This window comes from Macaca nemestrina, chromosome 10 (genome assembly GCF_043159975.1).
Source record: "Macaca nemestrina isolate mMacNem1 chromosome 10, mMacNem.hap1, whole genome shotgun sequence".
In the NCBI taxonomy this organism is placed as follows: domain Eukaryota; kingdom Metazoa; phylum Chordata; class Mammalia; order Primates; family Cercopithecidae; genus Macaca; species Macaca nemestrina.
In genome coordinates this window covers 78750-183986 of record NC_092134.1, presented here as the reverse complement: position 1 = coordinate 183986, position 105237 = coordinate 78750, and the positions used below count along the sequence as shown (strand labels likewise).

Below are 105237 nucleotides of genomic sequence, written 5' to 3'. Positions count from 1 at the left end.
TATATTTCAAATATGTACAGTTCACATATATATGACTTTTGAAAGTACACCTAGCGGCCGGGCTTGGTGGCTCACGCCTATAATCTCAGCACTTTGGGAGGCCGAGGCGGGCGGATCACGAGGTCATCCTGGCTAACACAGTGCAACCTTGTCTCTACTAAAACTTCAAAAAATTAACCGCGCCGGGCGCGGTGGCGGGCGCCTGTAGTCCCAGCTACTCTGGAGGCTGAGGCAGGAGAATGGCGTGAACCCAGGAGGCGGAGCTTGCGGTGAGCGGAGATCGTGCCACTGCACTCCAGCCTCGGCGACAGAGCGAGACTCCTTCTCAAAAAAAAGAAAAAAAGTGAAGTACAATGATCAAGGTAAGGATTTCTGGAGCCCCCCCCCCACCCTTCAACCAAAAGGGAACTGCATCCCCATCTTTCTGTGCTTGGCAGAGGAGATTATGGCCTCTGGCCTGGCCTGGTATTATGTGGGAGCAAGAAAAAAAGGGGACAATTCAAACACATGTGTGGGGACAGAGGGAATGAGTGCAAGTGTGTATGGTCTGTGATAAAGCTGCTATAGAATTCGGAACGTGGCTCACATCAGCTTCCACAGCACATTACTCTGAAGGTCTGAAGAATCTTTACCTGATTTTTTTTTTAAAAAACAGTCTCACTCTGTTGCCCAGGCTAGAGTGCAGTGGCGTGATCTCGACTCACTACAGCCTCCGCCTCCCGGGTTCAAGCGATTCTAGTGCCTCCGCCTCCTGAGTAGCTGGGAAAACAGGCACCCACTGTGGGTGAGGGATTTACCCAGGTGCCGAGGCAAGAGACTGAAGGCACAAACTTTCAGTATAATAAAGAAAATAGTTAGAATAAGAATAGTTATATTACAAATTAGATATAGAGATGATCATGGACATTATCAATCATTAGCATAAACATTATTAATCATTAGCCTTTAATATCACTCTGTCGTATTACTAATATAACCTAGGAATAACCGGCGGGTATAGGAATAATCAGGTGCTGAAGGGACATTGTGAGAAGTGACCTAGAAGGCAAGAGGTGAGTCTTCTGTCACGCCCACATAAGGGCCGCTTGAGGGCTCCTTAGTCAAGCGGTAATGCCAGTGCCTGGGAAGGCACCCGTTACTTAGCAGACCGCGAAAGGGAGTTTCCCTTTCCTTGGAGGAGTCAGGGAACACTCTGCTCCACCAGCTTCTTGTGGGAGGCTGGATATTATCCAGGCCTGCCCACAGTCATCCGGAAGCCTAAACCCCTCCCTGTGGTGCTATGCTTCAGTGGTCACGCTTGTCCACTTTCATGTTCCTCCAATACTCCTGGTTCCTCTTTGAAGTTCTGAGAAGATAGCGGTAGAATAGTGAAAGTCTTAAAGTCTTTGATCTTTCTGGTAAGTGCACAGAAGAAAACGCTGACGTAGGCTGTCTTCCCTCTGCTTCAGCTACCCATGAGGGAAGGGCACCCTGTCCTATGATCACATGACTTGCTTGACCTTCACAATCACTTGGATGACTCACCCTCCTTACCCTGCCCCCTTGTCTTGTATGCAATAAATATCAGCGCTCTTAGCCATTTGGGGCCACTATCGGTCTCTGCCTCTTGGTGGTAGTGGCCCCCCCGGGCCCAGCTGTTTTCTCTTTATCTCTTTGTCTTGTGTCTTTATTTCTTAAGATCTCTCGTCTCCACGCACGGGGAGAACACCCGCTAAGCCCCATAGGGCTGGACCCTACACCCACCACCACCCCCCAGCTAATTTTTGTAATTTTAGTAGAGATGGGGTTTCACCATGTTGGTTAGGCTGGTCTCGAACTCCTGGCCTCAAGTGATCCACCTGCCTCGGCCTCCCAAAGTGTTGGGATTACAGGCGTGAGCCACCGTGCCTGGTCATTACCTGATTTTCTTGGTGGCAAGTGTGGGTGGCCTGGAAAATTGGGCATTGTTCCATCATTCTACCTCACCGCCCCTTGCCCCTCATCCCCACTCGGCCCATGTTGCATCTCCCCCGGTGCCATCCCCACAGATCTGAGCCACCCAAGCCCCAGAGTCCCCTGTCACTTGGCCACCCCCTAGGGCCCCACACCGTGTTTACCTGCCAAATGCTGCCCCCACCAGCCGGGAATATGCGCATGAGATACAGGCCTTCCTGTAACCTGGCTAGGACTCGCAGGGCGGTCATCGCGGACCCCCAGGTGGGCACAGGGGTCGCCCCCAACCCCGCAGCCTTTCCCGTCCGGCCCGCCCTCACACCCTTACCCTTGTGACCCGCGCGCCAAGACCGACTGGCGGATTGCAGAAGTGTCCGCGGAGAACCACATTTCTGAGTCCCGCTCGCTTGGGACTACACTTCCCAGAAGGCCGCGCGCGCCGTGGCCGAGTCCAGCGTGCCGAGTTCTCGGGGAGCCGCCAGTTGTCTGGGAGCGGCCTGTAGCTGTGATTTTTCAGGCGGGCTGCTTCTCCGAGGACCAATCTTAACTGTCTACCTAATTGATTTTTCCTTTTCTTCTCCCTCAATAATTTAAAGGGGGCTTGCATTCCTCAGATAAACAGACTCCTTTTTAACTAGCAAAACAATGGCCAGGTGCGGTGGCTCACGCCTGTAATCTCAGCACTTTGGGAGGCCAAGGTGCGTGGATCACGAGGTCAGGAGTTCAAGACCAAACTGACCAACACGGTGAAACCCCGTCTCTACTAAAAATACAAAAAAATTAGCTGGGCACGGTGGCATGCGCTTGTGATCCCAGTTATTCAGGAGGCTGAGGCAGGAGAATTGCTTGAACCTGGGAGGCGGAGGTTGCAGTGAGCCGAGGCTGCGCCACTGCACTCCAGCCTGGGCAATAAATCGAGACTCCATCTCAAAATAAAATAAAAATAAATAAATAAATAAATAAATAAATAGGAAGACAAGGTTCTGTGTAGAGGAATCAACCTCAGGTTTGGAATGTGAAGTGGGCCCAGGCCCCAGTTTTCTTGGAAACTACAAAGTTAAAAGGAACACTGAAAACTGTGTCCAGAAAGCCGTTCTCTGAGCCTTTGTCCGCGGGTGGGACATAAGGGCTGCTTCTCTGGGTCAAAGAGACTAAGGCAAGAATGGGATGTTTTATTTTTACTGATATAATTTCAACAGCAAAGTTTTTGATAGTTTATTATTTTGGAGATAAAGTTTTATCAGTAAGAGTGAGGAGGGGACCCTGCCCCCCCCCCCATAATGCGTATTTTTCCACATCAGTTGGATAAGCAGACCTTGCACTGTGGGACCCTAGGGCACTAAGAGGGGCTTCCCCCGTATGTATCACTCAAGGGAGCTACCCTGTTTCCTACATGGGCACCTGACCAGGGGAATGACAGCCTTTGCTGGTGTGTCATTATCAACTAAGACCTCTGCCGGAGAGGGGCCTGTCTCCCTTTCCTGATTATGGGACGCATGTGTTAACATGACCCCCCACTACCCTGTGACCCCAACACTCCACCCGCACATGTGTGGCGCTACCAGCCATGAACTGCACGTGGTCTTCTTAAAGCACCGCCTGCAGTGCAGGCCCCGAGGGACAGCGGGGGCTTCCCCATTGTGCCCAGACATATGCCACAGGAAATGTCTGGTTTGGGAAGCCTACTGGCCCGTCAGTCTCCTTGACATGCGCTTTGGGTACATGAGATTACAGTCACTCAAACAGGGACTCCTTAATGAATATTTACAGCTTGTTTTTGGGAGAAATACTGTTTCTTGTTAATTTTGCATCTGGCTTAATTAATCTGTGTCTGTCCTTCCTGCCTGATGAATGGCAGATTTTAAATTCTCCATCTTAAGTTATTTTTATTTTTCCAACTTTCCCAAACATTGCTTCAAGGAACATTCTTGCACATATATCCTTGATTTGGGTGGAAGAGTTTCTTTCAGGGTGTTGATACAGTTTATCAGGGTGTTGATACAGTTGCTACAATCCAAATCTCATATTGAATTCCCAGGTGTTGTGGGAGGGACCTGGTGGGAGGTAACTGAATCATGGGGGCAGGTCTTTCTCGTGATGTTTTAATGATAGTGAATAAGTCTCAGATTGGATGATTCTATAAGGGGGGAGTTTCCCTGCACAAGCTCTCTGTCTCTTGCCTGCACCATCCATGTAAGATGTGACATTCTCCTCATTGGTTTCCACCATGATTGCAAGGCCTCCCCAGCCATGTGGAACTGTAAGTTCCTCTTTTTCACCATGTTGGCCAGGCTAGTCTCAACCTCCTGACCTCGTGATTCAGTTATCTCCCACTGGGTCCCTCCCACAACATGTGAGAATTATGGGAGCTGCAATTCAAGATGAGATTTGGGTGGGGACACAGCCAAACCAAGTTATCTCCCACTGGGTCCCTCTCACAACATGTGGTAATTACAGGAGCTGCAATTCAAGATAAGATTTGGGTGGGGACACAGTCAAACCAAGTTATCTCCTACTGAGTCCCTGCCACAACATGTGGGAATTACGGGAGCTGCCATTCAAGATGAGATTTGGGTGGGGACACAGCCAAACCAAGTTATCTCCCACCTTGTCCCTCCCACAACAAGTGGGAATTATGGGAGCTGCAATTCAAGATGAGATTTGGGTTGGGACACAGTTAAACCAAGTTATCTCCCATGGGGTCCCTCCCAAAACATGGAATTATCGGAGCTGCAATTCAAGATGAGATCTGCGTGGGGAAACAGCCAAACCAAGTTATCTCCCACACGGTCCCACCCACATTTGGGAATTACGGGAGCTGCAATTCAAGATGAGATTTGGGTGGGGACACAGTCAAACCACATTACCTCCCACACCATCCCACCCACATTTGGGAATTACAGGAGCTGCAATTCAAGATGAGATTTGGGTGGGGACAAAGTCAAACCAAGTTATCTCCCACTGGGTCCCTCCTACAACATGCAAGAATTACGGGAGCTGCAATGCAAGATGAAATTTGGGTGGGGACACAGCCAAACCAGATCACTTACCAGTTATGTGCTGTCCTGCTCTATCAATTCCTAAGAAAGGTGTGCAAAAATTTCCAAATGATAATGTGGATTTGTAATTTATTCTTGGGTAACTGTCCTATTTTGTATAATATATTCTTTTGTCTATGTTAATTTGACATTTTGAACATAGAATAATTATATCTTCACAGCAAACTGTACTTTCATCCTTACATAATGATCCTTTTTATACCTACTGATGGTTTCCCTAAAGCTTATGTTACCCAATTAATGTTTGCCAGGTATATATTTTTCCACTCATATTCAGTCTTTTTATAACATTTTAATTCATTTTTTAATAAACATATACATGGAATATTTTAAAGCATAATGCGACATTCTGCTTTTAAACTGATGAGTTTATATGATTTGTGATTATTGATACAGTTGGCTGGGCACGGTGGTTCACACCTCTAATCCCAGCACTTTGGGAGGCTGAGGCGGGCAGATCACAAGGTCAGGAGATTGAGCCTGGCTAACATGGTGAAAGCCTGTCTCTACTAAAAGTACAAAAAATTAGCTGGGCGTGGTGGTGGGCACCTGTAATCCCAGCTACTCTGGAGGCTGGGGCAGGAGAATGGTGTGAACCCAGGAGGTGGAGCTTGCAGTAAGCGGAGATCACACCACTGCACTTCAGCCTTGGCAATGGAGCAAGACTCCGTCTCAAAAAAAAAAAAAGATTATTGATATAGTTATGTTTATTGCTATCATTTTACTTTTTGCTTTCCATTGGCCTAGTGTTTTTTATCCCTTATTATTTTCTATCTTCTTTTGGATTTAATCAAGCTTTCTAACTTCCATTTTGAATATCTGTTCTTTAAGTATTAATGTTAAGATGTTTGCTATGTATACAAGACTTAACAAAGTGTAAAGGTACTTAATCTGCTCTCTCCATAAACAACAGAGAGGCATCCCAACTTTTTGTTTTGTTTTGTCTTGAGACAGAGTTTTCACTCTTCTTGCCCAGCTGGAGTGCAGTGGCACAATCTTGGTTAACTACAACCTCCCTCTTCCAGGTTCAAGTGATTCTCCCCCTCAGCCTCCCAAGTAGCTAGGATTACAGGCACCCACCAGCATGCCCAGCTAATTTTTTGTATTTAGTAGAGTCAGGGTTTCACCATGTTGGTCAGGCTGCTCTCGAACTCCTGACCTCAGGTGATCCGTCTGCCTTGGCCTCCCAAAGTGCTGGGATTACAGGCGTGAGCCAGTGCACCCAGTGTCCCAACATTTTTATCTCTGATCATCCTGAACACATACCATGCTACTCACTGTTTTAGTTCTTCATTATTTTTGTTGCAGAACCACTAACATTACATTATTATTGTTAGTTTACAGAGCCAATACTAGTTTAGGTTCACATGTATTACCTGCTGGCTTCACCCACTCCTTTTCTCTGATGGCAATCTTCGGAAGTTCCTTCAGTGAGGGTTTATTAGTGGTAAACTCTTTATCTTTGTTGTTGTGCAATGTCTAGAATTTTTGTTAAGTGAAGGTTTTACATTTAAATATTTATCTATTAAGTTTGAATATGGGATGTTTGAGTTTGAATATGGGATGAATCATGGATTGAGGTTCATTTGTTTTGTATATTGATTTTCAATTATTGCAGCACCATTTTTTTTTTTTTTTTTTTTGAGACGGAGTCTGGCTCTGTCGCCCAGGCTGGAGTGCAGTGGCCGGATCTCAGCTCACTGCAAGCTCCGCCTCCCGGGTTCCCGCCATTCTCCTGTCTCAGCCTCCCGAGTAGCTGGGACTACAGGCACCCGCCACCTCGCCCGGCTAGTTTTTTTTTTTTTTGTATTTTTTAGTAGAGACGGGGTTTCACCGGGTTAGCCAGGATGGTCTCGATCTCCTGACCTCGTGATCCGCCCGTCTCGGCCTCCCAAAGTGCTGGGATTATAGGCGTGAGCCACCGCGCCCGGCCTGCAGCACCATTTTTTAAAACCACTATTTTCATTGATTTGCCCTTGCAACTTTGTCAAAAATCAATTGACCATATACACAAGGGTCTATTTATGTATTCTCAATTATGGTCCATGATCTATGTGTTTATCCTTTCTTTGATAATGATTAGATTGCTATATCTAAACATTATCAAATATAGCAATGTTTAGATTGCTATATCTTTACAGTAATTTTCAAAATCAGGGACTGCAAGTCTTCCAGCTTTGTTCTTGACAAAAGATGTTTTGGCTATTCTAGTTTATTCTGCTTTTCCACATAAATTTGATTAACTTGTTAATGTCTACAAAAACTCCCACTGGAATCTCCATTGGGATCACAATAAATTTATAGGTAAATCTAGAGAGAACTGACATTCTAATATTTATTGTTCCAAACCATAAACATGATACATATTTCCATTTATTTAGGATTTGGATTTCCCTTATTTCTCTCATAAGAAATGTTTTGACGTTTTCAACATACAGATCTTTTGTAACAACACTTATCTCCTTCCCACCATTCTATTCCCATTTCTAAACCTTGGCAACACAAGAATCTGTCCTCCATTAAAAATGTCGTGATTTCAGAAATGTTATATAAATGGAACAATACAATATGCAACCTTATGGGACTGATTTGTTGCATTTGGTGTACTTCTCTAGAGATTAATCCAAGTTGTTGTGTATATCAATAGTCCATTTGATTTCCTGAGTAGCATTCTATTTGTATGTGCCACAATTTGTTTAACCATTCACCTTATTCTCAGTTTTTGTCTGTTCAAATAAACTGATATTAATATCTGTGTACAGGTGTTGGTGAGAAAATATATTTATCTGGGATAAATCCCCAAAAGTGCAATTACTAGGTTATATGGTAATTTGACGTTTAATTCATAAGAAACTGCCAAACTGTTTTCTAGAATTGCTGTACCATTTTAGACTCCCACTGGTAATGTATTAGTGACACAGCTATGTACCCTCAACATCTAATGCTGTCACTTTTTTTTTTTTTTTTTTTTTTGAGACGGAATCTCTCTCTATTGTCCAGGCTGGAGTACATGGTGTGATCTTGACTCACTGCAACCTCTGCCTCCAGGTTCAAGCAATTCTCTGCCTCAGCGTCCTGAGTAGCTGGGATTACAGGTGCGCACTACCATGTCTGGTGAATTTTTGCATTTTTAGTAGAGATGTGGTTTCACCATTTGGCCAGGTTGGTCTCGAACTCCTGACCTCGTGGTCCAACTGTCTCAGCCACCCAAAGTGCTAGGCTTACAAGTGTGAGCCACCATGCCCGGCCACTGTCACTTTTTTGTTTGTTTGTTTTGAGACGGAGTCTTGCTCTGTCGCCCAGGCTGAAGTGCAGTGGCACAATCTGGGCTCACTGTAAGCCCTGCCTCCCAGGTTCAGGCCATTCTCCTGCCTCAGAGTATTTTTTACTTAAGCCATCTTGATATCTTGATAGGTGTGTAGTAGCACTTCATTGTGATTTGAATTTGCATTTCCCAAATCACTAATGATATTGAATGTCTTTTCTTTTTTTTTTTTTTTTTTTTTTTTTGAGACGGAGTCTCGCTGTGTCTCCCAGGCTGGAGTGCAGTGGCGTGATCTCGGCTCACTGCAAGCTCCGCCTCCCGGGTTCACGCCATTCTCCCGCCTCAGCCTCCCAAGTAGCTGAGACTACAGGCGCTTGCCACCACGCCCGGCTAGTTTTTTGTATTTTTAGTAGAGACGGGGTTTCACCATGTTAGCCAGGATAGTCTCGATCTCCTGACCTCGTGATCCACCCGCCTCGGCCTCCCAAAGTGCTGGGATTACAGGCTTGAGCCACCGCGCCCGGCCTTGAATGTCTTTTCATGTGCTTGTCATTTGTGTATTTTTCTCAGTGATATATCTGTTAATGCCTACTGCTCATTTTCTAATTTTTTTTTTTTTTTTTTTTTTGAGACGGAGTCTCGCTCTGTCGCCTGGGCTGGAGTGCAGTGGCCAGATCTCAGCTCACTGCAAGCTCCGCCTCCCGGGTTTACGCCATTCTCCTGCCTCAGCCTCCCGAGTAGCTGGGACTACAGGTGCCCGCCACCTCGCCCGGCTAGTTTGTTGTATTTTTTAGTAGAGACGGGGTTTCACCGTGTTAGCCAGGATGGTCTCGATCTGCTGACCTCGTGATCCACCCGTCTCAGCCTCCCAAAGTGCTGGGATTACAGGCTTGAGCCACCGCGCCCCACCTTTTTTTTTTTGGGGGGGGGGTACGGAGTCTTACTCTGCCGCCCAGGCTGGAGTGCAATGGAACAATGTTGGTTCACTGCAACCTCCAACTCCTGGATTCAAGCGCTTCTCCTGCCTCAGCCTCCTGACTAGTTGCAACTACAGGCGCACACCACCACACCCAGCTAATTGTTATATTTTTAGTAGAAACGGGGTTTCACCATGTTGGCCAGGATGGTCTCAATCTCTTGACCTCGTGATCTGCCCACCTCAGCCTCCCAAAGTGCTGGGATTATAGGCATGAGCCACCGCACCCAGCCTGCTGTACAGTTTTAGAGATGAATTACATTCATGTATTTTGAAATATTCAACTTACCCTTGCATACGTGGAATAAATCCCACTTTGTCATGGTGCATACTTTATCTTATATATTTTGAATTTTGTTTTCAAATATTTTGTTGAGGATTTTCACATGTAAGTGTGATATTGGCCTGTAGTTGTGTGTGTGTGCATGCATGTGTGCATGCACTCATGCTGTCTTCGGTTTGGTATCAGGGTAGTGTAATACTGGCCTCATAAAATGAGTTGAGAGATATATTTCCCCTCTTCTATTTTTCTGGAATATCATGTAAAGCTGGTATGAATTCTCCTTTAAATGACTGATACAATTCTCCATCTGGGCCCAGAGATTTCTCTTTGGGTAGATCATTAGTAGTTCAATTTCTTTACTAGATATAGGGCTATTCAGATAATCAACTTCATCATGGGTGAATTTTGGTAGTTTGTGGTTTTTAAGAAATTAGTCCATTTCTTCCAAGCTGTTGAATTTATGAGTGTGAAGCTGTTAGTAGAGATCCTTTTTTTATTTTTGATGTCAGCGAGGTCTGTAATAAAATATTTATTTCCTTTTTAATACTGGTGATTTGTATCTTTATATTTCTGTCAATGTTGCTATAGGTTAATCATTTTTGTAAATTTTTTTAAGAATGAGCTTTTAGTTGTCCTGTTTTCTTTTCTTTTCTTTTTTGAGACGGAGTCTGGCTCTGTCGCCCAGGCTGGAGTGCAGTGGCCGGATCTCAGCTCACTGCAAGCTCCGCCTCCCGGGTTTACGCCATTCTCCTGCCTCAGCCTCCCAAGCAGCTGGGACTACAGGCACCTGCCACCTTGCCAGGTTAGTTTTTTTGTATTTTTTTTAGTAGAGATAGGGTTTCACTGTGTTAGCCAGGATGGTCTCGATCTCCTGACCTTGTGATCCGCCCGTCTCAGCCTCCCAAAGTGCTAGGATTACAGGCTTGAGCCACCGCGCCCAGCCTAGTTGTCCTGTTTTCAATCACTGACTTCAGTTCTTTATCATTTTCTTCCTTGCATTTGTTTTGGATTTATTTTGCACTTATTTTTCTAGTTTCCTGAGGTAGAAACTTAAATTACTGATTTCACATCTTTCCATATTTCTAATGTACACATAAAAGAGTAAAATTTACTTTTTTATATCAAGCTGTGTGTGTCTGCTTTTGCTTTGTTTTAGAGATGGGGTCTCACTCACTCTGTTGCTCAGGCTAGAGTGCAATGGTGTGATAACTCACTGTAGCCTCAGACTGGGCTCCAGGAATCCTCCTACCTCAGCTTCCCGCATCAGGCTAATTTTTTTTTCCCCCCCAAGACAGAGTCTTGCTCTGTCACCTAGGCTGGAGTGCAGTGATGCGATCTCGGCTCACTGCAACCTCTGCCTCCTGGGTTCAAGCGATTCTCCTGCCTCAGCCTCAGGAGGAGCTGGGGTTACAGGTGCCCACAACTGTGCCCAGTTAATTTTTGTATTTTTAGTAGAGATGCAGTTTCACCATATTGGCCAGGCTGGTCTCAAACTCCTGACCTCGTGATCTGCTGGCCTCGGCCTCCCAAAGTGCTGGGATTACAGGCTTAAGCCACTGGACCCAGCCTAAAAAAAAATTTTTTTTTAGAGATGGGGTCTTGACTGGATGTGGTGACTCACACCTGTAATCCCAGCACTTTGGGAGGCCAAGGCAGGGGATCACCTGAGGTCAGGAGTTCGAGACTAGGCTGGCCAACATGGCGAAACCCTGTCTCTACTAAAAATACAAAAAATTAGTTGGGCGTGGTGGTGCACACTTGTAATCCCAGCTACTTGGGAGGCTGAGGCAGGATAATTCCTTGAACCTGGGAGGCGGAGGCTGTAGTGAGCTGAGATCGTGCCACTGCACTCCAGCCTGGGTGACAGAGTGAGATTCCATCTTAAAAAAAAAAAAAGGGCCGGGCGCGGTGGCTCAAGCCTGTAATCCCAGCAATTTGGGAGGCCGAGATGGGTGGATCACGAGGTCAGGAGATCAAGACCATCCTGGCTAACACGGTGAAACCCCATCTCTACTAAAAAATACAAAAAACTAGCCGGGCGGCTGGGCGCGGTGGCTCAAGCCTGTAATCCCAGCACTTTGGGAGGCCGAGACGGGTGGATCACGAGGTCAGGAGATCGAGACTATCCTGGCTAACACGGTGAAACCCCGTCTCTACTAAAAAATACAAAAAACTAGCCGGGCGAGGTGGCGGGCGCCTGTAGTCCCAGCTACTCGGGAGGCTGAGGCAGGAGAATGGCATAAACCCGGGAGGTGGAGCTTGCAGTGAGCTGAGATCCGGCCACTGCACCCCAGCCTGGGCGACAGAGCAAGACTCCGTCTCAAAAAAAAAAAAAAAAAAAAAAAAAAAAGAGATAGGGTCTTGCTATGTTGCCCACACTGGTCTGGAATTTCTGAGCTCAGTGTTCCTTCCACCTCTGGTGCCCTAGTAGTTGGGTTTACAGGAATGAGCCACTGCACCGGGCAAGTTGTGTATATTTTGACAAATGCATAATTGTGCCACAAAAACACTAGTTTTTTTTTTTTTTTTTTTTTTTTTTTTTTTTTTTTTTTTTTTTTTTTTTTTTTTGAGACGGAGTCTTGCTCTGTCGCCCAGCCCAGGCTGGAGTGTAGTGGCGCGATCTCGGCTCACTGCAAGCTCTGCCTCCCGGGTTCACGCCATTCTCCTGCCTCAGCCTCCCAAGTAGCTGGGACTACAGGCGCCCACAACCGCGCCCGGCTAATTTTTTGTATTTTTAGTAGAGACGGGGTTTCACCGTGGTCTCGATCTCCTAACCTTGTGATCCGCCCGCCTCGGCCTCCCAAAGTGCTGGGATTACAGGCGTGAGCCACCGCGCCCGGCCAAACACTAGTTTTTAATATTATTTGAACCATCTAATTACAGTTACCAGTGCTTTAGAAAACAAACCCACATAATTGCCTATGGGATGGACCAAATGACAGCTAACTGTTCATTGTCCTAAAGAGGAAAGTTAAAGGGGTGGAAAAAAATAACAGAAGTGGGTGGTCCTGCAAGGAAGGGGGTAAGTAGACAGGATTAGGCTGGAGATGTTTCAGCTCACACTCTCACTGAGGATAAAAGGAACAGACAAAAAACTGAAAGGGAACAGCTGCTTCTTTGGGTGTGGGGGTGTATCTGGATGCATATGGATTATAACAAATTGAAAACTGATGATAATTCAGATTTAATTTGGGATACCTGGTTGGAATGGAAACCAGAGTTTATTTGCAAATTGCTCCCAATGATCACACTCACACATATGAATTCATAAAACAGTTTACTCAGTAAACATTTGGGTACAGAGATTTTCTTTTCAAACAGAGCACAGAAGGGTCAGTAACAGGTTTGACCTAGCACAGCTTCCCAAGCACTGATGAGTGGATCAAACACTACAGCTTACACAGGATGCTCCTCACAGAATGAAAAACAGCTGCTCATTTTCGGTTAGCTATTAGCCTTCTAGCCCCACCCTTGTGGTTTTTTTTTTATTTTTTTTTTTTGAGACAGAGTCTCACTCTGTCACCCAGGCTGGAGTGCAGTGGCACAATCTCGGCTCACTGCAAGCTCTGCCTCCTGGGTTCACACCATTCTCCTGCCTCAGCCTCTCAAGTAGCTGGGACTACAGGTGCCCACCATTACGCCCAGCTAATTTTTTTTGTATTTTTAGTAGAGACGGGGTTTCACCGTGTTGACCAAGATGGTCTCGATCTCCTGACCTCGTGATCTGCCCGTCTCGGCCTCCCAAAGTGCTGGGATTACAGGCGTGAGCCACTGCGCCTGGCCTGTTTTTTCTTTTTTGAGACAGAAGCTCACTCTGTTGCTCAGGTTGGAGTGCAGTGGCGGTGCCATCTTGGCTCACTGCAACCTCCACCTCCTGGGTTCATGCGATTTGCCCACCTCAGCCTCCTGAGCAGCTGGGTTTACAGGTGCTCCACCACACCCGGATTTTATATATATATATAGGTTTTTAGTAGAGATAGGGTTCTGCCGTGTTGGCCAGGCTGCTCTTGAACTCCTGAACGCAAGTGATCCACCCATGTTGGCCTCCCAAAGTGCTGGGATGACAGGCGTGAGCTATCGCACCTGGCCAGCCTTACCCTTGTAATGAAGCAGTGAAGTACAGCTGGCCCAGATCTCAGCCAACATCATCTTCTGACAGACTCTGCTTCATGCAGATACATTACACACAACAGGACACAATGCACATGCCTTGTTCATACCCTCAGAGTTGCCTGGCAATTACCATGGTTTGGGGACAAATCTACACTAGACCTGCATGGCTGCAGTGGTAACACTCCATTGCTTAACTGCTCCTTTCACATGAGCACTCTCTAATGAAAATAAAAAGTTAATTCACTTCCCCTACCCCCTATTTTAAGTTTAAGCTTGAATTTTTTTTTTTTTTAGATGGAGTCTCACTCTGTCGCCAGGCTGGAGTGCAGTGGCACAGTCTTTGCTCACTGCAACCTCTGCCTCCTGGGTTCAAGCAATTCTCCTGCCTCAGCCTCCCAAGTAGCTGGGATTACAGGCACGCGCCACCATGCCCGACTAATTTTTGTATTTTTTTTTTTTTTTTAGTAGAGATGGGGTTTCACCATGTTGGCCAGGCTGGTCTTGAACTCCTGACCTCGTGATCCTCCCGCCTCGGCCTCCCAAAGTACTGGGATTACAGGTGTGAGCCACCATGCCCAGCTCACTTGATATGTTTTTTATAAGTATTTTTAGTGATAGGAATGCTTACTTGCTTTATTTATTATTTTTGTGGAGAACAAAGTCCCACTATGTTGCCCAGGCTGGTCTCAAACTCTTTGGCTCAAGCTCTCCTCCCACCTGGGCTTCCCAAAGTCCTGGGACTGCAGGCATGAGCCACCACATCTGGCCAGTAGGTCAGTAATGCCTTGTTTTCTCTTTTTTTGAGATGGGGTCTTGCTCTGTTGCCCAGGCCAGATTGCTGTGGCATGATCTCAGCTCACTGCAAGCTCTGCCTCCCTGGTTCATGCCATTCTCCTGCCTCAGCCTCTTGAGTAGCTGGGACTACAGGCACCCACCACCACGCCCGGCTAATTTTTTGTATTTTTAGTAGAGATGGGGTTTCACCTTGTTAGCCAGGATGGTCTCGATCTCCTGGCCTCGTGATCCGCCCACCTTGGCCTCCAAAAGAGCTGGGATTACAGGCGTGAGCCACCGCGCCTGGCCCTGGTCAGTAATTCTTTAATGCGAACTTCAAGTTATAAACGTCCCTTCACTTACATTTCTTTTCATCTTAGCAGTGAATGCCTCGAGAGCTACATTCTTTTTTTTTTTTTTTTTTTTTTGAGACGGAGTCTCGCTCTGCCGCCCAGGCTGGAGTGCAGCCCGGCCGGATCTCAGCTCACTGCAAGCTCCGCCTCCCGGGTTCACGCCATTCTCCTGCCTCAGCCTCCCGAGTAGTTGGGACTACAGGCGCCCGCCACCGCGCCCGGCTAGTTTTTTTGTATTTTTTAGTAGAGACGGGGTTTCACCGTGTTAGCCAGGATGGTCTCGATCTCCTGACCTCGTGATCCGCCCGTCTCGGCCTCCCAAAGTGCTGGGATTACAGGCTTGAGCCACCGCGCCCGGCCGAGCTACATTCTTTTTGCTGTGCACATTTCAAAATTTAGGTATCACTAACTAAAAAACCAGGCGTTCCTTTTTTGTGTGTGTGACAGAGTCTCACTCTGTCACCCAGGCTGGAGTGCAATGGTGTGATCTCAGCTCACTGCAACCTCGGCCTCCTGGGTTGAAGCGATTCTCTTGCCTCAGTCTCCTGAGTAGCTGGGACTACATGCACACCACTATGCCTGGCTAATTTTTGCCTTTTTAGTAGAGACGGGGTTTCACGATACTGGCCAGGCTGGTCTTGAACTCCTGACCTTGTGATCTGCCCGCCTCAGCCTCCCAAAGTGCTAGGATTACAGGCGTGAACCCTGGTTTATTTAATGTTAGCATTCTGACATGATGTTAAATGACCTCGATACAATGAGTAATAATTATGTTCTAAGTTGCAAAGATCCCATAAGGAAAATAAAGAAGTATTAGATAGCATCACCGACTTCACAGATTTGGTCTCAAAGTAAATCTGCTACATACTAAATAATTTAAATTAATATGGTGATGGAGTGTATAGCATTGGAAGAAAACTTGTTGAAGAAAGCTTACTTTATTTTTATTTTTTTAAGAGGCAGGGTTTCACTCTGTTACCCAGGCTGGAGTGCAGTGACCTGATCATGGCTCACTGCAGCCTCGAACTCCTGGGTTCAAGTGACCCTTCTGTCTTAGCCTCCCAAGTAGTTAGGATTACAGACATGCACCATCATGGCTAATTTTTTTTTTTTTTTTTTTTTTTTTTTTTTTTTTTTTGAGATGGAGTTTTGCTCTTGTTTCCCAAGGTGGAGTGCAATGGTGTGATCTTGGCTCACTGAAACCTCTTCCTCCCAGGTACAAGCAATTTTCTGGTCTCAGCCTCCCAAGTAGCTCAGACGACAGGCATGCGATACCATACCCGGCTAATGTTTTTGCATTTGGTAGAGATGGGGTTTCACCGTGTTAGTCAGGCTGGTTGCAAACTCCTAAACTCAGGTGATCCACCCACCTTGGCCTCGCAAAGTGCTAGGATTACAGGTGTGCGTCACTGCGCCCAGCCCAAAATGGCTAATTTTTTTTTTTTTTGTAGAGGTGAGTCTTGCTATGTTGTCCAGGTGGTCTCAAATGCCTGGGATCAAGCAATCCTCCCCATTTGGCCTCCCCAAGCACTGGGATTACAGGTGTGAGACACCACTCCCAGTCGAAAGCTTACTTTGGATATAACTGATTTGAATTTTATTCTTGTGAAATAGTGACGAGATTTACATCGTCTACTTCTAAGCTGCAGACAGTCATCATGAGGCAAATAAAATTTTCTAAGGTAAGGAGAGTGAGAATGGACTTTCCCCTTCAGTCTATGGCAAAATAAAGGGGGGCATGGGAGAATCCTGACGGTGGAAATCATTTTATTCTCATACACAGGTTATTACAGCACAATTAGGAAGAGACAATCACAGGCAACTCACAATGCTATATTCAAATTATGCCAAAGTCCCAACGTATTCATTTCATTTGCTAGTCAGTTCCTGAAAGACCAGAGCAGAGTGATACACAAGTTTATTAACACAGACTACAATGTCAATGAAGCCTTCTGGCATTGTTCAAAATAGAAAACATGTGTAAAGATCTTCAAAATGCAGGTCGAAATGCAAATTCAAGTGAAAGGAAAAAGCAATGCTGTGAAGCCTAATGGCAATTACTTCCTTTCAAAGGTTTGTGTCCCAGCCGGAGAGAATGACTGGTGGACAGAAGAGAAAGAAAGGCAAAATTCCTAAGGGAGAAATTAAAAAAATGATGGGGGTGCTGCCCTCTGCACTGGGCCTCTTTGGCAGTCTACTTCAACTTAATTTATTAGCGCCATAAGGTTGTAAGAGAAGCAACTCTGGCTTGATCTTAGAAAAGCTGATTTTCTTTTTGGCATCATATTTCTGGTGAGAACTGATGGGAAAGGTGGTGTGGATTCTTGGACAAAATCTGTAACATAATCTTGACTACTGAAGGGTAAAGACTTGCCCACAGGTTACAGATTACATGAATTACACACAATAAATAATAGCAGATGATGGGACAGGGATATTTTAATTGTACAGCATAACACTAGAGAGCTGGGAAATGTGGGACATCATTCTTGTCTTTCTTCACTCAGTAACTGATTATCTTGTTTCTTGTCCATGGATATTTAACCTAAATAACGATGCTTTTTGAAGGTTGTTTGGCTGACCCAGAGGTAGTAAAAGACTTCATAAGTCTTTCTATTACTGAAGAGGGGCTTAGTAATAACTGCAAGTCCATTTATATATGTAGCAGATGGTAACAATCTCCAGAGCCACTGACATATGCAGCAGAAAAGCACAAAGAACTTTGTATTTGTTATAATTTCTACTGCATTGTCCAAATACAGATAGAAAATACTGATATATAGTGTGGGGAATCTTGAGACATTTCAGCCCATGCACTATGAGGCACTTGTACTGATAACTGATTATCACAACTTTATTAAATGCCCATCATTTAACAGATGGCACAGAAAATAAATGGCACACTCAAAATATTAACTTAACAAATAAAGACACTATTTACAAATATGTGTTCACAATTAAAGACACCCAACCAGTGGGTTGGGGAAGCACCCAGTAGTAAAGTCTGAAGATCATGGAGAGGGAATGATAACAACTGAAACCAAGAGATCTACGGCCATAGACGGGGGCTTCCCAAAGGGAGCTGTATCCTTATGGGAACACAGAAGCTACCTAAACCATAGTCCAGGCAGGAGGAAGGGAATGGTATAAAATACCTTTTTTTCTCCTCCCATCTGATCTCTTTCTGGTATCTCCCATTGTTCAAACCTATGAAGAAACCCCAGTCTCTAGAAGACAGTCTTGGGGGGGGAGCAGAGCAGAAAATGGGGGAAAACGGATCAAAGAAATAGGGAACACTCAGCACACATGCAGATCCACAATCCACACAATTTCTGTCATGTGCCTGGTACAAATTCAAGTTACCCTGAGCCCGGAAGGAACAGGCTTCTGACTCAGATGATGCAGTCTACTCAACTATATTTAACAATTCACACTTAAGTGTTATCATCATCACACTTTACTTCTAAATAAACTCCAAATATGTTATCATTACTTTGGCTTTAAGCAGCCAATTCCCTTTTAAAAAGATTTTAAAAAGAGAGAAATATCTTTTATATTTACCCACATATTCACCATTTTCAGAACTTCATTCCTTTGTACAGACCCAAACTTAAGTTTTGTATTATTTTCCTGCTGCCCTCAAACTTCCTTTCATATTTCCTGAAGACAGGTCTACAGGTAATAAAATTATCTTTGATTTAGTTTGTCTGAAACAGTCTTTATTTTGCCTTCATTTTTGAAAACATTTTTGATGGAAACAGAATTCTAGGTTGCAGGGTTTGTTGTTTATTTCATTCAGGAATTTAGAGATAATACTCTATTGTTTTATAGCTTGCATAGTTCTCACCATAAATTTGCTGCCATTCTTTGTTCCTGTGTATGTATTATCTTTTCCTCTCAAGGTGTTTTAAAATTATTCTGTTTATCAGTGCTTTTCTTGAATGTGACTCTGAGGTGCACTGCTGTGAAATAAATTATGTTTATTCTACTTCAGGTCATTTGAACTTCTTGAATATGTGGGGGTATTGTTTTCATCAGATTTGGAAAATCTTTTTTTTTTTTTTTTGAGACGGAGTCTTGCTCTGTCACCCAGGCTGGAGTGCAGTGGCCGGATCTCAGCTCACTGCAAGCTCCGCCTCCCGGGTTCACGCCATTCTCCTGCCTCAGCCTCCGGAGTAGCTGGGACTACAGGCGCCCGCCACCTCACCCGGCTAGTTTTTTTTTTTTGTATTTTTTTAGTAGAGACGGGGTTTCACCGTGTTAGCTAGGATGGTCTTGATCTTGTGACCTCGTGATCCGCCCGTCTCGGCCTCCCAAAGTGCTGGGATTACAGGCTTGAGCCACCACGCCCGGCCAGATTTGGAAAATCTTTAGCCAATATTTATTCAAATACTTCTTCCTGCCTCTTCATTTTCTCCTCTCCTTCTGGGACTCCAGTTACACATATATTACACCACTATAACTGTTTTCCTATTCTCTTTAAGTCTTTTTTTCTCTCTCTACATAACATTTTGGTAGTTTTTATTCTTACTCTTCAAGTTCACTGATTTTTTTCTTTTTCTGTATCTAATCTCTCCACTTGGGATTTTAACAAAATCAGAAGGTGTTTTCATCCCTAGAAGTTCTATTTTGGCCATTAAAAATATCTCTTATACCTCAGGTTTCATCAACTTCTTGCATATGTGGGGGTATTGTTTTCCTCTACTTTATATTTACAATAGCTCTTTTAATACCCTTGTCTACTAATTCCATCACCTCTGTCTTTTCTGGGTTTCTATTGATTTTTCTCCTGGTTAGAAGTCATACTTTATTGCTTCCTTGCATGCCAGATAAGATTTTTTTTGGATGCCAAACACTACAGGTCCACAGTAGCTTTTTAATCTAGAGCTAATTAGCCTCACTACTAAAACAAAACCCTTCTAAGAATTCTACCTGATGCTCCATGTGTTAGAATCTGTTTCCACTCTGGCTGCTGAGAACATAAACTATTCCCAGCCCTGCATGAGTTCCAGGAATTGTTCAGCCTGCTGCCTTCCAGTGCTTCTTTTCCTGGCCTCAGTGCCAAGTCAGTACTAAGCCAAAGGACCAAGGGGACTCTCTGCAGACTTCTTGAGCCCTATCTCTAGGAAGATCCCATCTCTCCAGTACTTTCCCCTGCAAATTCTAGCTGCTGTGGCCTCCCTAACTGCCAATCCTGTCTCTTCAATTCAGCAAGATTTACTGTTTCCCTTCCCTGAACTGCAGCCTAGTAACTGCCATCAGGGGGCAGGCTGAGAAACCATGGTGCTCACCTCACTCTGTCTACAGTTTCCTGAGGATTACAAACCTGTGCTTGTCATATGTCTAAAAACCGTTACATATTATATGTATTGAACAGCTTCTAGTTGTTTAAGGCAGGAGAGAAAATCTACTGTGCTTGTCCTATGTCTAAAAACCATTATATATTATATGTATTGGACAGCTTCTAGTTGTTTAAGGCAGGAAAGGAAATCTGACTCTTGTTATTCCATCACAGCAGAAAGCAGAACTCTTCACATCTAAGTAAACACACCTAACACTTACAATTGACTGCTTTTTGTAATAATTTATATATAAAGAACACCACTTCCTTACAGAACTATTTCAATAGCATCACGCTTGTCAAATTCTTTACATTATTGAGACTACTCGTCAGTATGAACCTCTGTAGGTATTATTCTCAAGTGCACAGTGAGTTGTCTTTTCTTGAAATCTTTCACTTGCTTGTTATAACAATATAATTTTCTTCCTGTTTAGGTATTCTAAACATTTAATAAGCTGACTTTTGACTAAAAGCTTCTGTACTATCACAACACTAATAAGGTTTTCATCTCAATGAGTCATCCAATATGTAATGAGTAGTGTCTTCTGGGAGATGACTTTTTTTACATTGTTTACTTTTTAAAAACTCTCCTTTCTAAATTCTGCATAGTGACTCTTGACTCCTCGATTCAAGCTTTTTCAACAGTCACTGCCTCAATAGGGTTTCTCTCCCTTATTCATCCTCAAAAGTGTTAGAAAGTATGACATTTGATAGCAACCTTTCTGAATTCACCAAACTTATGATTTTCATATTATATGATTTCTCTGATGTATCATAAGCTGCGACTTCCTGTTGAAGGTGGTCCCACACTCATTGCATCCATAGTATTTATCTCCTGTATGAATCCTCTGATGCCTCATAAGGTGTGACTTTCTCGTGAAAGACTTCCCACATTCACCACATTTATATGGTCTCTCTCCTGTATGAATTCTCTGATGTATAATGAGCTGTGCCTTCTCAAAGAAAGCTTTTGCACAATCACTGCATCCATAGGTTTTCTCTCCCGTGTGATTTCTTTGATGCTTAATGAGCTGCACTTTCTGAACAAATGCTTTCCCACATTCATTGCATTCATAGGGTTTCTCCCCTGTATGAATTCTCTGATGCCTAAGAAGCTGTGGCTTCCAGGCAAAAGCTTTCCTACATTCACTACATTCAAAGGGCTTTTCTCCAGTATGAGTTCTCTGATGATGAATGAGACTTGACTTCTCACTGAAGGTTTTCCTGCATTCACTGCATTCATAGGGTTTCTCACCTGTATGTGTTCTCTGATGTGATATCAGGCTTGACTTCTGGGTGAAGGCTTTCCCACACTCACTGCATTCATAAGGCTTCTCCCCAGTGTGTGTTCTGTGATGCGTTAGGAGCTGGGACTTCCCAAAGAAGGTTTTCCCACATTGAATGCATCCATATGGTTTCTCTCCTAAGTGAATTTTTTGATGTCTTATTAACTCTGACTTCTTAAAGAAGGCCTCTTCACAATCACTGCATCGATAGTTCTTCTCTCCTGTGTGAGTTATCTGATGTTTAATCAGCTGTGGTTTTCTGATGAAGGCTTCACCACATTCATTGCATTCGTAGGGCTTCTCTCCTGTATGAATCCTCTGATGCCTAATGAGAAGTGAGTTCCTGCTGAAGGCTTTTTGACACTCACTACATGCATAAGGTTTCTTCCCTGTGTGGGTCCTCTGATGAGTAATAAGCTGCGACTTCCAAAAGAAGGATTTTCCACAGTGACTACACGTATAGGGTTTCTCTCCTGTGTGCGTTCTCTGATGTGTGATGAGTTTTAATTTCTGCGAGAATGCTTTCCCGCACTCACTGCAACTGTAGGGTTTCTCTATTGTGTGAGTTATCTGATGTCTTTTAAGCTGCGACTTCCTACTGAAGGCTTTTCCACATTCACTGCATCCATACGGCTTCTCTCCAGTATGAATTCTCTGATGTAAAATGAGGAGTGACTTCCTACTAAAAGCTTTCTGACATTCGCTGCACCCATACGGTTTTTCTCCTGAGTGAGTTCTTTGATGAATAGTGAGCAGTGACTTCTGTGAGAAGGCTTTTCCACACTCACTGCATTGATAGGGCTTCTCTCCTGTATGAGTTCTCTGGTGAATAATAAGTTGTGACTTCTTGTTAAAAAATCTGCCACATTCCATGCATAAATAGACTCCTGTGTGTGTATGATTAGCAGTGAGCCATGGCTCTTTATTGCTGGGTTTTCTACATGTATTGCAATCACAGCATTTTATTCCACCATGGGTTCTGTCATGAATACAGAATAGTAATTTATTATTGAGCTCATCAATTTTCTTTCTTTCACCGTTATTTCTTGGAATAAGCAAATCAAAAGGACGTTTCAAACTTTTTTCTCCTGTGCCACATTTATGGGATCTCATTCCTACATGAACAACGTTTATGTTTGAATTAAATATTTTTCCAAAAACATCATATTTATGGCCTCTCTCCATACTTTTAAGGTTGTCTTGATTATCTCGGAGCCACATTTTGGGATTATCTAGCCAGACTTCTAAAAAGAGAAAAAAATGAACCATACTGTGTAATTCCTTCAATTATTATGCTTATCATGTAAAGCTTCTGAAATTGGGCCATAATCCTACTTTTTAAAAAATCTCTCAAATAATGTGTACTCATTGGGCATTGACAATTTTAACATAAATGAAAATTAATTTTTAAATTACAAATGTTTAAATACACGAACTTTTATTTTTATTATTTATGTTTTTGTGACGGAGCCTCATGCAGTCACCAGGCTGGAGTACAGTGGTGTGATCTCAGCTCACTACAACCTCTGCCTCCTGGGTTCAAGCAATTTCCTGCCTCCTCCTCCCAAGTAGCTGGGACTACAGGCATGCACCACAACACCCAGCAAATTTTTGTATTTTTAGTAGAGATGGGGTTTCACCATGTTGCCCAGGATGGTCTCAATCTCTTGACTTCGTGATCCACCCACCTTGGCCTCCCAAAGTGTTGGGATTACAGGCATGAGCCGCCACACCTGGCCTTATTTATTTATTTTTTTTGAGAGGGAGTCTTGCTCTGTCACTAGGCTAGAGTGCAGTGGCATGATCTCAGCTCACTGCAACCTCCACTTCCCGGGTTCAAGCGATTCTCCTGCCTCAGCTTCCTGAGTATCTGGGACTACAGGTTTGCACCACCACACCTGGCTATTTTTTGTATTTTTAGTAGAGATAGGATTTCACCAGGTTGGCCAGGATGGTCTCGATCTCCTGATCTTATGATCCACCCGTGTTGGCCTCCCAAAGTGCTGGGATTACAGGTGTGAGCCACCACACCTGGTCAAATACATGAACTTTTTTTTTTTTTTTTTTTTTTTGAGACGGAGTCTCGGTCTGTCGCCCAGGCTGGAGTGCAGTGGCCGGATCTCAGCTCACTGCAAGCTCCGCCTCCCAGGTTCACGCCATTCTCCTGCCTCAGCCTCCCGAGTAGCTGGGACTACAGGCGCCCTCGCCCGGCTAGTTTTTTGTATTTTTTTTTTTTTAGTAGAGACGGGGTTTCACTGGGTTAGCCAGGATGGTCTCGATCTCCTGACCTCGTGATCCGCCGGTCTCGGCCTCCCAAAGTGCTGGGATTACAGGCTTGAGCCACCGCGCCTGGCCCATGAACTTTTAAATGAGGAAATATTAAATATACTCAAAGAACAGTGATCATGAGATGAAAGAGCCTGGAGCAATTTCCAATCAAATACTGAGGTGATTAGTTTATTTTTTGAAAATAATCTACGATTATCTACCATGTGTCCAGAACTTAGTATGAGATCAGAGAAGAAAAGGTAAGTACACCACCATTAGAAAGCTTCACAATATAGTTAAGAATGTGATTAATAAAAACATAAAAATGCAACATTAGTATATGTTGTTGAATAGTATAATAGAAAAAGGGATATAATGCAGAATAAATGTACAATACGAACTTTACACCTGAAAGATAAGAAACATTAAATTTTTGGGCCGGGCGCGGTGGCTCAAGCCTGTAATCCCAGCACTTTGGGAGGCCGAGACGGGCGGATCACGAGGTCAGGAGATCGAGACCATCCTGGCTAACACAGTAAAACCCCGTCTCTACTCAAAAATACAAAAAGTTAGCCAGGCGAGGTGTTGGGCGCCTGTAGTCCCAGCTACTCAGGAGGCTGAGGCAGGAGAATGGCGTAAACCCGGGAGGCGGAGCTTGCAGTGAGCTGAGATCTGGCCACTGCACTCCAGCCTGGGCGACAGAGCCAGACTCTGTCTCAAAAAAAAAAAAAGAAACATTAAATTTTTGTACTATTGTTGCATTTATAAAATATTCAGGATCATTACTTAAATCACTGATGTCAATAACTTCACCATCATCAGTAAAACTTCCTTTTGTAATTATCCAAGAGTTCTCCAGAGCTCAGTATCAACACTTTCATTTAACTTCTTCACATTCATCCTCCTTTAATTGAACCTATAATTGAATCTATAAAGTATATATTGTATCTATATGGAATGCTATCATTGGAAATTACTCCTAACCATAATAATTTTTTGTATAATAGTAGGACAGATATTTTCATCCAATAAGTACAATTGTTTGTGATTTCTACAAGACCATTTATTGCATATTTTAAAAGTTTATTGACTTTTTGATGATATTCTTTACTAGCAATTGTGGGATAATATTCTCAGGAAGTACTCTGCAAGATGAAAAGATCTGGCATGGTCTCAAATATAAAACGAGGCTGGACCTGGTGGCAGCTCACACCTACAATCCCAGCACTTTGGGAGGCTGAGGTGGGAGGACTGCTTGTCTTCAACCCAGGAGTTTGAGACCAGCCTGGGCAACATACAGAGAACCTGTCTCTACAAATATTTTTTTTCTAAAATTAGCCATGTGTGGTGGTGCACACCTTAAGTCCCAGTTACTTGTGAGGCAGAGGGGGTGGATCACTATAGCCTGAGAGGTTGAGGTTGCAGTGAGCCATAACTGCATTGCTGCACTCCACCCTAGGAGACAGAGTGAGACAGAGGCTCAAAACAAACAACAAACAAAAACAAACAAAAAAAACCCAAAAAACTACTCTTTTCTTGAGGCAAAAAGCCTCATCTAATTTTCAGACATCAGAATTTCAGATGAAGCAGGCTGGCTGTGGTGACTGATGCCTGGAATCCCAGTACTTTAGGAGGCTGAGGTGCACGGATCACTTGACCCCAGGAGTTCAAGACCAGCCTGGCCAACATATTGAAACCCCATCTCTACCCAAATACAAAAATTAGCCGGGTGTGGTGGTGCATGCCTGTAATCCCAGCTACTTGGGAGGCTGAGATGGGAGGATCACTTGAGCCTGGGAGGCGGAGGTTGTGTGAGCCAAGAGTGAGCCACTGCACGTCAGCCTGGGTGACTGAGACCCCATCTCAAAAATAAAATGGAATTTCAGAGGAAGCACCACTGCTGATATGGAAAATTAAAGAAAGGCTCAGTGTTGGTCAGGTGTGGTGGCTCATGCCTGTAATCCCAGCACTTCGGGAGGTCAAGGTGGGCGAATCATGAGATCAGGAGATCGAGACCATCCTGGCCAACATGGTGAAACCCCATCTCTACTAAAAATACAAAATTAGCTGGGTGTGGTGGCGCATGCCTGTAATCCCAGCTACTCAGGAGGCTGAGGCAGAAGAATCACGTGAACCCGGGAGTCAGAGGTTGCAGTGAGCTGAGATCGCACCACTGCCCTCCAGCCTGGCCACACAGAGAGACTCCTTCTCAAAAAAAAAAAGAAAGAAAGAAACATTCAGTGTTTCAGGTATAAATAAATATGATAATACTATTCATTGAGATGAAAAACACTATGCAAAGAAGTTTGAAGATCAAAAGCAAGAGTCATATGTAGACAAATGTGAGATCCACTTGAAGAGTTTACAGAAAATTGTTTTATAAGATGTGAGAACAAAGGAAAACAATAATTTTAAATTAAAATCAAATCAAGATGGGATTAAAAATATGTCTATCCAGGCCAGGCGTGGTGGCTCACGCCTGCAATCCCAGCACTTTGGGAGGCTGAGGCAGGCAGATTACGAGGTCAAGGGATTGAGACCAGCCTGGTCAACATGGCGAAATCCCGTCTCTACTAAAAATACAAAAATTAGCCAGGCGTGGTGGAGCACACCGGTAATCCCAGCTACTCGGGTGGCTGAGGCAGGAGAATTGCTTGAACCTGGGAGGCGGAGGTTGCAGTGAGCTTAGATTGTACCACTGCACTCCAGCCTGGCGACAGAGTAAGACTTCGTCTCAAAAAAAAAAAAAAAAAAAAAAAAGTCTATCCAAATTAATGAATTAAATGGTAAACAATAATAAAGTAGTTTATATGTAGACTTAAAAGTAGTATTTTGTGATTTTTTAGTCAGGATATCACTGTGTTGCCCGAGGAATGAAGAGGTAGGGTCATACCTCACTGCAGCTGCAAACTTCCAGGCTGAAGTGATCCTTCTGCCTCAGTCACACAAGTAGCTGAGACTGTTGGTGTGTGCCAGCATGCCTGGCTAATTTTTCATATTCTTCTTGTAGAGATGGGGTCTTGCTATGTTGCCCGGGCTGGCCTTCAACTCCTGGCCTCAAGCAATACTCCTGTCTTGGCCTCCCAAAGCACTGGGATTACAGGCATAAGCCACCATATCACGCCCACCAAAATGTCATTTTGATGGCACACAAACAAATACCCTCTTTCTTTCTTTCCTTCATAGTACTTATCAAATAGGTAATCCTTTTACTCATAGCTCTCCCAGTAGAATGTAAACTGTATGAGGGTAGGGAACAGGTGTGTATTTTTCACTAATGTACCCCCACTGCATAGCACATAACAAGCCCTCAATATAGGTAGGATAAATATTATTCACTTATCATTGAGCTTCTAAAGTAGTTCCTTTCAGTATCATTAATCTTGAGAATTTTGCACTTTAACACAAATGCTTCATGTTCAAATACTGAATTGCTGAATATTTTATGGTTTTATATTGTCTCCTAAATTAAAATCCTACAAAGTTATTTCATGACTCATTTCTTTTCAATTCCTCTCATTCCACATGAGAAGTGGGTCTAAATTAATAGGGGAACATAATATCTATCTTTACAGCTTTTCCAAACTGCACATACTCAGACCTAAAAAACAATGGGAATGGTACCTAGACATCTGCAACCTGAAATATTTCCCTGCTGTGCATTATGGCTCACTCCTGTAATCCCAGCACTTTGGGAGGCCAAAGCAAAGGATCACTTGAGCCCAGAGTTTGAGACCAGCCTGGGAAACATAGTGAGATCCTGTCTCTCCAAAAAAGCCAAAATTTTAAAAATTAGCTGGGTGTGGTGGTAGTCTCAGCTACTGGGGAGGCTGAAGTGGAAGGAGCTCATGAGTCCAGACAGGTCAAGGCTGCAGTGAGCTGTGACTGTGCCACTATACTCCAGCCTGGGTGACAAAGGGAGACCTTATCTAAAAAAAAATTAAAAATAAATATTTCCCAAAGTAGATGCTTAGATGGAAACTTTTCTACTGAAGGAACATCTGACAAACAAGACTTTTATTTGGCTCCATAATAACCAATTTTTAAAAATCAAATAAGTACATACCACAGATTCCACAGAGAGCACAGACTATGCTACTGGCCATCTCTCTTCATGGGGGAAAAAATCTTAGGACCTAGTTGTTTTAGGAATTTCAGACAATGTCTCATCAGGCCTGAGTTACTATATTATAGATGCTACAAGGGTAGAGATTTCAGAAAAAGCTGTGAGTCGAGGAACATTCACTGGAGTTGAAGAAAAGAGCTGAAAGTGAAGTCTACCTGGGGAAACTGTACCATAATCAAAGGCACAGATGCAGAAAAAAATTTCAGAAGAGCAGTGAGGAAGAATCTAGCCGAAATGGAGTTAATAATGACTTCTGTGCACAGAAAAATAAATGGAGAGATAAGATGTTCCCATACCACGAGGTTCTTCAACATAAAGGTAACGGGTACTTAAACCCACCTGACTATGTGATGGGATGGGAGAGAAGCTTTAGAGAAGTTAAACACCAAATGTACCAGAAAAATGCACTGGGAACTGACTTGAAAATCCTTAGTCTGTACAGAGGAAGGTAAGAAGCAAAATCTCCTTACTATGTTTAAAGTATTAGGGTTTTTTTATGTGCTTTTGTTTTTATTTTTATTTTATTTTTATTTTTTGAGACGGAGTCTCACGCTGTTGCCCAGGCTGGAGTGCAGTGGCGCGATCTCGGCTCACTGCAAGCTCCGCCTCCCGGGTTCCCGCCATTCTCCTGCCTCAGCCTCCTGAGTAGCTGGGACTACAGGCGCCTGCCACTGCGCCCGGCTAATTTTTTGTATTTTTAGTAGAGACGGGGTTTCACTGTGGTCTCGATCTCCTGACCTTGTGATCCGCCCGCCTCGGCCTCCCAAAGTGCTGGGATTACAGGCTTGAGCCACCGCGCCCAGCCTGCTTTTGTTTTTAGAGACAAGGTCTCACTCTGTTGCCTAGCACATCCGTGGCTCACTGCAGCTTCCAGCTCCTGGGCTCAAGCAATCCTCCCACTTCAGCCACCCAAGTAGCTGGCACTAGAAGTGCACACCAGCATATTTGGCTAAGTTATTATTATTATTATTAGTAGTAGTAGTAGTAGACATGGGATCTTGCTTTGTTGCCCAGGTTGGTCTCAAACTCCTGGCCTTACATGACTATCATGCCTTGCCCTCTCCCCAACCTCCAAAGCATGAGGATTACAGGCATGATCTACTGCGCCCAGCCTAGATCTTCATTCTGTATCAGTGGGTTCATCTTCTACTCTCTGTGGTTTTAAAATAGATATATATCAAATTACAGGAAGAGAAGAAAAATAATAAATTAAAAATTTAAGTTTAAATAAACTCAAAGGCAATCAGTGTTATCTAAAAGAAGAAAAAAACTATGAATTCATAAAGAGAGCCTTAACCAAGAAAGTGGGGTTCTAAATGGCCATCAATCTGTGCCACTGAATAAGATGGATACATTTCATCATAAACTCCATAGAGAAAAGACACATCCCGATGTGGAGAACAGGTTATGGAGCACATCTGTTAAAAATCATGAAGAATTCATGTCACCAATCTTGAGTGAATTCTAAAGATTCAGGAACTTTAAACAGTTTTATAAACAACATTTTTTTTTTTTTTTTTTTTTTTTTTTTTGAGACGGAGTCTCACGCTGTTGCTCAGGCTGGAGTGCAGTGGCGCGCGATCTCGGCTCACTGCAAGCTCCGCCTCCCGGGTTCCCACCATTCTCCTGCCTCAGCCTCCTGAGTAGCTGGGACTACAGGCGCCCGCCACCGTGCCCGGCTAATTTTTTGTATTTTTAGTAGAGACGGGGTTTCACTGTGGTCTCGATCTCCTGACCTTGTGATCCGCCCGCCTCGGCCTCCCAAAGTGCTGGGATTACAGGCTTGAGCCACCACGCCCGGCCTATAAACAACATTTTAAAAGTGCCCACCTGTCATCAAAAACCAGAGATTAAATGTTCACTGTATCTCATAAACCTGATTATTCCTCACCTGAAAAGTTTTAATTTAGGATTTCTTGACCTATTATCCATGGATCTTGTTGCTCTAGTTTGAGGTTTGAGAATTTGATAACCTGTCGATTGGAAACACAGAGGACTTGCACCTAACTGCTTGGGCTAAGAGTCTTAAATATGAAGAATGTTTTATTACAAAGGCTGTGAAATAAAAAGCAAGTGAATGAACATCTTTCAATTTAGTATAAAAGTCAAATAATCTTTGACGTGTAAAACTTACGTCCAAAATCAACAAACACCTCACAGGCCAAACAGTTACTGGCCATACAGTAAGTTACATAAGAATGTTCTTACTCAAGAAGAAGAATGTTCTTACCCAAGAAAATCAGATTGCTATAGTTCTCCAACATCACATCTCTGTACAAGTTCTTCTGAGTAGGATTAAGTAGCTGCCATTCCTCCAACGTGAAATCCACAGCCACATCCTCAAATGATATCTGGAAAAGCACAATCCCTGTTAAACCTGAAGTGGTTCTCACTTGGTCTTGTAAAATACTTGCTTCTGTATTTGTGGTAGGCGGCCTCTAAGATGGCCCCAGTGACCTCTGACTCTGGTATTCATGCTTTTGCGTAATCCTCTCCTCTTGACTGTGGGCTGGACTCACTGACTCATTCTCCTGAACAGAACAGGGGAACATGATGAGATGCCACTTCCAAGACTAGGTTAGAAAGAAATGCAGCTTCTATCCTGGGCACTCTCTCTCTGGAGGAGTCTGGCTGCTGTGTTGTAAGGTCGCCATGTGGAAGCTCATGTGCCATGGAACTGAGGCTTCCCAACAGTCACTGAGCGAGCCTGGAGGAGCCAGCTCCTTCCTCGCTGCACCCTGAGATGACGGCAGCCCTTCTCAACACCTTCATCACTGCACCATGTGAGACCCTCAACTGAAACCAAGTGGGAAGCACCTGGCAGATTCCTAAGCCCAGAAACTGTGAGATCAATGTTTGCTGTTTTCAGCCCCTGAGGTTTGGGGTAATTTGTTACACAATAATGAATAACTAATACAATATAATATAATATAACATAATATAAAATAATCTTGAATTATGCTTTGAGCAAGAAATGTTAAAAAAATATATAATATATATATTTTATATAATTTATATATTATATATAAATTTATATATTTTATATTTTTATATAATTTATATATTTATATAATTTATATATTATATATATTTTATATATATAAAATATATATATTTTATATTTGTACTCCAGACTGGAGTACAATGGTGTGATCTCGGCTCATTGCAACCTCTGCCTCCCAGGTTCAAATGATTCTCCTGCCTCATCCTCCTGAGTAGCTGGGATTATAGGCGCCCGCCACCATGCCCAGTTAATTTTTGTATTTTCAGTAGAGACGGGGTTTCACCATGGTGACCAGGCTGGTCTTGAACACCTAACCTCGTGATCTGTCCGCCTCGGACTCCCAAATTGCTGGGATTACAGGCATGAGCCACCGCACCCAGCTTAAAAATATTTATCATTGTGAATTCATTCATCCATCTACCTATCAACTGAACAAGAAACCAGAATAGGTTGTCTTGAAACAATACAGTGGTTCTCAAAGAAGGTGCCACTGGTATTTGAGAACCAATTTTAGCTAAGCAACATTGTCCCATGCAGTTAAGCCCTTCAGCATGCCTGGCCTCTGTCTGCTAATGACAGTAATATCTCTCAGTCACTGGCTGGGCATGGTGGCTCATGCCTGTAATCCCAGCACTTTGGGAGGCTGAGGTGGGCGGATCACCTGAGGCCAGGAATTCAAGACCAGCCTGGCCAACATGGCGAAACTCCATCTCTACTAAAAATACACACACACACACACACACACACACACACACACTTAGCTAGGCATGGTGGCGGGTGCCTGTAATCCCAGCTACTAGGGAGACTGAGGCAGAAGAATCACTTAAACCTAGGAGATGGAGGTTGCAGTGAGCCAAGGTTGCACCCCTGCACTCCAGCCTGGGCAACAGAGCGAGACTCTATCTCAAATAATAACAAAACAAACAAAAAACCACTGTCTTCCCTCTGGGAGTGATTCTGCTCCCAAGTAAGAACAACTGGCCAGCTATTTTAGATATCTTCCAAAACACACGTATTGAGCAATTAAGATTCCAGGAACTATCTGGGTGCAGTGGCTCACTCCTGAAATTCCAGCACTTTGGGAGGCTGAGGCGGGTGGATCACCTGAGGTCAGGAGTTGGAGACCAGCCTGGTCAACATGGTGAAACCCCATCCTATTAAAAATACAAAATTAGCCAAGCGTGGTGGTGCATGCCTGTAATCCCAGCTACTCGGGAGGCTGAGACAGGAGAATCCCTTGAACCCTGGAGGTGGAGGTTGCAGTGAGCCAAGATTGCGCCACTGCACTCCAGCCTGGACAATAGAGCAAGATTCCATCTCAAAAAAAAAAAAAAAGAAAAGAAAAAAGATTCCAGGAACCATAACACGTATCAGAAATTTAAAAATGAGTAGAAAAATATCATGTTCTCAAGTACCCTTCAGGCCAGAGTGAATAAGGTTACAGGACTATGAAACTAGCATTTACAGAATATAGAGACAAAACAGGGATAAAAACACTGGATTTGACAACACTGACTCAGGTGCTATAAAGAAGTAAGGCTTATGAAGGGTCTCTAGAAAGTCCTGGTCACAGAGGGGGATGAGGAAAAGGACACTCACAAGGCAGCAGCATGAGCAAAGGCATGGAAACAGAGTGTGTTTTCTCAGGGATGAAAGTTCAGGAATATAAGAGAGGAAGTGGGAGTGGCAGCGGTGGGAAAGGTCCTGGCCTCTTTAAAAGGGAAAGTGGAAAACTTGAGAGGTAAGCAGAGGCCAACCTCCATTTGGACTCAGGTAAATTTGAACATTCCTGTCCCAACAGTTACAAGGAACATAGAAGAAAGGAGAAAGGCTTAGAACAAGCCCAAGCATAGAGGACTAATAGGTTACTTTCCCTCATGAAGCTGGAAGACAAGGAGTACTCTGTGTGTGGGTAAATGAAAAATAAAAATCAAAGAAAATTAATTTATTGCCTCAAATGTTATTGTTACACAAAGAGGTCAGAAATGGTCCCTGAGAATTATAACAAGCTAGATTTATATGGGTGTATGGGCTGAACTCCAGTATAGATGTGTTTTGCAAAAACCTTAAGCACAAAGTTCTAAAGTGTTTTTGAGGGTGACGTGCATTCAGGCATCCAGCAGAATCAAATGCAAATTCTATTTAGAGAAAGAGATCCAAATAATTCTCACAAATAAAGGTTCAAGAAAAATGAGTACAGAGTAAAAGAGAAACCAGAATGCACACATTAAAAAAAAAAATTGGCTGGGTGCAGTGGCTCATGCCTGTAATCCCAACATTTTGGGAAGCTGAGGCGGGCGGATCACCTGAGGTCAGGAGTTCGAGACCAGCCCGGCCAACACGGGGAAACTCAGTCTCTACTAAAAGTGCAAAAATTAGCTGGGCATGGTGGTATGCGCCTGTATTCCCAGCTACTCAGGAGGCTGAGACAGGAGAATCACTTGAACCCAGGAGGCGGAGGTTGCAGAGAGCTGAGACCGTGCCACTGCACTGCAGCCTAGGCGACAAGACTGATACTCCATCTCAAAAAATAAATAAATAAAATAAAAAATAAAAGAAATCTATTTATTTACTTATTTATTTTGAGATGGAGTCTTACTCTGTTGCCCAGGCTGAAACGCAATGATGCGATCTTGGCTCATTGCAACCTCTGCCTCCCGGGTTCAAGCGATTCTCCTGCCTCAGCCTCCCGAATAGCTGAGATTACAGGCACACGCCACGACGCCTAGGTAACTTTTATATTTTCAGTAGAGATGGGGTTTTGCCATGTTGGTCAGGCTGGTCTTGAACTCCTGACCTCAGGTGATCCGCACGCCTCAGCCTCCCAAAGTGCTGGGATTACAGGCATGAGCCACCTTGCCCGGCCTGAGAAATCTAATTTTTAAAAAAGACAGGAGAGGTATAAAAGACTTGAGATATTTGAACTGTCAGCACAGAATATAAAATAAATACATTTAATATATTCAAAGAAATAAAAGATGCTAATGAAAGTATGAAAAAGAATCAGAAGACTATACAAATGAATAAACGGATTTGAAAAAGAATGAAATACAACTCCTAGAGATAAAGTGCATAGTAAGTAAAGTTAAGAAGTCAACGGAAGGGCTTAAGAGTAGATTAGAAAAAGATGAAGAGGGAATAAGTGAATTGGAAGACAGACCAGAAGAAATTCATAATGAAGCAAAAGAACAGAAATGGAAAATATAAAGCAACCCACCTATATGCTGCCTATGAAAGAGGCACATTTATGTTCCAAATAGTTTAAACATAAAAGGACTCACATTACTTGATTTCAAGATTTCCTATACAAGCACAGTAATTAAGACAGGATGGAATTTGTGAAAGGATAAAAACACAGGTTAATGGAACAGAACAGAGAACTCGAAAATAAGCCCCTACAAATATACTCAATTGTCTCCCAAAAGTACAAAAAGCAATTCTACAGTCTTTGTGACAAATAATGTCAGAATAATTTTATACTCATAAGCAAAAGAAGAGATCTCAACACATACCTCACACCTTATATCAAAACTAACTCAAAATGGACCACAGACCTAAACATAAAAAACTATAAACCTTTTAGAATAAAACCAAAGAAAACCTGTATGACTTTGGGTTTGGCAATGAGTTAGATACAACACCAAAGGCCTGATCAATTTAAGAAAAATATTTGATAAATTAGACTTTCTCAAAATTAAGAACTTTTGTTCTGTGAAAAACAATGTTAAGAGAAATAGAAGATATGGCACAGACTAAGAGAAAATTATTTGCAAATTACATACCTGCTAAAGCACTCATATCCAGGATATAAAGAACTATTAATAAGAAAATAATCCCATTTTAAAAATTAGCAAAATATCTTGACATTTCACCAAAGAAAACACATGGATGGTGGCCAGGCGTGGTGGCTCATGCCACGCCTGTAATCCCAGCACTTTGGGAGGCCGAGGTGGGAGGATCACCTGAGGTCAGGAGTTTGAGACCAGCCTGGCCAACATGGTGAAACCCCATTTCTACTAAAAATACAAAAATTAGCTGGGTGTGGTGATGCACACCTGTAATCCTACCTACTGGGGAGACTGAGGGAGGATAACTGCTTGAACCTGGGAAGCAGAGGTTGCAGTGAGCCAAGGTTGTGCTACTGCACTCCAGCCTGGGTGACAAGAGTGAAACTCTGACTCAAAAAAAAAAAAAGAAGAAAAAAGAAAATGCATGGATGGAAAGTACACATAGGAAAAGATGTTCAATATCATGTCCAAAGGTGAATGCAAATTAAAACTATAATGAAATACTACTATGTACTTATTAGAAGGCTAAAACTAAACACACACACACACACACACACACACCCCCCTGACAAATATCAGTGAGGATTCAGAGCAACAGCAACTCTCATTCATTGTGGTGGGCATGTAAAATGTACAGCAGCTTTGGAAAACATTTTGGCGGTTTCTCACAAAGTTGAACACAGACTTACCCCACAACCCAGCAATCCCACTCCTAGGCGTTTACTCAAGTAGTGAACTGAAAACTTACATTCACCTGAAAATTTATGTTCAAACCTATATGGAGATGAATGCTTTATTCAAAACTGCTAAAAAGTGGAAGCCACCAAGATGTCCTTCAATGAGTGAATGGATAGAGACTGTGGCCCATCCATACATGGGATAGTATTCAAGGGAACCACATGCCAAGAAAAAGGAACAAACTGCCGACAAGATATGAATGAATCTCAAAGGTATGCTGAGTGAGAAAAGCCACTGTCAAAAGGTCACATACATGATCCCATTTGTTTTTTTATTTTTATTTTATTTCTTGAGACAGAATCTCACTCTGTTGCCCTTTTGATAAGAGAAAACCACGTTAACTATCCCTACTTTTCTTTCTGTTATGGCTTCTGGGAATACCTGAGAAAAGCTTGCAGTTCAATTCTGTAATAGGGAAGGATCCATTTCTTTTTTTTTTTCGAGACAGAGTCTAGCTCTGTCGCTCAGGCTGGAGTGTAGTGGTGCGATCTCGGCTCACTGCAAGCTTCGCCTCCCGGTTTCACGCCATTCTCCTGCCTCAGCCTCCTGAGTAGCTGGGACTACAGGCACCTGCCACCAAGTCCGGCTAATTTTTTGTATTTTTAGTAGAGACGGGGTTTCACCGTGTTAGCCAGGATGGTCTCAATCTCCTGACCTCGTGATCCACCCACCTCGGCCTCCCAAAGTGCTGGGATTATAGGCGTGAGCCACCATGCCCGGCAGGATCCCATTTCTTACTGATCTCTTCCAACTTTAAGACTTTTGTATGACTCTTTTTCTAACTCTGTCACCCCGGAGTGCACTGATGTAATCCCAGCTCACTGCAATCTCCATCTCCTGGGTTCAAGTGATTCTCATGCCTCAGCTTCCCGAGTAGCTACGAGGCTAATTTTTGTATTTTTAGTAGAGACGGGGTTTTGCCATATTGGCCAGGCTGGTCTCAAACTCCTGGCCTCAAATGATCTGCCCTCCTTGGCCTCCCAAAGGGCTGGGATTACAGGCGTGAGCCACCATGCCCAGCTGAGACTTTTGTATGATTCTATAATCTACTATGTGCTTCTTTTGACATCTTCTTTCCCAAGCTTATATTTTCTCTTATTTAAATGTATTTAGACCCTTCTGTGTGTTGCAGAGATTTCCATAAGCCTCATCACATCCACGAAACAGAGGACAAACCGATAACCCACCTGTGACTGGATCATTTTCCACTGCTCTTGGGAAACCCGCTGTTTTGTGACTTCTCTTAGTCCTGACACCTGGAGTGGTCTCTGGTCAGTGGTCTGTAAACTGAGAATGCATTCTTGGTCTTGTGGGCTCTTCTTTCTTATCTCACATGAATTGTCTTGTTCCAGAGGGTTACTGCCTGTGGATGCAGTAGATATTTTATTTTAGATGATCTAATTAATTTGGAAACCTAAATCTTGGTGTTCTCTTGCTAGGAGCTCAGATTATTTAAAGCCTCAAACTAGATGTTGGGTAGGTTCACATCAGGGCTAGCAGGTGGGAAGCAGGGTGGAATGTGAGCTACTGGCATGTCTCCATCGGGTCTGACCTGCATCTAGGCCAGGTCTGCAGCACACACTGAACTTAACCACCCTGGCTCCACCCATAAATGCCAGATGGAAACCACTCACCCGGCTGGTTCAAGCAGACAGAGGAGCACCCCTACACCGAGCTGCTCAGCACAGACACCTCCAGAGGAGCACCCCTACGCCGAGCTGCCCAGCACCTCCAGAGGAGCACCCCACACCGAGCTGCTCAGCACCTCCAGAGGAGCACCCCTACGCCGAGCTGCCCAGCACCTCCAGAGGAGCACCCCACACCGAGCTGCTCAGCACCTCCAGAGGAGCACCCCACACCGAGCTGCTCAGCACAGACACCTCCAGAGGAGCACCCCTACAGCAAACTGCTCAGCACCTCCAGAGGAGCACCCCTAAAGCAAACTGCTCAGCACCTCCAGAGGAGTACCCCCACACCGAGCTGCTCAGCACCTCCAGAGGAGCACCCCACACCGAGCTGCTCAGCACCTCCAGAGGAGCACCCCACACCGAGCTGCTCAGCACAGACACCTCCAGAGGAGCACCCCTACAGCAAACTGCTCAGCACCTCCAGAGGAGCACCCCTAAAGCAAACTGCTCAGCACCTCCAGAGGAGTACCCCCACACCGAACTGCTCAGCACCTCCAGAGGAGCACCCCTACGCCGAGCTGCTCAGCACCTCCAGAGGAGCACCCCTCACCAAGCTGCTCAGCACCTCCAGAGGAGCACCCCACACCGAGCTGCTCAGCACAGACACCTCCAGAGGAGCACCCCACACCGAGCTGCTCAGCACCTCCAGAGGAGCACCCCTCACCGAGCTGCCCAGACACCTCTAGAGGAGCACCCCGCACCGAGCTGCTCAGCACCTCCAGAGGAGCACCCCTCACCGAGCTGCCCAGACACCTCCAGAGGAGCACCCCACACCGAGCTGCTCAGCACCTCCAGAGAAGCACCCCCACACCGAACTGCTCAGCACCTCCAGAGGAGCACCCCTACGCCAAGCTGCTCAGCACCTCCAAAGGAGCACCCCTACACCGAGCTGCTCAGCACAGACACCTCCAGAGGAGCACCCCACACCGAGCTGCTCAGCACCTCCAGAGGAGCACCCCACACCGAGCTGCTCAGCACCTCCAGAGGAGCACCCCACACCGAGCTGCTCAGCACAGACACCTCCAGAGGAGCACCCCACACCGAGCTGCTCAGCACCTCCAGAGGAGCACCCCTCACCGAGCTGCCCAGACACCTCCAGAGGAGCACCCCACACCGAGCTGCTCAGCACAGACATCCTGCAGCTCTGGAAATGCAATGAGGGCTTATTCATTCCGCAGAAATATTTCCTGGAGGTACCTAAATCAAGTTATTTGTGTTAAGTGCTACAGAGTAAAATGCAACTTATTTCTAGGCAGGGTGGTAAACAGAAAATGGCCTTTAGATGGAGATGGTGAATCAGCCTGGGGTTCTGGCTCCCTACCCCCAAATCAGCCAGGAACAAAAGGAAAACATAGATCAGAGGAACTAATATAAGAGTAAAAAAAGAAAAAGAGACACCCCTGGGCAGACACAGGGTGGGGTGAAGCTGAGGCATGGGTTTGAGGCTGAGCAGGGCCTGGCAGCAGCCTACAGTAGATGGGAGCCAGAGGGGGCAGCAAGACACAAGGCAGGGAGTGTCGTATGTTGCCTCTTCCCCAGTTCACACTGGAACAGCTACCGCCTGCACTTTCTTCAGAAATCAGCAGTAACAGCCCAGGCTGCTGGTTTCCAAGGTGTACCTGAGGCAGACCCCAATCCCTGCAGAACCGAGGAATCATGGAGGGGTAAGGGCTACAGCTGTTCTTTGGGTATTTTCTGACCTCCTGCCTCCAGCATCCCAGGGCCGGGAGTGTCAACTCACGAGCTGCCCGGAATGGGGGCAGCTCACAGCTGGAAGAGGGGGCGCGATTTCCAGGTCTCCCCTTGGCCCGGGGCCCCTGAACGCTCCTCTGCTTCAAATCATCAGAAGTTTCAGAGACTAACGCCTGGCCTTCAGCCTTTCCCCAACACGCATCTCCAGACAATGTGGGGGAGCAGCTGATACCCCGAGGGGAACGTGAGCTCACAGGCCTGGAAGAGCAAATACAGATTTAAAAGGAAGAAAAACTCTAATTTTCCCTCACACCAGACAGAGAAAGAGATTCACCCCCGTTTTTGTTTGTTTGTTTGTTTTTTAAGAGGCTCAGTTTTGCTCTTGTCGCCCGGGCTGGAGGGCAGTGGCTGATCTCGGCTCACTGCAAACTCCGTCTCCCGGGTTCAAGCGATTCTCCTGCCTCAGCCTCCCGAGTAGCTGGGATTACAGGCGCCGCCACCACGTCCGGCTAATTTTTGTATTTTTAGTAGAGACGGGTTTCACCGTATTGGCCAGGCTGGTCTCGAACTCCTGACCTCAGGTGATCCGCCCGCCTCGGCCTCCCAAAGTGCTGGGATTCCAGGCGTGAGCCACCGTGCCCGGCCACATTCTTTTTTTGAGACAGGGTCTTGCTGTCACCCGGGCTGGAGTGCAGTGGCATGATCTTGGCTCACCGCAGCCTCAACCTTCCTGGGCTCACGTGAATTCTCTCACTTCAGCCGCCTGAGTAGCTGGGACCACAGGTGTGCGCCACCACACCCAGCTAATTTTTGTATTTTTTGTAGAGATGGGGTTTTGCCTTGTTGCCCAGGTTGGCCTTGAACTCCTGGGCTCAAGTGATCCACTGGCCTCAATCTCCCAAAGTACTGGGACTACAGGTGTGAGCCACCGTGTCCGGCCTCGTCGAACTTTTATTCAATAATAAAACTGTTTTTCTTTCTTTTCTTTATTTTTTATTTTTTATTTTTTATTTTTTTTGAGACGGAGTCTCGCTCTGTCGCCCAGGCTGGAGTGCAGTGGCCGGATCTCAGCTCACTGCAAGCTCCGCCTCCCGGGTTCCCGCCATTCTCCTGCCTCAGCCTCCCGAGTAGCTGGGACCACAGGCGCCGCCACCACGCCCGGCTAGTTTTTTGTATTTTTAGTAGAGACGGGGTTTCACCGTGTTCGCCAGGATGGTCTCGATCTCCTGACCTCGTGATCCGCCCGTCTCGGCCTCCCAAAGTGCTGGGATTCCAGGCGTGAGCCGCCGCGCCCGGCCTGTTTTTCTTTATTTTCTACTTGTGTGGACAGGTCTTCTGGGTTGGCATACTTTAGGTTTATTTCCCCAACAGGCCAAATAATCGGGTAACTAAGTATAACCATTATTTTTAAAACTTTTTCAAAGACCACAAACTGCACAAAAGATATCATCTTAGGCAGAAGATGGAAAAGACTGACCAAGGTTGAAAACAAGCATAATGAACTCAAGAAGTACCACATCCTGGTGCATGTGAATGCTACACTTTAAATTTCTTCCCTGCCCATGGACCAGGCCACTTAGATTAAGCCACACATGGAGTCAGAGCCAAAGAAATTCAAGGACATGCAGCTGCACAGGGATGCTCTTTCCTTCATCAGAATGAGTTTGAAAGGAAATGTCCAAAAAAAGCTTCCTGTAAACTTGGGGACAAGAGGAACCGAAAATCTACCTCACATAACAATCCTGCCAAGCAACATTTGTCCAGCAATCACCGTCTACACCTGCGGGGCGAGGCCACGTGGCCCAGGAACGGTTGCCAAGCAGCGCCGAAGCTCCCAGGGCTGAAGCAGGTGACTCCCGAGCACACGGCAAGGGCCCCACAGGCAAGGGGCTGATCAGCCAGCCAGGAAGATATTGAGTGGCATGAGGCCAGCGGCACCTTTCCAGAAAGTGAGGTACACTGAGCGAGAAGACCTACAGCAAGGGCCTTTTCTCATCTTCGTCTGTCTTCACTGTCCCACAGAAACAGAGTAAGCAGTGACTGAAGTGTCCACTCCCCTGCCTCAAATGAGGGAGGAAAGTTAGGACTGGATATTAGCAAATGGCCGGGTTTTTCCCCAGGGCAACTGAGAAAAAAGAGTAGAGGCAGACGCCACCCCTCTGTGCAGTCCCCCACTTACCCCAGAGGCAGGCTGAGAATTAGACAAGGGCAGTTCCCAGGTGACCTCACGCTCAGGAACCCCACGGTGCACAGCCAGCAGCATCCACACCTGCAGGGCACAGGAGGCGGGGGCCGGCGTAGCTCGCGCCTGGCACCTGCGGAAGCAGACGTCAGTGTGGCTCGCGCCTGGCACCTGCAGGGAGCAGACGTCAGTGTGGCTCGCGCCTGGCACCTGCGGAAGCAGACGTCAGTGTGGCTCGCGCCTGGCACCTGCGGAAGCAGACGTCAGTGTGGCTCGCGCCTGGCACCTGCAGGGAGCAGACGTCAGTGTGGCTCGCGCCTGGCACCTGCGGAAGCAGACGTCAGTGGGGCTCGCGCGTGGCACCTGCAGGGAGCAGACGTCAGTGTGGCTCGCGCCTGGCACCTGCGGAAGCAGACGTCAGTGTGGCTCGCGCCTGGCACCTGCAGGGAGCAGGAGGCAGAGACCAATGTAGCTCACGCCTGGTATCTGTTGGTGGAAAGGCATATGGGGTGCTTGTATTAACTGGCCATAAAAATATGGGACAATAAGTTGTGGAAAGCCACAAGAGGCCGCTGAGGAGGATGCCTTCTTATTGCCATTATGTTCCCATGTTCTGAGCGAGACTTGCTCTCTTATCCATGAACACTGTGTTTAAGGAGAGAGACGCTCCTCTGAAGCACTGGAATGTGGCCAGACGTGCAGGCTCCTAGTTAAGCCCGCTCCCACTAGCTACTCTCCGATAAGTTAAAGATATGCTGTTTGAGCACAAAGGAGATTCATTTAAACCGCCACTGCTATAGATTCCACGTAGGACGCACTGCTCCCTTTCACCATTTCGCCCTGAACGTTTGCTTCGTAGATCTAAGTGATTGTACTCGATAAACAGAGTGGAGACCAGAACTCTGGGCCTTTTGCAGCCTCCATTTTGCAATTGGCCCCCTGGCCCCCACTCTTTATGCACTCTTAACCTGTCTCTTCTCATTCCTTAGTCGCCACCGGACTTTGGGTACCCTACGGGTGATGTTGAGGCTGGTCCCCAACAGCATCTGCAGGGAGCAAGAGGCGGAGACCAGTGTAGCTCGCGCCAGCGTTGGCTCCCGAGTTCTTTATGTCTCCCTCTCTGTCATTAAGAGAATCAAGATAAGACTCAGGCCAGGGAGGGGAGACAGGTCCCAGTGTCAGCATGGATAGTTAACAACCACAGTCACTCTGGAAAGATTGGCTAAACTGTGGATTCTGACCCAAGCCGTGGTTAACGGCAGAGCAAGGACACTGAGGCAGGAGGAATTCCTAGAAAAGGCGGGAAAGGAGAGGCATGGCGCGGAGCTTCGCCCATTCACAGGAAGTGGAGATAAGGTCAGAGGCTCTGAGGGGACTCTCCCTAGTCCGCAGTGTGAAGGGCTTGTGGCTAGGGGCAGATCTCTAGTCCGCAGTGTGAAGGGCTTGTGGCTAGGGGCAGATCTCTAGTCCGCAGTGTGAAGGGCTTGTGGCTAGGGGCAGATCTCTAGTCCGCAGTGTGAAGGGCTTGTGGCTAGGGGCAGATCTCTAGTCCGCAGTGTGAAGGGCTTGTGGCTAGGGGCAGATCTCTAGTCCGCAGTGTGAAGGGCTTGTGGCTAGAGGCAGATTTCTTGAGAACAAACATCCTGGAAGAGCCCAGAGATTGGCATCCAAAGACGCAGCTCCTCCTCAGACGCCCAGGAGCTCCTTCAGGCTCGCGGCACAGAGCTCAGGGGTTCCACCGTCTAGGAGGCCCAGAGAGGAGCCCGGACTATAAAGAGACCCCATAGTTACCGGCACCCAAACCTGAGGTCCCTGAAATCAGGGTCCCCCCGCCCTCCTGGAAGCTTCAAATTAGTTCGAACCCTTTTTGAGTGAATGCGGAGGGACCTCCTCCAGCTGCTCCTCCGGCAAAGGGAATGTCTTGTCCTGAGTCCAAAAGCAGCCACCTGGCCTCCCGCTTCAGAATCCTGAGTACTTAATCCCCCTGCTCTCACATTCACACCAAACCTCTCACTCCACACACACGGATACACAAGTACACGCACACACAGACATGCGAACACACAGATGCACACAGACACGCACACACAGACATGCGCACACACTCACAGACGCACATACAGATGCACACGTACAGACAGGTACACACAAGCACACTAAGACATGCGCACACACAGATGCACAGATGCACACGTAGAGGCACACACAGACATGCACAGACGTGCACACACAGACGCACAGATGCACACATACAGACGTGCACACACAGACATGCGCACACACTCACAGACGCACAGATGCACACAGACACGCACACACAGACGCACACGTACACAGACATGCGCGCACACAGACGCACATGTACACACACACACAGACATGCACACAGGTGCACACACAAATGCACACATACACACAGGCATGCACACATACTCAGGCACACTGATACACATGTACATCACACACTCAAGACACACACTGATACAGGTACACACAGACACATACACACAAAGACATGCACAGACACACTGATACACACGTACATCACATACAGACGTACACACAGACACAATGATACGTACATCACACACACAGACACACTGATATGTACATCACACACACAGACATACACTGATACACACGTACATGATGCATACTCTCAGACATGTACACACAGACACACTGACAGGTACATCACACATACACACACGCATGCACACAGTGATACACACGTATACACAGACACCTACAGTCATGCACACATACACTCAGACACAATGATACACATACATCACACAGACATGTACATACAGATGCAATGATACGTACATCACACATACACTCAGACGCACACACAGATACACACGTACAGACACGCAGACATGCACACTCAGACACGCTGATACATAAATCACACAGACATGTACACACAGACACAATGATACACATGTACATCACGCATACACTCAGAGGCACAGATACACGTACACACAGACACGCAAACAGATGCACACACACTCGGATACAGTGATACACATGTACATCACACACAGACATACACACAGACACAATGATACACACGTACATCACACACTCAGATGCACACACACGTACACACAGACATGCACACTTAGACACACTGATACGTAAATCACAGACATGTACACACAGACACAATATGTACATCACGCATACACTCAGACACACACACACAGATACACACATACAGACACACTCAGACGCACTGATACACACGTACATCAGACTCACAGATATGTACACACAGACACACTAATACGTACATCATATATACACACACTCAAGACACGTAGACACATACATCACATACACACTAATACGTACATCACAAACGTACATACACACTGACATGTACATCACATACACAGACACGTAAACACACTGATACACGTGTACATCAGACACGCACAGACACTGATACACACGTACATTACAAACGTACACACAGACACACTGATACATACATCACAGACAGACACGAGCGCACACACTGATACGTACATCACACACTCACAGACACGCACACACAGATATGTACGTCACACAGACGTACACACACACTGATACACACGTACATCACACACACAGACATGTACACAGATACTGATGCACATGTACATCACATGTACACACATACACATGTACACAGACGTACACAGAGATATGTACATCACATACACAGATACGCATGCATATCACACATGCATGTATGTACACACACCGATATGTACATCACACTCACACACAGACATGTACACACAGAGATATGTACCTCACACATATACACACTCAGACATGCACACAGACGCATCCATATATCATATATACAGACATGGACACACACTGATGTACACATACATCACAGATACACTCAGACACGTACACACACTGACACAATGATGCACATGGACATCATACACACAGACGTACACACACACTCAGACATATCACAGACACACACAGATACACATACTGATGCACACGTACATCCCACATAACACAGACATGCACAAACTCACTGACATACACGTACATCACACATGCACACACACTGATACGTACATGACACACACGTACAACACACATGACACATACACAGACAAGCACACACACTCATTGATACACCACACAGGCACGTACACACACACTGATACACACGTACATCACACGTGCACACACTCATAGACACACTCATACACATACATCACACACACTCATACACGTACACCACACATACAAATACACACATACATCACACACATATACTCACACTCAAACACACACACACATTCATACGTACATCACACAATACACATTCCCACACACAGACCTCACAGTTTCACACACGTACATATACCACATACACACATGTTCACACACACATCACACACACATTCATGCATGCATCACACACAGTCTCATTTACCCGCTAGGAAAGCAGCATTTGCTGAATTCTTATTACACACCAGGCACTGCTCTGTACACGTGGAAAAGACCATTCAACAAGATGTACGGCGTCTTTGCCCTCCAGGGAAACAGCCAAGTAAATAAATGATTTCTGACTGTGAGCGCTCAGAAGAAATTTTAACTGTGGGCCGGACGCGGTGGCTCACGCCTATAATCCCAGCACTTTGGGAGGCTGAGGCAGTAGGCAGATTACTTGAAGTCAGGAGTTCGAGACCAGCCTGGCCAACATGGTGAAATCCCATCTTTACTAAAAATACAAAAAATTAGCTGGGCATGGTGGCGGACGCCTGTAATCCCAACTACTCAGGGGGCTGAGGCAGAAGAATCACTGGAACCCGGGAGATGGAGGTTGCAGTGAGCTGAGATCACGCCACTGCACTCCAGCATGGGCGAAGTAGCGAGACTCTGTCTCAAAAAAAAAAAAAAAAAAAAAGGGAAATTTTAACTGTGACCTAGTGACGGATGGACAGAAGACATTCCTCCCAGACGTTGGAGAGGCTTGTGGGAGGAGGTGGCTTTTAGCTGAGCCTGAAGCAGGAGGAGCCTACCACCGAAGGCTGGGCTGACCATACCACTCCAGGCACCTCAGATGCAAAGGTCTTGGGCGGAGGAGCCAGAGGTCATCAGGAGGGATGGAAGAGGCCCAGGAGGTACAAACAGCAAGGGGAAAATTCTACAAGGAGAAGACCTGAAAGCCAACAGGGTCACTGAGAACTTTTAAAAAGGAAATAATCACGTAAAAAGAGTAGTCACTGATCAACGGTCCCATGCTACAAGGAGAGGGCCAAAGGGCAAAAAGACTTGTCACACACGAGAGGCTTCACAACCATACGCGCTCGGATCTGCTTCCAGACCCACCAACACGGACTTCCCAGGCCCCTGGATTACCAAGTCCCAGAGAGGGCCTCAATCATACACACACACCCCAGACACGAACTACTGAACTCCGCAGCCACAAGCACATGCCAACCTCCAGCGTCCCAAGTCCCCCAGTCACTCACAGTGACCACCTGAGAATTCTCCAGCTCCACATCCCAAGATGTCCCCAGATCACTGAATCCAACAGGCCTGCTTCACAGACCGGACCACACAACCACGGAACCCCATAAACTCCACTCCCACTCACTCATGTGCCCCTATCACTCCCACAGAACCACAACGGCTGACTTCACAGGCCACCCAGTCTCTCTCCCCAAGAGGCCGCTTCTCCAGGGCTTTCAGTGACACATGCTATGGGTTCCCCAGTGATCAACAAAGCCCCCAGGTGGTAACTCTAGTGACCCCACAACAGCCTCCAGAAACACCTGACCACTGACTCCACAGACTGGCACAGTATTGGCTCCCAGACAACTAATCACAGATATCCAAAGGCCACTAACTTAATATTATTATTATTATTTATTTATTTATTTTCTTTTTGAGACGGAGTCTCGCTCTGTTGCTCAGGCTGGAGTGCAGTGGCCGGATCTCAGCTCACTGCAAGCTCCCCTCCCGGGTTCACGCCATTCTCCTGCCTCACGCTCCCGAGTAGCTGGGACTACAGGTGCCTGCCACCTCGCCCGGCTAGTTTTTTTTGTATTTCTTAGTAGAGACGGGGTTTCACCGTGTTAGCCAGGATGGTCTCGATCTCCTGACCTCGTGATCCACCCGTCTCGGCCTCCCAAAGTGCTGGGATTACAGGCTTGAGCCACCGTGCCCGGCCTATTATTATTATTATTTTTTTTTTTTTTGAGACGGAGTCTTGCTCTGCCGCCCAGGCTGGGGTGCAGTGGCCGGATCTCAGCTCACTGCAAGCTCCGCCTCCCAGGTTTACGCCATTCTCCTGCCTCAGCCTCCCGAGTAGCTGGGACTACAGGCGCCCGCCACCTCACCCGGCTACTTTTTTGTATTTTTTAGTAGAGACGGGGTTTCACCGTGTTAGCCAGGATGGTCTGGATCTCTTGACCTTGTGATCTGCCTGCCTCGGCCTCCCAAAGTGTTGGGATTACAGGCGTGAGCCACCACGCCCGGCCAAGGCCACTAACTTCGAACTCCACATTCACCGCAAATGGCAAAGAAACCATTATGCTCCCCAGGCTTCCCTCTCACTGACACCCACGGGGTCCCCAATTTCTCGCCCTCACCCACCCACACATCAATCACAGACACTTGCATGCATGCTTGGCATTCATCCCAAACATCAAACTCCCAAGCCCTCCAATCATTCCTCCTCACAGACCGCACTGCCCACCCCATCAGTCCTTCAGTCATCTCTGGTACCCGGTCACTGATACAAACCAGCTCCTTCTCACCTGGTTCCAACCCCCTCAAATAACAAAGGCAATGCACAGGGCACGAGCCAACAAAACCGTCCCCATTCAACGATGCACACTGGACCTTTTATTCCCAATCCTCCACAGGCCCCCAGACACTCACCTGGCGTTTACCATTCCTGTGTCACACCATAGACCCCATGGGCCAGGCAGAGTCATCCCTACAGGCCCAACTGATGACTGGACCCCAGTGACTCCCACACAGCTTTTAAATACAGATGCCCAGACACCATAATCACCGGCACCCCCAAACCTCCACTTAAGAATCACCACAGACTGAAACCCCAAACACGGAGTCCCAAAGGATCCCCACAGAACTCAGACACTCCTGCAGGTGAGCTGGGGAGGGAGGGGAAGAGAAGGGTGGGGAGGTGAGCGGGGAGGGGAAGAGAAGAGTAGGGAAGGGAGGAGAAGGGTAGGAAGGGGAGGAGAAGGGTAGAAAGGGGAGGAGAAGGATGTGGGGGGGAAGGGTGGGGAGGGGAGGAGAAGGGGCTTCAGTCACCCCTGCAGGTGAGGTGGGGAGGGGAGGAGAACGGGCTGCTGTCCTGGGACGAACACACTGGTCTCCATTCACTCACTTTATCAGGTGCCCAGGTCACGCGCTCACAGAGCCCCTCCCCAATAACTGACATTCTCAGACTTGCGCCACAGACCACCTAAATTGGACCCGTCACTCAATGCCAAGGGATCCCTAATCCCTTATCCCTGGGGCCCCCAAGCATTTGCCCCATGACACCCCATTCTCTAATCCACTCCATGCTGGAGCATTCACTGACACTCCCATAGCCCTTCCCAGACACCACCTGGAAAGGGATTGTGGGGCTGTGCAGAAATGCCGACCCCGCAGGCCGCTCCAATGACGCCAAGTACGACCCCGTTGTCCACGCACTCACAACCTGCAACGGGTCCACCATTAACTTACATCCAGACTCCCTTGTCACAAACACACAGCGCCCCCATTCCTAGTGCTTCAATCATAAGGTCCCCAAACACAAGCACAGAAACCAAGCCCAGCCACTCGCCAGCATAGGCCACCCCATACTCGCCTCCGCTATTGGAGACGGGTTGAAACAGCAACCACCGTTATTCAGCTGTCAAATAAAGCATGCAACTGGACACAGCAAAGACGGCTCCGAAAGGTTACTGGAAGTGGGGAAAAAAGACGCGGAAGAGGGTTGGGAAGGGGAAGGGGAAGGGCTTCCGGGAAGAACCCCGAAGCCACGAGACTCACGTGCGTCTCTGCAAAGCAAAAAGGGATTTTCTTTCATAGAGAGACGGGAACAAGGGGAGCCAAGACCAGGCCTGCCAAGCGAGGGGGAAGTTCGCGCGACCAGAGAGCAAAGCAGAGGAAGCCTGACCCTGAGCCAGCCTGTTCTCTGCCGAGGCTGCGTGTTGGCTCAGGCCGGGGATGGGCCAAAGCTCAAGAAAATGGGGAAAGGAAAGAAGCTTGGCTAAAGTTTGGTTAAGGAACATTTTGCTCCGACCGCTCAGCGGAGTTCAGCCAGTCACTGATGAGGCAGGCGACAGCAACGTGGCGGGTCTGTGTGAACAAGGTGGGCATCCTGGAGGCTGACCTAAATCATATAGGGAAGGGGGGTCTTTGCAGCGAGTCATCTCCTGGAACCCAGAAGGGTGGGAAATTCCTCAGCCTTCACTGTTTCCAGGAGCACAAGGCTCTGGCGAAATTCAACACTGTCACAGCCGGCAGGCTTCCGCGAATGGAACCCACACAAGCGAGCCCCTAAACCCTCCCAAGCAGACCCCCGCAGAAGCCTCATCATTCACCCCGCTGGCCTCCAGTGCTCACCACAAGGCATCCAAATCATTGATCAGCAGAGTCCTAATCGCTGCAGGCACATCCTCCACACGGCCTCCCAGGGGCCCCTCTCCCCCAGGGCCAAGAGCAGCCTCGCGTCCCCTTGCCCCGCCCGCGCTGCACCCCAAGTCTACAGGGACCTCCATAGGCCGCCAGTGAATCGCCCAGCTGACCCCAAATCTCCCCCGACCCCCACATTCAGCGCCCGGCCGCCGCCCGCCCTACAGCCCCCACCCCGCCCGCTGCCTCCCACCCCCGCGCGCCCCCAGGGCCCCGCCCGAGGCCCGCCGTCCGCGCATGCGCCCAGGCCGCCCCGCAGGCCTTTCTGGCCCCGGCCGGCAGCCAGCTCCGGCGCGCTGGGGTCACCGCTAGCCGGTCCGCAGCGGGGTCACCGCGACCCCCGGCGCAGACACAGAGCCCGCCTCCAGCCCCGCCGCCTAGTCGTCCCGCCCCCGCTGCACACTCCCTTACCCCTCGGACCTCGCAGTGCAGTGGTGGACACGGCCCCACCGCGGAAGTGAACGCGCAGAGAACTACATTTACCAGAGTGCCGCTCGCGCTGGAACTACACTTCCCGAGGGGCTCCGCGGTGCACCCGCCGGGGTCGCCCTAGGACGTTTCCGGTTGGAGAAGCCGCTTGGCGGGTAACTGGGGAGGACTGGAAGAAATCTAGGATGGAGCCAGCAGTGCTGGCCCAACATGTCTGTGAGAGAACCTAAAGGCGCCTCCAGGAGGACGCCTCTGCATCTTTTCCTTGTTTTTTTGTTTGTTTGTTTTTGGAGGCAGGGTTTCGCTCTGTCACCCAGTGGGGAGTGCAGTGGTGCCATCACCACTCATTGCAGCCTCAGGCTGGTTTCCCAACTCCTGGGTTCAAATGATCCTCCTGCCCCAGCCTCCTAAAATGCTGGAATTACAGGCATGAGTCACTGCGTCCGGCTTCTTGTCCATTTTACATCACAGCTGTAAGTAATATAGGTAAATTTTAGTGTTACGCGCGTTGCAGTGAGCCAATATCGTGCCATTGCACTCTAGCCTGGGCGACTGGGCGAGACTCCGTCTCAAAAAAAAAAAAAAAAAATTAGCTGGGAGTGGTGCTGGGCGCCTGTAATCCCAGTGACTCAGGAGGCTGAGACAGGAGAATCGCTTGAACCCGGGGGGCGGAGGTTGCAGTGAGCCGAGATCCCGCCGCTGCACCCTAGCCTGGGCAACAGAGCGAGACTCTTGTCTCAAAAAAAAAAAAAAAAAGGTTTTTGCCAGGCCGGGGGCGGTGACTCACGCCTGTAATCCCAGCACTTTGGGAGGCCGAGGCAGGGGTATCACCTGAGGTCAGGAGTTCGAGACCAGCCTGACCAACATGGTGAAATCCCGTTTCTACTAAAAATATAAAAATTAGCCGGGTGTGGTGGCTCATGCCTGTAATCCCAGCTACTCAGGAGGCTGAGGCGCGAGAATTGCTTGAACCCGGGAGGCGGAGGTAGCAGTGAGCTGAGATCACACCACTGCAATCCGCCCTGGGAGACAGTGAGACTCCGTCAAAAAAAACGCATAAAAGCATATTAATTTTTACATAAAAATGGGGAAAAACAGGAAACATACAATTGGCAATTTAAAAAATTGGAATGGCCATAAAGACCAAATTCAAGTTTTTGTGAAATAATATTTAGCTCAATTCTATATTAGTAAATTTGGAGCCTGTGAGAGATGGGGTTTTGCTCTTGTTGCCCAGGCTGGAGTGCAATGGCGCAATCTCAGCTCACTGCAACCTCCGCCTCCCGCCTCCCGGGTTCAAGCGATTCTCCTGTCTCAGCCTCCTGAGTCACTGGGATTACAGGCGCCCAGCACCACTCCCAGCTAATTTTTTTTTTTTTTTTTTTTTTTTGAGACGGAATCTCGCCCAGTCGCCCAGGCTAGAGTGCAATGGCACGATATTGGCTCACTGCAACCTCTGCCTCCTGGGTTCAAGCGATTCTCCTGCCTCAGCCTCTCGAGTAGCTGGGATTACAGGTGCATGCCACCGTGCCCGGCTAATTTTTGTATTTTTAGTAGAGATGGGGTTTCAACATGTTAGCCAGGCTGGTCTCCATCTCTTAACATCGTGATCCACCCACCTTGGCCTCCCAAAGTGCTGGGATTACAGGCGTGAGCCACGGCACCCAGCCACTCCCGGCTAATTTTTTGTGTTTTTAGTAGACATGGGTTTCACCATGTTGACCAGGCTGGTCTCAAACTTCTGACCTCAGTTGATCCACCCGCCTCAGCCTGCCAAAGTGCTGGGATTACAGGCCTGCGCCACTGCACCTGGCCCACATTACCCCGGTTCTAATTGAAATTCAGACTTTATTTAAGCAACCCAATTCCGTGCTCGACAGAGCTAAAATTAAAATTCTGCTTTAAGGTGGTTTTGTTTTTGTTCTCGGAAAATGCTGCTGTTCACAGATTTATGATTTTCACTTTTCTCTGAGGTTGTGTTATTTATTAAATGACTCACTAGAATTTATACGCCCCTCCCTTTTTTTTTTTTTTTTTTTTTGAGACAGAGTCTCGCTTTGTTGCCCAGGCTGGAGCACAGTGGCATGATCTTGGCTCACTGCAACCTCTGCCTTCTGGATTCAAGCAATTCTCCCATCTCTGCCTCTTGAGTAGCTGGGATTACAGACACCCACCATCATGCCCGGCTAATTTTTTGTGTTTTTGTAGAGATGGGGTTTCACCATGTTGGCCAGGCTGGTCTCTAACTCATGACCTCAGGTGATCTGCCTGCCTTGGCCTCCCAAAATGCTAGGATTACAGGCATGAGTCACCGAGCATGGCCATGGCCTTTTCTCCCATTCAAATTTTGGTCAGGAAAGAAAAGTTTCTCTCTCTCAAAAAAAGATTGCATGACTTAAGTAAAACTTATAAGTTAAAAAAAAAAAAAAAAAAAACTGGCTAAACTCTTAAGTTCAGTTCATTTGACATATCTAAGGTCCCATTTTAAATGACCAAAGCCAATAAAAGAAACTTTCTATAAAGACAGAGATAAGTTTTAAAGATAAGACACTATTTCTCCCAGCCAAAAGATAGCTTAGTGACTAAGGTTTTGTGAAACTATTTAAGCTCATCCTTCATGACATACATTGGACCCATAAGACTCCCCTCAACAAAAAACATACAAAAATATCCTAGTGCCCTAAGTGCCCCAAATTACTGGGTTTCACCAAGACATATAAGAGGAAAAAAGTGACTCATGGGTGACTCTTCAAGAAATAATCCTTATTAAGCAGCATGCCAGATCCAACAACTCTTTCCCTTTTGGTCTTTGACCATTAAAACAAAAACCCCAAATTATGGACAATCATCCATCTAACAATGAGTCTTTACCCTTCAAAAGAAATACACCTTTAATGGCCGGATGCAGTGGCTCACGCCTGTAATCCCAGCACTATGGGAGGCCAAGGTGTCAGAGCACCAGGTCAGGAATTCGAGACCAGCCTGACCAACGTGGTGAAACCCTGTCTCTACTGAAAATACAAAAATTAGCTGGGTGTGTTGGCGGGCACTTGTAATCCCAGCTACTCGGGAGGCTGAGGCAGGAGAATCACTTGAAACAGAAAGGTGGAGGTTGCAGTGAGCTGAGATCATGCCACTGCATTCCAGTCTGGGCAAAAGAGGAAAACTCCGTCTCCAAAAAAAAAATACACCTTTAAGTAACTCCAGCTAAATTCATATTCATAAATAGTACTTATGATGTGACCTCCCATCAGTATCTTTTAAAATGGTCTTATTTAACCCATAAAGACCCAAACTACGAAGACCGAAATGAAATGCCATTAAAAATACCTAAATTAGTTCATTTATGTACATAATTTTTAAAAACTGAGTATAAAATTTTTAAAAAATTGAAAGTTACTTTCAATTTTTGGATGCTAAAAAGCATCCAAAGGAGACTCTGAAAATTTCTTTCCCTACAGAAAAAATTAAACTCTCTAGAATTATCGATATATTAAAAAAGGAAACTGCCAAAACTTCTTCTCACCCTTCTGCTTCTCCATCTCTTTATCCCTCCTTCTCTAAACTGCTTTGCCAAGACTTGGCTTCTTTTTTCCTCCTCCCACCCAATCACTTATCTTTTGTAAATTATTATGTATTAATGTGGAGTCCTAATTAGGGAAAAAGAGTCAGGGTAGTGGGAACACGGGAAAGCAAAATAAGAAAGAAGAAAAAGCAGATAAGCTGTAAGTCTGCCTTTCCTAATGGTCCAGGACACAGAGTGGTCCTGTGCAAATAACTCACAATCTTCCTATGCCTAGCTATCGCCAGACTCTCAGCTGATACAAAAAAAGCAAGTCAGCTTCCTGCAACCTTGGTGTTATCAGAAATGAATGTAACACTCTGCAGCCCAAAAACCACCTATTCTATCTCCAGGAAGTCTGCGTTTCCTTGCAGTCAGTTCCTCTCTTGCTGGCTGCCCATTACCTTCTTGAAAGTATTTTCCTACTTCCTCTAATAAATCTGCCTGTGTTAGTGAATTCTTTTTTTTTTTTTTTTTTCTTTGAGACAGAATCTTGCTCTGTCACCAGGCTGGAGTGCAGGAGCATGATCTTGGCTCACTGCAACCTCCGCCTCCTGGATTCAAGCTATTCTACTGCCTCAGCCCCCCGAGTAGGTGGGACTACAGGTGTGCACCACCACGCCTGGCTAATTTTTTGCATTTTGGTAGAGACCGGGTTTCACCATGTTGGCCAGGATGGTCTCGATCTCCTGACCTTGTGATCCATCCACCTTGGCCTCTCAAAGTGTTGGGATTACAGACGTGAGCCACCACGCCTGGCCCTGTCTTGGTAAATTCTTTTACTCCTGTTCCACTTTCCCAGTTCCACTGCTCCCCCATGACAAGTTATATATCTATACAAGTTGTAAATATATATTTATAATTATATATTTAACATATATGCCTTTTTATTGTTCTGTACCTAACCTAACTCAGACCAAATAACACAGAAAACCCGTAACTACTACATCTCATCTTCAATATAAAATAGTAAGTATATCTTCCTCCCCAAGAAAACCACCTTAACTAATCAGACCATTATAATGCTACATTAAGCCTTATATATAAAAAAATTAAAATTCTGTTAAACTTTCCTAAACGTTGTCTATATAAACGATCCCAGACTTCTACACTTCAGAACACAAACTTTCATTCTTTAAGATTTATACTTCCTAGGTGGCTATCCTCAAATTTTACACTGAAATAAACTCTATTTAAACTAGATACTGATCCTTTTAGTTATTTTATTTATTTGCTTTGTTTTTTTTTTTTTTTTTTTGAGACGGAGTCTAGCTCTGTTGCCCAGGCTGGAGTGAGTGGTGCGATCTTGGCTCACTGCAAGCTCCGCCTCCCGGGTTCACGCCATTCTCCTGCCTTAGCCTCCGGAGTAGCTGGGACTACAGGCGCCCGCCACCACGCCCGGCTAGTTTTTTTAGTATTTTTAGTAGAGACGGGGTTTCACCGTGTTAGCCAGGATGGTCTCGATCTCCTGACCTCGTGATCCGCCCGTCTCGGCCTCCCAAAGTGCTGGGATTACAGGCGTGAGCCACTGCGCCTGGCCTATTTTATTTTATTTTTTTATTTTTGAGACTGAGTTTCGCTCTTGTTGCCCAGGCTGGAGTGCAATGGCGAGAACTTGGCTCACTGCAACCTCCGCCTCCTGCGTTCAAGCGACTCTCGTGCCTCAGCCCCCTGAGTAGCTGGAATTACAGGCGCCCTCCACCTCGCCCGCCACGCCTGGCTAAATTTGTATATTTAGTGGAGATGGGGTTTCGCCATGTTGGCCAGGCTGGTCTCCAACTCTTGACCTGAGGTGATCCGCTCGCCTCGGCCTCCCAGGGTGCTGGGATTACAGGAATGAGCCACCCACACCCAGTCAGATCCTTTTATTATTATTATTATTATTATTATTATTATTATTATTATTTGAGACGGAGTCTTGCTCTGTAGCCCAGGCTGGAGTGCAGTGGCGTGATCCCGGCTCACTGCAACCTCCGCCTCCCAGATTCTGTCTCAGTCTCCCGAGAAGCTGGGATTACAGGCGTGCACCACCACACCCAGCTAATTTGTATTTTTAGTAGAGACGGGGTTGCACCTTGTTAGCCAGGATGGTATCGATCTGCTGACCTTGTGATCCGCCCGCCTTGGCCTCCCAAACTGTTGGGATTACAGGCGTGAGCCACCCCACCGGGCCTGTTTTATTTTTTTTATTATGTTTATTATTTGAGACAGAGCCTCATTCTGTCGCCCAGTATGGGGTGCAGTGGCGCGATCTTGGCTCACTGCAACCTCCGCCCCCTGGGTTCAAGTGATTCTCCTGCCTCAGCCTTGGGAGCAGCTGGGACTACAGGTGAGCGGCACCACGCCCCGTAATTTTTTATATTTTTAGTTGAGAGGGGGTTTCAACGTATTAGCTAGGCCGGTCTCTAACTCCTCCCACCTCGGCCTCCTAAAGTGCTGGGATTACAGGCATGAGCCAGCACGCCAGGCCCTTTTAGTTGTTTTAGATTAACATATCCTAGTGCTGATTGTAGCCCTGGAGTCAGCTATTCCTGAAGCCTTCAGATCGGCTCCTTCAGTTATAAAGGCTCATAGATTTCTTCTGTTAGTCTATGCTAGTTTGAGTTATATTTCTGGCAGAGCCTTATTACAAATTTACTCTTTTTTTTCTTTTCATTTGTTTCTGTTTGAGACAGGATCTTACTTTGTGAACCAGCAGGAGTGCAGTGGTGCAAATACAGTTTGCACCCCACCTCCCAGGCTCAAGTGATCCTGCCATCTCAGCCTCCTGAGTAGTTGGGAGCACAGGTACATGCCACCATGCCTGGCTAATTTTTTTTTTTTTTTTTTGAGGCAAAGTCTAACTCTGTTGCCCACGCTGGAGTGCAATGGCACGATCTCGGCTCATTGCAGCCTCTGCCTCCTGGGTTCAAGTGATTCTCATGCCCCAGCCTCCCAAGTAGTTGGGATTACAGGCACATACCACCATGCCTGGCTAATTTTTTGTATTTTTAGTAGAGACAGGGTTTCACCATATTGGTCAGGCTGGTCTCGAACTCCTGACCTCAGGTGATCCGCCCACCTTGGCTTCCCATACTGCTGGGATTACAGGCTTGAGCCACTGCGTCCAGACTAATGCCTGGTTAATTTTTGTAAAGACAGGGTTTCACCATGTTGCCCAGGCCGCTCTCGATCTCCTGAGCTCTAGTGATCCACCCACTTTGACCTCCGAAAGTGCTGGGATTACAGGTATGAGCAATTGCACCCAGTCACAAATTCACCCTTTTACTTCAAAAGAGTCTTAATACAAAGTTACTGTAGTAATTATGTAGGGCATTCCCAGCATCCATTTCCATGCCAATTAAAATAACCTTAAGCTAAATAATTTAAAAATATAGAAGTAAAAGAAATCTGTGTGCAGCAAACCACCCGGGTGCTGAGGCAAGAGACCGAGGGCACGAGCTGTTCCAGTATAATAAAGAAAATACAGAGAATAGTTATACTAGAAATAGAATATAGGTATGATTATATATGAATATTATCAATCATTAGTTTGTAGCATCACTCTTTATTCCAATATTACAATAATATTTGTTCTACAATTATGACCCAGGAAAAACCAGGCCATACAGAGATAGGAGCTGAAGGGACACGGTGAGAAGTGACCAGAAGACTAGTGTGAGCCTCTGTCATGCCCGGACAGGGCCACTAGAGGGCTCCTTGGTCTAGCAGTAGTGCCAGCGCCTGGGAAGGCACCCTACTTAGCTGACCAAGAAAGGGAGTCTCCCTTTGCCCAGGGGAGTTAGAGAAGACTCTGCTCCACCACCTCTTGTGGAAGGCCTGACTCAGGCCCGCCCACAGCCTCCTGAGGCCTGAACGTCTCCCTGTGATGCTGTGCTCCAGCGGTCATGCTCCTGTTTCACTTTCATGTTCCGCTCTGTACACCTGGCTCTGCCTTCTAGCTAGCAGTAGCAGAATTAGTGAAAGTACTAAAAGTCTTTGAAATGCAGAGAAGAAATAATGGCATAAGCTGTCCTCTCTCTCCGTCTGCCTCAGCTGCCAAGTAGGGAAGGGCCCCCTGTCTGGTGGACACGTGACTCACATGACCTTACCTATCACTGGAGACGACTCACACTCCTGACCCTGCCCTTTTGCCTTGTATCCAACAAATAACAGCGCAGTCAGGCATTCGGGGCCACTACCAGTCTCCGCGTCTTGGTGGTAGTGGTCGCCCGGGCACAGCTGTCTTTTCTTCTCTTTGTCTTGCATCTTTATTTCTACAATCTCTCGTCTCCGCACACAGGGAGAAAATCCCACAGACCCTGTAGGGCTAGATCCTACAGGCATGGTGGCACATGTCTGTAGTCTCAGCTACTTGGGAGGCTGACTTGGGAGAGCCCAGGAGTTTGAGGCAGCAGTGAGCCATGATTGTGCTACTGCACTCCAGCCTGGGTGACAGATTGAGACACTGTCTCAAAAGAAAAAAAAAATTTGAGCAGATCATAAAATAATCATTAAACTAAACGATAGCATTATTGTAACTCTGGTTTATATCTCCATATTTTCTTTTTTTTTTTACATAATTTAAGAGATTAATGCATTTAAAAGAAGGATTAATGTATGTTTTAGGGCATGCAATGTATAAAAATGTAATTTTGTGACATCAACAAATCAAAGGGGGGCATCAGAGCTTTAAAGGAGCAGAGTTCTCATATGTTATTGAAGTTAAACTGGTAAAAATTCAAATTAGAGCACTATAGTTTCCTATGTTAAATATACTCCTTATGGCAACCACAAACAAATAGCTATAGAATAGACCCAAAAGAACATCAGAAAGGAACTTAAACATTCTTCTATAAAAAATCAACTAGGCCAGGCGCGGTGGCTCACGCCTGTAATCCCAGCACTTTGGGAGGCCGAGGTGGGCGGATCACTTGAGGTCAGGAGTTTGAGACCATCTTGGCCAACATGGTGAAACCCCGTCTCTACTAAAAATGCAAAAAATTAGCCGGGCGTGGTGGTGTGCACCTGTAATCCCAGCTACTCAGGAGACTGAGGCAGGAGAGTCACTTGAACCTGGGAGGTGGAGGTTGCAGTGAACCGACATCGCGCCATTGCACTCCAGCTTGAGCAACAAGAACAACACTCCCTCTCAAAAAAAAAAAAAAAAAAAAAAATTCAACTAAACACAAAAGAAGACAGCAATGCAGGAAATTAGAGATAAAAAAGCTTATAAGCCTCTTCAAAAACAAAGCAAAATGACAGAAATAATAGCTTCTGGCCGGGCGCAGTGGCTCACGGCTGTAATCCCAGCATTTTGGGAGGCTGAGGCAGGTGGATCACCTGAGTTCAGGAGTTTGAGACCAACCTGACCAATATGGTGAAACCCTGTCTCTACTAAAACTGCAAACATTAGCTGGGCGTGGTGGCACACAACTGTAGTCCCAGCTACTCAGGAAGCTGAGGCCCAGGAGGCGGAGGTTGCAGTGAGCCGAGACTGCACCACTGCACCCCAGCCTGGGCGACAGAGCGAGACACTGTCTCAAAAAAAAAAAACAAAAAACAAAAAAAAGAATATCTTTCTCATTAGCAGTTAAATATAAATGATTAAACTTTTCAATCAAAAGACTTACATTTGAAGACTGAATAAAAATATGTAATTCAACTATATGCTGTTATAAGAGACTCACTTTACATCCAAAAACACAAATAGTAGAAAGTGAATGGATTTAAAAAGATATTCCATGTAAACATCCAAAAGAAAGCAGTGATGCTTGCATCAGACAAAATAGCCTTTAAACCAAAACAGATTACAAGACAAAGAATAACATTGTAGATTAATAAAATATTCAATATAGGACATTATAAATACTTATCTAATAGCATAAAAATATATAAAGCAAAAGCAGCATTCATAAGAGCAATATTCTAGAGTAATTGAAGACTTCTTCACTCTCTATTTGAAATATTTGCATCACTGTTGACAAGTGAAATCGACTTTTGTTTTCATTTTCTGTGATACCTTTTTAGGCTTACGTATTATTGTTATAATTGCTCCAGAAATTCGGAAGTTGTTTTGTTTTGTTTTGCTTTTTTTTGAAACGGAGTCTTGCTCTGTTGCCAGGCTGGAGTGCAGTGGCGCAATCTTGGCTCACTGCAACTTCCAACTCCCAGGTTCAAGTGATTCTCCTGCCTCAGCCTCCTGAGTAGCTGGGATTACAGGCAGGTGCCACCACACCCCGCTAACTTTTATATTTTTAGTAGAGACAGGGTTTCATTGTGTTAGCCAGGATGGTCTTCATCTCCTGACCTCATGATCCGCCTCGGCCTCCCAAAGTACTGGGGTTACAGGCATGAGCCACCGGGCCCAGCCAGAAGTATTATTTATTCTGGTATAATTTATGAGCATGGGATTATCTGGTCTTTGAAGTTTGGCAGCATTTTCTTATGAAATCACCCAAATCTATTACTTTTTTTGTGGGGTGGTTCTTGACAAGTTTATTTAATGAAAAGAAGACTTGAATTTTCTGAGGTAAATCTTGGAAAATTCAATTTTCCTTAGAATTTAACCATTTCATCTAGGTCTTCAAAATGTTTTTGCCTAGAGTTGGGCAAAAACATCTTTTATGATTAAAAAAAATCTATCTTCTGTTTCAGTAGTCATTTCCTCTTCGTATTTCTTATTTTGTATATTTGTACTTTCTCTCTTTTTGTTGGATTAGAATACCAAGTTGTTTGTCTATTTTGTTAATGTTCTTCAAAAACAAATGTTTTATTTATTAGTTCTACTGTTGTTCTGCTTTCGACCTCATTTATTTCTGCTTTTATCTCTCTCATTTCCAACAGTCAAACTCAGTGGCCTTAAAAAAGTTTTATTGAAATACAATTCACATTCCACAAAATTTATCGATTGTTGTGATGACTTTTGTGTCTGGCTTTTTTTTTTTTTTTTTTTTTTTTGAGACGGAGTCTCGCTCTGTCGCCCAGGCTGGAGTGCAGTGGCCGGATCTCAGCTCACTGCAAGCTCCGCCTCCCGGGTTTACGCCATTCTCCTGCCTCAGCCTCCCGAGTAGCTGGGACTACAGGTGCCCGCCACCTCACCCGGCTAGTTTTTTGTATTTAGTAGAGACGGGGTTTCACCGCGTTAGCCAGGATGGTCTCGATCTCCTGACCTCGTGATCAGCCCGTCTCGGCCTCCCAAAGTGCTAGGATTACAGGCTTGAGCCACCGTGCCCAGGAGGGATGGGGTTTCACTGTGTTGGCCAGGATGGTCTCAATCTTCTGACCTCGCGATCCATCTGCCTCGGCCTCCCAAAGTGCTGGGATTACAGGCGTGAGCCACTGTGCCTGGCCACATTTTTACTTCTTTTATTAAATTTGTTACTATTTTATTCTTTTTGATGGTGTGAAATTGTTAACTTTAATATTATTCATTGCTAGTATATAGAAGTATAGTGTTTATATATTGATCTTGTAACCTTTGACCATGCTAACATCTTTTATTAGTTTCAGTAGTTTTATTATTATCATTGATTCCTTGAAATTTTCTATATACAGAATCCTGTCATCTGTAAATAAAGGCAGTTTTACTTTTTTCCAATCTGGATGCTTTCTTCTCTTTCTTTTCTTTTGCTTGACTGCACCAGCTAGAACATCCAGTAAATGCTGAACAGAACCAACTAGAACATCCAGTACAACGTTGAACACAAGCAACTAGAACATCCAGTACAACGTTGAACAGAAGCAACTAGAACATCCAGTACAACGTTGAACGGAACCAGTTAGAACATCCTTTACAACGTTGAACGGATCCAACTAAAAGATCCTTTATAACGCTGAACGGAACCAACTAGAACATCCGGTACAACGCTGGACGGAACCAGCTAGGACATCCGGTACAACGCTGGACGGAACCAGCTAGGACATCCGGTACAAGGTTGAACAGAAACAAGTAGAACATCCAGTACAACGTTGAACAGAAGCAACTAGAACATCCGGTACAACGTTGAACACAACCAGCTAGAACATCCAGTACAACGTTGAACAGAAGTGTTGAAAGCAGACACCCTTGCTTGTTTCCTAATAGGGGAAAAACGTTCAGTCTTTCACGGTTCTGTAGGATGTTAGCTAGGGTTTTTTTAAATGCCCATTATCAAGTTGAGGAAATTCCCTTTTATTCCTAAATGGTTGAGAGTTTTTGCCATGAGTAGATGTTGGTTTTGCTAAATGCCTTTTGCTGCATCTGTTGAAATAGTCATATAGTTTTTGTCTTTTATTATACTGATTTTCAGTGTTGAACCGATCTTACACTCTTGGTATATATTCCATTTGGTCATGTTATAAAATCCTTTTTGTACGTTGCCAGATTCAGTTTACTAACATTTTTCTTAAACAGCTTTAGGCCGGGCGCGGTGGCTCAAGCCTGTAATCCCAGCACTTTGGGAGGCCGAGACGGGCGGATCACGAGGTCAGGAGATCGAGACCATCCTGGCTAACACGGTGAAACCCCTTCTCTACTAAAAAAATACAAAAAACTAGCCGGGCGAGGTGGCAGGCGCCTGTAGTCCCAGCTACTTGGGAGGCTGAGGCAGGAGAATGGCGTAAACCCGGGAGGCGGAGCTTGCAGTGAGCTGAGATCCGGCCACTGTACTCCAGCCCCGGCGACAGAGCAAGACTCCGTCTCAAAAAAAAAAAAAAAAAAACAGCTTTATTAAGTTATAATGGATATAGAATAAACTGCACATATTTAAACAATTTGGTAAGTTTTCACACGAGTAAACACCTGCAAAACCAGTTTGAGGAGAAAAAGAGTCCAAGCCTGTTAAGAATTTTTGTGTCTATGTCTATGGTACTACACACCATAGGAATATTGGTGTGTAGTTTTATTTTGTTTTTCCCTTGTGATGTCTTTGTCTAACTAGTATGACAATAATACTGGCTTCGTAGAATAAGTTGGGAAGTATTCCCTCTCATCTATTTTCTGAAGCAATTTCTGAAGAATTATCCTTTCTTCTTTAAATATTTGATGGAACTCACTAGTGGAGCCATCCACTCCCAGATTTTCTCTGTCGGAAAATTTTTAATTAATTAATTTCTTTTTTTGAGACAGGGTCTCATTCTGTTGCCCAGACTGGAATGCAGTGGTGGGATCATGGCTCACTGCAGCCTCAACCTCTCAGGATCAAGCATTTCTCCTGCCTCAGCCTCCCAAGTAGCTGGGATTACAGGTGTATGCCACCACACCTGGCTAATTTTTAAAATTTTTAATTATTAGGAGTATATAGTAGGTGTATACATTTATGGATTACATGAGACATTTTGATATAGAATGCATATTATTATGCAATGCATAAAAATCACATCAGGGAAAATGGGGTATCCTCAAGCATTTATCCTTTGTGTTACAAGCAATCCAATTATACTTTTAGTTATTTTAAAATGTACAATTAAATTATTTTTGAGTATATCCTGTTGTGCTAGAAAATATTAGGTCTTATTCTTTCTATTTTTTCTACCGAATGACCATTTCTATCCCCCCCAGTGTCCCACTACTCTCCAGCTGCTGGTAACCATCTTTCTACTCTTCATCATCATGAGTTCAATTGTTTTAATTTTTGGCTCCCACAAATAAGTGAGAATATGTGAAGTTTGTCTTTCTCTGCCTCGCTTATTTCACTTAATATAATGATCTCCAGTTCCATCCATGTTGTTGCAAATGACAGGATCCATTCTTTTTTATGGCTTCCTAGTACTCCATTGTGTATATGTATCACATTTCCTTTATTCATTAACCTGTTGATTGGCACTTCAGTTACTTCCAAATCTTGGCTATTGTGAATAGTGCTGCAATAAACAAGGGAGTGCAGACAGCGCTTAAATATACTGATTTTCTTTCTTTTGGGTACATACCTAGGAGTAGGATAGCTGGATTGTATGGTAGTTCTATTTTTATTTTTTTGAGGAACCTCCAAACTCTCCATAGTGGTTGTACTAATTTACATTCCCACCAAGAGTGTACAGGTGTTCCCTTTTCCCCATAACCTCACCAGCATTTATTATTGCTTGTCTTTTGGATAATAGTCATCTTAACTGGGGTGAGATAATATCTCATTGTAGTTTTGATTTGCATTTCTCTGATGATCAATGATATTGTGTACCTTTTCATATACCTGTTTGCCATTTGTATGTCTTCTTTTGAGAAATGTCTATTCAGATGTTTGGCTTTTTTTTTTTTTTGAGACAGGTTTCACTCCTGTCATCCAGGCTGGAGCACAATGGTGCAATCTCGGCTCACTGCAACCTCCGTCTCACGGGCTCAAGCAATTCTGCTGCCTTAGCCTCCCAAGTAGCTGAGACTACAGATGCATGCCACTGCATCCGGCTGACTTTTGATATGTTTTGTAGAGACGAGGTTTCGTCATGTTGCCCAGGCTAGTCTCCAACTCCTGGGCTCATGCGATCCACCCACCTCAGCCCTCCAAAGTGCTGGGATTACAGACGTGAGCCATCGCCTGGCCATTTTGCACATTTTTAAATCTCGAAAGGTTAATCTACAATAGTGGTATTATCTGTGGGAGTAATTGGGGAAGCTGCATATCTTGTGACCAATCTACATCTTAGAATTCAGGCTCCTCTCCTCCCCCCAGCTTTGTGGTCTCTCATAGGTTTACAAAGGCAGTTGAGTTTTGGAAAAGGGTTATCATTTAAACTATAACCTAAATGTCTTCCAAAGTTAGCTTGGCCTAAGCCCAGAAGAGCCAAAGGCGCGTGGGGTCGCGGGTTTGATTAGATTAGACCTCCCCCACGGCAATAATTTTCTCACTGATATAATTTTTGCAAAGGCAGTTTCATTATTGGTGTGGTTCTATTTATTTGTCTTTAACATCTACTATAGTTTCTTCTTTATGAAGTTGGTTACTCTATTATTTGGTGCACTGATTTCCAAACTGTTATTTAACCCTACGAATTGCAGCTTTTAGCTTTACAAAGCGTCCTTTTTTGCTGTGCCTTCTGGTCTGAACCCTATCTTGTTTGATATCAAGACCTCAGCACGCCTGCGTCTCTGCTGGGGTCAGACTCTGACTCAGTTCTACAGGCCCTGGGAAACTGGGCGTCCGGGCTCCGAGGATGGTACTGAACCTGGCGCAGCCGGGGGAGGGTGAACCAGGTGCCGCTGACGGAGCCCCCTCCCAACCTTCCTTTCCTGTCAGGCTGTGCCCCTCTCCAGATACACTGCAGCCGGAAGTCAGGCCCGTAACTAGGGAGCCTTCGCCGAGGATTGTGGGAGATGTAGTTTTTCCGGGCGCTGTCGCGTCCTGGCGCATCGACGCATGACGCACTTCCGCGTGCGCCACACACCCTGTCTTAGTCGGGTGCGCGCGTGCGGGGCTGTTTCCGGGTTAGACTCAGTGGACCGAAATCTGGCCAGTGGGTGAACCTGGCTAGCCTCTGTGACCGCGGAGGCGCGGAGCTAAGCGGCTGGGATTATCCGGGGCAGACCAGGGACTTGACCAGCTAAACACCTCCGTCGGTTCGGGGCGTGGACGGAGCCAGGCTAGCCGCCTGCTCTCCCGAGTCAGGGCTGCTGAACGGCACAAATCCATCGGTGCGACTCCTGGTACCCAGACCGGGAGGCCGTCTAGTCACGCGCGCTCCGCGTTGGGCGAGAGCTGAGGAGCCGGCGTCCCTGCGAGCGACTCAGCCCCGGGACGGTCAGGTGCCTGGGGCCCAGGACCCGCACCTGTCTTCGTGCGGACGCATCCCTCGCGGTCTCTCCGCAGCCCGCGGGTCCTGCCCCCTAGGCAGCGCGCGAACGTGGGCGTGGGGATGGCCACCAGTTTCCGGACAGCTTCGTGCTGGGTAAGTAGAGACTTTCCGTGTTTAAAAGTCGACTGGATACTGAGGGTGGCCACGTTGATCTCTGCAGGGTTACTCCCGGGAACTGAACTCACGTTCACCTGTAATTGTGTCCATAGTTCACTAGACTACCCTCCCCGCCAAACCGAAGCTCCTCTAAAGCTCACCCAAGCTCTGGTCCTGCAGAAACGTGCCTCGTGGTAATCTGTGACGGGCAATTATACAGCACTTCATTGCCAGCTGCGGGCCCTGAAATCTGAGGATCCTCCATCTTTTCGTGTTTTCTACAGAAAGTTGTCTTACGCAGACCGTTGGAACTTCGTTGGAGAAATTACCAGTTCCTCCTCTTTCGTTTGGCCAAATGCTTGTTTATGGAGTGTCTTTTTGTGTGCTGAACTCTAGAGCTGGTGCTGGCAATGCAGAGATAAGTTATGTATGTTCCTGATTTTGGAGGAGCTTTGGTTTGGTGGGGAGGGTAGTCTAGTGAACTGTGGACACAATTACAGGTGTATGAGTAGGGAGAAAAGGCTAGGAGCGGAGCTCGAGAGTCCAAGAGGTAAGGGGCGGGCCAGGGGATCATCTGGACTTTATGAAGGATTGACGGAGTGAACCAGAGGGGAGACTTTACAAGGGACTTGATTGCCAAATCCATTGCGCTCGGTGAGTGGTGGCGACGACGTTGCCGGATGTTGTGCTCTGCCACTGAGCTATACAGCTGGAGACTAGGAAAGCTGTTAGAAGAGGGACCCTGGGAGAGACTTTCGCAGGTGTTGAATATCCAATGCCTGTATTTCAGCCTGTAACTCACATGGGAGGTCTAAACTGGAAATATCTAAAGACACCTTACTGTATTCGTGGAAGCTCAGAGTGTGACCAACTAGAACCCTCAAGAGGACCGAGGTGAGGACTCAAGTTAATGAAAGGAAAGGACACAGTGAGGAAGGCTGTGGTGCTAAAGAAGTGAGAGAAAGTTAGGAGTGGGTATTTCCCCCCTGTGAGTTTGTTCCTTTGTCAGAGATCAGTTGACTATATTTATATGGGTCTATTTCTGGGCTCTTTATTGAGTTCTGTTGGTCTATTTGTTCTTTCACTAATACCACACTACCACACTGTCTTGATTTTGTAGCTTTAAAATAAGTGTTTTTTGTTGTTGTTGAGACGGAGTCTCGTTCTGTCGCCCAGGCTGGAGTGCAGTGGAACAGTCACAGCTCATTGCAGCCTCGAACTCCTGGGCTCAAGGGATCCTCCCGCCTCAGCTTCCTGAGTAACTGGGATTACAGGCACGTGCCACCACATCTGGCTAATTAATTTTTTTTTCTTTTTTTGGTACAGATAGGGTCTCACTGTGTTACCCTGGCTGGCCTGCAACTCTTGGCCTCAAGCACTTCTTCCTCCTTGGCCTCTCAAAGCATTGGTGGGATAACAGGTGTGAGCCACCGTGCCCAGCCTATAAGTCTTGAAGTCAGGTTCATTCTCCCAACTTTATCTTTCTGCTTCAGGATCCTGTTAGCTAATCTAAGTCTTTTGTCTGTCTAAATTTTATAATCAGTTCGTTAACATCTGCAAAATAACTTGCTGGGATTTTAACTGACAGTGCATTGAATCTGTAGATCAGGCTGGGAAGAGCTGAAGTCTTGAATATTGAGTCTTCCTATCCATGAACATGTTATATCTATCTAGTTCTTAGTTTTCGTTCAGCAATGTTTGGTAGGTTTTCTCATATAGATTTTATATAATATCATTATATATTTTGTTAGACTTACGCCTAAGTATTTCATTTTTGTGTGTGCTACTGTAAATGGTATTGTGTTTTTTATTTCATATTCAGCTTACACCTGTGTACAAGAAAGGGGTTGACTTTTGTACGTTAACTTTGTATCCTGCTGCAACCTTGGTATAATCACTTAGTTCCAGGAGTTTTTTGGTGATTTTTTTTTTTTTGAGATAGAGTCTCTCTCTGTTGCCCAGGCTGGAGTGCAGTGGCGCGATCTCGGCTCACTGCAACCTCTGCCTCCTAGGTTCAAGTGATTCTCCTGCCTCAGCCTCCCGAATAGCTGGGACTACAGGCTCGTGCCACCACTCCCAACTAATTTTTTTGTATTTTTAGTAGAGATGGAGTTTCACCATGTTAGCCAGGATGGTCTCGATCTCCTGACTTCATGATCCGCCCACCTTGGCCTCCCAGAGTACTGGGATTACAGGCGTGAGCCACCGTGCCCAGCCACTATTACTATTTTGAACAGACTAGGTCAACTAAGAATAAGAAAAATAGCTAGGCATGGTCAGGTATGGTGGCTCAGGCGTGGTAGCTCAGGCCTGTAATCCCAGCACTTTGAGAGGCCAGGGCAGGTGGATCACGAGATCAGATGTTCAAGACCAGCCTGGCAAACATGGCGAAACCCTGTCTCTACTACAAATATAAAAATTAGCCAGGTGTAGTGGTGCGTGCTTGTAGTCCTGGCTACTCAGGAGGCTGAGGTATGAGAATCGCTTGAACCCAGGAGGTGAGGGTTGCAGTGAGCCAAGATCGTGCTACTGTACTCCAGCCTGGGTGACAGAGCGAAACTTCATCTCAACAACAACAAAAAAAGAAAAATAGCTAGGCATGGTGGCTGACGCCTGTAATCCCAGCACTTTGGGAGGCTGAGGGCAGGAGGCAACTTGAAGCCAGGAGTTTCAGACCAGCCTGGGCAATGCAGAGACCTTGTCTATACAAAACAACAACAACAAAAAAAAACCAAGTGTGCTGGTGTGTACCTGGAGCCCCAGCTACTTGGGAGGTGAGGTGGGAGGATCACTTGAGCCCAGGAGTTCAAGGCTGTCGCACCACTGTACTCCAGCTTAGGCAACAGAGTGAGACCGTCTCAAAAAAAAGATAAGAAAAAAGTTTTAATTTTACTTTCACTTATTCTTTCTTTGATGTTCTCAATTTTTAAAATGTATATCTGTGTCCGGGCCTGGTGGCTCCTCATCTCTGTAATCCCAGCACTTCGGGAGGCCGAGGCGGGCAGGTCATTTGAGGTCAGGAATTCAAGACCAGCCTGGCAAACATGGCGAAACCCTGTCTCTACTACAAATATAAAAATTAGCCTGGTGTAGTGGTGCGTGCTTGTATTCCTGGCTACTCAGGAGGCTGAGGTATGAGAATCACTTGAACCCAGGAGGTGAGGGTTGTAGTGAGCCAAGATTATGCCACTGCACTCCAGCCTGGGCAACAGAGTAAGACCCTGTCTCAAAAAAAAAAAAAAAAAAAAAAAAAGTTGTATCTGTTTCTGACCTGTATTTTCCTTTTCTGCCCAGTTAAGGCAAGTTTACTTGTAACAACAATAAATTATCTTAGTTTTTGAGAAAGTCTTTCTTTACTTTTGAAGGATAATTTTGCAGGGTACAGAATTCTGTTTTGATGGATTTTTTTTTTTTTCTCTAAACAACTTAACTGTTCACTCCATTTTCCTGCTTGTGTGGTTTCTGTAGGTAAGGTATTTTTTTTCCCCTCAGGCTTATCTTTGATTTTTTGTGTTTTAAAAATGGTATGCCTACATGCAGGTTTTTTGGCATTTATCTTCTTGGTATTCTTGGATTTTCCTCCATCTGTGATTTGGTGTCTGACATTACTTCAGCAAAATTTTCAGTAATTATTGTGTCATATATAGATGCTCCTTGACTTAATGATGTGGTTACATCCTGATAAACTCATCATAAATTGAAAATCTCTTTGTCAGAAGTGCATTTTTGACTTATAATATATTCAACTTTTTTTTTTTTTTTTTTTTTTGAGACGGAGTCTCGCTGTGTCTCCCAGGCTGGAGTGCAGTGGCGTGATCTCGGCTCACTGCAAGCTCCGCCTCCCGGGTTCACACCATTCTCCTGCCTCAGCCTCCCAAGTAGCTGAGACTACAGGCGCCCGCCACCACGCCCGGCTAGTTTTTTGTATTTTTAGTAGAGACGGGGTTTCACCATGTTAGCCAGGATAGTCTCGATCTCCTGACCTCGTGATCCACCCGCCTCGGCCTCCCAAAGTGCTGGGATTACAGGCTTGAGCCACCACGCCCGGCCATATATTCAACTTATAATAGATTTATCCAGGTGGAGCCTCATTGTAAGTTGGGGAATGTACTGAATGTGTATTGCTTTTGCGCTGTTGTAAAATTGAAAAACACTAAGTCAAACCACCATGCGTCAGGCACCGGCTGTCTTTCTTCTGTTCTTTTCCTTTCCTTCGGGTATTTCCATTGTGCATATCTGTACCTTTTATGGCTGTCCACAGTTCTTGGATATTCTGTTCTTTTTTTTTTCCCCAGTGTTCTCTTTGCTTGGAGGTTTGATTTTTTCGCTCAATCTCATGCTGTCTACATAATACATAGCCGATCAAAGGCATTCTTCACTTCTGTACAGTGTTTTTGATCACTAGTATTTCTTTTTTTTTTTCTGTTTGTTTTTTTTTTTTTTGAGATGGAGTCTTGCTCTGTGGCCCAGGCTGGAATGCAGTGGCCGGATCTCAGCTCACTGCAAGCTCCGCCTCCCAGGTTTACGCCATTCTCCTGCCTCAGCTTCCCGAGTAACTGGGACTACAGGCGCCCGCCACCTCGCCCGGCTAGTTTTTTTGTATTTTTTAGTAGAGACGGGGTTTCACTGTGTTAGCCAGGATGGTCTTGATCTCCTGACCCCGTGATCCACCTGTCTCGGCCTCCCAAAGTGCTAGGATTACAGGCTTGAGTCACCGCGCCTGGCCTCTTTTTTTTTTTTTGAGATGGAGTCTCACTTTCTTGCCCAGTCTGGAGTGCAGTGGTGCGATCTGGGCTCACTGCAGCCTCCACCTCCCGGGTTCAAGCCAGTCTTGTGCCTCAGCCTCCTGAGTAGCTGGGACTACAAGTGTGCATCACGGTGCCTGGCTAATTTTTGTATTTTTAGTAGAGACAGAGTGTCACTCTGTTGGCTAGGCTGGTTTTGAACTCCTGACCTCAAGTGACTGCCTGCCTCGGCCTCCCAAAGTGCTGGGATTACAGGCATGAGCCACTGCGCCTGGCCTGCCCATGTATTCTTGCATGCTGCCTACTTTATTCACTAGAGCCCATAACATACTAATCATAGTTGTTTTAAGTTTTCTCTGATACCTTCAACATCCCTATCATGCCTGGTTCTGATGCTTCCCCTGTCTGTGTGTGCTTTTTTTTTTTTTTTTTTTTGAGACGGAGTTCAGGCTGGAGTGCAGTGATGTGATCTCGGCTCACTGCAACCTCCGCCTCCTGGGTTCAAGCGATTCTTCTGTCTCAGCCTCCTGAGTAGCTGGGACTACAGGTGCACGCCACCGCGCCTGGCTAATTATTTTATTTTTATTTTTATTTTTTATTTATTTATTTTTTCTTTGAGATGGAGTCTGCTCTGTTGCCCAGGCTGGAGTGCAGTAGTGCTCTCTTGGCCCACTGCAAGCTCCACCTCCCAGGTTCACGCCATTCTCCGGCCTCAGCCTCCCGAGTAGCTGGGACTACAGGTGCCTGCCACCATGCCCGGCTAATTCTTTTTGTATTTTTAGTAGAGACGGAGTTTCACCGTGTTAGCCAGGATGGTCTCGATCTCCTGACCTCGTGATCCACCTGCCTCAGTCTCCCAAAGTGTTGGGATTACAGACGTGAGCCACTGCACCCGGCCATTTTTTTATTTTTAGTAGAGATGGGGTTTCACCATATGGCCAGGCTGATCTCGAACTCCTGACCTCAGGTGATCTGCCCACCTCGGCCTCCAAAAGTGCTGGGATTACAGGCGTAAGCCACTGTGCCTGGTCACCCTGTCTGTGTTTATTTGCCTTTTAGTATTGCCTTGTCCCTTTTTGTTCGTGGCTGGACATGATGTACTGAGTAAAAAGATTTACTTTTTTTTTTTTTTTTTTGAGACGGAGTCTCGCTCTGTCGCCCAGGCTGGAGTGCAGTGGCCGGATCTCAGCTCACTGCAAGCTCCGCCTCCCGGGTTCACGCCATTCTCCTGCCTCAGCCTCCCGAGTAGCTGGGACTACAGGCGCCCGCCGCCTCGCCCGGCTAGTTTTTTGTAATTTTTAGTAGAGACGGGGTTTCACTGGGTTAGCCAGGATGGTCTTGATCTCCTGACCTCGTGATCCGCCGGTCTCGGCCTCCCAAAGTGCTGGGATTACAGGCTTGAGCCACCGTGCCCGGCCAAAAGATTTACTTTTAATAGTACTTTACTAATATGGTGGTGAGATACCGGGAAAGGGTGAGCATTCTGTAGGCCCCTGATTAGGTCTGTCTCTTTGTGAGCCTGTTCCCCTGGACTCCGAACCTCACAAGTATTTCCCAGGCCACCCCCACCCCATCCCTTAGATGGGACAGGATGGAATTTGGTATATTCTTTCCTCAGGTTAGTTAGGTTCTGATAAAACCTTAGTAGATTAGGCTCTGGGAACCTGGTTGAGCTCCTGAAAATAAAACTCAGAAAAGCTTGGGACCTCGTCTCCCTCCACTCCTACCATAAGTGGGTCCCCCTGGACTTTTTTTTTTTTTGAGACGGAGTCTGGCTCTGTCACCCAGGCTGGAGTGCGGTGGCGTGATCTCGGCTCACTGCAAGCTCCACCTCCCAGGTTCACGCCATTCTCCTGCCTCAGTCTCCCGAGTAGCTGGGACTGCAGGCGCCTGCCACCATGCCTGGATAATTTTTTTGTATTCTTTTAGTAGAGACGGGGTTTCACTGTGTTAGCCAGGATGGTTTCGATCTCCTGACCTCGTGATCCACCCACCTCGGCCTCCCAAAGTGCTGGGATTACAGACGTGAGCCACCGCTCCCGGCCCCCTCGGACGTTTTAACTTCAGACACGTACACACCTAGCCTCTGGCAATTTGTCAGTTGCAGTTCAGGTATTTCTATCCTGACACTTTCTCACAGAGGTTTGTGCTCTGGTAAGTACTGTGTTTCTGCCTGTCTCTAATTTTGGGGACAGTGGTTTGCCCTGTATTTTCACTTCTTTTTCAGATCTAAGAAGAGTTGTTGATTTTTCAGTTTGTTAAGCTTTTTACTTGTTGTTAGGACAGAGTGGCTGCTTCCAGGCTCTTTACATGCAGAACTGGAACTATTAATTTTTGATGATACAGTTGCTATTTTTCTACATTCTCTTAGAACACAATTGTCTCTTATAACCACCCACCCATCCCAATCCCCTTTCTCTCCTCGGAGGTAATCGGTTTGGTGGATATTCTTCTAGGTCTTTCCCTATACATTTTTAATGCAGATGTTTATATCCTTAAAATGTTTGTGTTGGTTTATTTTTGTGAAGTTGTATGATATTCTGTTGTATGAACATTTCATAGTTTGTCTCTTGTAATCATCTATTATCAACATCAGTGTTTAGGTTGTTTTCAGTTACGGGCTATTTTCTTTTTTTTTTTTTTTTTTTTTTTTTTTTTTTTTTTTTTGAGACGGAGTCTCGCTCTGTCGCCCAGGCTGGAGTGCAGTGGCCAGATCTCAGCTCACTGCAAGCTCCGCCTCCCGGGTTCCCGCCATTCTCCTGCCTCAGCCTCCCGAGTAGCTGGGACCACAGGCGCCGCCTCCTCGCCCGGCTAATTTTTTGTGTTTTTAGTAGAGACGGGGTTTCGCCGTGTTAGCCAGGATGGTCTCGATCTCCTGACCTTGTGATCCGCCCGTCTCGGCCTCCCAAAGTGCTGGGATTACAGGCTTGAGCCACCGCGCCCGGCCTGTTACGGGCTATTTTCAATAACACTACTACGAATATTTTTGTACATTTCTTTTGGTAGACATCAGCTGTCATTTCTGTTAGGCACATACCAGGATTTTTCAGCCTCAGCACTATTGACATTTTGGACTGAATAATTCTTTGTTGTGGAGGTACGTCCTGTGCATTGTAGGATGTTGAGCAGCATTCCTGGCCCCGACCCATGTAGGTGCCAGCAGCACTGCCCCACTGTGACAACCGTAAATGGCTCCAGACATTGTCAAATGCCCCCTGGGGGACAAAATCTCCCTCTTACCCATTGAGAACCACTGGGCACGTACTTACGAGTGATACCGTTGAGTCACTGTGTACATACATTTACATTTAGTACATACTCTCGGTTTTCCAAAGTGGCGAAATGACTTCACATTCCCAGTACCAGGAATTGAGAGCTGCATTTGCCCTAAATCCTTTTTTATTTTCGTGGAAAAGAGGTTTTCCACTTTTCAAAAAATTGCACCACTGTAGTTGATGTGGGTGTGTTGCGTAGGCGTTAGCAGTATTGCTCTCACCATGTGCTCACTGGATGGTAGCACAACCCCACGAGAAGGGTGGTTTGCTCTACATCCTTAACAGGCTTGTGTTGGCCATTGTCCCGCTGATGCTCGTTTCAGGGATCAGTTGTTTGTTTCTAAATATCTCCTTGTTTTTTTTTTTTTTAATTCCAATTCTCTTTTTATTCTCTTTATATAACTTCTCTGTATTTTAAATACTTATATAGTTATGTATTATGATAGTTATTTGTAATATTACTTGTCTGCTAACATCGTCTGGATCATCTGTGCGTCTGGATCAATTATCTGCCTATTCCTTTTGTCAGTCATATTTTCCTGCCTCATGTCTCAAAGTTTTTAATTTTTTGCTGACATTGTTTTAAAAGGAATAACCACAGAGGCTAAAGTTTACTGTTGTGGGTTTTTTTTGAGATGGAGTCTTGCGTTGTCACCCAGGCTGGAGTGCAATGGCGTGATCTCGGCTCATTGCAACCTCCGCCTCCTGGGTTCAAGCAATTCTCCTGCATCAGCCTCCCGAGTAGCTGAGATTACAGGCGCCCACCACCATGCCTGGCTGTTTTGTATATTTAGTAGAGATGGGATTTCACCATGTTGGTCAGGCTGGTCTCGACAAACTCCTGACCTCAGGTGATCCACCCACCTTGGCCTCCTGAAATGCTGGGATTACAGGGGTGAGCCACCACGCCTGACCTTACTGTTGTTTTATATCAGAGGATATTTCCCCTTTTCTCTGTCATGCAGTAGGGGAATGGCTGATCACTTCAGTTTAAACAGGAATTGAGCTGTTTAGGGGCTGGACTCTATTACCTGTGGCTTCGGGTTTCTGGATGGTGTATTTATTGCAGGCTCGTCTCTACTGGTACTTTGTTTCTGGAGCACCTTGAGGCTGTGGGAGACTCAGTCTGCCATTCCAGCCCAGCCTGCAGCTTCTTGCACTGACCAGCACTCAACACATGTCCCATGGGGAAAGCTCACTGCCCACTGGGGCGCATCAAAACCTTCACTGGTTTCTCTTTCCCTATCCTAGTCCTCTGTCTGGGCTGAGCCCTTCCTTCACTGCCCTCAAGCTGAGCAAATGACCCAGGTGGGCAACAGCCAGCAATTTTAGCTCACCTAAGAGCAGCTCTTTTCTCTCTGTAATTTTAGTTTATTTAGTCCTCCTTTCTTCCACAGGTCTCTGGTTTTTTAAAAAGATAAGGGTATTTAAAATATTCTAGTTGTAGCAGCAGTAGTCCAAGCATATGATTTTATTTTACGTTAACGAGAGTTAGAATTATTATTATTATTATTATTTTTGTTTTTGTTTTTGTTTTTGTTTTTTTTGAGACGGAGTCTCGCTCTGTCGCCCAGGCTGGAGTGCAGTGGCGCGGTCTCGGCTCACTGCAAGCTCCGCCTCCTGGGTTTACGCCATTCTCCTGCCTCAGCCTCCTGAGTAGCTGGGACTACAGGCGCCCGCCACCGCGCCCGGCTAATTTTTTGTATTTTTAATAGAGACGGGGTTTCACCGTGGTCTCGATCTCCTGACCTTGTGATCCGCCCGCCTCCGCCTCCCAAAGTGCTGGGATTACAGGCGTGAGCCACCGCGCCCGGCCAAGAGTTAGAATTATTAGATGAAATACAATGAAAATTTTTCTTGGTATTTTCATTGAGAATTTATCAAATTTGCAAATTAATTTGTGGAAAATTAATATCTTTAATTAATTAATTAATTAATTAATTTGAGACGGAGTCTCACTTGCTTTATCACCCAGGCTGGAGTGCTGTGGCACGATCTTGTCTCTCTGCCAGCTCTGCCTCCCGGGTTCATGCCATTCTCCTGCCTCAGCCTCCTGAGTAGCTGGGACTACAGGCACCCGCCATCACACCTGGCTAATTTTTTATTTTTATTTATTTATTTATTTATTTTTTTTGAGACGGAGTCTCACGCTGTTGCCCAGGCTGGAGTGCAGTGGCGCGATCTCGGCTCACTGCAAGCTCCGCCTCCTGGGTTCACGCCATTCTCCTGCCTCAGCCTCCTGAGTAGCTAGGACTACAGGCGCCCGCCACCGTGCCCGGCTAATTTTTTGTATTTTTAGTAGAGACGGGGTTTCACTGTGGTCTCGATCTCCTGACCTTGTGATCCGCCCGCCTCAGCCTCCCAAAGTGCTGGGATTACAGGCTTGAGCCACCGCGCCCGGCCATTTTTTATATTTTTAGTAGAGACGGGGTTTCACTGTGTTAGCCAGGATGGTCTCAATCTCCTGACCTCGTGATTCGCCCGCCTCGGCCTCCCAAAGTGCTGGGATTACAGGGGTGAGCCACTGCGCCCGGCAAAATTAATATCTTTACCATATAAGTCTACTCATCATAAACATGGCATATTGCTTCAGTCTCTTCTGTACTTACATATTTTATCATGTGTATTTTTTGTTAGGTTTTCCTGCATTTTAAATATTTTTATTTCTAAGTACTTTCTAGATTTGTTATGATCATATAGGCATTTTCTTATTATATTTTCTAGTTGGTTACTGCTAATGTACCAAAAAGCTGTTCCTTACTGATTTGTTTAAAAGTGCTACCCTGTTGACTTTTCTTACTGGTTCTCATGATTTTTTTGTTTGTTTGTTTCTTACAAAGAAACATTTGATAGGGACTTCCGAACAGAAGCCATGTCTGTGTTTCAGGTGGTAGCAAGACAAGATGGTGGATCCCTGCACTCCCAGACCCAGGGCATCTAGACCATAGGGAGGGGTGGTTCAGAAGGGATGTGTAGACAGTTGAAGTATGGTTACATCAAGGTTGTTTGACCTAAGGGTAGGATTTATGGTAAGTACCTGCTCTGACACAAGGAACAACAGATGAACTGGAAATCTTCCAGGCCTTCCCAGAACAGGAGTTCATCAGAAGCCCACGTGGTGGATGAGCTTCCAAGCTGGCTTTGGCCTTCACACTTCACCTCCCAACCCAGCTTTTCTATCTTAGGCACCCTCCTCTGAACCTTAGGGAGGGTGCTTGATATGGCATAGCTTTAGCAGCAGTGCATTGCAGTGGAGAACACATCAGGCCCAGGAGGATTCCAAATTAAGGAGATTCACAGCGTTGTTGAATCATTTCTGGTCTTCAGGATACTATGACTTTGGTTTTCTCAGATGAAGTAAAACAATGAGAGATACATAATAATTTGAATAGTAGAAATATAATGCCCGCAAGGATTACAAACGAAAGAGAACTTTTGATTGTGCCGGAACAACAGCAGCAAATAACCTATTCCGTTAATGGGCCGACTAAAAGTATCATGAAGAAAACGAAAACCTCATTCCTTTTTCGGGACTTCTTGTAGCCAGGAAATGATTCAGAATTAGCCCAAATTATAGGCAAATAACAAAAACTCAGAACAGCAATCAGAATCTAAAATTTTCTGTCTCTAGTTTTCCTACTTCTACCAAGAATAAATCATAGCAGGACCAATTTATTTGCAAATAAATTTTGGTCTCATACTTGGCCTGGTTATTTGCATAAGAATGGCAAGAATAGTGACCAGCCATGTAGGCTTCTTTTAAGTTGACTTTACTGGAGCTTCTTTTTTTTTTTTTTTTTTTTTTTTTTTTTTTTTTTTTTTTTTTTTTTTTTTTTTTTTTGAGATGGGTGTACTCTCACCCAGACTAGAGGGCAGTGGTGTGATCTCGGCTCACTTCAGTCTTTGCCTCCCAGGTTCAAGCAGTTCTCCTGCCTCAGCCTCCTGAGTATCTGGAATTACAGGTGCCTGCCAGCACGCCCGGCTAATTTTTGTATTTTTAGTAGACAGAGGGTTTCACCATGTTGGTCAGGCTGGTCTCGAACTCCTGACCTCATGATCTGCCTGCCTTGGTCTCCCAAAGTACTGGGATTACAAGCGTGAGCCACCACTCCCGGCCTTGCTGGAACTTTTATAAGGAATTTTTGATTCGACTTTTTAAAAGCTTAGAAGGCCAGAAGCCAACCCAAGGATTTGCCGCTCGACTGTGCTTGTAACACCTGTATGAATTCCTGTCTTCTCGAGATCCCAAAATACCATGAGGTTCCTGAGCCTGTTAGAAAGTGACATTCTTTACTTGCCACAGGTCAGGAATCTTTAAGGTGGACAAGGTACCAGGCCAGTCTTTCCAAGGGGCTTTTTATCAGCTCTGTAAATCCAACCTAAATTTCTCAAAGCAGCCTGGTTATATCTGAAAATACGCCATTCCATTTGAGGCCTTGATACAATAACCAGTCTTTCCAATTGTGTCCTTTTGCAAAAGAAAACAGATTCTTGCTGAACTTATATAAATAACCGTATTACCATAAGATCAGAATACTCATGAATAGTTTCCAGATTTTGGAGAAATCAGGTAGAGAGAAAGGTAAATTTTGCTCACAAAAACATACTTTACCCAATTGCTCTAAGCTGTAAATAACTCAGAAAGATTCTTGACTCTTCTTTAATCGGAGCAGCAGCCTTCCAAACAGGATGTCATGTGTTCACCTTGGAACTGCCATCCACAAGTCAAGCAGCTCTTTGCCAGTCGGGTGAGAGCTGTTTATCAGGGACTGTAGAATCCAACAGCTGTTTACATAGTTCCAGAGTCAGTGGAACAGAAGCCGTATCTCTGTCTCAGGCAGCTGCAAAACAAGATGGTGGATCTCCACCAGTTCTCATTTTATCTCAGCTGATTCTCTTAGTTTTTTTGTTTGTTTGTTTGTTTGTTTGAGATGGAGTTTTGCTCTTTGTTGCCCATGCTGGAGTGCAGTGACGTGATCTCGGCTCACTGCAAGCTCCGCCTCCTGGGTTCAAGTGATTCTCCTGCCTCAGCCTCCTGAGTAGCTGGGACTATAGGCGCCGCCACCACACCTGGCTGATTTTTTTGTATTTTTAGTAGAAATGGAGTTTCACCGTGTTAGTCAGGATTGTCTCGATCTCTTGACCTTGTGATTTGCCCGCCTCGGCCTCCCAAAGTGCTAGGATTACAGGCGTGAGCCACTGCCCCCAGCCGTCATGTGTTTTTAAAGGAAATGATTTTAATGGTTCATATAAAGTATGATATTTTCTTTTTCTTTCTTTTTTTTTTGTTTTTTTTTTTGTTTTTTTTTGAGATGGAGTCTCGCTCTGTCGCCCAGGCTGGAGTGTGGTGGCACAATCTTGGCTCACTGCTAGCTCTGCCTCCCAGGTTCACGCCGTTCTGCTGCCTCAGCCTCCTGAGTAGCTGGGACTACAGGCGCCCGCCACTACACCCGGCTAATTTTTTTGTATTTTTAGTAGAGATGGGGTTTCACCGTGTTGGCCAGGATGGTCTTGATCTCCTGACCTCATGATCCACCTGCCTTGGCCTCCCAAAGTGCTGGGATTACAGTTGTGAGCCACTGCTCCTAGCCAAAGTATGATATTTTCTATAGGTTTAGGGAAGAAACACTTTATTGTGTCAAGGAAATTCCTTTTACTTTTAGTTTGCTTTAAATTCTGAGTTTTGAAAGTGTTGATTTTTTTTTTTTTTTTTTTTTTTTTTTTTTTTGAGGGTCAGTCTCGCCCTTGTTGCCCAGGCTGGAGTACAATGGCGTGGTCTCAGCTCACTACAACCTCCACTTCCTGAGTTTAAGCGATTCTCCTGCCTCAGCTTCCCGTCACCACACCTGGTTAATTTTTTTGTATTTAGTAGAGACAGGGTTTCACCATGTTGGTCAGGCTGGTCTCGAACTCCTGACCTCAAATGATCTGCCTGCCTCGGCCTCCCAAAGTGCTGGGATTACAGGCATGAGCCACCGCGCCCGGCCTAAAGCGTTGAGTTTTATCATGTTCCTTTTGTTATGTCTGTTGAGATGATTGACAGTTCTCCATGAATGTGCTAATGTGACTTATTTTATTGTTTTTTGTTTTTTAAAAATGTGGACTATCCTTTAATTCATAAACTCTTGGTGTAGTTTGCTATGTACGTATGTACAAATACATGCTATGTGTGTATATATATATACACACACTCACGACATTAGATTTACTTTACTAATATTTTTAAGTATTTTAATCAATGTTAATCATAAATGAGGTTAGATTACAGTTTGTGCTGTCCTTGTTTTGTCTATAGGGTTGTGCACCTTTGTGTGATGCATTATACAGGTGTCCCATCATTTCACAGCTCTATGTCAGATGAAATATACTGGGAATTTTCTGTTCTTTGGATGGTGTTAGAAGTTTTGTTAGTGTGGGACTGTTGCCTTTTTGGGAAGAGTATACTTTTGATCCTTTGACTACTACTTCAGTTTTTTAAAATGGTCATCGACTAGTCTGTTTTTCTTTTCTTTTTTTTTTTTGAGATGGGGTCTCACTCTGTCATCCAGGCTGGAATGCAGTGTCACGATCTCTGCTCACTGCACCCTCCGCATCCCAGGCTCAAGGAGTCCTCCCGCATCAGCCTCTCAAGTAGCTGGGACTACAGATGTGTGCCATACTCTGCTAATTTTTGTATTTTTTTGTAGAGATGGGGTTTCACCATGTTGCCTAGGCTGTTCTTAATGAACTCCTAGACTCAAGTGGTCCACCCATCTCTGCCTCCCAAAGTACTGGGATTACAGGTATGAACCACCATGCTCTAGCCTGGTTTTCCTAATTCTTGCTGGGGTAATTTTGGTTACTTTTATTTTCATAGAAAAATCTCCACTTTAAGTTTTCCAGTTTATTGGAACAAATGTATAAAAAGTCAGTTCTGCTATTTTGTTTGCTTTGACGACATGAATTTGTTTCCACACTATTGCTATATTAAGGAACAATGTGAGCTTTCCATCTGATTTCAGATAACCCTCTTTCCACCACCATGTAATAACTGGTCATTTTCAAGGTAAAGTGTCATATTTATTGTAGTGTTTATATGTTTGTTAACCATTTAGCATGTATAAAACTGCTACTGTTTTTATCACGTTCTAGGTTCTCTTTTTGTGTGTCACCGGTATTATGCCTTTACCCCATTTTTCCCATAAGCCCTATGGCTTTTTATGCAACTGAATGGTGTGATGTTTTGCAGCGTGTGCATCCCGTTACAGTAGAACTGTTTATCATAATCTCTTGTGAAATTTTAAGTCTCTTAGAGTTTGTGGACTGCTTCTTGGTCATAAAATTTTCTTTTAAAATTTTCTTTTGATCATGCTAGGTCAATTCAAAATTTTTACCATTATTTTGTATTTTATTTTTATTCTCTTATTTATTTATCCATTTTGAGATGGAGTCTTGCTCTGTCACCCAGGCTGGAGTGCAGTGGCGCGATCTCGGCTCACTGCAGCCGCCACCTCCTGGGTTCGGGTGATTCTCCTGCCTCAGCCTCCCGAGTAGCAGGGATTACAGGCGTGCGCCGCCATACCTGGCTAATTTTTGTATTTTTAGCAGGACGGGGTTTCGCCATGTTGGCCAGGCTGGTCTTGAACTCCTGACCATAGGTGATCTACCCACCTCTGCCTCCCAGAGTGCTGGGATTACAGGCAGGAACCACCATGCTCAGCCTATTTTTATTCATATCAAGCTTAAAGAAATAGTAAAAGGCTTTAAATAAAATAGATAACAAGCCTCCTGGTCTACTTGCTGCTCCTGGTCTACCCACTCTTTGCTCTGCACCTTTCCTCTTCCATCCTGTGTCCCCAGAAGCAGCTGCTTTGGGCTCCATTTCCTCTTCTGGTGTAGACCTCAGCTTCTAATATGGTCACATCGACGTGATGTGTTTCATGTTTCTTCTCCCTCAGATTTAAAGTAACCAGCTTGACGAGTGGCCTGAACATAATAAGGGCACAGTAGTGTCTTCATGTTTCTCATCACAGTCTCAGGCTTGCTCTGTCAGCCCTTTCTTCCCTAGTGGTCGTTGTGAGGAGAGCTGATGATGCTCTGATCACAGTCTTGTTTGTTACTAACTCTCAGTTACTTTCATGTATGGGAAAGTTCAGGCCACACTCTCACTCCGAGCTCTTGTACATCCTGTCATTCTCGCCTGCACAGGGGAGATGGAGGAGGCTTGTCTGTATTCCCACCCCATTTACTTGTTGCCCTCCGGTGGGGGCTCCTTCTGGGTTGGGATGGGAAGATCGGTGGTTAGAGGAGAAGACAAAGGCCCGTGTTGTGTGGTGGTCAGTACCCGGTGTTATGACGGGCATCTGTGGGGTTTGTGGGGCTTGGTTAGAGCCTCTGACAGGGCTCTACCCAGCAGTTCCGTGATGTATGTGATTCTTTCTCTCACTGCTTGCAGACTCACCCAGAGGTCCACTCACTGCCTCTTCCCCCGGGGTCTCCCTCCTGCAAGTAGTGCTGCCGAGGAGGGGCCTGCTAATGAGCTCAAGTGTCAAGTTCAGGAATCTTCTGCGTGTTCTTTGGGCCCAGGGAAACAGTGCCCTGCCTGAGGTGAGCTGCAGGGAGACGGTGCCCTTCCTGAGGTGAGCTGCTGAGCCCTCACTCCCCTGCTGCCTTTTAAAAGTCCCCCTGCAGTCTCTGCCTTCAGAATTTTTTGCAGGAAAGCAGTTATCGGATCCTTGTTTACTTAAATTCTTAAGCACATGTCAGTTCCTTCTGAAAAGTCCCCAGATGTAGCCTGATCAGTTCTTGCAGACGTCCAGGTTGTGTGTGGGGCGCTTGCACAGTCCCCTTTTCTTGGAGCCCCTCGTGTTTGAGAGGATGGATACCGGCTTCCCTTTATTCCCACGTGTTCCTAGCAAGGTCACTTTTCTCCTTCAGTGACTCACTTCTGTGGACTGCTTTCTGGTTGGATCTCCCCCATCTTCAGTCATTCATGGACCAGTTATTCACTATCTTCTTTCCTCCCTTTGTTATCCCCAGGCTTCTCCACCTCTTTAAAGGGGAAGTTCTGTAGTTTGCTTGGCCAGGCTGCTTGGTGTCCTCCTGGCCCCCCTTCTGTCTCTAAGCGTGCCACGGTGTCTCTATGAGGTTGTGTTCTGGCTCTGTCCCCACAGGATGCCCAGAGTCCAGCCACTGCTTATCATCCCCATCGCTGTCACCTTGGCCCAAGCCGCCTTCTTCCATTGGACTAACACAGTTGCCTCCTAACTGGTCTCCCCGGTATCTCCTCTTACAACCCCCTCCGTCTTCCACAGCAGTCAGGGTGATCTCCTCAAAATACGAGTCCGAGCGAGAAGCCTTTCATTGCCTTCTCACAGCACTTGCATTTCTGCCCGGATATCATCTCATCAGAGAGCTGCCCTGATACCCCTGTCTGAAACAGCACCCGTGCCTCCCTCTCTCTCATGACCCTGTCCCTTACCTGCTCAGATTTTTCGTTTGTTTGTTTTTTGTTTTGAGACAGAGTCTTGCTCTGTCACCCAGGCTGGAGTGCAGTGGTGCGATCTCTACTCAACTGCAACCTCCACCTCATGGGTTCAAGCGATTCTCCTGTCCCAGCCTCCCGAGTAGCTGGGATTGCAGGCGTGTACCACCACATCACGCTAGTTTTTGTATTTTTAGTAGAGACGGAGTTTCACCATGTTGGCCAGGCTGGTCTTGAACTCCTGAGCTCAGGTGATCCGCCCGCCTTGGCCTCCCAAAGTGCTGGGATTACAGGCGTGAGCCACGGTGCCCAGCCTGGATTTTGTTAAGAGTACTTAGCACCACTGGCGTGTTAGGTAGTCATGTGTTGGCTGAGTAACACCCACCCTGGAGACCCTAGGTGGGTGGGACCTGGGAGCCTAATTCGTATACTGCTTTTAGCTATTTTCAGTTCACACCTCGTTGTCCTCATGCAGGATGACTGTTCCCAGAGCTTTTAGGGCTTCTGTGGGAGAGATGGTTTGCTGTGCATCAGCTTACCTCTGGAGAGCTTCTGCTCAGGGAAGTCAGTTACCAGATTTTTGGCTTACTGTTTATTAAAAATTTATCAAAATATCTTACTGGCTTCTGTTTACGTAGTTCCCTTTTTTTTTTTAGAGGTGTGTTTGTGCATGCTATATTCCTGTATGTAATTTAAATGAGTCTCAGATAGAGGAGGATACTGATATGACGTCATGTTTAAATCTTCTCTCCATTCTCTCTGTTCCTACTTTCAAATCACATTTAGTCTCCACCTCAACCTCCCTAATAAATCTTACAGCTTTGTAGGTGTTTTGATTTGTGAAATTATATATTGTAGAAAAGCCATCTAGCATAGAAGAATCATGGCCAAGTATTGGTGAGCCAGTAGGGATGGTGACCCACGCGGAGGTGCCTGAGCAAGAGGCTCTTTGTCAGTTGGTTTTTTCTCTACTGTTTTGGAAGCTCTACTTCCTCCGCGCTCCCTCCCTACATTTTAGTGTTCGATTGTCTCTTAAGTCATTCGCAGACCCACTGAACGTTTCCCTTTAAACCAAAGTCTATACAGTTGCATTTTCTCTTTTCCCAAGTGAAAGATGTTTCTTTATACCTTCATTTTCTATGATTCTCATCTATTTGCATCACACACATGCTTAAGTCATATAGCTGATAATAATTTTAGTTCAGATGTGTTTGAATCAATATTTAGATTTACGTTCTGCTGCTCCACCAATTCTTTCTGTGTCTTAATGTTGTCTGTATAGGGTGTATTTTTTTTTTAATTTAAAAAAGTTGTTAAATTTTTTTTTAGAGACAGAGTCTGGTTCTGTTGCCCAGTGTAAAGTGCAGTGGCACAGTCATGGCCACCTATCGCCTCAAACTGCTGTGCTCAAACCATCCTTCTACCTCAGCCTCCTGAGTAGCTGGGACTACAGGTGTGCACCACCATGCCCACACATTTTTTGTTACTTGTAGAGATGGGGTCTAACTATGTGACCCAGGATAGTCTCAAACTCTTGGTCTCAAGTAATCCTCCTGCCTCAGCCTCCCAAATGCTGGGATTATAGGCATGACTACCACACTTGATGGATATAAATTTTCCAGGTGCTTGTATATTTGAAAATGTCTTTTATTTTCCCTTATTCTTGCCTTTTAGTTTGGCTGGTATAAGATTTCAGCATCAGCATTGTTTTTTCTCCGTACTTTATTTCTCTCCCACTTTCAGGAAACATTGTTCTTTCCTTTTAGTTGGTTATCAAGTGTTCTCTATTTACTTTATTTTCAGACGTTTCATTACCATCTGCTTAAATTTGGACCTTTTTTTTTTTTGGTTGACTTATCTTGCATTTCAATTGGTAGGTTTTTTATCACGTGAACTCCTGTATTTGTCTTCACTCCGGGAGAATTTTCAGGCCGTATTTCTTCGAACATTGCCCTATTATTTCTCTTATTTATATAAACCTACATTGGCAATTTTTCTATAAACTAGGAAAATCATTCCAGACTTATTTATTTATTTATTTGAGACAGAGTCTCGCTCTGTCGCCCAGGCTGGAGTGCAGTGTCATGATCTTGGTTCACTGTAACCTCTGCCTCCCTGGTTCAAGCGATTCTCCTGCCTCAGCCTCTTGAGTAGCTAGGCTTGCAGGTGCCCGCCACCACGGCTGGCTAATTTTTGTAATTGTAATAGAGATGGGGTTTCACCATGTTGATCAGGCTGGTCTTGAACTCCTGACCTTGTGATCTGCTTCCCTCAGCCTCCCAAAGTGCTGGGCTTACAGGCATGAGCCACTGTACCCGGCCTCCAGGTTTATTTTGTAGTCTAGCTCTTACCTGTTCACCCATTGTAGCCATCGCTATGGTTTGAATGTATCTTTCAAATTTCATATGTTGGAAATTTAATTCCTAAATTTATTCGTTGATGATATTTGGAGGTAGAAGGTATTTAGGATTTGACAAGGTCATCAAGGCAGGGACCCTATGATGGGATTAGTAGCTTTATAAGGATAGGAAGAGAGACCTGAGCTGGCATGCTCCCTGTCTCTCATCATGTAATGCCTTCTACCAAGTTACGACACAGCAAGAAGGCCCTCACCAGATGCCAGCACCATGCCTGTGGGCTTCCCGGCCTCCAGAACCTTGAGCTAAATGAACATTTTTCTTTATAAATCACCCAGTTTCTGGTATTCTGTTATAAAAATAGAAAACAAAGACAGCAATCTTTTCTGTGTCTGAAATATTTGCAGTTCCTTGAATTGACCAGGCTCTACCGTGTGTTCTGTGTGATGCTTGCTCCTGGTACAGGGACTGCAAATTATGTTCCAATCTATTTTTTTTTCTTTCTTTCATAATAGATTTGCCAGTTTTTCAGTTGGGCATATACAGAAACAGACTCCATTTCTGAATTTCCCTGCTGTTCCCTCCCAGCCCCCACTCTTTGCTGTTGCTTAGAATGCAGATGTGATGACTAGAGCCATCTTAGACTGGGTTGCCCTGGAAGTGGAAGCCGTGTAAGGTGGAGCAGAGATGGAAGCCCCAGACCAATTGCCTTCAGACTCCTGCAAGTAGAAGGATAAACTCTCTTGTTTATCCCCCTGTTCTCAGTTGAACCTCGTCCACACACCTCCTGAATTGCCCTTTCCACCCCAACTTCTTGAGGAACACATCATGAATCTTCTAAGACTACTTGAGTGGCTCTCTTCATTCCTGTGCAAAATGTACCCTGGATGTTTTTACCAAGGACTCAGAACACCTTATTTTGTTTGCATGTATAAATGTTCATTCCTATCTACAAGATAGAAAGCTTCTTGAAGACAGAACTGGATTTTATTCATCCTGAAATCTTCAGGACCCAAGAGAGTACTGGCAAATAGAAGCTCCTTGATTGATTTTTTTTTTTCTTTTTTTTCTTTTGAGATGGAGTCTCACTCTGTCGACCAGGCTGGAGTGCAGTGGCGCGATGTCGGCTCGCTGCAACCTCTGCCGCCCGGGTTCAAGTGATTCTCCTGCCTCAGCCACCTGAGTAGCTGGGATTACAGGTAGCCTGCCACTGCGCCTGGCTAATTTTTGTATTTTTAATAGAGACAGGGTTTCACCATCTTGGTCAGGCTGGTCTTAAACTCCTGACCTCGTGATCCTCCTGCCTTGGTCTCTGAATGTGCTGGGATTACAGGCGTGAGCCACCATGCCCAGAACTCCTTGATTGATTTTTAATTCTCTCACAGAGTAAATGCTAAACCGGACACAGGAAATAGTCGGTAGAGGAACATTTTTCCCTTCCCAGTTCCTCTGCATCTTTTCCACATCACCTAATGTAATTGCATCCAATTGAACAGGGTGTGTGTTATTTCAGGGATTATTGTCGTTCAAGGATATATCTATGGAATTCACCTGGGATGAATGGCAGCTACTGGATTCTACACAGAAGTACCTATACAGAGATGTGATATTGGAAAACTATCATAACCTGTTATCAGTGGGTAAGTACTCCGTTTCAACGTCACATCACTCAGATAGTGAGTAATAAATTGCCATCCCTTTTTTTGTTGTTGACCTACTCTGGGATCTCTGAAGTGCTTAATGATTATGAACTTGAACTTTAGGGGTCAAATTTCCTTCGTCCCTATTTGTCCCTCACTTCCTAATTGTAATCTTTCCCCAAGTGAGATGAGCAGTTTTACTCTGTAGCTCTTGATTCCTCGGTCCTGTCCCTAACAGCCTGGTCCCCACCTTTTGTGATTTCCCATCAACAGGGTATCATGGTACCAAGCCTGACTTAATCTTCAAGTTGGAACAAGGAGAAGATCCATGGATAATAAATGCCAAAATTTCCAGGCAGAGCTGTCCAGGTGGGTGAGTGAGAATGAGGAAGGTGGGAGGCATGGGAGTGAGCTGGTGAGTACCTGAGGAGTGGGCACTCGCAGTGTTGTCTTCAGAAATTCTTCTGGAAGTCCTTGAGCTACTGGAGCTGACTCAGGATGAAGCCAGGAGCTCCTCAGATAAGGAAATCGCCGTCACTCTTCATATATTTGGGTTTTCTCCCCCTCACTGTTGAGAGGCAGGCAGGCCCCTCTTCCCTGAACTCTGCTCCAGGCTTACTTTTGGGTAAGTTTGCCTCCTCCCCACGGTCATGGTCATGGGTTTCATTGGGCATCGAGACCTTTAGGGGATTTCTTTTTCCCCTCACTTGGTGTGGCTCGTGGCCCTCTATTTCCCTTTCTTTTATTTCCTCCTTTGCCTTTCACAGTTAAATCCCCTAGACTTGACTCACAGTCTTAGCCCTGATGTCCCCTGTATCTTTGAGTGATTTTATACACCTTCCACTTCCCTTTTGCATTGTCCAGAGGGGTATTTTTTCCAGTTTGGGTCTCCTCTCCTATGTTGTAACTGTCGAAAGACTCTTCCATTCTGAAGGTTTAAGCTTTCACCCCAGTGTTGTAACATCAAAATTGAGGTCTTTCTCTTTGGCACTTGAGTCCTGGGTTTTACCTGCCTGTAGGAGCGCTACCCCATGCTTTCCCAGACTTTACTCTCAGTTTCAGAAATGGGGATTTCCTTCTAAAATTACCACTCTTCCTCAAAAGGAATAGCCAGAGTCCTTCATTTTCTTCCACAAGTTTCTTTCTTAGTGTTTCCATCTCTAAGAAGCAGTGCCATCTTGCCATTCAAGCTGTTGACTCCTCCCCTTCTATGCTCCCACATCCAGTCCCTCAGCAAATCATCTTAGTTCTCTCCCATATGTTCCAAATTTCCTCAATTCCAGACATGTGTTAGGCCATTCTTTCATTGCTATAAAGAAACACCTGAGACTAGGTAATTTATAAGAAAAGAGGTTTAATTGGCTCAGAGTTCTGCAGGCTGTATGGGAAGCATGGCAACATTTGCTTCTGGGGAGGTCTCAGGTAGCTCCGGTCATAGTGGAAGTCAAAGCGGGAGCAGGCACATCACATGGTGAAAGCAGGAGCAAGAAGAGGCGGGGAATGTGCCACATAATATCAAATGACCAGATCTCACAAGAACTCACTATCATGAAGACTGCACCAAGCCATGAGGGATCTGCTCCTGTGATCCGGATGTGAACACTTCCCACCAGGCCCCACCTCCAGCATGGGAGATTATAATTCACCTGAGACTTGGGCGGGAATAGGTATCCAAAGTATATCAAGAAGTGTAGTTCAAATTATCTCATTCTGGACTGCTGCAATAACTGTCTAAAGTATTTCTCTGCCCTTTTCTTACTTTTTACAGAACAGTCAAACTGATCTTTTAAATGCAGAAGACTGAGATTTTCTGTAATTAAAAACCTTTAGGCTGGGCACAGTGGCTCACGCCTGTAATCCCAGCACTGTGGGAGGCAAAGGCGGGCGGATCGCTTGAGCTCAGGAGTTTGAGACCAGCCTGGCCAACAAGTGAAACCCCATCTCTACTAAAAATACAAAAATTAGCTGGGTGTGGTGGCGAGTGCGTATAGTCCCAACTACTCAGGAATCTGACATGGAGGATCACTTGAACCCAGGAGGTCTAGGCTGCAGTGAGCCAAGATTGCTCCACTGCACTCCAGCCTGGATGACAGAGCAAAGACCCTGTCTCAAAAAAAAAAAAATCTTAGAAATGTAAAGAACTTTTTGCCATGGTTTTGAATAATTTGGTTCTGCTTTCATTCATTCACTCAGTGGGTTTTAGCTATCCTGGCCTTTTTCTATTTCTTAAACTCTGTCAGTCAGGCTTCCTCCTCGGGAACTTTGTACTTGGTGCTGTGGCACGATCTCGGCTCACTGCAACCTCTGCTTCCCGGGTTCAAGTGATTCTCCTGCCTCAGCCTCCCTAGTAGCTGGGATTACGGGTGCCCGTCACCATGCCTGGCCAATCCAAGTGCCGGTTTTAAGCCTCTATTTTAAAACTATTTTTGATTTTACTGGTAATTTGCTGCCAGTTTTCACGAGGGCCTATTTTGGTCTGTTTTGATTCCGTTCCCTTGCCCCCATGCTTGGCCAGTATTTTTCCGTTCCCTTGCCCCCATGCTTGGCCAGTATTTTTCCGTTCCCTTGCCCCCATGCTTGGCCAGTATTTCTCCGTTCCCTTGCCCCCATGCTTGGCCAGTATTTTTCCGTTCCCTTGCCCCCATGCTTGGCCAGTATTTCTTTTGAACCGATGTGGTAGACTTGTTACCAAAAGAGAAAGGTTGATTACATGACAGTCCTAATACTGTTTAATTCCATATCAGGTTTATGTTATGATTCAAAAAGGTATCTTTTGTTTGTTTTTTGTAGATGGGTGGGAAGAATGGTACCAGAACAATCAAGATGAGCTTGAAAGTATTGAAAGAAGCTATGCTTGTAGTGTGTTGGGAAGACTTAATCTGAGCAAAACCCATGATTCTTCAAGACGGAGACTCTATAACACACATGGGAAAAGTTTGACACAAAACTCAGCTTCAAGCAGAAGTTATTTGAGAAGGAATTCTGATAAGTTTCCTGGTTATGAAGAACCATATTTTCTTAAGCATCAAAAAACTCATAGCATAGAAAAAAATTGTGTGTGTAGTGAATGTGGGAAAGCTTTTCGTTGTAAGTCACAGCTCATTGTACATCTCAGAATTCATACAGGAGAGCGGCCTTATGAATGCAGTAAATGTGAAAGAGCCTTCAGTGCCAAGTCAAACCTTAATGCTCATCAGAGAGTTCATACAGGAGAAAAACCCTACTCATGTAGTGAGTGCGAGAAGGTCTTCTCTTTCAGGTCACAGCTCATTGTCCATCAGGAAATTCACACAGGAGGGAAACCCTATGGCTGCAGTGAATGTGGGAAAGCCTACAGTTGGAAATCACAGCTTCTTTTACACCAGAGAAGTCACACAGGAGTGAAACCCTATGAATGCAGTGAATGTGGGAAAGCCTTTAGTTTGAAGTCTCCATTCGTTGTACACCAGAGAACGCACACAGGAGTGAAACCACATAAATGCAGTGAATGTGGGAAAGCCTTTAGGAGTAAGTCCTATCTCCTTGTTCACGTCCGAATGCATACAGGAGAAAAACCCTACCAATGCAGCGATTGTGGGAAAGCCTTCAATATGAAGACACAGCTCATCGTACATCAGGGAGTTCACACAGGAAATAATCCTTACCAATGCGGTGAATGTGGGAAAGCCTTTGGTAGGAAGGAACAGCTCACTGCACATCTGAGAGCTCACGCGGGAGAGAAGCCCTATGGATGCAGTGAATGTGGGAAGGCTTTCAGTAGCAAGTCATACCTTGTTATCCATAGGAGAACACACACCGGAGAGAGACCCTATGAATGTAGTTTGTGTGAGAGAGCCTTTTGTGGAAAATCACAGCTGATCATACACCAGAGGACTCATTCAACGGAGAAACCCTATGAATGCAATGAATGTGAAAAAGCCTACCCTCGGAAGGCATCACTTCAAATACACCAGAAAACTCATTCGGGAGAGAAACCTTTTAAATGCAGTGAATGTGGAAAAGCCTTCACTCAGAAGTCATCTCTCAGTGAGCATCAGAGAGTTCACACTGGAGAGAAACCGTGGAAGTGCTCTGAATGTGGGAAATCCTTCTGTTGGAATTCAGGGCTTCGTATACATCGCAAGACTCATAAATGAGAAATCGGAATGATGCAATGTGAGAAACTGATGTTCAGGAGACTTCGGATAATATAGACAGGATTTACAAGCAGGAGGCCCTAAAACTACACTCATGTCAAAAATCAGAGAGGAGAGAGACCAATCATATTTGGGATGAGTGTAAAAGCTTTCAGAAATAAGTTGCAAATCTTTGTAGATGAAAATAGTGGAAGGAATGCGGAGCAATAAGTGTATCAGATGTTGTAGTATCATCATGAAGATTCAGAGAATTTACACGAGGAACACCTTATAAGTCCAATAAATTAGGGAAGCATTTTCCCGTTGAAAGTGTGTTCCATGGAAAGTCACATTCCAGATTTGAAGCTGTGTTTTTGTAAAATAAAATCTCATTATGAACAGTTGACTTTTCATGGTGGAGTATAAAGTTGTTTTTTAAAAAATATATAAATAAAGTAATGTTCAGGAAAAACAGGGAACAGATTCTTAAAAGTTAAGGGATATTTCATATGACTTCCCTAAGTTAACACTGAAAAGTATTTCTAAAATTTTTAGTATTTTATATTTTAATGTAACTTGTTCTGTCTATCTAACTATATATATATATATATATTTGATAGTTTGTGGAATAATATCCCCCAGTATTTTCCATATTAAATGCTAATTGTCTTTTCTTTTTCATAAGCAGATCTGGTGTTTATTACAGGGCTGCCGCTTAAGAGAACTCATTGTAATGAACGTTTATTATATTTTGCAGTTCCGTGCCTGTTGTCCATTGATTGACATGAGCACCCTTGTTTTCTCTGGAGAAATACCTCCCCTCTCTGGGGTGCTTCCTGTGGTAGTGTCTTTCAGGTATCCGTTCCACTAGCTACAGGTGAGCATTTTACCCATTGTTGGATAATGGTAATCTCTTTTTCAGAATTTTGAGTCTGTAATTCATTCACACGTGAACCAGAAAATGTGGGAACTCATTCAATCTTGTCCCAGAATTCTGTTGAGAACATCCATTCATTCTGGCTAATTGATTACAAGAATAACTGTGGATACTATCCCTTTAGAACCTGCTTCTCTGATCTTCTGTTGTTTCCTCACTTCTCAATAAAAATGTCTTTTACTTTTTGTTGTTTGGGTTTTTGTTTTTTTTTCTTAAGAAGAATGACTTTCTATTTCTTTTTTATTTTTTTGAGACTAAGTTTTGCTCTTGTCCCCCAGGCTGGAGTGCAATGGCATGATCTCAGCTCACTGCAACCTCCGCCTCCCAGGTTCAAGCAATTCCCTTGCCTCATCCTCCCGAGTAGCTGGAATTACAGCTGCCTGCCGCCATGCCTGGCTAATTTTTGTATTTTTAGTAGAGACGGGGTTTCACCATGTTGGCCAGGCTGGTCTTGAACTCCTGACCTCAGGTAATCCGCCCACTTCAGCCTCCCAAAGTCTTGGGATTACAGGTGTGAGCCACCGTGCCCGGCCGGCTTTCTATTTCTTGTAACCTAAGGGCTTTAACTGATAAGTTGTTGCCTTGGTAACATGTAGTTGACAAAGTGGGGTATATGATTTAGGTTTGTCTGTTTTTCCTGAGACAAGAAAATCCCATTCTTGTTTATATTTGAAGATAGCAACTTTTAGCCCATCATGTGAACTAGTGTTATTGTTTCTGTACACCTAGAATGTTGTAGTCCCTGATGCTGAAATTTTGGAAACACCGAAGAACTATAGCCTTTTAAGAATTTTAAATTTATGAGAAAATCTGAGATGGGACAGAGATGGCTGATTTTGATCGTGCTAGATCTTAGATCATAAGAATGCCAGGCCTGAAGCCCTGAAATCTCATCTCAGGTTGGAGTGTCAGACTCAGCAATTTTGACATTGCTGTAAAAGTTTCTTACAGCTGTGGGAGTGAGATGGTGGGAATCAAATAGTATATTTGGCTTGGTGAATTAAAGTCAGTTCACCTCAAATGTTTACTAAATCCCTTAATGTAAACATGCATTGAAAAAGTTATCCATATTCTCCCCTTCCCCTCCGCCAAAAAAAAGTTATCCCTTGATAATTTGAATAGGAATATCTGGGAAGAACCTGAGGACTCGGCCTAGCAAACTCTTCTGATGTACTTTGCACTGCAGGTGCTTCATTTAAGGATATAGACTAGATGTTGGCAATATATAAAATTCAAACTTGAGTGTCCATAAATAACTGTTGTTAGAACATGGCTAAATATATTTGTGTATTATTTGACTGCTTTTGCACAGCAATGGCACAGTTGAGTAGCTGAGGTATAAAAAACCTGCCACCTCCTGATATAAATAGAACCCCTTCCCTTTTCTGGGAAAATGTGGAATTTGCCTTGCAGGAGGAAACTTATTCTACCAATTCCCCATGGCTTATTTTTACCAGTTTGGTAACAAGAATCTACACTGAACATGCTCTGGGATGGGATTGCTCATTTAGGGAATAGGTAGAATTCATAGAGCATTGCAGGAATGAGTAATATATCCAAACTTCTCAACATGACAAAACCCAAGGCAACGTGACAAAACCCTGTCTACAAAAGTTTTTTAAAAGCTGGGTACAGTGGTGCACACCTGCAATCCCGGCTCCTCAGGAGGTTGAGGCAGGAGGATTGCTTGAGGTCAGGGGTGCAGTGAGCTGCACTGCACTCCAGTCTGGGCAACAGGGAGACCCTGTCTCAGAAAAAAAGTCGGGAGAGCGGGTAGATACTTGTGAAATCCTTTGAGGGTGTTCAGTGAGGGCAGTTACTTACAGCATATACTTGGTGCGCTGACACCCAGCAGTGATGATGGTTTTGTTTTTTGGTTTTTTTTTTTTTTGAGACGGAGTCTCAGTCGCCCAGGCTGGAATGAATGGCACCATCTTGGCTCACTGCAAGCTCCGCCTCCTGGGTTCAAGTGATTCTCCTGCCTCAGCCTCTCGAGTAACTGGGATTACAAGGCTCATGCCACCATACCCGGCTAATTTTTGTATTTTTAGTAGAGATGGGGTTTTACCATGTTGGCCAGGCTGGTCTTGAATTCCTGACCTCAGGTGATCCACCTGTCTTGGCCTCCCAAAGTTCTGGAATTACAGGCGTGAGCCACCACACCTGGCCATGATGATGGTTTTAAAAGTTAACTGCAGCAGCTAGGGCAAGACCAGATCCAACACTGGCTCATGGCAAGGGGAAGAACAAATGTCAGGAACTTTGCCATAATCTAGAAGAAAGAATGGTAATGCTTTGTGACATGCTGGGATTGAATCCACTATGTGTTCCTAAGACCCTAAGCCTTCTCCCTCCACCAAGACCCAACACAAATGTGTTATTGAAAGTAGTAGCTGCTGGCTGGGCATGGTGGATCACCCCTGTAATCCCAGCACTTTGGGTGGCCAAGGCGGGTGGGTCATGAGGTCAGGAGATCAAGACCAGCCTGGCTAGCACGGTGAAACCCTGTCTCTACCAAAAATACAAGAAATTAGCCAGGTGTGGTGGTGGGCACTTGTAGTGCCAGCTACTTGGGAGGCTGAGGCAGCAGAATGGTGTGAACCCGGGAGGCGGAGCTTGCAGTGAGCTGAGATCGTGCCACTGCACTCCAGCCTGGGTGACAGAGCGAGACTCCGTCTCAAAAAGAAGAAAGTAGTAGCTGCTCTCCCTAGGCCAGGAATGTGGGTGAGAGCATCTGTTAATCAAATCCATCATCTCTTGGAGGATACTGTTCTTTCAGAAGACTGGTAATGGCCCTTAACAACTAAACTAGGTTGGTTTGATTAGTGTAGGGTGGTAGGGTGGGCATGGTAATGAGGTCTCCAGTTGATTGTTAATTGTGAACTCTAAGAATGGAATTCAACCCATTTAAGGATTTGTCTGTAAAATCGAAGCATCTGATGTAACAGGCAACATGAGTGCCATGGCCCCCAGCCCAACTTGCATACTTGCTTCAGAGAGCCCATGTTCCTTGAATTAGCCATAGGCCATATACTGTTGAAGAAAGAATATAATGTGAACCTATTTCCTGTCATTTTTAGGGTGCTATACTCATAACCCAAGTAGCTTCAGAGGCTGTTGAATACTAGCTCCGACCTCACATATCAGATCATAATACTGTGATCTGATGAGCCAAGTCGGAGTTCTGATCCAAGGAATGTGGACCATTGAATCTTCTCCAGTGGTTGTTTCCCAGGACATCATAGTCCAGTGCTGCTCTGGTAGGCAGTTTGTGCCCATGTAACTCACCACACAAATACAGCAATTCCTTAACGGGTCTGTACTCTCACAAGGCGAAGAGCCCACTCTGCCTCTGATGCCATGACCATGTCACGTGCCTGTTTATAGTTGGTAAATTCATACAGACTGCTACTAGCTTGCAGACCAGACCACATTTTAACAGTATGTGCGAGATTTCAACTTTAAGACTTGTGGACTGCAAATTCTGCATTAACGGCAGAGCATCAGTGGACAGCACCCATAGCAAAAGGACAAAGTAGGGAAAGTCTACCCGCCAACAGAAGGAAGGGATGCGGAAGCTTGTACTGGGGACTGCGTGCAAAGTGTTTTTTGTGTTTGCAACATCCTCAGTTTTAAGGTCCCAAATCCCATCTGCAAGTTCAGCAACATTCAAACTATCAAATTCACATAAAAACTAGTTCTGCGCTTGGGATAATTTGGTGCTGGCGTGGGCAAAGCCAGACGGTATCAGGGTGAACACTTCCACTCGCCTGTACAGGACTCCCTCAGGGAAAGCTTCACTGAATAGTGGCTCAGAAAAGCAGAGGAGTGGACAGTTACTAACCATGTTCTGTGGTAATCATTGGCTACCAGAGTATCTTTGCCTTGGTAAGAAATCCACATTTATTTGGTATCAAGGTAGTACTGTCCCCAGGGAGGGTGGAAACCTCATTTCCCTCTGCTACTGATTCGTTTAGGAGTCATGTGTCGAGGCCCTGCCAATAACATATAACGAAAGTCTGCTGGTTATTTTCCAGGAATGGTATTCCTTGATTGCATGCAAACTCGCTTTCCCATTTGTTTTACATTGGTGTGTGATGATGTGATTGGTTTGTGATCAAAATAGGAAACATCTCACTAGGAATAGCACTAGAGGTGGCAAAATCCTGGCTTTTTGAAAATAATTGAATTGCGATCCAACCCTGGAACTACTTTCTTCCAAATTTAGTATTAAAAAAAGTCCGTAGTCTTTTTTGAGAGAGAGTCTTGCTGTGTCACCCAGGCTGGAATGCAGTGGTGCGATCATAGCTCCCTGCATCCTCTGCCTCCCAGGCTTGAGCGATTCTCATGCCTCACCCTTCCGAGTAGCTGGGACTACAGGTGTGCGTCACTACACCCAGCTAAGTTTTGTTTTTTCAGTAGAGGTGGGTTTTCACCATGTTGGCCAGGCTGGTCTCGAACTCCTGACCTTAAGTGATCTCCCCACCTCAGCCTCTTAAAGTGCTGGTATTACAGGCGTGAGCCACCACCTGTAATATATAAGAATGCTTTTAAATGCAAGTAAAAGAACCTGTAACTTAAAGTGGTATAAGGACTAGGGACTTGCAAGTATTATTTGAAATACTGAAGGGCATTGTTGAAACCCAGAGGTTCCCCATTGCTGTGGGATAACTGACTGTTGTGGAATGCTGTCCCGTTCTCCTGGGGCCACTGCTTTTACATCACGTAAATGGTGTTTATGAAAATCACGGCCAGGAGCAATGGCTCACGCCTGTAACCCCAGCACTTTGAGAGGCCGAGGTGGGCAGATCACAAGGTTGGGAGTTCGAGACCAGCCTGGCCAATATGGTGAAATCCCGTTTCAACTAAAAATACAAAAATTAGCCAGGCATGGTGGCGGGCGCCTGTAATCCCAGCTACTCGGGAGGCTGAGGCAGGAGAATCGCTTGAACCCGGGAGGCGGAGGTTTCAGTGAGCAGAAATCACGCCACTACGCTCCACCTTCGGTGACAGAGTGAGACTCCGTCTCAAAAAAAGGAAAAAAACAAATCAAAGACACATGTACTGTGTATATGGCGCAGTCTTAACTGTGGCACGTGTCTATATCTTCACTTGCACGGGCCTCAATGATCAACTTGTGGCAAAAGAATAAGAAAGAAGAACTAAAAAAAGATGCTTGCCTATAGTCCCAGCTACTTGGGAGGCTGAGGCAGGAGGATTGCTTCAGCCCGGGAGGTGGAGAACGCAGTCAGCCATGATTGTATTCCAGCCTGGATGACAGGGCAAGACCTCGTCTCTGTAAAAAGTAAAAATAAAGACATAGGCCGGATGCGGTGGCTCACGCCTGTAATCCCAGCACTTTGGGAGGCCGAGGCGGGCGGATCACAAGGTCAGGACATCGAGACCATCCTGGCTAACACAGTGAAACCCCGTCTCTACTAAAGAATACAAAAAATTAGCCGGGCGTGGTGGCGGGCGCCTGTAGTCCCAGCTACTCGGGAGGCTGAGGCAGGAGAATGGCGTGAACCCAGGAGGTGGAGCTTGCAGTGAGCCGAGATCGCGCCACTGCACTCCAGCCTGGGCGACAGACCAAGACTCCGTCTCAAAAAATAAATAAATAAATAAATAAAGACATAAACAAACTATATAATAATAGTAAAGAAGACAAATGTCAATGATGCTGAAAAGCCAAAAGCAGCCGAGAGGACAGTCTTGAGTAGAGGGCAGAGGAGTTCCCAAAGAGGAAAGTCCAGTCTGAGATCAGGCTGGAGGCCAAAAGGAACTCTTGACCTGAGACAGTTGAATATATTACTTCTACTGGCAAATAGAAGTGCTTCAAGCAGACATTTATTTAGAAATTCATGCTGGATGTTTATTGATGGAATTTTTAACTCTTTAATAGAAGTCTGAACTAAGTCTGCCATGTATTTTGGGGGTAAGTGTTGGGAGAAGGAAGTGACTTTTGGTTTTGTGAGTGTCTTGAAGATTTAAGGTTTATTGTGAAAAAGTGTAGGGGTAATTTTTTTTTTTTTTTTTTTGAGACAGAGTCTCACTCTGTCGCCCATGCTGGAGTACAGTGGCGTGATCTTGGCCCACTGCAACTTCCGCCTCTGGGGTTCAGGTGATTCTCCTGCCTCAGCCTCCTGAGTAGCTGAGATTACAGGCACGCGCCACCACGCCCGGCTAATTTTTGTATTTTTAGTAGAGATGGGGTTTCACCATTTTGGCCAGGCTGGTCATGAACTCCTGACCTCAGGTGATCCACCCGCCTCGGCCTCCCAAAGTGCTGGGATTACTGGCGTGAGCCACCGTACCTGGCCAGAGCAACCTTAATTTTTAAAAACAATTTAGCTGCGCTTTTTTTTTTTTTTTTTTTTTAGAGCATTACAGTAAAAGGAAAATAACAGCTCACTTTGGGGCCCAAGTTTGAAATTTAAAATCAGCCCTACTCTGGCTGGGTGCAGTGGCTTATCCCTATAATCCCAACACTTTGGGAGGCAGGAGGATCACTTGAGCTCAAGAATTTGAGACCCATCTGGACAACAAAGCAAGACCCTAGCTCTAAAAAAAAAAAAAAAAAAAATACCCAGGCATGGTGGATTATGGCTGTGGTCCCAGCTACTCTGGAGACTGAGGTCAGAGGATTGCTTGAGCCCAGGAGGTTGAGGCTGCAGTAAGCCATATTTGTGCCACTGCACTCCAGCCTGGGTGACAGAGGAAGACCTTGTCTCAGAAAGGAAGAAAAAAAATTCTGTTTGTATTTGTAATATGTTATCAGATATCATCATGGAGGTTGTAAGGATGGGAATATTAGTTGAAAGTCTGATATTTTATCATTGAGTTGCCCTTTTCCAATTTTACATGCTTAGGTTGATTTCTCAATAGCAGCAGTAAACATCAGAAGACAGTTAAAGAATGTCTTCAATGTGCTGAAAGAAAACATCTACTTAGAATAGAAGGGTTATTCACAAACCACGGTGAAATAATGTCATTTTAAACAAAATATTTAATACTAAGAAAGTTGGAAACATAAGTCAAAAAAATAAAAAGTCATGCTTGGCCAAATCTAAACAGACTTAAAAATTGTAAGATGTAATTTGGTGGTACAAAAATATGGAAATAAACCCCAGAAAATAATAGTATGTAACAATGGAAGAAGTCTATTTAATTAAATTTTTAGGAGAGTAGAGATTCTGATTATCCCACATGACAGGGCATTAGACAAGGAGACCCACTTCACCACAGGTAAGGTGCAGTGGTGGTCCCATAACCAAGGGATCTATTGCTCACACCTTATGCTTACCTCACCACCTAGAAGCTGCTGGTGTGACAGCATCGGATGACCTGCTGAAGGTGGGTTGAAGTACCAGCTTAGTGACAGTACTTGACAAGCATAGGGCACCGTCCTCCAAGATGCAGTCCTGGAATCCGACTTTTATCTGGTAGTGATTACTCAATAGGGAGTACACACACGTCCAAGAGCCAAGGAGTGGGAATGGGATCAGCCCCACTTAACATCATTTCCATTGATCAGTTTGGAGACTGAAGAGCAACAGTCTGAGGAATGACCCCAGGCAGTAATTTGTTTCCACAGAAAAAGAGCACCAGTAAAGGGTAGTTATGTAATAATAAAAGATAGTACAAGTGCAGATTTTTTATTTTATTAATAACTGATTAACAGTTATTATAGATCAGGCGTGGTGGCTCACGCCTGTAATCTCAGCACTTTGGGAGGCCGAGGCAGGCGAAACACGAGGTCAGAAGATCAAGACCATCCTGGCCAACACGGTGAAACCCCGTCTCTGCTAAAAATACAAAAACTAGCCGGGCGAGGTGGCGGGCACCTGTAGTCCCAGCTACTCGGGAGGCTGAGGCAGGAGAATGGCGCGAACCTGGGAGGCAGAGCTTGCAGTGAGCTGAGATCGTGCCACTGCACTCCAGCCTGGGCGACAGCGAGACTCTGTCTCAAAAAAAAAAAAAAAAAAAAGCAATTATATAAAACAATATGCAATACTGTTTGGATTATAACATACAGAAGTGTAATATGTCTGCCAATAACACCACAAAGGAGGAGGGTGGGAGAAAAGTCATGTTGGGATAAGGAAATGGCTCTGGAGGCAAAGCCACAAGAATAAGCTGAGAGAACCAGAAATAGGAAATAAAAAGGCTACTGTAACAAAAGCTGTCAATATATACTTTCTCTTCATTCTTCTCTCAGCTTCTTTAAATAAAATATATAAAGCAATATTTATAACAATGTGTTGTTGCATTTGTAACATGTATATAACAATACCAGCACAAAAGTGGGGGTGGGAGCTAGAGCTATATAGGAATAATGGGTTTATAAAAATCTTATTGGAATTAAGGTAGTATAAATCTGAAGTAGACTCTGATAAGTTAGTGTGTATTTAACACGCCCTAGAATGAACACTAAGGAAATTACTGCAAAAATATTGTAAGGAATAATTAAAGAAATAAAATATTACATTAGAAAATATGCACTTAAGGCAAAGACAAAAGTGAAGGAGAAATAGATGAATAAAAAATATGTGAGACATAAAATACAAAAGGGAAAGCAGCTTATGTAAATTAACTGTATCAATAATAACTTTTTTAAAAGAGGGTCTTGCTCTGTTGCCCAGGCTGGAGTGCAGTTGTATGATCACAGCTCATTGCAGCCTTGAACTCTTGGCTTCAAGCAATTCTCCCACCTCAGCCTCCATAGTAGGTGGGACTACAGGTGCATACCACCATGCCTGGCTATTTTATTTTATTTATAGAGATAGGGTCTCAAGCTCCAGGGCTCAAGCAATCCTCCCATTCTGGCCTCTCAAAGCACCAAGATTATAGGCATGAGCCAGCGCACCTGGCCAGTAATAACATTAAGTGTGAATGGATTAAACTGTCAAAAGACACAGATTGTCAAAGTGATGATAAAAAAATCCGTGTGTAGGAGACATACGTACATACTCAAAGATACAATTGGATTAGAAGTAAAGGATTGAAAAAGATATAAAATGCAAACAGCAACCATAGTAAATCTCCAGTGGCTTTCTAATATCCAACATAATAAAGTTTAAAATAAAAGTTTTACTAGAGATAAAGAGAGGTATTTTATAAAGATAAGTCATCAAGAAGATGTAACAATTGTAAATAGACGATTGGGATTACATCAAGGGAGGAAGCTTCCATACTGCTGAGGAAACGACAAAATAAAGAGACAACCCACAAATTGGGAGAAAATATTTGCACACTATCCATTTGACAAGGGGCTAATTACTAGAATATACAAGGAGCTCAAACAACTCTATAGCAAAAACAAAGAAAAATAACAAAAAAATCCCCCAAACTCCAAATCCAATTTTAAAGTAGGCAAAAGATCTGAACAGAGAAGACATGCAAATGTCTAACAGGTATATGAAAAAATGCTCAGTATCACTAATCAGAGAAATGCAGATTAAAACTACAATCAGATATCATCCCTCTTCAGTTAAAATGGCTTGTATCAGAAAGACAGGAAAGAACAGACGCTGGTGAGGATATGGAAGAAGGGCAGCCCTTGTACACTGTTGGTGGGAGTGTAAATTAGCACAGCCACTATGGAGAACAGTATGGAGGCTCCTCAGAAAAACTGGAAATAGAACTGTCATATGATCCAGCAACCCCACTACTGGGTAGATATCCAAAAGAGAGGAAATCAGTACATCAAAGGGACACCTGCACTCCCACATTTCCTGCGGCACTATCCACAAGAGCCAAAAATACGAAGTCAGGCCGGGCGCAGTGTCTCGCCTGTAATTCCAGCACTTTGGAAGGCCAAGGCGGGTGGATCACTTGAGGTCAGGAGTTCAAGACCAGCTTGGCCAGCATGGTGAAACCCTGTCTCTACTAAAAATACAAAAAGTACTGGGTGTAGTGGCGGACACCTGTAGTCCCAGCTACTGAGGAGGCTGAGGCAGGAGAATCACTTGAACCTGGGAGGCGGAGGTTGCAGTGAGTTGAGATTGCATCACGGCAGTCAGGCCTGGGCAACAGAGTGAAGCTCCGTCTCAAAAAAAAAAAGAAAAGAAAACGTAAGAGCGCATCAACAGATGAATAAAGAAAATGTGATATATAAAAATACAGTCAATATGACTATTCAGTCATAAAAAAATAATAAAATCCTATCATTTGCACCAACTGGGATGGAACTGAAAGCCATTATATTAAGTGAAATAAGCCAAGCACAGAAAGACAAATATTGCATGTTGTCACTCATATTTGGAAGCTAAAAAAGTGGACCTCATGAAGATAAGGGTTACCAGAAGCTGGGAAGAGAGGGAGGGATGAAAGGGAAAAATATGAATGTATTTATTATTGCTAAACTGTACACTTAAAAATGGTAATGATGATATATATTTACATTTTATTTATATAATTTTGCCTCAATAAAAAAGGCAAAAAATATATAGCAATTGTAAACATATATGTACCTAATAACAGAGCACCAAAATACATCAAGCAAAATCTGACAGAAATGAAGAGAGAAATGGACAACTCAACAATACTAGTTGGAGACTTAATATCTCACTTTCAGTATAACAACAATTGTGTAAGTTGTGTAGGGGTGTCGTAACAACCACAAACTGGATGGCTTAAACAACACAGATACATTGTCTTACTGTTCTGGAGGCTGCATGTTTGAAATCAAGGCATTGACAGGTTTGGTTCCTTCTGAGGGCTCTGAGGGAAGGATCTGTTCCAGGCTCCTCTCGGCTTGTAGATGGCTGTCTTCTCACTATGTCTCATCACATAATCTCCCCTCTATATGTGCATATCTCTGTCCAAACTTCCCCTTTTTATAGGGACATCAGTCATAATGACTCTGAAGTCCTCATTTTAACATTATTACCTCTGTAAAGACACTCCAAATAAGGCGTCACTCTGAGGTATGGAAATTAGGACCCCAACATATCTCTTTGAGTTGGGGAGGGACTCTCTTTCACCACTGAGGTGTTTAGGGATGTCGAGAAATTATGCCTCCAACCCATGCTCATACATTTCTTTCTTTTTTTTTTTTTTTGAGACAGAGTCTCACTCTCACTGAGACTGAAGTGCAGTGGCACCCTGTTGGCTCACTGCAACCTCTGCCTCCCGGGTTCAAGTGATTCTCCTGCCTCAGCCTCCTGAGTAGCTGGGATTACAGGCACCCACCACCACGCCCGGCTAGTTTTTATATTTTTAGTAGAGACGGGTTTTCACCATGTTGACCAGGCTGGTCTTGAACTCCTGACCTCAGGTGATCCACCTGCCTCGGCCTCCCAAAGTGCTGGGATTATAGATGTGAGCCACTGTGCCCTGCCAATGCTCATACATTTCAAGAAAAACATTTATTTGGATGGGCACGGTGGCTCACGTCTGTAATCCCAGCATTTTGGGAGGCTGAGGCAAGCGGATCACCTGAGGTTGGGAGTTTGAGACCAGGCTGGCCAACATGGTGAAACCCCCATCTCTACTAAAAATACAAAAATTACCCGGGTGTGGTGGCGGGCACCTGTAATCCCAGATACTTGGGAGGCTGAGGCAGGAGAATGGGGTGAACCCGGGAGGCAGAGGTTGCAGTGAGCCGGGATCACACCACTGCACTCCGTGACAGAGTGAAACTCTGTCTAAAAAAAAAAAAAAAAAGAAAAGAAAAACGTTTGTTTATAGAGAAAGCTAACATGGTAAAAATTTGAGGAATTTTGGTAAAGAATATTTACAAATTCATTATCATTGTGTAAATTCTGTATTACTCTTTAAAATTTCATGTTGTATGGAGTCATTTCTAAATTTTAAAAAATTTTAGGAGGATACTAAGGATAACTATAAGCCAATCAATATAAAAACAGATAACAAAATTTTCAATTTTTTAGAATATTGCACATTATCAAAACTGACCAAGCAGAAAAAGCAAGACTGAATAAAATCAAAAATAAATAAGAAAATTGGAGTATCAAAAGCTTCCCTCAATGAAATATAGCAAGCCCAGATGAATGTCCAATAAAATGTTCACAAACATTGAGGACTTGATTATCATTAGGTTATGTAAGCGGTATTAGAAATTTTTTAAAATATTGATTACTTCCGCTGGGCGTGGGGGCTCACGCCTGTAATCCCAGCACTTTGGGAGGCCGAGGCAGGTGGATCACGAGGTCAGGAGATTGAGACCATCCTGGCTAACACGGTGAAACCCTGTCTCTACTAAAAATACAAAAAATTAGCTGGGCGAGGTGGCGGGCGCCTGTAGTCCCAGCTACTCGAGAGGCTGAGGCAGGGGAATGGCGTGAACCCAGGTGGCGGAGCTTGCAGTGAGCCAAGATCGCCCCATTGCACTCCAGCGTGGGCGACAGAGTGAGCCTCCGTCTCAAAAACAAAACCAAAACCAAAACTTTTTATGTATAATATATATTATAATATATATAAATTTACATATTTTATATTATATATATAAATTTAGAAGAGATAAATATATATGTCTTCCAAATTCACCTAGAAATTCTTTTATAACCTTTACACCAAATCAGGATAGAGACAGTAGAAGAAAGAAATACAGGTCAATCTAATACATGAAAATTTTCTGAGTAAATGAAATCCAGGTCTCTTTCTCCATACATTTGTATATAAGGTTGACCCATAGGAAATTACAATAATCAACCATGTTTTACATATGTGGCAGATTTTGTTTTCTGAGGCAGGCTATGACAGTAGCTGCCATCTCATCTCCTTTCCTACAGTGTCATCTTGCTGCTCCTCCCACTGATGGGCTATGACAGTAGCTGCCATCTCGTCTCCTCTCCTACAGTGTCATCTTGCCGCTCCTCCCACTGATAGTCTTGCCCCATCCTTTGAGTTTTGTTGGCTTGTGACTCACTTGTAGCCAAAAGAGTGTGGAGGAAGTGATCATGTAAGACTTTGCAGGATATAAAAAGGAATACGGCTTCTGCCTTGATTTCAGAGATCCTTCATTTGCCACGTAAGCAGTCCTTGAAGCTGCAGTGCTAGGAGGAAATCTCAAATAGTCCATATAGAGAAACCACACAGAGAGGCTCTGAGATGACATAAAAAGAAAGAGATGCTTGTCCAGCCCCTTATGCTCCCGTTCCATGCCTTTCCGGCTCCATGAGAGATCCTGACCCAGAAGTGCTCAGTCAAACCTCTCCTGAATCCCTGACAAACAGACACCATCAGAGATAATAACGTCTTTGTTGCCATTTGTGCTATAATGTTTAGAGGTGACGTTTTAGACCACAGCAGGGATTGGAATATCGTGTTGGAAGTGGGGTGCTACTC

At 45.1% G+C, this 105237-nt stretch overlaps 2 protein-coding genes and 1 long non-coding RNA gene across 21 annotated transcripts; 2 read left to right on the top strand and 1 right to left on the bottom strand.

Moving 5' to 3' along the window:
- Positions 1 to 12773: 12773 nt before the first annotated feature.
- On the bottom strand, positions 12774 to 50053 carry LOC105490576 (zinc finger protein 605). 15 transcript variants are annotated; one of them, XM_071070711.1, is made up of 5 exons: positions 49974 to 49993; positions 40866 to 41001; positions 36494 to 36669; positions 30007 to 30127; positions 12774 to 22626 (listed from the first exon to the last, which is right to left on the bottom strand). In XM_071070711.1, the coding sequence occupies exons 3-5, from the start codon at positions 36506 to 36508 to the stop codon at positions 20843 to 20845; spliced, it is 1920 nt and encodes a 639-aa protein (XP_070926812.1). In that variant the 5' UTR covers positions 36509 to 36669; positions 40866 to 41001; positions 49974 to 49993; the 3' UTR covers positions 12774 to 20842. The 15 variants fall into 15 exon arrangements, with proteins under 15 accessions (XP_070926812.1, XP_070926806.1, XP_070926808.1 ...); XM_071070705.1 differs by lacking the exon at positions 49974 to 49993 and adding an exon at positions 49494 to 49656 and having other exon boundaries at positions 40866 to 41354; XM_071070707.1 differs by lacking the exon at positions 49974 to 49993 and adding an exon at positions 49494 to 49656 and having other exon boundaries at positions 40866 to 41308.
- Positions 50054 to 50153: 100 nt separating this feature from the next.
- LOC139356587 (uncharacterized) lies at positions 50154 to 61834 on the top strand. Its single transcript, XR_011608617.1, has 2 exons — positions 50154 to 50464; positions 61179 to 61834. It is a non-coding gene; the product is annotated as an uncharacterized lncRNA (long non-coding RNA).
- Positions 61835 to 64899: 3065 nt separating this feature from the next.
- LOC105490579 (zinc finger protein 26) lies at positions 64900 to 92111 on the top strand. 5 transcript variants are annotated; one of them, XM_071070699.1, is made up of 5 exons: positions 64900 to 65391; positions 65508 to 65821; positions 86748 to 86874; positions 87148 to 87243; positions 89665 to 92111. In XM_071070699.1, exons 2-5 carry the CDS (start codon positions 65750 to 65752, stop codon positions 91008 to 91010), a joined length of 1641 nt encoding a protein of 546 aa, XP_070926800.1. In that variant the 5' UTR covers positions 64900 to 65391; positions 65508 to 65749; the 3' UTR covers positions 91011 to 92111. The 5 variants fall into 5 exon arrangements, with proteins under 5 accessions (XP_070926800.1, XP_011754656.2, XP_070926801.1 ...); XM_011756354.2 differs by lacking the exon at positions 65508 to 65821; XM_071070700.1 differs by lacking the exon at positions 65508 to 65821 and having other exon boundaries at positions 85750 to 86874.
- The last annotated feature ends 13126 nt before the right edge of the window (positions 92112 to 105237 follow it).

What these genes read in the sequence shown, in the direction of transcription:
- LOC105490576 (XM_011756341.2), bottom strand. An exon ending in GGAAAATGATCCAGTCACAG is followed by an intron (nt 30,128 to 36,493) that starts GTGGGTTATCGG and finishes GTGCTTTTCCAG; the next exon opens with ATATCATTTGAGGATGTGGC. An exon ending in TAGCAATCTGATTTTCTTGG is followed by an intron (nt 22,627 to 30,006) that starts GTAAGAACATTC and finishes TTCTCTTTTTAG; the next exon opens with AAGTCTGGCTAGATAATCCC.
- LOC105490579 (XM_071070699.1), top strand. Translation starts at nt 65,750, where the DNA reads ATGCTTGTTTATGGAGTGTCTTTTTGTGTGCTGAACTCTAGAGCTGGT. An exon ending in TCATAACCTGTTATCAGTGG is followed by an intron (nt 86,875 to 87,147) that starts GTAAGTACTCCG and finishes TCCCATCAACAG; the next exon opens with GGTATCATGGTACCAAGCCT. An exon ending in TTCCAGGCAGAGCTGTCCAG is followed by an intron (nt 87,244 to 89,664) that starts GTGGGTGAGTGA and finishes TGTTTTTTGTAG; the next exon opens with ATGGGTGGGAAGAATGGTAC.